This window comes from Carassius auratus, chromosome 46 (genome assembly GCF_003368295.1).
Source record: "Carassius auratus strain Wakin chromosome 46, ASM336829v1, whole genome shotgun sequence".
NCBI lineage: Eukaryota > Metazoa > Chordata > Actinopteri > Cypriniformes > Cyprinidae > Carassius > Carassius auratus.
This window is the reverse complement of record NC_039288.1, coordinates 7,171,380-7,288,536: the sequence shown is the minus strand read 5'-3', so window position 1 is coordinate 7,288,536 and position 117,157 is coordinate 7,171,380. Positions and strand designations below refer to the sequence as shown.

Sequence of the window (117,157 nt, the reverse complement as noted above, 5' to 3'; positions counted from 1 at the left end):
CTTATTCATTAGATACTAGTACTTATTCCTATAGTGACTAGAATTTAATTTAACTCTTTGTGTAAAAAAAAAAAAATATAGAACTACTTATATTTTAGTTAGTAGTAACTTTTTTTACCAGGGATATCCTGAACTTAATAGATACTAGTACTTTTTAAATTTGCTAGTTTCTGCCCAGTATGGTAATTGTATGTTGAATATTAAAGGCCATGTTGCAGGTTAACCACCACTTCCGATTAATGGGTACATAAATCAATCAAGATCATTTAAAATGTCTCAAAAATGGTCTTAAAGACCTATTAAAGCCTCAGCCTAGTATGATGCCACGTTCCAGGCAACCCGTAACCTGTGTTTTTCCAACTTTAAACCCGTGAAAGTGCATTGGAATGGCAATCAAACCCGTGACCTCCCACCCGTTAACGCGTGTCTCGTACTAGATCGATGTACTCCGAGTTCCGAGGTCACACAGCACGTGAAACAAGGATGATAGCCCCTGCGAATAATACTGCCTACGGATGCAGTGTTTATGCAAGTGGTACACGTTGAAAAAAGATTTTAGGTCAATGTAACATTGCAATAAAATAAATCTATTTACAATTCCTTGCGCTCAGAAAGTTTGTCTATCTGTCTGTCTATCTATCTATATGTATGTAGTCTATCTATCTATCTATCTATATATATATATATATCTGAATAATCTCATCTACTGAGAAGCCATAGAGGAAGTTGAGGAATACATTTTTTTAGGTATTATTCTGGATCCCCAACTCAAATTCAATACACACATTAACAAACTCTGTAAGACTGTTCGGACAAACCTAAACTGTTTTAGAATGATTAGGCATCATATACCTGTCAAAGCAGCTTTGCTGTTTTTTCATGCTATGATACTTTCTCATCTATCTTATTGTGTTACTGTATGGGGCCAAGCCTCCCAGACAACAGTCAAACCCATCATGTCATTATACAAACAAGCACTGAAAATAATGGATCAGAAACCAATTATGTGGCATCACTGTTTGATTATACAGAAATACAAGCTTTTAAATTTTGACAGTTTTATTAAGTTCTCTTTTCTTAAGCTGATTTTTAAATGTATAAATAATCAAGCTCCAGCCGTACTCTGTCCTTTTGTGACAAAAATAAACACAAGGGGAGTTGCCACTAGGAGAGCAGCGGGTGGCAACTGCATAGCAGAGGGGCGCAAAACCACTTTTGGCCACTCAAGTTTTTCAGTGATAGGGACCCATTTTTGGAATGATTTACCAACGGAAATAAAAACAGAAACCAACCTGAAAACATTTAATAGAAAGGTGAAACACTGGCTGAAAGAAAATCAAATATGTGGACATTGACTCACTTTTTGTTGCAATGTATTGTCTGTGCTGGATGTGATGTGTTGTGTTGTGTAATGTGGTCGGGATTGTGTAAAATGTTAATGTTAATGTTTATAAGGTATTTGTTGCATGATTGTGTAGTTTACACTATGTAGTTTTTTATGTTTTTAGAAAGGCCTGACCAGGGACTGGGGTTGCAAATTAGCCTATTGGCTAGAAACTTTTTATGCAACACATTTACACATTTTGTTATGGCTTTGTCTATGATAATTAAGTATGTAACAATGTGCGCTGCATTGTGCCTGATAAATAAACTAATACAAAAATACTACTTGTCTCTAGTCACTCTCAATGCTTTCAAGGCGGGCTTTGGTAAATTCTCTCCCCAATGTGACGAAATGCAATGCATTGTGGGGGAAAAGAGATCGCTGAAAGATAGTACCTACTTTTTCGTATTATATTCCGTTTTGTGATACCCAACAACATAAAATACAATGGATAACAGTTTAAATGTTTATTACCAACAAGCAAATTGCACAAATTCGTTAAAAAATTTACCTTGCTATACGGCCTTTAATGAGCCAGCAACATATAGGAGAGAGATTAAACAGGAAACAGAAACGGAGATGGATGTACTTTTTTTAGAAAACCGAATAGAAAAGAAACAATTATTTGTACACAAGCACATAGAAAACATATTTTTGTCAGTTTTTTAATTTTAATTTCGTAAATATAGTAGCCTAACCATAACTAATATTGGTTATGGTTATTATTTCTAAAACATTAAACAAAACAAGGAACATTAATTTTGTAATAACACTATTTCACTATAATGTACAAAACTGAGTAGCCTATATAAGAATAAATATAATAATAAATATAGCTGCAAAATGCACACTTATTTACCCCTAGAGAAGAACGTAAGGAATTGACTATTTTTTACCTCAAAGTTCTTAGTTATTTTAGCTATTTTTACTCAAATTAGGGTTTTGCGAGCTATAATGAGTACTCAATTAATTTATTTTTAATTCATACTCATCGCTGGAGGGCGCCCTCGAGCAGAAACTCCACAACAACTGATGAAGTTCCTGGAAATTCAGCTTTCGCTGTAGATGTAGCTGAATAACATTCAGATAGATGTTTTACTGATGAAACATGATGAAAATAAACAATGACTGCAACAATATATGCTTTTATCTCTGCTCTTCAAACCACCGGCGTATTTTTATGAGAATAAAGTTTAAAATGCAGTCCTAATGCAAATTTATTCTGCGTATTGTATTACCATGTGGACTCTGATTGGACGGTGGAGAGGTACTCATGTTTATATAATAATCTGTTTAAATGAAGATATCTCCAAATGCATTCTTACTAGATCGTAATGAGGTTGAAGATATCTCCAAATGAACATAGACTTGGAGTTATTCTGTTTGATATCATCTTTTAATTTCTGACTAGTTATTATTGCAATAGTATCTAGTATCTGTTTAAATATTTCTAGTAAGTATTCATTAGATACTAGTGCTTATTTTTTAGATACTGGTACTTATTCATTAGATACTAGTCCTTATTTAATAGATACTAGTAGTTATTCATTAGGTAATAGTTCTTATTTTTTAGACACTAGTACCTTTTTTAATCACTACTAGTAACTATTCTATCTTAATAGATCTGCTTTTTTCTTGTCTTATGTTCGCTTATTTTAGTTCAACAAAAAAAATTACTAGTAAAATAAAAAATCATACTAATAACATTTAGAATAAGTACTAGTATCTAATAAATGTGTACTAGTATCTATTAAACAAGTACTAGTATCTATTTAATAGGTACTAGTATCTAATGAATAAGTACTAGTATCTAATAAATAAGTACTAGTATCTAATGGATAAGTACTAGTATCTAATATACTAGTGTCTAATGAATAAGTACTAGTGTCTATTTAATAGGTAGCAGTATCTAATGAATGAGAACTAGTTTTTAATAAATAAGCACTAGTACCTAATGAATAAGTACTAGTATCTAATTGATAAGTACTAGTATCTAATAATAAGTACTAGTGTCTATTTAATAGGTAGTATCTATAAATACACACGAGTACCTAATGAAAAACTACTAGTACATAAAAATTAAGTACTATTCACTAGTGGAATACATACTAGTCAAAACTCAATAGTTGATTTCTCAATGACGGACCCCCATAGAAGTCAATAGCAAAAAAAATTAAATTTGTTACTAGTAACAATATAAAAGTTAATAGTCGCGATTGAATTAAGTACTAGTATCTACTGAATAAGTACTAGTGTCTTATAAATAAATATTAATATCTAATGAATAAGTACTAGTATCTAATTAATAAGTACTATTATTTAATCAATAAGTACTAGTATCTAATTAATAAATACTAGTACCTAATCAATAAGTACTAGTATCTAATTAATAAATACTAGTACCTAATAAATAAGTACTAGTATCTAATGATTAAGTAATAGTAACTTTACAAAAGACACTAGTACCTAAAGAACAGGCACAAGTACCTAGTAGTTAATGAATAAGTACTAGTACTTAATGGAAAAGATACTAGTATCTAAAAAATAAGTACTAGTAACAGGAAAAAAAATATAGTACAGTTTATAGATTAAATGTTACAACGGCTTTCCATAGACGCTGCAAATTGTGACCTGACCTCTTTGACTAAAGAAGATTAAGCATTCTCTAACATTCATATTTAGGATTAAATGTATTATTATGTGAGTCAGAAAGAGAGAGAGAATCCTAATATAAAAGAGTAGAATCAGTGTAATTATCTTTCCAGTCTGCTATAGTAAATGTTAATTAAAATAATTTATAACCTAAATTACAAACTACATTTAGTGTAAATTATGTTTACAAGACATTTTACTGCCTTGCTTGTATTAAAAGCACAACCAAAAAAGCTTTAGGGACTTCACAAATAGTTCCTGGGAATGATTTCTGGGGCCACTAGGATAATGCATTTGACATTAAAATAGGCCATAAAAACAGATTTTTTATTATTTTTTTTAAAGGATGGCTTTTAGGCTTACTTGTGTGTTTTGCTCCCAGGTTGTTTTTCTCACCTTGAGAAGTTTGCTTCAAAGATACTATACCAAAAAATAAAAACAACTAATATACATATGATGCTTTTTGTGAAGTAAAACAAGTTTTACTTCACTGTCTCTGACAAACAGTGGCACGGGTTCATATTATTGTAATTTAGAGAATCTTAGCCTGGGGTCCACAAGATGGTTTTAGGGGGTCTGTGGAAAAGTTCAGAGACAATTGTAAATAATGATAATTTATTCTAAATGATTTTAACAAAGGGTTACACTTTATTTTATGGTGTCTTTGTTACAGTGTAACTATGCATTTAAGTACTGAGTTATATTAATTAATTACATGTACTTATTTTAAGGTTAAGGTTTGGTTAATTCTTAGGGTTAATTGCATGTATTTATGCATAATTAATTGTCATCATAAAAGTAAGTACATGTAATATGTGTAACAATGACACCTTAAAATAAAGCGTTACCTAATAAAGCTTTTATTATAAAAAGCATAAATTGTCTGGCTTTAAATTATACAATATAAAACATTCTACAGTTTGAAAAAAAAAGACATTTTAAATGCCATATTAAAAACAGCTCATATCATCGTTCTAAAGCTTGTTTCCAGCAGTTGTTTGCAGTAACTATTTATTTATTTACCTCAATGACATTCTTGCAGGAAATATTAATGTGTGTATAAATGTGGTTTAAGCATCCAAATAATTTTTGGGGCCACTGTATGTCTGTACATCCTGTCACAAATCGCTGTTTATCATAGCACATATTGTTGCAAAACTTATAAGAGGTCCAGTAAATTATACAGTCAGGGTTTGTGTAGCTAAATATGGCTCACAAATAGAACAAAGGCTTCAAAATACAATATTTTATTTAACAAAATCAACATTGCCATACAGAAACCTTTACACGTGTAACAGTACAATCATAGAGAAATAAATTAACACAGCTCTTTTTGTTAAGCAATTTATACTATAAGGAAACTAAAAATAATTTTTACCAAAGACTGAATGGAGAAAGTCCCTTTAAAAGTGTCACATTTAACACATTTCAGCTGTTTGTGACAATAATGGTTTATTTTTCTGTGATCCATGGACTATACTCAATGAATATATACACTTAATATACACAAAAAAGTTTAGTACTTCAAGTTTTATTTTAATAATATATATTATAAATAACTCTTCGGGGAACACAGTAATGGCTGAAAACATCTCCAAACAATGGCTGATTTTAGGGCAGATTTTCAGGGTTTGCTCAAATGTGAGTGTTCCAGAGAAAAGCAATGTTGTGCTAGCCTATTGTATTATTATATGACCTCTCTAGTGCATTTTAGATTGATTTGTTACTAAATTAATTTGTATAATGATATCTTCTGTGGCAAGTTTTTCCAGCAGTAATAGCGCTGGTCAAGTACATTTATGTGAGTCTCAGAACACTGTGGAATGTTTCAGGTGCTGGGTATATTGTTAATTAAAATAAAATGTGTTGTTTTATTACTATTAAGTGAGGAAAGTTACTATTATTGACCTGCTAATCCAAGTTTGTATTTCATTATCTCACAAGATATTGGATTATTTCTTTATTTCTTTACTGTGAAAGACTTCAAAATGTGCAAAATCAATAAATGTGCCGAGTCAGTGCCAGTTGACCACCTGCAGCAGAAACTAGAGGAGATGCTAACTGTGTGCTGAAGCGTGTGTGCTTGTTCCTGTGATGTTCCTCCTTCATTTCTCTCCTTCTCAGTCCTGACAGTGCTTGATCTTCAGTGCTGATCCATTGCTTTTCTGGATGGAGAGTTAAGGGGTTAGTAAATAGCATATAAGAAATATATTTTTGACATGAACATAATTTAAAAAGAATCAATGATTATGAGAGTGGTTTTAATGACCAATAACAGGTCATCTGAGAGGTTGTGCTTCAAATAATCATTGTCCATCACTCTGATGGATGCTTCTAAATTTCCGTCATGCTCTATTTTATTCCATTGTTGAATAAAGGTGTTATTTGGGGGGGGGGGGGGGCTTGAATGTGTTTGGACCCTTGCTGTCTTTGGAGGGTCAAAAAGCCCTCAAATTTCACCAAAAATATCTTAATTTGTGTTCTGAAGATGAACAAAGGTCTTACAGGTTTGGAACGACATGAGGGTTTGTAATTAATGACAGAATTATCATTTTTGAGTGAACTATCCCTTTAACTCATGTCTCTCTCCTGGTCTATTTTTGCAGGGGAGTTTAAAATCAGCATTCTTTACTGTGAAAATGTTTCTAAACACATCACACCAGATACGTTTTTTTTTTCTGTCAAAATGACAAGAAAGGAACGGCTAAACTATCTGTAAATGTTATCAAAATAGTATAAATCCTGTCTGAGGACCCCATGGGCCTCGACACATTCTAGGGAGTTCTGAGAAAAATAAAACAAAGAACAAAACAGAATTTAAACTCAATTTAAAAAAAGAATTCTTCTGAAGTAGATTTTTTTACATTTTTTATCCATTATTTTGAACTCACACGCTCACTTCAAAACCAGACACTGTGAATACGGTCATTTAAGAGACATCAAGACAATTTTAAGCAAAGTGAAACACAGGGTGCACATATTATTTATAGTATTATTTTACTATACTAGTCTTTTCTTAAAGGATAACCTAAGATACTTCTGAAGAAAATGGTTAGAAAAATTAAAAATGATCATCAATGGATATTATATGTACCCAAAATGATAGAACGACTAAATGAGTCTTCAGATATGAAATTAAAAGCTGTCTTTATAATTTGTGACCCTGGAGCACTATCCCTGGATATTTGTAGCAATAGCCAAAAAAACATTGTATGGGTCAAAACCTTTAATTTTTAAAGTAAAGATCACGTTCCATGAAGATATTTATATTAAGATATACCAAAACGTATTTTTTTTATTAGTAATATGCATTGCTAAGAATTAATTTGGACAACATTAAAGGTGATTTTCTCAGTATTTAGATTTTTTTTGCATCCTCAGATTCCATATTTTCAAATAGTTGTGTTTCAGCCAAATATTGTCCAATCCTAATAAACCATACATCAACGGAAAACTTATTTATTCAGCTTTCAGTTGATGTGTAAATCTCAATTTTGAAAGAATGTACACTTAAGACTGGTTTTGTGGTGTGAAAAATTAAGAAATAATAATTTCAGTATATGCAGCCTCTAGTTTTACGTCTCCCCCAAGACTATGTACCGTTTATGAATTTCATGAGTAACTTACAATGGTTCTGGTCGTCTTTGACATTCTCTTTGCTACTGTCCCTGTGAAAAAAAAAAAAAAGTTACAAATCAATGAATAAACTTACACTGAACCACACACACACTCTCAACCAAATGACTAAACAACCATAGAAACACTACAGAGAAAGATAGAGAATGAAAGAGCAAAAACAAAGTCATCGGATCAAGTCTTACGGCAGCGGACTGGCTCAATCTGTCAAAGCGGAACTTCAGATTGGATCTGGGCGAGATCTTATTCCTAAAATCTATTAATAGAGAGATATTCAAAAACATATAACTCATTATAATTGAATGTAAATGTCGAATGTGAGGGGAAGCATCTCAAATACCTGTTGGACTGCGGCACATGATTACTGGCGCGCCTGCACCCTGTCCCTCGGCGCTCAGAGAGCCAAAGACTGGGGAGAGACTAGGAGAAATCTGGAGGCTGCTCTGAAGACATGAGAGAACGGATTTAACATGCACACTTCTCATAGCAACATTAATGAACATGAAGACACATGAACATACAGGTTCGTTCTCCTCCAGAGTCTCTAGGTCTCCTGCAGCACTGCTGAAGCTGCTGGTGCTGGAAGAAGAGTGAGAGATATCTGGTCTTCCACTGACCTCCTTCAGCTTGAGAGATGGCCTGTAAAAACAGAGAGGAAAAAATGAAAGAAAGTATTCTTAGCTATTAAGAAAAACACATTTATTAGGTACCGAAACAGAAAATGTACTTCTCATTGATCAGGATCTCTGGAGAGCTAGGATTGGACGACGTCTCTGATCTCACTTCCTGTGAATGGGGACCAACATCTAGACTTCTTTGATCACACAGGACACTAAAATAACAGACAAACCAAAGAAAAATTAATTTCTCAATTGTCTAGCATTTTAGAGCATGCGTGTATGTGTGTGTAATGTGTTTGCAGAGCTGTCAAAGTGCAAATAAATGTGTTTAATGTTTTTTTTTTTTTACCTATCTCAAATTTTATGATACAGTATAATAATATTTCAAAAGCTGTCAACTCATTAAAAAGTAAATGTTTATATTTTATTTAATATATAATATATGTAGTATGTAACATATATGTGACCCTGGACCACAAAACCAGTCTTAAGTCGCTGGGATATACTTGTAGCAATAGCCAAAAAAAAAAAAAAAAAAACTTGTATGGGTCAAAATTATAGATTTTTAGATAGATATTTTGTACATTTGCTACTGTAAATATATCAAAACATAATTTTTGATTAATAATATGCATTGCTAAGAATTAATTTGGGCAACTTTTTCCTAATAAACCATACAGTACATCAAGTTTCAGATGATGTATAAATCTCATGACATTTAAGACTGGCTTTGTGGTCAACGGGTAACACATATAATACCGGTACACATTTTATACATTTCATTATATTTACAATACTTGCAAGAAATTATAATAATAATTATCTAAATGTAATATTTAAAAAAATTATTTAAGATAAAAACAATGCAAAAGACAATTGTTTAATTCTGGAAACAATTATTCAATTCTGTTGTTTTTATAATATCATCTATATAATAACAATATTTTTAGTACACCATGAGTAATTTGTATACATGTAAATATTAGCATATTTATTAAATATGTATTTGTTGTGTATTTGTCAGACCTGCGTCTGTGGCGCTCTGGCTGTCCGTCCATACTGGTGTGCAGCCGCGGGAACAGCCCCGAGCGTCTCTTCACCGGGCTCTTCACTGGAGACTAAAAATTTATAAAAAAGCTTTTTTATTTATTTATCATATGCATGGTTAATGAAACAAATCAAGTTATATTAAAATAATAAAAGTGAATTTCATAGTTACTACACTCTGGCTGTTACCACACTAACTTGGCCATTCAGATGCAGTTTATTTGTGTATCTGTGTTGTGGACATAAGAAGATGCTCACAGAGTTCTTGGCAGCCTCGGTGTTGCTGTGTGTCAGACCGACTCCGCTCAGGCTGGTGGGTACGCCTCCACCAACCGGAGAGCAGCGGCCGTGTTTCTGGGAGCCCACCATCGCCTCCATAGAGTGACTGCGCACGCGCATCGCCCGCTGAGACAGACACAAACACATTAAAAGGATAGTTCACCATTTTGACAAGCTGCATGTGAATATGACGGCTGATCTTTTTGATTTAATACCTTAATAGACTCCAGTATTCCTCCATGTCCTCCGTTCTCCATCCTCTCTTCGTCTGCGCTGAGGGGATGGCCCAGCATTGACTGTGTGCGCTTGTGTAACTCATTATGAAGATTATCTAGCAGTTCGGTTCGCGTTCTCTCCTATTTCACAAACACAAAACATATTATGACATGTTCTATTGCAACTGATCTTACTGTTTTAAAATTTGGAGGCCCAGAAACCCCAATGGTAGACACTACCATAAAAAAAAATGGGGTCAGAATTTTATCAGGCATTTGCTGTTCATATGTACATTAGAACTTTAATGTGGTAGTAAATGATGCTCTATTGTTTCCTCACCTCAAGCTTGGCAAATCGGCTTGACCTGTAGCATGCCAACTCTGCATTGATGAGCTTGGTCAGCAGAAACTCTCTGAATTCTGGCCCCTAAGTAAGAATAGAATGACACGGCAAATATAAAAAAGATGCAAGAGCAGCCTTAAAAGACAATGACGTGACAAAATCTTGCCTGTAATAAGCAATGTGGCCTTCAGAAAAACAATAATGTGACAGCAAACTGGCGGCCCTGCAAAATGTCATTTTCTTTATTCGTTTTTCCTTTGCTTTCCCGTAAAAATATTGCAATATCGATAAAACAAGATCAATTTACTTGAAAAGCAAAAATTAATAAAATATTCAGAAAATACACCTGTTTTCCTTTCTTGTTTTAAGCATACCCTCAACTAAAAACTGTTAGATTTATGCTTTAAAGGTAAAAATGTATTTATATATTATGCAAAATTTCTCCAAGTAACCTAATATTTTTCAAGGGTGATAATATATTTTAAATGGAAAACAAGGCAAAAATACGGTGCCCTAAAGGGACCATTGCAAAAAAAAAAAAAAAAATACAGACTTTTGTGTGTGTACAAGAAGACAAGAAAATTATCATATGTACGCAAGTAAATAGATTTGGCAAGCTAAACAGCATTAAATGCGACACATTTTACAAACATTAAAATGCTATTACATTAATAATTTTTTTTTACTGCTTACGCACGTTAATGACATTGTCTGCTATCAGGATGGCGTATTTTATGGTGCCAATGCTATTTTAAATGCCATAAAAAAACATTGTTTTGTATGTAAATGTGATTTATTTATAGCGTAATTCTGACTCATTTGGCTTGCCATAAAAAAGTTTCTTGTGTGATAGTCTGAGTATTTTATATTTTTGCAAAGATCCCTTTAGGGGCTCTGTACTACAATTCTGATATAAAAAATGCAGTGTGGAAGCTGTGGTGCAATAATTTACCTTTTTAAAGATGGGTGGATTGGGAAGCGGAGGGCCGAACTGAGGCACATCTTCACGTGCTGTGACAGACACCTACATATAATTACATTCAACATACAGTTACAATCACCACAAATAATTTCCATAATCTGCAAACACTCTCAGTAACTACATTACTTTTTGCTTAAACATTTTACAAAATAAATGATGACAAACCTTGTATGTGGTGTCATCTGTTCCGGGGTTTTCCACTTGAACTAGAATGTAGGCATGGAGGAAATTGGAAGCGATCATGTCAGGCACAAAAGGTGTGGCCTCCTCTTGAAAAACTGCCGCCACTATGTCATTCCCAATGTGGCGCTTCCTTTGGACCTACGTGTAGGAAAAAACAAACATACAGGGAATGACATGCTGTCTCTGGACGTTGGAATTGTGTAGATTTCAATCATAGTGAGCACCTGCTGGATGTCTCCCTCAGTATAAGGGAGTTTGGTGGAGATGTGGAACATGAGTTCCTGTCCTCTGAACACAGTGTAGACTGACTGAGACCCCGTCTGACCGTGAGACACGTCCAGACCACCTCGAAATCTTAATATAAGACACAGAGAGAAAATATACTGGAAGTACAAGTATTTACTGATGAAACAGCACGACTGGAATTTAAGGATTTTGGGTGGAGAAATCGAAAAGCTGCACTTTTATACAGTTCTGGGTACAGTGCATGTAATCTGGATTACATAATCAGATTCCAAAAGATCAAAAAGTTACCTAAAAGTGTAATATAATGGATTATGTTAATGTTAATGATTATGGAATCAGCAAAGGACTACAATTTGTAAGTAATCTACCCAGCACTGCTTTTATATATTCACACATCCTAACTATTCACAATCATCTTTCTTTTTTAAGTCTCTGTTTAAGATTTTACCCTTTAAAATCCTGCAGCTCTACACAGTCTCCCAGCACTCGGAGGAACTCTGTAAATGCTGGAGTTTCTTCGCTGTTCCCGAACAACTCCACCTCCGAGGTCTGTGAGCATCAGAGAGTATCAGAAAACATTAGTGAATGGCAAACAATGAAGGAAACTGCAGGAAAGTGAGTGTGAAAAAATAATAGATAATACATTTCACATACAGTAAAAACGTTTTGATTCATTGCTTTGGTGAAAGCTTCTGTTAAAGTATCCCTGAGAAGCCCAGTCTGGCCGTCTTTGATATTTATAACAGGCAGTGAATTGCACACATTCAGCACATTTCCTCACCTGCCCAAACTTTTGGTAGACGACGCCAAACTTAAATGTGTTGTTTAACTCATGCTCGTCATAATTCACTATTAATTGAGAGCCCTGCAAACAAACAAACAAACAAACATAAACAAAGATACACTTCAAACAAATAATATGCTCCTCATCAGTACAGCTTTGACAGCTCTTTAGTTACACTAAAATTTCAGAAATAACCCCTCCCAAACAAAACCATCTTGTTACTTTAATAAACAAGATGACGAAAGAGTTATAGTGCATTGCAAACATGCTAATAATCTTTAAATGTGTAATGGGTTTTTATCTGGCACATTAATATCTTCTTGGCTAGAAGCAATATTGTTTTTAATGAAATATGCAAATCCCCCCACAGACTTCATAAAACTAATCTGAGGGATAAACATCATGTAATTAAAAAAAGTTCAAATAAATCATTTATATTTTAAATTGCAACATAGAGTGGCCCCCCAAAAATGTTGCCTTAATTTTGAATTTTATATCTATTTTTTTTTTTTACATTTTAAAACCTAACAAAGTACATTTTAATTAAATGTTTTGTTTTTGTGCTAAATAAATGTAAATAAAATAACAAACAAAAAATAAAAAACATTCATATGTAAAAATAATAATCTATCTATCTATCTATCTATCTATCTATCTATCTATCTATCTATCTATCTATCTATCTATATATATATATATATATATATATATATATATATATATATATATATATATATATATATATATATATATATATATTGCAAAATCATTGTGGGAATGACTAAGGAATTATCAAACAATTGACAAATACATCTACAAATAAATCATTATTTTTTATAAACTACTGTTAAAATATTAAGGGTCTATAGGGTTTTTTAAATAAGACTTTCTCGCTAAGGCTGGATTTATTTGATTAAAAAAATCCAGTAAAACAGTAATATTGTGAAATATTATGGCATTTTTAAAATAACTGCTTTCTAGTTCAATATATTTGAAAACTTATTTTATTAATGTGAATTATTAATTTCCAGTTTTCAGTGGCACATACTTCAGAAATCATTCTAATATGCTGATTTGGTGCCTAAGAAACATTTCTTATTATTATCAGTGTTAAAAACTGTTGTGCTCCTTAATATTTTTTTGGAAACAATATATAATATAATATTTAATATAATAATATATGTTTTTTTGTCAGGCTAATTTGAGGAATAGAAGGTTCAAAAGAACAGCATTCATTTGACAGAAATCTTTTGTAACTTCATAAATGACTTTACTGACACTTTTGACCAATTTGTTAATGGAGTCAAACTGAATAAAAATATTAATTTCACTGAAAATAAATTACAGTCCCCAACCGTGAACACTAGTGCATACACTATCATATTATTTATAATTATATTAAAATATTATTAATTAAAATATGAATATTGAACTCACCTTTGGGTACAACACAGGACCAAATCTCAGACCTACAATGTCTTCACATAGTATCTATAGTGGGAAAACATGACACAAAAACCCAAACAGCCACTTAGACAACAAACAGACCAGCTACTGTTCACTTATTTAATTCTTTAAAAACAGCCTCTTTGCGATACTTCGGTACATTACTTGAGACAGACTCACGAAACAATGAGGTGAAAAGAATAAATAAACAAGTATGTCCTTTGAATGCTTGGATATATTTAAAGGAAGGATTTTTTTTTAGTGCACATAAACATCAGTCTAACCTTTTAAAACGGCAGACGATATACTGATAAATAACTGTTCTTACACTTCAGAAATGATTTTTAATTCTTTACATTAATCAGTGAGACTGTCAGGGTGATCTTGAGTGGTTAAAACCCGTGGACCATCTCTACAGGGCATAATTATTACCTTTGCTAACTGAGGGACACTAGGGAGCTCAGTCAAGCCTGCCAAAGGGATCTTGTCATAGATTGTCTTTGATGGAGTCCTATGCGAGGCAGAATTTGATAGAAAAATGCAATCAAATGTTTCAAAATGAACCAATCATGTAATTACACATAAGAGATTGAAAGGGTTATTATTACCTGAGAATGATGTGCAGGTACTCTTGCTCCTTCACCTCCTCGTGTCGGAGGGACAGTATGATGTTGCCATGGTTACTGGCCGTGCAGTAGAAGTTCAGATGTTCCTAAGACCGATGGCAGATAATAGAAAGTGGTTGAATTGCGAACAAATTCATCGCCAGCATCAACAAGACGCACTGAATTATAATTATCACAGCTCTGACAATATAAAACAACCTGTGAGTGATCGGTTTAAAATGATCTTAAACCAATATTTTGTCTGCCCCATAATGATATGGATTGGTTTTACTGAATGTAATTGCACGACTACTGAGTTCTCACCCTGCCCAGAAAGTGCTTGCGGTATGCGCGTATGGCATAGTTACTCTCCAGTCTATAGCCAAACTCTCCTGAATTGCTTCCTTCTCCATTTTCCTCATCACAGAAGCCATTCTCCCAGCTCGGGATGGCATCAGGGGCATCAGGGTCTTCTATCCAGTAACCCCCCAACTGAGGCAGAATGACCTGAGGGTATGGCTCACCCCGCTGTAACACCTTTGAAAGAGACATCAAACAATTAGAAAGAGAAAAATAAAGTGTTTTTAGAAGTATATAATATTATTGTAACAGATGTGGACTTAAATTGCTGTACCTCCTCTATCTTTGGGTATGGAATGTAACCTTCCTGCAGGGGTAATAATAACAATTTCATAATGTAATGCTGTAAATGGACATCTTCACAATGCTTTAGAAGGATGCTTGTGTCGTTACAGAAAGCGTGTTATGCGTCATACATTGCTCATGCAACTACATTATATGAGAAATTACATGTAGTCCACACAATGGTTCACAGTCATGCTTACAACAGACATTTTTATGTGGCTGTCTGGACAATCTGAATGATCACATGCATTTGAGGGTATGATTATTTCTTTAGTGGTTGTCTTTGTTTTTATTTTGCTTGTAAGATGGCTAAATCCAGCATTTGCTTAAAATACGCATAAAATGGGGTCCAAAATGCTTCTATTTTGCATCTGTCTAATTTAATACCTTCTCATCATTATAAGTTATATTATTAACAATTATTTATGTTATTATTATTTAACAAATTGAAAAATTAATTTCAGAATATTTTAGTTTTAGTATTTCCCCATTTAGCTGAAGTTGCACGTAAATAAAATCAAATCTAAAAATTATTTTCTACATTTGACCTCGCACTGTTTTTTATTATTGTTTTCAAAATTCTAAACCATTATTTAAAATCTAGGTTTAAATTTGACTTTCAGAGTATTTTCATACTTTTAGACCCACTGTACAATATTTAATGTTACATACAGTACATTAATGAAGAATGCTAACCTCATGCAATGAAAATACTCCAAGTTTGAAACGCAAACAAGGACTAAGCGGAGTTGTAATCTTGTTAAATGTTTTAAAACCCTCTGACCTTTAATATTTGTGGCCTCATTTCCTCCACCTCAGAAACCTGCTAAAGGGTCAGGGTCAAAATGTCAAAGGTTGCATTGTTAGCAACTGACAGTTTAGGAGTGGGGAGGCACATAATGCAATAACCACAGCTATAGTTTCTATTTAAAGCTGAATTAACCAATTAAGCACCAATTTAGCTACTTTAGCATTTTCTCTCTCTCTCTCTCTCTCTCTCTCTCTCTCTCTCTCTCTCTCTATATATATATATATATATATATATATATATATATATATATATATATATATGAAGGATTTCATTTCTTACCTCCATCTTGTCCAGCATATCAAAAAACTGATTTGACTGTTGGAAAAGAAATATCATATTTAGGCCAACATTTAACATGCCAACTATTTCACATTATTTAACAAGTCAACAACAAGGCCAGCATGCAGTACAGTCTACTAAGTGTGAATGACATGCATGTGGTTGAAGAGTCTTGTAATTCCTTATGTATTACTGCAGCAAGCTGCACTTACTGTCAGTTAAGGCTATTTTAGTTGTTGAGTTTACAGTATATCAGAATTCCTCACAAGAAGAAACACAAGTTAATCTGTTATATTAACACACACGTTTTTTTTTAGTTGCTGATCTCATAGAATGTCAAATGATAGTGTTTGACCAACACAAGTTAGTCTGAAAATCTGTTATAAACATAAAACAAAATTTGAGGTTCCTCAGGGTTCTGTATTAGGACCCTTAATTTTATATATGATTGTTTAGTTGTCTGTGTAGCTAGCTGTAGTTTATAATCACAAAAAAAAAGAATATCTGCAATAGGTTTACTAACTAAAGTTGATTCATCTGTATGTGACTACTGTACATTTAGTGCTTTTTTTTAAAAACTCTTTCATTCTCATAAAATGTGATTTTTTTGGAGTTTGCTTCTTTTTTCTTCCTCCTTTGAGGAACATATAGACTACCGAGGGGATGATGTTTGAAGTCACGGTCTGCTGAGTAAGCAGGGCACATCACCAGCTACAGGTCTGTGCTAGGGTCTTGACTTCAGAAAAGAGAGAAAAAAGACGGTTTTATCTGTGTGAACCAAATTAATCAATAATTGCTGCTTTATAATCAGCCATTTATGAAATGCTAACTGGAGACTTGATTTGACTTCTTTCAGTTCTAATTCAAAACAGGACCCGAGAATCAGATGTGCCGCTTACCTTCATGGTGGGCGGGGCGGTTCTGGGGGGAGAGGGAGGGCAGTCTGCCAGGGGCACATTGGAGATGGATAGCAACTCGTGCTTCCTGCAACACAGAGACATACTCATCATTATTCCAAACTTTTAAAATAACATTTGTTTCATCAGATATACTGAAATACACAGACAGTAACATACTCATTATTCTTTTCAGCATTAAAAATATTTATATGTGAAAAAAATATGTATTTATTTTTGACAGTTTAATCTAACTGACTTTGAATTTATTCAATGTGGCACCAGTAGCTGAAAATTACCATCATTACATGATGCTCAATACATACTTCTAAATGTCAGTATAATAGGCTAGTAAAACATAAAAAAAATGATACTAAGTGCACTTCTAAATGCTAACAATTAAATTTTGTATGGTCATCTGCAGTGTCATCTTCACACAGAGAGTATCCTCACTGAAAAGCTCTATTGCCTCAGTCTCATTTCACTCCTCAGGGATGAACCTCTCCTTTTTGACCCTCATATGATTTCAAGATCATCAATAAAAAAGGGGCCAAAGATGGGCAATCTGTTCTTTAAATGAGTTCTCAGGACAGGAGGCTGACAGGTTGAGGATCTAGAGGCTCCTACTCAAAATTAATTTTCCTTTCCTCCTCTCTTTTCATAAGTGAGGTGCGGACAGAGAAACAGAGAGGAAGGGGGAGCAAGGGGGAGGTTAGAGACAGAAATGAACAAGGCTCTAAAAATACCCACCCAATCCTTCATAAGCTCTCTGTAAATAGATCCCATAAATCCATCAATACATACAATACATACAATTCATATTAGGGAGCAAGCGACATATCGTTCATTACGCTTGACAAGGTATTTTACTCACATACTCAACACTCACAAAACAAGGCAAAAGAATCCAGTCTGCATGTACAAAGTACATATACACACAAAAACGTATGATACCTTAACTCATATTTGGACCAATATGCACACAGAAATATACTGAACAAATGGCACCAAATGAAGTAAACAACACATCCTGACCAGAAGAACAATCTTCACACCTCTGGGAGGATGTGAACAGCTTATTGTCACATTGTCTGTCATTTCAGTCAACATGAAAACACCTTTCCTGGAAAACACAGCAGGAGTGATTGTGGGTAATTTCGCATAAGATGCTTTTGTACATAAAAATCTGTCTATCATCATCTTTTTTTATAGAACATCTTCTTAAAAACAAATACAACTTAAACCCCAAGTAAAAAAAAACACATTTCCTCTCAGAAATACTCATTATTCAATTTCCTAGGAAATAAATATTATATATATGTTAAAATAGAATATTACAAACTAAGATATCAACATGACTGAATCAAGTACAGTACTGACATAAAACATGTCTGCTATACTACACTGAACAATTTGTTTATATTTATCCTCATCAATTACTATTACTGTAAATTATATTATTTATACAATTGTAAAGCTATTGAAAAATCCCTTGTTTTTTTTTGGCCAGAGAGCACCAAAAATCACTAAGTAACAACTAGCGCATAAAGTGTGCAGGACGTGTACTGTAGGCCCTGTAAGTCCTCCAAAACATTCTCTCCACCACAAACAGACACATACGACCCACAATGACGTTCACCCACCACTGGCCGTCTGTCTCCGTCAGTCTCCGTCTCTCACACCGCTTGCGGGAACGGTGGAGGAGTCCGATGAGAGCGGCGGCAGCACGGACACCTGCTCTCCGACAGCGCACTCTGGACCTGAACTCAGACATGGCCAGACCTCAGGTTCAGTCTCAGTCCTAGTCCTCACTCTCTCGTCACATCACACCGGCACAAACTCTGGCTGAATCTGCCTCGTCACAATCTCCAAAGATGAGGTGCCGTCCTCGCCAGCACAAGACTGTGTGTGTGCATCCTTCACCGTGAATACCTCTCAGTCTCTCTCTCTTTCTCTCTCTCTCTTGCTCAGTCTCTCTATGTCACCCTCCCTCTGAAATGGCATTTCACTTTGACACCTTATTCTCGATTAAGCAGCTTTGATTGCTTAACCTCTGCTATTTTTCTCAGACATTACCACTATTTCTCTCACCACACATACATTTACTCAGATATGCAGTGTTTTTATTTATCTTTGTTTGACATCTTGCGTTTAATGCTATTCCAGCTCTTTTCTTTAATACAGCGATTACAAGACTTTTTGTTCCTGTCCTGAAGGCACTTTTATTTTCTTTGACAAGACTTTCAGTCTCTTTAATGCTGAGTTAAACTTTCTCAATATCTCAAAAGACACCAAATCCCGAACAAACTACCAACTATTAACTGTTATCCCATTATATTACATTCACATTTATATAGAAAAAAATATTATATAGTTTATAAAAAGTGATATTTCATATATAAAATGCATCAAAATGCTAAACTGTTGTACTATGTTGAAGCTGTGCTGTCTTAGACTCTTTAAATAGAAAGTCATAAGGAGATTTTCCAGGGCTTTGTTTACACTGGTTGCAATTATAAGCCCGTTTTCATCATTTAATTTCATCTGCTGTGCAAATCCGCTCCTACATGTTATGATTTCAGCCGGAGCGAGAGAGGGTGCATGTGAGCGAAATGCTTCCATAACATAAAGAGCATTAAATGCTTCAGGGGATTTGCTACCTGAAGGCAATTATAGCAGTATGCTCAGCACAACACTGGTGTATCGCTCTGAGATGGGGCATTCAGACTCATCAAGAGCTGTGTGTCACAGACTAATGGTTGCCAGAGAAATATGACAATACAACAAGTGTATATATAGTGTGCAATATGATGTGCAAATCAGCTCATTTCAAAAGCAGTCATGAAAGACAAGTGATTCTTGACATGCATGCACTGATGATTTGAACATCCTTTATGTCAAATCGTGAGATGTGGTGATATGATGATGAATTAGACAGCGTGTTATTCGATAAAAACAGGAGATTTCTTTTTTACATGTAAGCCACCAGACCAGTGCTGATGGCAAAGAGTAGCTCTCACATGCAGCAGTAACACTGTGTTGAGGTGGGTGACAGACACCAAGCTGGGGATGTGTGAGTGGAGGGATGTTGGGGGGGTGGGAGGGGGAGAAAATCAGAAAATGTGACAATCAGAAGGTTTAAAACTGCTTCTTTTATTTGTCAACAAATGGTCAAACTGTTTCATATGGGGAATCTTTTGCACCCCTATTACATTATCTAAACAGTTTGCGGTTTTGCTCATTAGATGTTTTCTAGCAATTAATAATAAATTAAAACAAAATTCAATAGACACCCTTTATTACATTATTAAAATATAATCAACAGCATTTTGGTTTTAAAACAGTTGCTTCTGGCAAAAATATGAGTCCACAATCCATAATGACACTTCCTCCAGAGAAAAAGTCCATCCCTTGTTGTCCTCTCACATACAAATCCAATGATCTATCTCCCATATTTGTTTAGAACCGTTTTGTACCGTTTTCTCTTGTAATTTAGCTGGATCTGTGCATATTTCTCTCCTGATTAAAGATGAGATGACTTTTTCACCGGTGAAAGAAATATTATGAAGAGAGGACTCGAGTTTGAAGTTAAAAACATCTTAATAATGGGTTTGTTTATTTGTTAATTGGTGAGCAAATGATTAATTATGTTTCAATGAACAAACAAACTCTTCTACATCTTGGACGGCCTGAGGGTTAGTAAATTTTCAGCAAATCTACGTTTTTGAGTGAAATGTTCCTTTAAATGACTTGGAAACATTATAAATATTTTTAACAACTTTTTATTTTAATTAAATATAAACCTTTTAAAACGATTAAGCTTGCATGTTTTCTTTTAAGCTCTTTGTGAACCTACATCAGTTATTAATTGTATAAATTCAGTTGATTCATTTACATCAATATAGACATTTTCTTTCAGCTGCATTCTAAAACTTTTGTGAAATTGCATTTAAATGCATTTCACAATGCATTTAAATTCATGCTTTTTTTCATAACAACCATAAAGTGAAATGAATCAAACTGACACTCTTAGATTTTCTGCGATTGGCTGTTCCCTGCAGATGTCTCACTTTCAAGTGCACACGCTCCAGAATTAATCATAAACTCTGGATCAAACCCTGAGGTGACAGACAATGTTTATAGCAAGCATTGTGAGCCCACTGAACTCGATTTAAACCGGGGGGGATTTATTAAGATGTGTCAATTCTAAACCCACTCTGAAACCCACTCTGAAAGTTTTCATAAATATACAGTAGGTAAACTTGTATTGGTCATAAATTAAAGATACATTTGATTATACTTGATTTAAAATATTTTAAGAAATTTACAGAAAGTACCCGATCAGATTAGAAATTATGCACGTTCACATCAGCATCAAGTAAACATTAATCTAAACAGTTTACGAACTGTTAAAAGTGAAGTGTTTTGTCACTTCCTCTTTCCATCATTAGAGCTGCTGTTTCAAAAAGCACAACCTGCAGGGGTCTGATGTTAAACCACGACGTGCAACCGCAATTTAAAACAGATATGCCAGTTTGAAGCGCAGCTTGATGTACTTGTCTGAGTGTGTTTTTTTTATTTTCTAGAGGAAGGGCTGAGGAGCCATGATAACTGACAGCTAACAGGCAAGAAGATACACGACCGGAGCCTTGCGCTTAGTATTCAAGGCCACAGGTCTGCAAAGCTCACACGTGCTGGGACTGGGAGAACTGGCCCCCTGCTGCCTTCATGCCCGACCCACACACGCAGTCACAGATAAGACCCTGGAGACACAGGAGCACTTGATCCTAAAACGTGACAGCAACAGAGATTGAGTGAGTAAATATCTGAAGTCTACAGGTTTCCGTCTGCCCTTCTCTTCTCAGCAGGGATGCCACATAGACTGGCATTGGCTTTCTTGTTCATTGACAGTCTCCCTTTTTTACACTGCTTCTTTTCATTTAAACCTCCAAAAATACTGCTCTAGCACAAGCACCAAGGCTAAGGTATAAGGCTGATCTAGAAGTCTCTCTGAAGTGTTTTGTGTGCACGTGCCCTCTATTATGACACTGTGTACACCAAAACACATTCAATTTATCAGCTCAGTACCAACAGCCAGCTGTTCACAGAGGCCAAATATGGTTTTATATTTCATATATCACATCATATATGGTATAAAGCATCACTTTGAGCCTTCGTGAGCATTATAAATGGACCAAGAAAGATAATGATACTGGCATCCACACTATAATGTTGTGTTCATTGTGAGTGTGCACTTTAAAAGCTCAAGCTTTTGGGATTCTGATTGGCTGTCAGTGAAATTATAATTTGTTAGCTGGGGAAAAAAATACTCTGAAAGTGAGTTGAATGATACTGTATCGTTCCTCTGTGTCTTTCTTGTTATAACCGTAGTGTGAACTTATTCTCATAGAATTACAAAGATTACTAAAATTGTATTTTTATAGAGTTATTGTCATTGTAGTGAACAGGCTCTTACAAGAATCTCTTTTTAAAAGGGAATGAACATGTGCAGTGTAAGGGGCCATTCACATTTAAAAATGCTAGAAGCAGGGTAGTGGAAGTGATATCTTCAATGTTCATTAAAAAAAAAAAAAAAACCATGAAGGAAATGGTAGATTTATTTCTAGTTGGGAAGTAATAATTTTAAAAAACTAGCAGATAAAGTTTTAAATTATACACACACTCTTATTTGCATGGCAAAAATAGTAAAATGTTCATTTTCTTTTCTCAGTTAGAAATAACATGAATTACATAAATGATACATTTCCCATTAAAAAATGGAGACATTTGAGGAAAAAAAGGTAGTTATCATCACTGGACATTGGTATCGTAAAACAGTTGTCAATTATTAAAGCTGCAGTAGGGAACTTTTGTAAAAATATATTTTTTACATATTTGTTAAACCTGTCATTATGTCCTGACAGTAGAATATGAGACAGATAATCTGCGAAAAAATCAAGCTCCTCTGGCTCCTCCCAGTGCTCCTATTGCCATTTGCAGTTACAGACCGCTCCCGGTAAGAAAACAACCAATCAGAGCTGCGCTCCGTAACTTTGTTTGTGTTCAAAATGGAGAAAAATGAACAAAATAAGCGGGTACACCATGAATCAATTTTCCAAACCGTGTTTATAGCTTGTCCTGAATCACTAGGGTGCACCTATAATAAGTGTTTATATTCGGACTATTTTAGATTGCTTCGGGGATACCGCGGCGGAGTAACCCAGTACCTTTGTGATTCTTCATAGACATAAACAGAGAGAAGTAGTTCTGGCTACGATGTTCTTCCGCAAGACGCAAGCAGTTCTGTTTATTAACCGCTAGAGCGTCAAAAGTTCCCTACTGCGGCTTTAAATGTTTTGCTACTTTCATCTTGACTTGCTTCTATCAATGTTAAAACGTATGCTTTTATTTGATTTATCTAAGTTATTTTGACACAAATTTAGCTTTTATAGTAAACAAATAAATAATAATAATAATAATAATAATAATAATAATAATAATTTTTAACAATACTATTTTTTTTACAGCCATAAAACAATGTTCCCAAAATGTTGCAGGGAAGTTGTTTTTGAGACAACCTAAAAGTAGCCTTATTTTAAGGTTTTATTTTACAACTTTGTCTTATACAGAATATAAAGAGCATTCTATTTTCATAAAGAAAGCTGTTATGTTATAACAAATAATGTTATTTGGCTAATAATGTAACTGACTAGCAGGTTACTGTATGACAACACTGTAGTTAATACTGTAGTCTTTTTGGTTTACATGCTGTTCCACCACACTTCCATCTGTTCTCTCCTCCTGACCTTTTCTCTGGTCTTTACCTCTGTCTTTTTATCTGCTCTTTCCGTCTCTGTTGCTCAGTCTCTGTCCCCCTCTGCTCTGATGGACACTGTCCTGCTTTGATCTGGAGCTGAGAGGCAAGAAATGCTCTCTGTACAAATCTCACTTTGAAAATAAAGTGCATCTGCTGACTGTCAAAAATAAGTTTGCAGCGCTCCTGAAGGTAAGAAGGTGAACTTGACGTGGCCATTTCAGCTGCACAACTGAGACGGATGAGAACAACCAAAAGGCATAAAAACAGAAAACAGCAGATCAGGAGGTAAAAAATGTTATAAAATAAAAAAATATGCATGACAATGTCCACCGACAGTATATCGGCAAACACAATAGGTACTAATTGAAAAGCTGTTCATTTACATCAGCGGTCTGTGTTAGAGAGGCTGGGGCGCTACACCACACATCCTTCTGTCAGGAAGTGCACAATGTGTGTCCTGATTAACACCACACTCAGCTTTAATGGTTCTATGACACACAGAGAGTAAGAATCTAATCATACACAGCGGCTGAAATGCTTTCAGAAGCTCAGGTCAATGCAAACAACAAATACAGAAGACCTTCTTTTGGACTGTTGTAAGTCAGGGAAACCTTTAAGATGTGCTAAATATTTGTATATTTTTATAAAAAATGTTTTTTACTTATTTATCCTAATAAAATATTTAAATGATGCACTGGACTCTGGATTTAGTACAGTATAATGTGAATGCAAGGCCCTCTAGTGGTAATATTTCAAGAGAAATATGATGCTGTTAAGACGTGCTCATAGATTTAATGACACACACACGCACACACACACACACACACACACACACACACACACTGATACACTAACATATACACTAACAACACTTGAATGTTTTGCATAATTCAATCCTATCAGCAGGAAAATCTCAACAAATTGAAAATCTATAATGACATCTTACAAAGAAGTATTTTGTTGATATTGTTAAATAATGGTTCTTATATTCAGTTATTTAAAAAAATGAATGATAAATGCGTGCTTATACTGCTTAACCCTCGTGCTGTGCTCAAAATCCTTTACCTAAATTTGTGTTCCCGGTCAAAAATGACCAGCCTTTTAAAAATTGCTTGTAAATATCTCATTATGCTATATTATTAACAAATCTTTCATTATTTTATTTTATCAGCTTGTTTGTTTCTTTAAATTAACACAGGGTTTGTATTTCTTTTTTGGAACTGATTGATTGTCTCATGCATTACAATTGGTCAGTTAAAAAAAAAAAGAAAAAAAATTGTAGTTACACCCTACCTGCGCAAAGTCACTAAGTTCTGGTCCAGTAACATTTTTGAGTAACAGAAAATTCTTTCCGGGATAGCCAGAACATGACATGAGGTTGAAATTATGTTTATTTTATTCTATTTAGAATATTTTATAGTATTTTCTTTCATATGATATAGACCATGGCCTTTTTGTAGCCAACAGGTATTTACATGACCAGAAGAAAAAAAAAGTGGTTTTAAAAATTCAGTGTTTTGGGGGGAAAATAAATTCATGTTTGTTTAGCGCTGATCAGTCACAAATAATGTGACCGGACATTGGCTCCCTACAGACTGTGCTGCATGTTAAACCACTAAAATCATACAATCAGTCAGGTTTACATTTAACTCCTATGATATAAAGAGCACTGCTGAGTTAAAGTGCAGTCCTTTACTTTTACTTGTGAGCTGGTAAAATATTTGTCCACCAGGCCATCTAAGATGTAGATTCATTTGTTTCTTCATCGGAACAGATTTGGATAAATTCAGCATTACATCACTTGCTCACAAATGGATCCTCTGCAGTGAATGAGTGTCGTCAGAATGAGAAAATAGCTGAAAAAACATCACTATAATCAATGAGCAATCCACACAAAGCTGATTGGCCAGCTATCCAGTGCGTTGTGATTGGCCCCTTAACATTCTGTGATGCCATCTCCCGGCCTGACGAGACAAAACCAATAAAACCCATTACAAACAAGGCATTTGCTGCATCCAGTGGGGACAATCCTACTGATATAGTTACTTATATTGTCTGTTTACATGTTGCGTATTGCGCTGCGTACACATAAAACATTGTCAGCATTTGTGATCGGAGAATCGACAAACAACAAGCTCTGCTCTACACTGCTCCAAAATTTTTGGAATCATCAGTAGCAAATCCTTTAAATATATAAACGTACGTACAGGCAGTGAAACAGCAGACTGTCCTTGCAAAGTTGAAATTGCCCCACTTCATAGAAACAGCCTTTGAGCACAGAATCTTTGGCTATTGGTTCAGCAAACAGTCCTCGTCCTCCTTAAATGAGCTGAATATTTGGATTGAACTGTTCCAAAACAGTGTTGTAAATACAACTTAACCACTGATTTCTAGTTGTGTCCTCTTTTGGAAGGCCAAACTAATTACTTTCACTTTTACAACTAAACACACAGTGTCACCATAATATTTGGGCAGCGGCAACGTTGAGTGTAAAAGTTACATCTTCTTTGCGCGAACATTTGATCGGCGTTATGCAAATCTTCCCACATCATGATGATGTAGACATGTGGGGTGTGTTTTAACTTTAAATTGATGCTTTTGGCCAAAATACATAATCCATAACACTCCCTCCAATGAAATAGTCAACCCCATTTTCTCCCTCACATTAAGATCCTTCAACATATTTGTTTAAAACTGTTTTGGATAGTTTTTTGACTAAATTTCACTTGTACAAGATGTCAATTGATGGACTGAAGTCTTGTGGATTACTTGTGGATCACTGTGACGTTTCTATCAGCTGTTTGGACTCTAATTCTGACAGAACCCATTCACTGCAGAGGATCCATTGGTAAGCAAGTGATGTAATCATCAGTTTCACCAAATCTGTTCTAATGAAGAAAAAAACTCATCTACATTCTTTAAAGGGGTCATATGATGCAATTTAAAATTTCCCTTTCTCTTTGGAGTGTTACAAGATGTTTGTGCATGGATAAGATCCCTAAAGTTGCAAAAACTAAAGTCTCAAACCCAAAGAGATATTTTTTATAAAAGTTAAGATTCATCTACGCCCTCCTAAAACGGCTCGTTTTAACTTTGATTCTCGCTATTGCCGCCGCCATCATGTTGTGAAGACACTGTGTGTTTCATTGTGAAAGCGAAGCTACTATATTTGGGCTTCCAAAAGATGGCACAACTAGAAATCAGTGGTTAAGTTGTATTTACAACACGGTTCCAGAACAGTTCAACCCAAATATTCTGATGTGTGCAGCGCATTTTACGGAGGACTGTTTCCTGGGAGTGTAGCCTAAAATGGGTCTGTGCACAATGGCTGTTTCTATAAAGGACAGTCTGGCACTTCTTACTCATAGCCTGTAAGTACGTTATCTTATTTAAAGAATTTGCCACTGATGATTCAAACGCAAGTTTTGAGCAGTGTAGAGTAGCGCTTGTTGTTTGTCGTTTCTCCGATCACAAATGCAGACGTGGTTTTATGTTTACTTAGCACGATACGGAACGCAAAGCATAAAAAGATAGTATAAGTCTCTATTATCAGTAATTACAGTATGTCTGATAATAAGTGTTAAGGGGTGTAACATTTCTACTACACGCTTGAGGTATTCAGCCAATCACAATGCATTGATAGCTGGCCAATTAGCGTATACCTCGCTTTTCAGAAACGATGCACTTTGAAAAATCAATGCATTTCAGAAAGGCAGGGCATAGAGAAGCAACAATAATATTATGTGAAAAATAATGTTTTCGCATAAACACATTGCATTTCACCAAATACGCAAAATAATGTTCTTCTTTAGCAACGTGTTATGACCCCTTTAAAAACAAAACCTTCTAAATTCTCATTCAAGTATGAATACCTTTATCGAGGATAAGGACCCTTCTGTAAAGCAGTGTGAATTTCTAAACTGGTCCAAGCTGATGAAGCTGGTTCACTTGGGAATTTTGCCAGTTAAGAAGTCTGATGGACGAGTATCTAAAACAAAACATATGCTGGGCTTTATAGCAAAGCAGGGCTCAGTCTGTGATTATTCTTATTGCTTTTCTTTTATAACAGTTTTGTAACATGACAATAATTTGTTACTGTCAATTGTGTTCAGTGTAAAAAAAATCAAAGCTATTAAATGAGCTCCAAGGGCCATGTGAAACTGAGGAGAAGAGGGAATAAAACTTAACTAGATCACATTCACACATACAATGTTTATATGCTTGCAGACATAGAAGCAATAGTGCTCAATGAGTTTTTAAATGGTAAAAAAAAATGAAATATGAAACGATTCCTAACAATTTTATCATTACAAAATCAAGTTCTTGTCTCCGCTATAAGCGGTGCAGTTGTGTAACAGTTTTTTTTTACCCAATATGAAAGTATCTCAATCTTCCAGTTTATTTTTCATCAGACGAGCATAGCTCTTGTAGGGCATGATGGAGAGATGGACCGACAGAGAGGGGAAGAGGATGAATGAGCAGTGATGTGGAAGAGGCTCTGTCTACTGAAGACCAGTCGTCGGGCAATGAATAAAGTGTCAGAGTTTTAGTGTCCAGTGTCCAGTGCACTAAAAATGAGGATGAACTCAGGTTGAATACCAGTGGCTCAGTGAACACACTTAAGGTAGAGAACAGGGTAAAGAAATCAAATAAAATTGGTAGCTTGTATGTACAATGCAGTTTAAAGGTACAAAAATGCGCCTTATAATCAGTTGTATGGTTTTGTAAAAAAAAAAGAATTACACTGCAGCCTAATATTGACCTATTCCTGGTTTATCTTTATGCTTTACTAAGTTATTAGTATTAAAACATAAAAATAATTAAAACGCACAATCAACTTAAAATCAATAGATAGGAATAGTTCACCCAACAATGAAAATTCTGTCATTATTTACTCACCCTCCATTTGTTCTAAACCTGATGAGTTGATTGAAGCCATTGACTTCCATAGTATATGGCAAAAATAAATAAATAAAATAAAAAATACTATAGAAGTCAATGGCTACCGTCAACTGTTTGGTTACCAACATTCTTCAAAATATCTTCTTTTGTGTTCAACAAACGAAAGACATTCTTACAGATGATGAACATACAGGATGAGTAAATGGACACTCTTTCCCTTTCATTTCTTTCTCTTTCAAAAAAATTAAAAAATAAACACTTTATTGTTATTGATATCCTATCTATGATACATTACAGAGATATAAATTTGTAATAGACATATAGCTTAGTAATAGAAAGAAAAAGCAAATATTTTAGGGAAAACAATGGGAAAAAAGACAAAATAGTATAAAACTAGTATATTCTAAATATATATTTGTTTTACTATTTTGTGTTTTATTTTCCAGTGTTGTCCTCAGAATATTTCTATTTCACTATTTTTATTATTATAATTAAATACAAATAATAATATAAATAAAAAGTAAACCATATAATATTAACAAAGAAACTGCATTACTAAATTTTGTATTCTCAAATACATGCTATCTAAACAAGCGATTATGTTGAGCAAGTTTCTAAATCGTGCTATAAACTACACTGTCAAAATCCAGAGTTACACGCTCCATTGTCTATTCCTCATGGCTAGGGTGAGGAAGCAGTTCCTGGATTGGATTTACAGAGCAGGGAGAAGCAGAGCGTGTGACAAGCTTTACGGTGAGTAGCGGATTATACTTTCAGCAAACTGAGCTAAATGACACCCAAAGAAACAGCAGCACTGAGCTACTTACTGAAACTGTCAGCTTATGTAATACTTCTATAATCCTTGCATTAACTAGCATTGAATACTTCATAACCTCCTCTCGGGCAATCAAAGCAAAGCCGCACTATAGCAAACATCACCTATACAGTGCTTTACATGACCTTTTCACTATGTTACGATGACAATCTGAATGCACCACATAAAACATAGATTCTAATCAGCACAAAACAAAAATATGAGAAGCACTGCTTTTATGTATTATGTTCGTCTAGTCAGCGTTATAAAGACTCTACGCTGCTGAACTAATAAGAAGTAGCATATGGAAACTTCAAAACACATCAAAATGCATCACAAACAGAAAGATTCTAAATTAAAGTCAAAGGGGAGCCACACTCACCAAAGTCGCCGAGGCATTTTGAGGGTAACGTGCAGGTCTCTAGTCTAGTTAAAGAGCCTCCAGTTCTCATCAACAGTTAAAATAACAGTTCGTACGAGAAGCACACACTGGATGCTGATTGGACCACCGCACTCTTAGGGTTTAGATGCTCCACAAGTAAAGCAAAACACATTATCATGAGCGATGGTGGGGGTGGGGGGTCTGAAATCCCAGACACCCTAGTAGCCCTGTCCGCTTTGCTCACTCATTTTGATTATGCACCCCGCACACACACACACACACACACACACACACACATATACACCCACACACACACACACACACACACACACACACACACACACACATATACACACACACACACACATATACACACACACACACACACACACACACACCCACACACACACACAAACACACAAACACACACAGATATGTCAGCGGGTTTAGGGAAGAAGGCAATAAATGGACTGATGCAACACATTACACAAACTACCATTAGCTTCTGAATAAATCATAGGCATCCTAGGTTGAGTATTTAACATACTTTAATATTTAGTATGTCACTCGAGACAATCAACCATGAGCAAAACTAACATCGAGGCACATGGGCACAATAAGACACATTGCTACACCAAAATCTCTTATCAGAGAGCAGATCTGACACGTCTGTCATGCACGTCAAGCGGTCTCAGACTTGCTTCATGTGTCAAATACACTTGTGTGTCTCTGTATTAATATAACATGACTGACAGGCACATCAAGAAAGGTTCAAAAATAGGCACTTCAAAATCGAAAGGATGATACAGTTTGTTTTAGACTTATTAATTCAAGTACCACAGTGTGTTTTAAAGAATTGTGAACAGTTTACCTTTAGGATGCATTATAGACATAATTCCAAGAAAGAAAAAAAGAGGAAATATTTTTGGGGAAAAAAACCCCCAAAATATAATAAAATCAAATAATGATATAATAGAAATAATGATGATAATAATAATAATATATATTTACATATTTAATTTATAATATTAATAAGATTATTATTATTATTATTTATCCAAAATGGCATTTTTTTCTTTTCCCTTTTGTATTTTTTTATGATTTTTATTTACGGTAATATTGTAAAACAACAACAACAATAATTATGATGATATGATTATTGCAAATAAAAAAAATTAATATACAAAATATTAGACGAATACAAAAAAATTGCTTTATAAAAAATTGTATTCTAAAATACATTCCATTAAAACAATAAGACACGACTGACTCTATCAGCATGGTGGTTCAAAAATACATAGATTGTCCCTTTAAGACATGCTTAATGTGGTAAAAGCAACACTCTAATGATAGTGACACTTCATGTGACCTTCACATGTTGCCAAGCATGTTACAATTCACTTGTCTAAGTTGCTGCAAATCAAAGAAAATGTAGCAAATGGCTTGTAGATAATGAACTGATATCACACTCTGTTTAAAAACCAATAGACAAAGCCTTAGCAAACTCACAGCAAACATGTCCTGTTTTGGTCTATTTACTCATGGCTTTGGTATTTTGTGTTGGTTTTTTAAGAGCAAAACATACTGGTTTTCTTGTAAGCTTAGCATGCTTTGATGCCACATGCATTGTGCAAGCAAAAATCTCTCAGGTTTGATGTGTGAAACGTGTGTGTATACAAAAACGCGTTCATCCACACCATTGTAAGCAGGACTGAACAGTGGGTGATTGGTTAGATGTGGAGATCCCACCTGCTACCTCTCCACCTGTTTGCTAGCATGATCCATCACATTGTAGCATGATTCATCAGATTATAAAAAGAAATGTTTGAACTGGGTCTCAAATTCATCAGCATCACTGAAAAGACCAGAATCTGGTAGAAAATCATCTCATATTTCCAGTGGTGGTCCTTTGCATGGGATTCTCATGTATCTTAATTAGCTTCCTTAAAAACCTCAATCAGTCAAAGTCAACCAGTTTCACTGGGAACGCATGTTGGCTAATCACCGTCAAATTCAATGCTATATTTCATTTAGCATATATATACATTTCGTAAGTTGATTTGGATAAATCAATATTTGTGAAATTTACTAGCAATTTCAATTAGTGGTTTTTTGTTAGGTGAAAATCTGTAGCAATGTCGGCAAGTCCGTGCTTTTCCCATGGAACTGGGTAACTTTTATACGGTTACACTGTTGGCCCCTCCAGGAACTTGATTGTTATACCCAGTTTCGCCCGGAATACAAATTTTATTTATTTTAAATATTGGGTATTTAATGATTATTAGCCATATCATAAAAATATCATACTGTCTTAAAAGTATTGGCCAGAAAATTAATATCAGTTTATCCCTAATTTTAATAAATCAGTACAAACTTGTACAAACTGCCCTGTGAAGGCCGATATCAGGCAGAACCGGATCGTTTCCATGTGTATAATCTGCATTCACGACCCTATTCAGGGTTATTCAGTGACACATGTAAGCAGAGTGACGCTCCTTTCCACTCTGATGCTCCAAGCACTTTACCAGACCACTTCATCAGAGCCTTTCAGGACCTTAAAGCCCTGTTTGTTTGTGTATGTGTGTGAGGATATTGCTGGAGTTGCATATGCACTCATGAATAATAAGCTAATGCCTGTGAATGAGTGGATGGATGGCGAACAGGCGGAAGAGGAATCTGAACATTTTGCAAGACAGGACAGATTAACCCTTTAACATTTATTATTTATCCATTAAAAAGGATCATTTCAAGTCAACCAACTAATACAAATAGAGTTTAAGTAGAATTATAATAAATAAATTAAAAAAGCCTTTAATATTAATATAATATTTTCTTCGAATCAATGCAGTCACAGACCAAATAGTTCAAATGAATCATCTAAACTGAACCGAGAAGACTCATGAATCAATCTAATGAGACGGTTAATAATTAACATTTGAATTAATGTCCGATTCACTCACTGCTCGTCTTTGGTCATCTTTTGGACTTGAAAAGAGCCAATAACTACTTTATGATAGTGGTTCACAAATGTAATGAGAAAACATCTCAGGAAATTAATGGTTCAGCTAGTGTAAAAAGAAAAAATGTTGATCTAAATCCTAAAAGACGCCAAAAAGCTTACTATTCGTCTACTGATAGATAAAATGCTAAAAACCACACATACAGATGATGCTTTTCGCACAGGAACTAAGCATTTTGGTCACGCAAACCTATGACTACACATGACTGCCTGCAGTTTTCTTCTGAGCAACAGGCCTCTCATTTAGCTCTATTCATGAAACACGTAGATAAGAGGATACAGACTGTCAGTTTTTTTGGGGAGATGGAGAGTAGAAAGGGGGTCTGCGGTGCAGACACTACTCACCGAGATCGAAGGGCACTAATGGTAGACTTGTCAACCCTGCATTTGAAGAGAAAAGACAAGAAAGCATTTAGGATCAAGGAACAAGAGTAGATGGCTATAAATTGCTTAGTCGACCCGTCAGTTCAACTGGCAGGACGAAAGGAACAAAAAAGGTTAAAAAGGGACATTTCTGTAATGTATCATCTCTGTTTGATTTTGTTGTCGACACGGCTAGCTGAGCTTATTGCCCAATTAATGCAGACATACAGGAAAGGTCACCCACCAGCACTGTCTACCCACAATATCACATCAAAACATAATAGGGTGGACTCTGACTGTGTGGAAGGGTGTGCCTGTTTATTTTTACTCAGCTTGTTTTTGATATTTCACACATTTCTATGTCACACACAGTTTCCTTTTGTCAGCTGAGTAAATTAATAGTATTATATTAAGGACCTTTCATCTTTAAAGATTTTTTTGATTCACAAAGACATGCTTCATCTCCAAGCATCTTTTATATATAAATAGAATGTAAGTGATGCAACTCTATTTATAGTGACGCACTTACAATGACCAATCTGTAAACTTTAACTTTAATATTGTAATACTTACAATGTTTTGCATTGTAACACACGCAATGTTTTAACAGTAAAACAACAAGACATAATATGCATGTTAACATCATTTTAGTCTGAAGAAAGTTGTTTACCAATCTTTTCTGCTAAGTCATATCCAGTTTTACAATTTCATTGGCATGACAACATAACACTAACAATTCTACAGCACAATACACACATTTTAACAGAAGAATTAAGTCTTGAACAATTGATTGATTTATGACTTTACATTTCTGCTTTTAAATGCTACAAAAAGATGAAATTACAATATTTTGCATTGCATAGCCAACCATAATGACATTACAAAGCACTGTATTTGCATAATTCATATATATATATATATATATATATATATATATATTATTTGGGGGACAATGCTTAAAAAAATAAAATAATAATAATGATATAATAATACAATTATATTGTTTAATTATATTATTGTTTTTCCAGTGTTCCCCCAAAGTCGCTGTATGTCACTTGCAATTCTCTTGTTTAAATCGCTGATTTAGAAATTAGAGTTGAAATTACAACATTTTATTGTGTTGAACCTGGTATATAATAGATGCTTTCTTTGGCATTTTTAACTCCAAGAGCGGTTATGTGCAGCAGTCCGTGAGCGCGCTGCTGTCAGCTCCCATTACTGTATGTAACTGCAGTTATTATGTCCCATGTTTTAAATCATACTAGACTGATTCCCTAAAACATATAACAACAAGAAATGGAACATCCTGTTCAGTGGGACAATTTAGTGAGCGTTTGTTTGAAGATGCCACTTGGTTTGATATTTTGCAAAGAAACTCATCTATTTCAAGGGGAGAACTAAAGTGCCAAGTGTCCAAATATTAAGAGGAGACTGTGCAACCCAACCAAAGCAACATATTGCCCCCAGGACAGCACCTACAGGGTTCAAATGTACATGCAATATACATACATACATACATGCAAACATATATATATATATATATATATATATATATATATATATATATATATATATATATATATATATATATATATATATGCAGCTGCTGCACATGCCTTAGAGCATCAGACTCAGATAGGTTATAAATGGATGTCCAAGTGAGGACTCAGTTAAAGAATATCACAGATGGAAAACACACATTTGCATGAGCATGGTGTATTTCTGGTGCTGTGAAGCAGAGCAGACAATCCATCATCTCACTGTCCACCACAGTGAGGGAGCTTTCAGAGCTTACAGTGTAAAAATCTGATTAAATGTGGTGTAAGTGTACCTCACACACAGGGTCCTCAGTATGAAGTCAGCATCTCATATGATCGATTTGTGTGTGTGTCTGTGTGATAATCTGTTTGTGTGAGGGACTGTTGAGGTGTCACTATTAAAAGCATGGTGTGATGGTGACTAGGGTGTGGTGGGGATGTGGGTAATTTCAGAGGAAGGGTGTGGATGTGTGTGTATGTGTGTTGTGCGCGTGTGTGTACATGAAAATTTCCCACAGCAAAAAGCTGACGCAGGCTTGAGAATGAAGTTCTCATTTGTTTGCAACAATAAGAACAGAATTAGTACAGCATATGAAATATATTCTTTTACAAATAATACATAGGGGGCAATACAGAGGGTAACACTAGTGATGTTTCCATCCTCCTCTTTTTATGCAAATTTTGTGATATGCTGGATGGAAACACCAAGATGTGCTTAAATTCTAATAATGCACATAAAAATATATTTTTTTGTTTCGATTTGTTTATCCGATAAGAAGATATGCACATGAACCATGACTGCAACATATTTACTGAATAAATTAATTGATTCATCTGATTCACTCTGAAGCACAAGTAATTTATTACATTAAAATACCTTACATGACTTCTATTGCAGTAACTTCCATTTTTCTAAGTAATATTTTGTGACAGGAAGTTACGTTTTTGTTCTTACTTACTGGATGGAAATGGCACTTTATTGGCAAATGTTTTATGTGATATACTAATTTAGTGCACAAGTTAAAACTACAACTTTGGATGAAAGAATCACTAGTTGCCTCAGCAAGATATCATAAACTTAACACAAAATTTAAACCTAACCTTCAGCCTAAAGGGGCGGTCACACTAGCCTTTGAGCGTGCAAAATTATTTCGGACGCCGCTACGAATATGGGCGGGAGCAAGATATAACGGTTTCCCCTCAGTTATCACAACATGGATTAATCTGTGCTTTACTGTGTCTTTTGCGACGGTGTCGAAAGCGTCTTATTATATTGTACTCTCTCTCTCTCTCTCTCTCTCTCTCTCTATATAAATATATACACACTAAACAATAAAAAAATTATACAACGTGTCCTCATTCAAATGTACGATCTGTTCCTGTTTACATTGACACTGCGAACCATGCAGCTTTTTTTATTATCTTTTAAATATGTATTATATAAAATAGGATGCTGCGCTACGGCTAAAATTAGCACTTCCTTCATTCTTTAATTTCTGTACAGAGAGGTCACGCAGTGACGTATCGATCATCTACTGGTCACACGACTTCACGTGATGCAAATTCGCAGGTCAGAGTTCACCAAACTTGAACTTTCGAATGCAGCGAAATGCAAAATTTTTCGCATGAGCCTGCGTTTCTGGTCTGACGTATTCGCATGTGTATGAATGGAAGTCAATGGAACGAAAAGTGCAGTGTGACCGCACCTTAACACTAAGGCTTCTGTAACACTTAGGCTAAGGCTAAACAAACCTAACTCTTAGCCTAATGCAAAAACCTAATTGTAAGCCTAACTCACAAAAAAAAAAAAAAATAATGGTAAATTATGATTAAATCTAACCTTTAGTCCAATGCAAACCCTAAATATAATCTGCATCTTAATTTTAAGGATAAAATGAACTCTCAGCCTAATGCTAAAATAATCTTACCTTCAACCCAACTCTCAGCTCATTACTAAGGCTAAACTTAACCATCAGCCAAACACTAAAGCTCAATAAGGCCAATCCTCAGCCTAAAGTTAAACTGAACACACAAACCAACATCTTAATTCTATACCAAAACCTAACCATCAACCTAATGCTAAGCTTAAATCTAAGAATATACCCTTAGGCTAACGCTAAGGACAAATAAACCTAACCCTTAGACTAATGCTAAGAAAAAACCCAATTCTCAACCTAACACCAAGTTGAAATCTAACCTTAAGGCCTGGTTTCACAGACAGGGCTTAGGCAAAACCAAGATTAGGCCATTGTTCAATTAGGACATGCAAGTAATTTTTTTATAAACATGCCTTAGAAAAAAACATTACTGGTGTGCATCTTGAGACAAGACAAGGGCACTGACATATTTTAAGATCAATCAGTGTAAGCTTCTTTCAGCTGCAATAGTTCAGATTTACATTTTAGTCTGGGACTAGGCATCTGTGAAACCGGAGGCAAATCTATTAAAAACCTATATTTAACCTTAAGCCTAATTTTAAGGATAAAACTGTCTGACTAATATTAAAAACTCATCTTCAGCCTAACACAAAGCCTAAACTTATCAATTGGGTCAGTGAAAAGGCTAAACAAACCCAGTCCTCAGCCAAACTCTAAGCCAAAACCTAAATTTCAACCTATCGTAAACCCTAATCCTAATTCTAATTGTAGACCCAAGCCTAAATCTGCACTCTTGTGCAATTTCCAGACAAATTCTGAATGTTGTCACACTCTATTGAACATATCAAACCAAAGAAAGGGCCACATTGCTTTAAAAATGGTTAAAAATAGATGTGTGTTGTCAGGTAGAGACAGCATAATATAGAGGAAGAGCAAGAGAGAAAGTAAAACGAGAGTGCTGAAAGCTGTAAAAGCCTCAGTGGAAAGCTGAAACTGTAGCATCATAAATAAAACATTCATTGCTCTGACCCCTCATAACCATCGCCTTCATATTCACAGTTTCCCTGTGTGGTGATACACACACACACACACACAATCAAAATATCATGCATAACAGCATGTTAAGATAAACATACATCTACAAAACAAAATCACAAACCCACACTCGACCTGTACAACCCCACACTTACCCAACCTGTGACATCAAAGTTTCAAGAGGGAAGCGAAAAAGGAAATGTGAAATGCTCTTAAGCAGGACAGTGGTGAGAAATCATGCTAATTGTGCACTCTAATACAACGGCGATCACTTTGAAATGATTTAAAATTGTGGAAAATATTTAGCATCTTAGTCAGAGCATCATATATAAACTTATGTTATCTGTACTGTATTTTATTTTGTCCAAACAATGAAAGTTTTGGACCCCATTGATTTTCATTATATGGATAAAACAAAGAAGAGACAACAAAACACATTACATGTGCAACATTTTCCGTTAAATTCATTCATTAATAATAATTCGTTTTTTAGCATGTTTACAAGAGATTCACACATTGGTGAAGTTTGGCTCTGTCTCAAAGTGTCTATAAGAGGAAACTGTGAATGCATATGAAAATATACCTAATATTGGATTACATTACCACTTGAAATAAACAATTTCAATATCTTCGTATTTTTCAGACAGAAAATATATTTGCTACTTACAAATGTCCCCATTATATTTCACTGTGGGGCTATCTGAGAAATTGTCTTGGCTTATACATATGATTCAGACTAATAGGTATCTGTAACAACTTTCCTGGCCCATATTAGTGAACAAAGAAAAAAGGACACTTGAACAATGGGCAGATCCAGATGACTAGATGCCTTTTGATTCATTTGCATGCTACTATCACTATCAACTGTTATGACACTCCTAATATCTTCTCACATAGATGTCACACAAAACTATTTCAAATCAATATTCTGATATTCCTCAGTGTAAATCGTGACACATTCATCTTAAAAATCAATGCAAAGCCATCACTGGACAGTGCAAATGAATGCAGATTAAAAAGAGCACATGCAAGCATGCTGACAACCATAAATAAACACCAGTAAGCACATCACAAGGCATCTGGCAGACATTTCCACATAGCTGACAGCTGATGCTGTTCCACAAGAGCAACATACCATCCAAATCCACCGAAGGATACGCTCCTCTTCCTCCTCAGCATGGTCCCTCTTTATTCGCTTCTAACTCCAAACCGTCTTCCTCTCCCTCCTCACTGTCTCTCTTGTATCGTCCCTCTGTGCTCGTGTTTCAGTATCTCACAATCACTCTTTCTGCTTCCTCACTCTCTCGTGTGCAACTATGAAATAATTTCATTCTCCACCCTCTTTCTTACGCTTTGTGCATGTGTATGTGTGTGACAGTTTGGGGTTCTCGCACCTGCTATGTCACTCCCTCTCACTTCAGCGCACAACTCCACACATGTTCAGAGTAGAAGAGAGGGTGGAAGAGGAAGAGAGGAGGAGCTGAACAAAGTATTATTATTCTTTTTTTTTTTTTATCTCATTCAGTCTACTTAGACCCTCTGGGCCTTCTGTGTGCTGGAATATAAAATATGAGATATTGCTCCCTGATAAGGCCTTAAGTGAAAGTGATTTAAAAAATAATACAGTAAAAAATGTGAGACGTGACATACAGCCAAGTATGGTGACACATACTCAGAAATCATGCTCTGCATTTATGCTGCAGAGCCCGGGGAGCAGTTGGGGGTTCAGTGCCTTGCTCAAGGGCACCTCAGTCATGGTATTGCCGGCCCGAGACTCAAACCCACCACCTTACGGTTAGGAGTCACTCTAACTCTCTAATCATTAGGCCAAGAAATTGTTATAGAACCATATCACAACCCAGCGAACTTAACTATTATTGTTTACCTAAATTAAAATTAGGATAATGGAACTCATAAAAAAGGGATGCATTAGGATTTATGGACATGGATCATACCCTGCATGAATTTTGAGAAATGGTTTTGCATTTGTTCTCACAATACAACATTATCATAAAAAGACTGGCAGTTATGTGATACAGTATGTGGCTCTAAAATTTGCCCATTATGAAAGCAATAATTGTGCCAAGATTTACTAATAAGAACTGCATTACTAATAAAAATTACATTGGTGCCCCCTTTTGGCAAGATTCATTTAAACCATTGATTCTTCCAGTGACCGGGAAGTTGAGACTTTCAGAGGTCATCAGAAAATTACAGGCTTCTAAATAATTTAGGTAAACATAAATCTATCCCTTATGAGCCCCAAAAATAAAACAAATGCCATTCTGAAAATAATCGAATCTCAAGACATTTTGAGAATATATGCATTTTATTCTATTGCCGTGCATTACTTTAAAATGGATCACAAAAATACTTTTGTAGATGTGTAAGTCCGATGGAAACAAGAAAATAAACGTAATTTCACTGCGAGCAGGGTTCGAACCTGTGTAGGGAGACCCCAATGGATTTCAAGTCCAGTGCCTTAACCATCCATTTCTTAAAATATATTGTGATATATTGTAATATATTATTTTCCCTTTTTATTTTCTAATATTTAATATATTTGAATACATTTAATAATATATTGATGATACATATATTATATAATATATTGCAAAATATACAAATGATTGCCGCTTTTAATATATTGCAATATATTGGAAAAATATAAATATATATAAGAATATATGCCTATATATTACATGATATTTTCCAATATATTGCAATATATTTTTGTTTCATTAGGGAGGGCTTATTTAAAATGTGTTAGGAATTGTAACAAATCGTTAGGAATGGTTAGACTTCACCAATATTGACTAATAATATTGTAAAATATACTGTATTGCAGTGCAAATTTGATAAAGTAGTAATTAGAAAATTCCATCTGACTGACTGCAGCAATCCCGGTCAACATAGATAACATCAGGCTTTGGTTTGCCAGCATTCTGGTAGCGTCTAACGACACCCTGGCACAGATCCTCCAGTGCTGCACCTTCAGCTGTTCTCAGAACACTGTTCAGAACCTGGCCGAGCTCATTGTCAATGTTGGTCATCCATGCAGACGTGTCCCCAATGCCACCAGCCAGCTTTTTGGTGTTTTCTGAAAACTAAAATTTGGACATAAAGACATTCTGACAGGCTTAATTATACATTTTCTTCTTTTTGTTTTGGTGAATTACAATATATATATATAACACAAATTCACACTTTTTCATCATTATGATGAAATTATATCTATTCCAATTACTCACCATGGATTTCTAAAAAAAACCTCATGCTCAAACCTTTATATATTGTACCCTTCGTGTTTTGTATGTAATCACCCCCTTCATCTCGTCCAGAAGGATGAGGATGTCGTTGGATTGGACAGTCTCAAACCACTGGGCAAGTGGAAGTGGCTTGAAGGGTGCAGGTGCGGAAAAGGCAGGTGTCGTAGCAGATTGGACTAGGGCAACTTTTCTCAAATGATGCACACAGTCAGAGAGGTACTGGATGGCCCATCGTGCCCACTCCTAACTGAGAACTTGTTCTACTGCTGACTGGAGGTAGGAGGAACTGTTACAGCTGTTCCTTGGCCTGAGGAAGGTCACATATTCCTGTCCAGGGCTAGCTGAGTGGTCAGCACCTCTGGAAACAGGGTCCTGTGTGCCACATCCAGTTGTGAAAGGATAAATGCCTCCATGGGCATTCTGGCAACTTGTCTAAACTGCAGCGTCGATAGTCCCCACCCACCAGGTAGTAGCAGCTATCCATGTCGATCAACTCCATGACCTTCAGTTAGTTCCCTGAATGCTGCATCTCCCGGCCACAATGGGGGCATTTAAGAGGAATGCCCCACATCCTCATTGGTGCCCACAAGAACATCCTTTGTTGGAAGTACCTTGGGCTGCATCGGTGGATAAAACCAATATGCCTGGAACTTCTGCCTCAGTTGACCTGTGGGCTCATAGAGGCACTTGGCAATCCAATCTGGTGGCTGGATGACTCTCTTGAACTGACTGGGAAGAAAGCTCTCCCAATCAGTAATAGCCTGAGGCAGAGATGATGATGACTGCAGTGTGGGTGCTGGATATGAGGATGGAGTGGGCTGTAGAGATGGAGAGTGCGGTGGAGCTGGTGATGAGGGCTGTGGAGCTGGAGAGTGGTGTGTATGTATGTCATTGATTAAGTTGCATGAGTGCCCACTTCTGGCAGAACTCTTGCAATGGGCTGAACTGGAATGTCCTAAGCCCTAGACCACTTAGTATCACCTATAAAGTTGGGTTATTTTTGTACATTTTTACCCTTACAATTTTTTTTGGTGCCGCATTCTATATGTATATAGGTATGCTTTGGCTGTTATAAAAGTAAAAAATAAAATGTATATACTATAGATTTGTCTGGGGAGGGGAGAAATGAAATGTGATCTGCGATGACATCATAATCGTGTTGCATTGGGGTATATGGAGTGGCCTGAAGTGTGCATATGATACATATGGTGCATAAATCTAGGGGTTGAGGGTCTGTCTGTTTTGAGGTGGTGTCTCAAGGTCTGTAATTCATGTCTGTAATTCATGGCAGCTTTCATTGGCCAAGGCCCGACCATGAGGCCATTTAACCGACATGTCAAAGAACCAATCCCAATTCGTTTCATGTTTTGCACCATTGATCATCATCTTCATCCTTAATAAATAAACTTGTTTTATGCTTGGGTGTCTGTAAATCTAGTCGAGAGAAAACCCCCACAACTAACTGCAAACTGGCATTCATACCTGTCTCCATTTTGTTTGCAATGCCTCAGCTTCCAATGATCCAAGTCCTGCCCTCTCATTTCAGATGCCGTTCCACTTGGATATCATCACAGCAGAGCAGAAAAGATAATTACAACTTCCATTTTATGGTGACTTTAAGCCTGCGGACCTGTTGCTATGACAGCAACTCCGGGATGAACTTACACCTAACAAACCCAGATCATGCCAGATCATCAACAATCAAATCCAGCTGATCCAACTGAGTTATCAAAGAATGGGCCCCCTGTTTTGGTGGGGAAATCCTGTGAGCGGACTTCCTGTTAGTGGACAGTGGCATAAAGAAGTGGCTCTGGGAGCTCCAGCATAAACTTTTTATAAAGACTATTAGGGTGTTTTCTACCGACGTGGTGTGTACGGATTTTGATATCAGAGAGCTTCTTCTGATTGTATTAGGTGCCGTTATGCCTCCAAAACCCAGACATAAGAACAACCGGACCACATCGAGAGTGCGGCCTAATGCAGGGGGGCTACATCCCCGGCCCAGCGTGATTTTGTCGGACCACCGCCACATGACAGAGATGGTGTTGACACTGTTAGCACTGTCACAGCATCGAGTATGGCTTCCTCCGCTCTGCTTAAGGAGGCGCTTAACTTGGATAAAGGACCTCTTATTGATCATGCTCATCGATCCTTAAACCCCACGCCCAGACCCGGAGAGCGGCCACGTCCCATAATAGCATGTTTACATTATTAAGCAGATTGTGTCGACATACTTCAGTGTGCCAGGACCCAGCAGCGGATCAAGATTGGGGACTCTACAATCTCCATCTTTCCGGATCACACAGTCCTGATGGCAAAAGCATGCGCTGCCTTTAATGACGTCAGTAGGCCAATCAGGGACATTCCAAGCATACAGTATGGTCTGAAATATCCTGCATATTATATATCGTGGCTGTAGACAAGGCTGTCCTTTATCTCCCCTCCTCTTTGCTTTTGCAATAGAGCCTCGTTCTATTTATCTGAGGTCCTTCCCCATTTTAACGGCATTACGCATTCCTGTGTTGAATTCAATAAAATTGGTCAACATACCTTGGTGTCAGTTGGAAATACAATCATGTCCCTTGTCCTCTTTACTGGCAATACTGGCTGGCATGGCTTCAGTCAACCCCTCTGGCTTTACTAACAACCCAGTGGTCATTTCGACATTAAAGATATGGTTTCAATTTAGGAAGCATTTTACATTTCTTACTCCCACCATATCAAGTCCACTGTTCAAGAATTGTGCATTCAAACCTGAATTTCCTGATTCTATTTTCACTTTATGGCATGATAAGGCTCTGAAATATTTTACAGATTTTTATAAAGACAGGGTTTTTTGTTCTTTCACAGATCTAACTACCGAGTTCGGCCTCCCACCTTCACATCTTTTTAGGTATTTTCAAATCAGGAACTATGTAAAATTTTAATTTCCTAATTTTCCACAAATTCCTCCTGAGCAGACATGGGACAGTCTTTTACGATTGAATTTTTCGCAAAGATCTTTAATCTCAGAAAATCTCAGAATAGTTGCACTATTCAGTCCTATGATGACCATTTAAACACTAGGACGAAGGAGACATGGGAGAAAGAGTTAGGTCTAGCCTTTGATGTTGACTGGTGGGACTCTGTTTTAAACGGTATTCACAAAACCATTTAAAAACTTTAAACTGTATATTTAATTTTGAACTCAATTCTAGTTGAGCGGTATCTTTAGGCTCTCCTCCTGTTTGCTTTGGTGTGGCATGATGGTCCGTGATAGACAGATTGTTAACAGCTGGTCTATGTGGTAATACAGTGCATCAACCTCAAACATAGCTTTTCATCTGAAAGATGTATGTAGTAAAAACTTTACCTGGCCGTCGAATCTAAAGTTACCCTGGAGAAATGTCGCTTTTCACCAAAGATCCTCAACAACTTCTAAAGCTGTGTAGTTGAGAGTGTCTTGACCAGTTGCATCGCTACGTAGTATGGCAGCACTACTGTAAGGGACTGCAAACGTCTGCAGAGAGTTGTGAAGACTGCTGAGAAGATCATCAGGACTCTACTGCCCTTGTTGCAGGCCATTAACCACCAGTCCACAGAAGAGACACATCAATCATTAAAGAACCCACCCACCCCCAACACAGACTGTTCCCTCAGGACGGAGGTATAGGGGTGTAAATTGCAGGATTTCTTGATTTAGGAACTCTTTCCTCTTAACTATTAGACTCTTAAACAGGTAGCTAGCTAGTGGACTTATCTATCTCAGAGAACAATCACTTCAAATTGTTTCATCTCATTGAACATTGAAAGAACCCACCCACCCCCAAAACAGACTGTTCACACTACTACCCTCAGAACGGAGGTATAGGAGTGTAAATTGCAGGATTTCTTGATTTAGAAAACTCCTTCCTCTTAACTATTAGACTCTTAAACAGGTAGCTAGCTAGTGGACTTATCTATCTCAGAGAACAATCACTTCAAATTGTTTCATCTCATTGGACATTTGTAATGTTATTGCTGCTATTACTACCATTGTGTATTTGTCAATATTACCAAAGTTCTTTAAGGCAAGTCGTGCAACTCGGCCACCATCTTGCCTCCAGGCAGCTATTTCGGTCTAACAAGACCAGGCTCCTATCTAAACCCCCTTTCTCATCCCACTCAACCACCATCACAGTGAAGAAATTACACCGATGGATGCATCGTCAGCACTCATACCTCAGGTCTTAAAAAATGGGATTGCCTCACCTAGTCCTAAAACATAACTGATCATCTGGATCCACCCAGTGACTGCTGTGAAGAGAGCAGCTGGCAACTAGGGAAAGACCTAGCGACAGCCTGGAAAGACAGCTGACAGGCGGGAAAGACCCCACCGGGCCTGCCCCAGGTTAGCTCCCTGCGGTAGGAGGGACTTGGCACTATTAGTGTACAGGTCCCACCCATCTCTGGCTACAAAAAGTTCAATGAAGAAAAAACCCCCAGAGTCAGTGAGAGCTGGGGAGGATAATGACTCACTGACAGATTACATGGTTATTGACCCAGGAACGAAACAGACAACGAGAATGATGATCATTAAGACACCTGAGATGACAACACCTATACCTACTCCAGGAATTGAGCTCCAGAGTTGTAGATGTGGTTGGACCAAGGAAACAACCTATGCAGGCTTGAGAAGACACCAAGGCCTCAAAAAGTGCTTGCTCTCAGAGCAACAGGGAACTAGCATTGACCGGTACTTCTTACGGAGCAGGTCGAATAAGTCAAGTGAAAGAGTGGGAGACGATTGACACAGACATCAGTAATCTCCTGGGACAATTGAGGGGAACTGCAGTCCGGAAGTTGGAGCGTATGGGAGACCTGATTTACAACTATGGTGCAGAACGCTTTGGGATGGTAGAAAAGAGAAAGAAAACATCACCCACCCAAACAAAGTCCAGGAGACAGCAGGAGATAGAACGGTTAGTCAAGGAGAGAAGGCAGCTGAAAAAAACAATGGAGAAAAGCTCCCGAAGTGGAGAAGGAAGGAATCAACCTGCTACAGGTAGAAATTAAGAACCGACTGGCAACCTTGAGGAGAGCTGAGAATCTGAGAAGGAGGCGTAAAAAGAAGGAGCAAGAAAGGTCAAACTTCTTTAAAGATCCCTATAAGTTTGCAAAAAATCTATTCACAAAGGAAAAAAATGGCAAACTCAAAACATCAAAGAAAGATCTGGAAACTTACCTCAAGCTGAGTCTCACTGAAAGCCAGCGTTACGGAAAGACAACTCTTCCACCCGAAATGCCACAGATACATTCCCCAGAACATCAGATGGACATCAGCCCTCCCAGGTTGAGCGAAGTGAAGAGAATTGTACAGCGGGCTAGGGCTGCATCCTCCCCTGGGCCCAATGGAGTCCCATACCGAGTTTATAAGAACCAGATGTATTACGCTTTCTATGGAGGCTGATGAAAGTAGTGTGGAGGAAACAAGCAATTCCAACTGCATGGAGGAATCAGCCTCCTGAACGTCGAAGGCAAAATCTTCTTCAGTGTAGTGGCTCGCAGGCTGACAGCGTACCTGGAAAAGAACCACTTCATTGATACTATGGTGCAGAAAGCAGGGATTCCAGGCTTCTCTGGATGCTTAGAGCATTTAAACATGATATGGAATCAAATCCAAACTGCCAAAAATGATGGAAGAGATCTTCATGTTGTGTTCTTGGACCTTGCAAACGCCTTCGGATCAGTTCCTCATAATCTCCTGTGGACTGCATTACACTATTTCAGCGTCCCGGAAGTAATCACCCGCCTTGTTAAATCTTATTTTCAAGACCTACAACTATGCCTGACAACTGATGAGTGTACCACAGCATGGCAACGAGTGGAAATAGGAATAATGGCGGGATGCACCATCTCACCTCTAGCATTCACGATGGCTATGGAGGTCATCATCCGCGCATCTCGGTGGGTAGTAGGAGGTCAGAAGCTCAAATCTGGTCTTCGTCTCCCTCCCATCAGAGCTTACATGGACGATATGACCATCCTCACCACAACCAAGGCTTGTGCTAGGCGGTTGCTGAACAAGCTTCAGGAGAACATCCAGTGGGCCCGGATGGAAATAAAGTCAAGCAAGTCCAGGAGCATCTCAGTCGCCAAGGGGAAGCTGTCAGAACAACGGTTCTATGTGGGCAAGGAGCCTATACCAACAGTGGCAGAGAAGCCAGTCAAGAGTCTTGGACGCTGGTACCATGCCACCCTCAAGGACACAGAGCAAGTTGACCAGCTTACGAAGGACACCATATGCGGCCTTGAGAGTATTAACAAGACCAAGCTCCCTGGCAGGCTAAAGCTGTGGTGCCTTCAATATGGGTTATTACCCAGGCTGATGTGGCCTCTTACCATCTATGAGGTCCCAATATCAAAGGTAAAAAAGCTGGAGAGGGTGATCAGCTCATTTGCCAAAAAGTGGCTGGGGCTCCCTAGATGCTTTACTAACATCGGACTGTATGGAAGAGGCATCTTGGAGATTCCTGTTTCCAGCCTTGCAGAAGAATTCAAGTGCTCCAAAGTAAGGCTGGAAATGACACCAACATAGTCCCGTAACCCATGTGTTTCAGCTCCTACACTGGTGACTGGAAGGAAATGGAACCCAGCGGCAGCTACTCACCAGGCAAAGTCAGACCTCAGGCACAGAGACATTATTGGTAATGTGCAACAGGGGAGAGGAGGCCTTGGCCTTGGAGACAGTAGATCATCGTGGCAAAGGGCAGCTCCAGCTCAGCGCCGACGGCTGGTTGTTGAGGAGGTGCGTCGGCACGAGCAGGCAACAAGGTGTGTAAAGGCTATCTCACAAGCCAAGCAAGGACAGTGGACAAGATGGGAGGGAGTTGAGAGGAGAAAGTTATCCTGGAGGGAGTTGAGAGGAGAAAGTTATCCTGGAGGGAGCTGATGGGCATGGAAGCATTTCACATTAGCTTCATCTTACGTGCAACGTACGACGTCCTGCTTTCCCCCTCAAACCTCAACCAATGGTATGGAGAAGAACCAACATGCCCCCTCTGTCCATCCCCTGCAAACCTTAAACACATTCTGGTTGGATGTAAAACAAGCTTGTCACAAGGCCGCTATACCTGGAGGCACAACCATGTCCTGAAATGTCTAGCAACTACCTTGGAGTGCAGATGGTTACAGACCAATGCCCTGCCTCCTCCATCATCTCATCCCTCATATGCAAGGGAGTTCATCCGAGAAGGTTCAAAGATAGCCAAAGTCCAGACAACATCGGATGGCGGCCAGCTTGGAAGGGCTCGAGACTGGAAGTTGGTGGCAGATTTGAACCAAAGACTTCACTTCCCTTCTGAGATCACCACAACAAATCTTAGACCAGACCTCGTGCTCTGGTCCTCCTCACTTCACATTGTGTATATAATAGAGCTTACCATTCCCTGGGAGGCTGCTGTGGAGGAGGCATTTGAGCGCAAGAGCCTTAAGTACACAGAGTTGGCAGCTGATGCTGAGCAACGCGGATGGAAATCCAAGGTCTGCCCAGTGGAAGTCGGCTGCAGAGGCTTCGTGGGCAAGTCAACCATCAGGCTGCTTAAGGAATTGGGAGTGCAAGGTCAAACCCTACGCCGAACCATCAAAGCCCTCTCAGGTGCAGCAGAAGAAGCAAGTCGATGGCTTTGGGTAAAAAGGGGAGACTCCAACTGGGCCCCTAATATTACCTGAGGCATTGAGGGGTTGAAAGCAGAGGGGGGCACACCTGGGACGCCCGGTGCTGCTGATGAGCCCTCTGGAGGTGTCGTGGGCCTATCATTGAAACACCAGAGAAGGAGGGTGCCCACCTGATGACCCCGATGAAGCTAAAACCCCCATTCTCATCCCACTCAACCACCATCACAGTGAAGAAATGACACCGATGGATGCATCATCACCACTCATACCTCAGGTCTTAAAAAATGGGATTGCTTCACCTAGTCCTAAACCATAACTAAATGAATTGGACATAAAAACTGCATATATAGAAACAGCAGTAAAATATGATAAAAATCGCAGAAAAAGTTTTATGACTTTGCTCAATGGAACCAGACGATAGGCTTAAATGTTTCCTGGCTTGACTGTTAAAAGAAGATGATTGGCTTTCCAGCGGGAGGAGCGGGACATGTGCATACAACCACCATCTTTGCCGTTACGGGTTTTCCTTATAGCTGTATTGAGGATTGAGGAAGTGGCATGTCTCTTATAAATTGTCTCTGGTATTACTCATGTAGCCTCATCTCAATTTGCACATCTGTAACTGTTACTGCTGCTATTGTTATAATGTAATTGGACTCTGTTTGCACATTACTGCACTATTGTTTTTATGCACATACATTTTCACATTCTATATTCCTACTCTATCCTGGCATACATAGTCTATACTACTACTGCAGCATAGATTTTATTATCATGTTTTTTTACATTGTATGTATGTATGTGTGTGTGTTTAGTTTGTATAGTGTATAGTTTGTGTGTCTGTGAGTAGTTTTACACTGTCTAGGCATTCATTGTGAAATGGAAAGTAAGGCTTTTATTGCTCAGGGGAACTTGTTTTCCTCACTGGCTATATGACAATAAACGCTTTGAATCCTTTGAATCCCTACTTTGCATTCAGTGCATGCTTTTTATCAGTTCATGCATTCTCTTGACATGGATATGGCATTGCATGCATGATCTACTGTTTAACTGTTTAACCTCCTTGCATTTTACTTTTTTGAGTCTATAGATGTTTATAGTTTATATGGGAATGGTAAAGAGATATGAGCATCAGATCAGGAGACTCTTTCTGGGTTTACACCGGACTGTAATGTGTATTTGAGGATTTACTCACGTTTCACCCTCTAGTTTGCGGCTCAAAGTAGGCCTATAATACATTGTGTGTACACTCACTAAACAAAGAGTGGCAGCTTTTTAGTGGATATGAGCTCTTTGCAAGCGTTCTAGTCTATAATCCATTTAAAAATTTTAACGCCTCTGGAGCAACTAGGGGTTAAGTGTCTTGCTCAGGGACACATTGGTGTCTCACAGTGGATTCGACCCCTGGTCTCCCACCAAAGGCATGTGTCGTAATCACTGCAACAACATGTTACAATGTAAGCACTTAACTAAAATAAGTAACGTTAGGCTATTAATAAAAAATAAAAAAATTACTTGAGAAGGCAGCTTTGTTCCATTTAGTGAGATAAGACTAACAGTACTCCTCACCTGAAAAAAAAAAGCTCTTTGGTAAGTCATCTAACGGTAAAAGTGAAGTGTTCTTTATGTTGCTCTCTGTAAGTGCTACAAACTTGCAGGTAAAGCTAAAAGAAGACACCATGAACAATGTAGCTATGTTCTCATATTTTTAGGATAAAGATCACATTCCTTTAGGTCACGTGGGGATGTAGCTCAGTGGTAGAGCGCATGCTTCGCATGTATGAGGTCCCGGGTTCAATCCCCGGCATCTCCACTTTTTCGGTTATGTATTTTTTTTCTGCTGGTGACTACAATAAAATAACAAACTTTAATATGTAATAACTTAATTTATGAATAATATATGCCGATCATAAGTCAAAATGGTTATTAGATATTGTGCATGTTTCATTTCTTCAAAGCCCATATGGAATAACTTTAGGGCCCCCACAGACCCCTGGTAGAAACCTTATTTGTATGTACGGAAGTAAGCTATTTACAGTTAATGGACTGTTCGTACAGTTGAAAAAACTGGAATAAAGTGAGTAAAAACCCACGAATGGCCCTAACACTATCACTTAATGCAGGATACACAAAAAAATAACGATAAACGGATAAAGGAAATAAAATCATCTGCCAACGGACTAGCAGTAAAACTAAGTAAAACTATTATGCGTTCTAAAATATCATCCTGTTAAAAAGCGTGGTTCCACTGGGGCTCGAACCCAGGACCTTCTGCGTGTAAAGCAGACGTGATAACCGCTACACTATGGAACCCACACATAACTTTAAGAACAACGTCACAAATTTAACAATAAGTCGTTCAACTGAATGTAAGACTACATTCAGTGCATGCAGCTGAATGAACGTACGCAAATCACGATTTAACACGGACAACATGTAGGCTGGTATGGAGTCTAATATTTTAACAAAACAATTAATTATGCTGTATTGTGCATGAACGCACGGAATGAAGACGGAGAAAGGGTAACGTTAATTTAATGTTAAAGGCACTAAGAGCGTTACTTTTTTTCTGCATTTAACGGATTCATTTAACCACACAGAGCGGTATGCACTTGTGCCCGTTTGATGTCAGAATCTCAGACATTATCGGCGAAAGTGGCAAAGACTGAGCTGCAGAATCCGCTGCACACACATCTGATGTCGCATGCGATGAAAACGCACAGACAGTCTTCTGCTCGAGACATTCGATTGAGCAATCAACGTAGCAGCTATTTTGCAGTATATAAACATGGCGGTTTACCAACATGCATCAGCGCGTAATGATCATCTATATATAGATGTCAAGTCGTAGAGCATCTCTTCGGAAGGTAAACTGGAAAAAGCCTCATTTGCGATTTAGGTTATTATACTAAATGATTATAGAAAATAGCTTTTTAGTATACAATATAGCTTATCTGCAGGTCTATGCATTAAATATCTAAACTGCCAAGACCGGGAACTGGAGGGAACTGATTGAACTAACCAAGAATAAAGCATCAGAAAAATATGAGATACAAGGTAGGCATGAATTTTATATTTGTCTCATCCACGCAGCATCATTTCTCAATGCATTAATGAAAATGCATTAAAAAACACCGAGATAACCTGCACACACATGGCTCACTTTATATATTTATCCTGTTATTTTTTTTACCCCTCTGCGTGTTATGTAAAACAGAATGCGGTTGCATTAATCAGGCTTGTGCATAGTTATTATTTTATTTTATATGAGCATTCTTATGTTGCAACCAAACTAATAAAAGCCACATAGTCTGATAGCCTTATTTATGTATTATTTGTAAACTGTTTGTTTGTAGCCATAGCTCTGCCTGTATGTTTAATACGTTGCCCAATTTGTATTTATTTATACTATCAAGGACACAATGGCTTACATAAAGCTTAGGTCATTTCTTGAATAAAAAAGGTAAGATATAATATTTATATATTCAGCTTAATACATGAACTTAATTAATAATAATAATAATGCAATTACATTTCTTACAGTTGACTGTTGACAAATAGGATGCAGAACAAAATATCCATAAATGCAGTTATGCCCTAAGATTCAAGATATTGAGGCAAAAATGTCATTTTATGAGTTTGTGTTTCATATTAAATCACATGATACGCGATATCGCAGGAGCAGTGAGAGCAATTTCACACAAGTGCTGTTTCTGTCATGAATAGCAAAAGTGCAAAAGTTATTTTATACAACAGGTCAGTAAATAAGAAGTTAATATTGTGTTATATTTTAAAAACAATGTTGTGTTTTTTTCCCCCTCAATTCTGCCAACGAAAATGTCACCTATGAAGCCACCGCAGAACTGTGCGTCTTTGAGCAATAGCGGTGTTTAGTTTCTGAATGAATCCTCTTTTTGAACAAATCATGTGAACCAATGATTCAAAGGCCCATTCATAGAGACAGCTGTTGGACCTGTCACAAATGTTTTTCCCACCCTCATGTTGTTTCAAACCTGAATGACTTACTTTCTTTTGCGCACCATAAAATAAGGTATTTTGAAGAATGCTTACAACCAAGCTGTTTTGGTTACCAGTGATTTTTATTGCATGAACAAAAAATATAGAGAAATTAGCCTAAACGTTTGTGTAATAAATTTTATGTTGAGTCATATAAAATATTTATTTCTAAATTTGGAACGTCTATTTATACACTGTAAAACCGAACAGTGAAATTAATTAAATGAATTTAGTTAATTTCACTCAAATAATAATGAAAGTTCATTGGACTTATTTGAAATAAGTTCTATAAACTCAAAATGTTTTTGTAGTACGGTGAACTTAAAATGATTGTGATTGATCCCCATTGTCTCAGACAGGAAATGCTTTACAATAAACTTCCTTTAGCTAACATTACCCAACTGGATTTTCATAATACTACGACATTTGAGTTTATGATTATGAAGGGTGGTTTAAAACGTACCCTCATAGTTATACTGATTTACAGACCACCCAAGCAGCAAACTGAATTCTTCTCAGAACTCAGTCAATTACTAACATTAACCTGTGCGGTGACGTACCAGGTTATCCTACTTGGTGATTTTAACATCCATGTTGACACTGGCTGCTCTAATCCTGCTGAGTTATTGACTGAGTTTGAAAACCACCGGCGACATCAGCAACCAACGACGACCTGATCAGCTGAGAAAAACAACAGTAGTTGATGACAGACAGATCATAAAAGCTGTAAAAATGAACAACTGTATAACTAAAATACATGTCGGTAAATCACCAACAACCTCCAGAAAGCTGGGTTGATGCTTAGTCAATCTACAGTCCACAGAAGAATTTGACACAGAATTACAGAAGCTACACAGCAAGATGCAAACCTCTGATCAGCACCAAAAATAGAAAGGCAAGATTCTTAACAAATGTGAGCCAGTAGAGTTCTGGAATTGAGTTGATGGACCGATGAGACACAGATTAACCTTTATCTAAGAGATTGGAAAGCAAAAGTGTGGAGAGAACTGCAAATGATCATAAGCATACAACAAATACAAATTGCAAACCTGTTCTACATAATGTCTATCTATACTTATTTAATGTACCCAACAATTCATTGCTTGACCATTAAGATCAACTGGATTAAAGGACAGACAACTGTATTAAAACCTAACAGATTTCATTATATATTTAACCTTTCCTTGATTTTGTATCTGGTGTTTTTGTCACGTGACGTTATTGTTATGTCTTGTGATACTGTAACATGATATTAATTAGCTACATATTATAAAACTCTCAGTGATGCTCTTTTATATCCTGATGAAAACTGCTTAGATGTTATGTAGTGGTTTTCTTTTTGTAAGGTTAAAAGCCATGATTTCATAGACTTTTTATACAGTATATTATATCCTACTTTGAATGCCATGGACTACCATTTTTGCATTGAGCTGACTATCCCTTAAAGAGCACCAGTTGGTATTTACTGTTAAGGTTTCCTCACACATCTTGTTTGTATATTAGGTTTTGATTACTGCTGTAAAATAATGTTCTGTGTAACTACTTTTTTAACATCCCCTTTAACCAGGGAATAATTATTCAAATTATATTATATTTTTTGTAAAAGTACTTTACTTTAAATTGTCTTTTTTAGGCCAACCCCAATGGAACTACCTCAATTTATTAAACTAATTTGTCCGTTCCCTTTAAGTCCTTGGCTGCAAGAGAATCTAGAGATTACAAACATACTCCAGACAGCTGAACTACATTACTGAACTCTGCTAGCTTAAATGTAGGGCAATTGAAGGCACTTATTACAGCATTTTACATATTTAACACAAAAGTTTAACATATCAAAATAACATCAAAAGCATCCTACAATATAATTCAGAAATGCTCTAGTGTATTAAACATCTTTCCTTAACATTAATTTAATTTCTAACCTGACCTTAACAGGACTTGAAAGTAAATATTTGACCATTTCAAACTATTTTCTACTGTCTTCAATTCAACTTAATCCATACATATGCTTCTATGTATCCACAAACTCCTTTCGCAGAGGGAATCCTTTAATTTGCTAATATTGTCTGTGTTTCATTATCCAGATCCCAGGGGCTGCCATGGATCGTGTTAGCCTACTTTGGCGGTTGAGACGCCGGGCCCGTCGAGGGGCCCTGTGCATGGCACTGTTCTGTATGACTATGGCTCTCCTGTACACTTTTTGCGCTGAAAACAGCATACCTGTCACAGATGCTATTTTTGGGGTTAAGGCGAGAACTCGAGCTCAGCCAAGAACGCACACAATTGTTAAGGTATGTCGAGATTCCTTTCCTCACATGGCCTTCTGCTCCATTGAATCTGATCATTAGAGTGCTGTAGGAATGAGTCCTAAAGCCCGAAAATAAGGTTCCCTATCGAATAGTCTCTCCCATTGCATTAAAAGGCTATGGGGAAACACCAGTTTACACTGTTACTAAAGCCTGATTTGTTTACGCTTGTGTAGCTGCACAATCCAATAGCGCTCTAGCCTGCCAGAAGGGGAGGAGCCGACTGCTAAATAAGTTGGCTCAGAGGATGCTGAAAAGTGACCATGTTCCAGTAAAAAGCCAGAATCCCCACTTCTGAAGCAAACAACATGATCAAGTGTGGACAGCAAGATGACCTGCATTCTAAGGCTATGGAGGATCTCGACCTGGCTTGGTCGGCTTTGGAAGAGCCTGCCCATGGCCTTCTAAACAAGTGGAACATGAAGGGGCACCATCAGCGATGCTCCCACTATTGGTCTGCTCCGTTGCTGCCAGCAGTTCATGAAAACCTCATTAGGACATGGAGCGTTAATACTCGGCCCGTTAATCCCTCTGCTTCCACCGCTCTCACCATTGTTGACGGTCCTGAAGTAAAAGGCTATAGCAAGCTCCCCCTTCTGAAAGAGGCAGTCGCTGTTCATTGGTCACCTCCATCAGCCCTGGGGATGAAAGTCCATGCAGCGCATCCATCCAAGCCCTGTAGGACTACATCAGCCTTGGCAAGAAGGGCTTATTTAGCGGCTGGCCAGGCTGGCTCAGCTTTGCATACCATGGTGGCACTCCACGTGTTTCAGGACAAACGTCTCTGCTCCATGGATAAGTCTGGCCAAGATTCTGATGCCTTTAAAGGCTGGTTCACACGGCAGGATAATTAGGCCGATTTTAGCCCTGATTCACCCCTTCCGACAATCTTAGGATGCTCCTATTATCGTAAAATAATCTGATCAAATATTCCTGCCGTGTGTGGTGTGTTAAGATTGCTCTCCTCTGTTCGGAAGGACGTCAGGACTGCTCCGATCTCAAATCGGGGATATCCAACATGTTGGATTTATTTGGCCCGATTTCTTCTCGTGTGTGGTGTCCCACGAGGACAAACGATCACGCAGCCTGTGGCCTGTAGCCAATCAGAAAGCGAGGTGACGAGGCGGTGAGGAAGTACCTGGAAACAAAATCAAAACAGCTGGCGGCATGGCGCACCAGAAAGTCCGGTGGACGTCCGGATTCATCAGTCTCATCAGTCTCGCCTGCTGTAGATGGTTTTGCTGAGCATTGTACAGCGGCACAGAAGACCTTGCATGCTCTGCGTTACTTTTTGCCGAAGTGATCCATTGTGGCGGCTGGTCCAAAACACCAGAAGACCCAATCCGACCAGCAGCCTGCAAACCTAAACATCTCGCCTGATTGAATGGGACTGACCCAATGGGACTGACCAACGGAAGGAATGTGATCACAAGAGACGCCTCCAACTTGTATTGGGGAGCTTTGTACAAGGGCAGACCATCATTAATAGTAATAGTGTAGTGTGGCACCGATACAGGATGGCTGCCTCCGTGACGTGCTCCGCATATGTTTTTGTTAGTTTGTCCTGTCTTTAGTTATATTCCTGCCATCAGTTTCACCAGGGATGAACTGCTGAACATTCGGCAGAACACACCACAAGATCTTTTACCGGATTTAAATTATTCAGACGTTTTACTGAACGTTGTTATCGGAGGAGCGGCGGCGCTGATCAATCGCTTCAGGACGCGCAGACGGGGGAAGCAAGCGGGAGCGCTCGTCAGACTCAGGAAGTGCTGCTCAAACCTTGAAACACTCTTCATTAACTGCAAGCCATTCTATTCGCTTCGGGAGTTTCACTCGTTCATCCTGGTCAGTGTTTACATTCCTCCGCAAGCGCATGTGAGCTCAGCTTTACAGAAACTCGCTGATCAGATCACAGAGACAGAACAACAACACCCGGACTCTGTTTTAATAATTCTCGGGGACTTTAATAAAGCCAATCTCTCCCGTGAACTGCCAAAATACATACAGCATGTTACATGTCCCACAAGAGACAGTAATATATTGGATCACTGTTACACCACAATAAAGGATGCATTTCACTCTGTTCCACAAGCAGCTTTGAGACGTTCTGATCACCTTCTGGTTCATCTTATACAGTCCTACAGGCAGAAGCTAAAATCAGCTAAACCTGTATCAAGGACTGTAAAAAGATGGTCTAATGAAGCAGAGCAGGATTTACAATCTTGTTTTGACATCACTGATTGGAGTGTTTTTGAAGCTGCTGCCACCAATCTGGATGAACTCACAGAGACCGTAACATCATATATCAGTTTCTGTGAGGATATGTGTATTCCTACAAAGACTCAACTAATTTACAATAATGACAAACCGTGGTTCACTGCAAAACTCAGACAGCTCCGTCAGGCCAAAGAAGATCCTTACGTGAAGGGGGACAATGTCTTGTATAAACAGGCTAAATACACACTGGAAAAAGAGATCAAAGTGGCAAAGAGGAACTATTCTGAAAAAATAAGGACTAAATTCACTTCCAACGACTCAGCATCAGTGTGGAAAAGTCTAAAGAAGATCACCAATTACAAGACACCACCCCCCAGCACTGTGGAGAATCAACGACTGGCAGATGATCTGAACGAGTTTTACTGCAGGTTTGAAAGAACACCCATCACCTGCCCTGAACGCCTCCCCACACAACCATTCACACCATTCACAACTCCTGCACCCAGCCCTGAATGCCTCTCCAAACAAACGTTCACACCATCAACAGCTCCTGCAACCCATCCTGAACACCTCTCCAATCAAGCACTCTCACCATTCACACCTCCCGCATCCCCCCTTTCCCCCACAAATGCAATTCAGATCAGTGAGGATGCGGTGCGCCAGGTCTTCTGGAAGCAGAAAAGGAAAAAAGCACCGGGCCCAGATTGTGTTACACCAGCCTGTCTAAAATCCTGTGCTGACCAGCTGGCCCCCATCTTCACACGGATTTTCAACAGATCGCTGGAGCTGTGCGAAGTCCCTTCATGCTTCAAACGCTCCACCATCATCCCCATCCCTAAGAAAACCAAAATTACAGGACTAAATGACTACAGGCCTGTGGCTCTAACGTCTGTAGTCATGAAGTCATTTGAGAAACTGGTGCTGGCCCACCTGAAGGACATCACTGGGCCCTTACTGGATCCTCTTCAGTTTGCCTACAGAGCAAACAGGTCTGTGGATGATGCAGTAAACATCGGACTGCATTATGTTCTGCAACACCTAGACAGACCGGGGACTTATGTGAGGATCCTGTTTGTGGACTTCAGCTCGGCCTTCAACACGATCATCCCAAACCTCCTCCTGCCCAAACTAAATCAGCTCTCCATGCCCACCTCCATCTGCCAGTGGATCAACAGCTTCCTGACAGACAGGCAGCAGCTAGTGAGGTTGGGAAAATACACATCCAGCACCCGTACAATCAGCACCAGAGCTCCCCAGGGCTGTGTTCTCTCCCCACTGCTCTTCTCCCTGTACACTAATGATTGCACATCTAAGGACCCCTCTGTCAAGCTCCTGAAGTTTGCAGACGACACCACACTCATCGGCCTCATTCAGGACGGTGACGAGTCTGCTTACAGACAGGAGGTAAAAGAGCTGGCTGTCTGGTGCACTCTCAACAACCTGGAGCTTAACACGCTCAAAACAGTGGAGATGATCGTGGACTTCAGGAGAAACCCCCCTGCACTCCCCCCACTCACCATCATGAACAGCACTGTGACTGCAGTGGAGTCATTCAGGTTCCTGGGCACCACTATCTCTCAGGACCTGAAGTGGGACATTCACATTGACTTGAAGTTTAACCTGCCACAGGAGCTGCTGAAACAGTTCTACTCCACCATCATTGAATCCATCCTCTGCACTTCAGTAACTGTCTGGTTCAGCTCAGCTTCTAAATCTGACCTCAGAAGACTACAGAGGGTAGTCCGGACTGCTGAGCGAATCATCGGTACAACCCTCCCTTCTATTCAAGAACTGTACTTATCCAGAGTGAGAAAAAGGGCTGTTAAAATCACTCTGGACCCCTCACATCCAGCACACTCCCTCTTTGAACTGTTGCCATCTGGTCGACGCTACAGAGCACTGAGCACTAGAACGACCAGACACAGGACCAGTTTCTTCCCCCAGGCAATCCATCTTATGAACAGCTTGATAATAACTGCGAACACACTACACTTTATATTTATATACACATACACTTATTTATCTAACACACATACTTAGTATACACTTAAATTTTGCACATAATACACATGTACAATATTGTTCAAAATAATAGCAGTACAATGTGACTAACCAGAATAATCAAGGTTTTTCGTATATTTTTTTATTGCTACGTGGCAAACAAGTTACCAGTAGGTTCAGTAGATTCTCAGAAAACAAATGAGACCCAGCATTCATGATATGCACGCTCTTAAGGCTGTGCAATTGGGCAATTAGTTGAATTAGTTGAAAGGGGTGTGTTCAAAAAAATAGCAGTGTGGCATTCAATCACTGAGGTCATCAATTTTGTGAAGAAACAGGTGTGAATCAGGTGGCCCCTATTTAAGGATGAAGCCAACACTTGTTGAACATGCATTTGAAAGCTGAGGAAAATGGGTCGTTCAAGACATTGTTCAGAAGAACAGCGTACTTTGATTAAAAAGTTGATTAGAGAGGGGAAAACCTATAAAGAGGTGCAAAAAATGATAGGCTGTTCAGCTAAAATGATCTCCAATGCCTTAAAATGGAGAGCAAAACCAGAGAGACGTGGAAGAAAACGGAAGACAACCATCAAAATGGATAGAAGAATAACCAGAATGGCAAAGGCTCAGCCAATGATCACCTCCAGGATGATCAAAGAGAGTCTGGAGTTACCTGTAAGTACTGTGACGGTTAGAAGACGTCTGTGTGAAGCTAATCTATTTTCAAGAATCCCCCGCAAAGTCCCTCTGTTAAAAAAAAAGGCATGTGCAGAAGAGGTTACAATTTCCCAAAGAACACATCAACTGGCCTAAAGAGAAATGGAGGAACATTTTGTGGACTGATGAGAGTAAAATTGTTCTTTTTGGGTCCAAGGGCCACAGGCAGTTTGTGAGACGACCCCCAAACTCTGAATTCAAGCCACAGTACACAGTGAAGACAGTGAAGCATGGAGGTGCAAGCATCATGATATGGGCATGTTTCTCCTACTATGGTGTTGGGCCTATTTATCGCATACCAGGGATCATGGATCAGTTTGCATATGTTAAAATACTTGAAGAGGTCATGTTGCCCTATGCTGAAGAGGACATGCCCTTGAAATGGTTGTTTCAACAAGACAATGACCCAAAACACACTAGTAAATGGGCAAAGTGTTGGTTCCAAACCAACAAAATTAATGTTATGGAGTGGCCAGCCCAATCTCCAGACCTTAATCCAATTGAGAACTTGTGGGGTGATATCAAAAATGCTGTTTCTGAAGCAAAACCAAGAAATGTGAATGAATTGTGGAATGTTGTTAAAGAATCATGGAGTGGAATAACAGCTGAGAGGTGCCACAAGTTGGTTGACTCCATGCCACACAGATGTCAAGCAGTTTTAAAAAACTGTGGTCATACAACTAAATATTAGTTTAGTGATTCACAGGATTGCTAAATCCCAGAAAAAAAGAATGTTTGTACAAAATAGTTTTGAGTTTGTACAGTCAAAGGTAGACACTGCTATTTTTTGGAACACACCCCTTTCAACTAATTGCCCAATTGCACAGCCTTAAGAGCGTGCATATCATGAATGCTGGGTCTTGTTTGTTTTCTGACAATCTACTGAACCTACTGGTAACTCGTTTGCCACGTAGCAATAAAAAATATACTAAAAACCTTGATTATTCTGGTTAGTCACATTGTACTGCTATTATTTTGAACAATACTGTACATACATAACTGCATTTTGTAATATACCTGCCTACAATTGTCAATTTGTATATTGTCATTCACTATCTACTTATTTGTATTTTTTATTCTTTTATTATGTGTTTTATGTTCTGTCGCTGTCATTTTGTTGTACTGTGGAGCTTCTGTCACGAAAACAAATTCCTCGTATGTGTAAACATACCTGGCAATAAAGCTCATTCTCATTCTCTCCCTCATTCTCATTCTCATTAAGCTCCTGGTCAAACCTGGAGCAGCGGTTGCACATCAACTGCCTTGAAATGATGGCAGTTTTTCTGGCCCTCAAAACTTCCTGGCAGCCTTAAAGGGGCACCACATCTTGACATTAATCACCAAGGCGGTCTCAGATCATGCTTTGTTTACAGGTTGACTTGACGCTTCCTGTTATGGGAACAAGGCAAACTCGTCTCAATAAGAGAGCGCGGGCAGACTGAACCAGGTGGCAAATATGCTGTCCAGAGACAATGCATCTCCAGGAGAATGGAGACTACATCCTCAAATGATTCAAATGATTTGGTCTGTCTTCGGGAGGGCAGAGGTGGACCACTTAACCTCAGAAGACAACTCTCACTGCCCAATTTATTTCTTGAGACAGCAAGACAGCAAGCTATTGGCCAGCACTCGCCAGTGTGGAAAAGGTCAAGTTATGTAGTACTCAGCCTAATGGCTTGGGTCTCATTATGTACTCATGCTTTTACGAGTACTCCGTAAGAGTGCTGCGGGGCTTGGCTTGCAGAGTGGCTGTGTTCTGCATTTGCGTAGCAAGGCGCTATTGGATGCATTCCCCATAGCATGTTAACGCAACAGGAGAGACCGTTTCATAGTGAATGATTTGGTTACTTGCGTAACCTCAACCTTGATTCCCTAAGATAAGACAAGCTTTCGTTAAGACAAGCTCAAATTTTTATGTTTTAATTCTTCAATAATCATCAACAAAACATTTGTTTTGTTTTAAAAACATTATTTGTGATTGATTAAGCTTTAATGTGTATTAAAAAGGCAGATACTAACTAGTGGTCAAACAATATTGTTTTTTTTTTGACTGCCGATGCCGCTACTGATATCTTGGAAAGGGGGGGGGGGGTAGCCAATATAAAGCCAGGATTGTAAAATGTTCATTTGTCATTCAAAGATTTGTTTAAATTATATAAATGCGTATTTGCTCAATGCTAACAACAAACGAGAAAGTATTAAAATGTTTGTCTTTCTATTACTAATAATACATAAGCAATCGTTATAAAACTTTCTGTGTATATTAATTTGTTTGTTTAACCATTCTATCGGATTATTAGACAGACTTCTATCCATATTAGGCAGAATTGTTAAATGACAACAGGCGCTACCTTTCTCAGTGACTTCAAAATAAAAGTCCTGCCTCAAACACATTGGCCATGCAGAAAAACTTAACGGCCTTGGCATTATATCGGTTGACCACTAATGCTAACAAGTGGCTAAATGGGTTACAGAGGTTTTCGGGGATAATAAATTGAACAGGTAAACTAATTTACTTTTTTGTGCTTTTGTAAAATATTATGAATCAAACTTTCCAAATTGTAGATTTGTAATAAATATTGAAAGAGCTGTCGAAAGCTTAATGGTGGCTGAAGTCATTTGACTGTGGTGTATTTTGTTTATTGCTACTGTTAGGTTATAACTCCTGGATATTGATAAACACTGTTTATTTATGAAGATTATCCAGATGAACAAAATGTGTAAGAATCAAACTTGATGGTTCTTACACATTATGAGAGCTTATTTTCTGCTGTAATCCAAAAGACAGTGGAAAAACACCTATTTGCTTTTTATTGAGGGAACTAGAGTGATGGTAACTTCTGGGTTGGCCTACAAAATTACATCATTCCTGCAACACCCTGTGTAGTCAAAAGTATAAATGCATCCTTACTAAAAGTGACACTGATCTATTGAAGGTATTGCGGGGAACAGGAGGGTCGAAACCCATGTACACTGACCCTCAAAAGCTTCCAGGTATCATTCCTGGAGATCCTCAAAAGCCCATTCCCATCCTGTCATCTTCTAACTACTCGATGGAGAGCAGTACTAAGGACCACAATCTCAGCAGCAAACAAAGAAAACATGGGCTATTTTACTGGCTGCTGGCACAACCACTGAGACGTGCTTTAGAGACTTTTTTTGGAGGCCGACGCAGAGGAGATGTGGGCGCCACAAGTGGGGACGCTGTTGTTTTTGGGCCTAATGGAGCACTGGGAGAGGTCTGGAATGAAGAGATGTCAAGTAGCATGCTGGGAAAAAGGTTGAGGAAGGTGGTACAGAACTATCAGGTGAGGGAAACTCAAAATCATCTAAAAGCCTTAACATGAAAACACAGTAAAAAAAAACGTCAATGATTGCAACTGCTGATTACCAGGGCATGTCAAGTCTCTTCAGTTAGTATTAGGTAGCGTTTTGTATTTTTACACATGCAAGCAAGCTTCATCCTTAGAGGATCATGTAAAATTGAACACAATCCTCTGAGGATGAAGATAAACTACACATGTAAAAAAAACAAGACCATGTATTAATTGCAACAAATGAAATGTTATTATCTATCTATCATAGTCTCTTTTGGTTTTTATTTTAGGCAATGAATAAATATGGCGTTCGCTACCCTGGACCTGAGAGTGCCGCACGCCATTCTAAACTTAGTGGCCCTGAACTTCTTTGTCAAATCAAGGAGATGGTTCAGATTGCAACTTTAACACCAGATATGAAGCCATTTTCTGGGTTGCCCTTGGCCTCCCAGTTACCTCCGCGCCAAATAACTGCTGATATTGGCCCATTCAAGACCTGCGCAGTGGTATCGTCTGCAGGTTCTCTCAAAAACTCTGGATTAGGAAAGGAAATAGGTAATAACTAAATTCATAACATAATCTGGACCTATTTCTTTGATCTGAAATGTAATGAGAATATATCTATATAAACATTATATATATATATATATATATATATATATATATATATATATAAATTAGGGGTGTAACGGTTCACAAAATTCACGGTTCGGTTCGATACGATACACTGATGTCACGGTTCGGTTCGGTTCGGTTCGATACGTTTTAGATACAGCAAAATGTAAAAACATCTCAACTTTTCAGAATGCCGCAAGCGCACCGCGGGTCATGTGACAAGAACCAACCAATCAGCTTCATCCTTTCCCGTAACAACGTTGAGAGCTCAGCCAAGATGAAGGATCAGCTGATCATAGTTGTATATGGATTGCAATTTTGAAATAAATTTAGTAGCAGAGCTACTGCAAGCGATTTTTAGAGCTGCAAATCCATTTATCCTTCGCTGAAATTTCCGCGTCTCATGGAGAGAGCACGTCATTGTTGCTTAGCAAAGACAGACGCCTCATGAGCGCTTCTGCCCGAGCGCTTTGGAAAGGAGGAGAAAGACGCGCTTAGCGTTTTCCACGCGTTTTTAGGCACGATATGTGAACGGCCCCTAAGGCGCTCGCTCACTCAGCACGCGCTGAAGGCTCGTTGCAAAATGTCGAATGCATTTAACAGACCAGAAATATAAGTGTACCCTGTCATGTTGCAGATGCGACATACCGTTGTTTTTTTTATCCACCACTCTCTTGCCATCACCATTATAGCTTAAAGGGAATCCAAAGTGCACCCAAACACCAGACCTGTTGGTTATTGGAGGATCTTCTCATTTCTAGTCTGTTAAACGCATTGGCTATTTTGCAACGAGCCTTCAGCGCGTGCTGAGTGAGCGAGCGCCTGCTGAGTAGCCTAACATAAACATATAAGATGGTGTTTTTTTCTTCTTCGGGAGTGTCAGGGGCGTTGCCTGTTACGTTGTTTGGGTTATTGGGCTACCTTGTTGAACGCATATCATTATATTTCTCTCTCTCTCTCTTTTTTTTTTTTTTTCAAATATAATTAAATACTCCAACGAACCGTTCGGTATACATAATGCGTACCGCGTACCGAACCGAAAGCGTCGTACCGAACGGTTCAATACGAATACGCGTATCGTTACACCCCTAATATAAATATATAACACACGCACACACTCACAGTATAAAATATAAACAAAAAATTCAAGAGAAAGATATAAAACCAAAGTATCAAAAGTTGGAAAAAGGATTACCCCCCTCCAAAAAAATTACTTTTAAACTCAGTCAGGTAGCTAATCACCTTCTCAGTGGCACACAAATCCCTCTGACTTTCAACTGTGATCAGTTGTGGTCATTTTGATTAGCCAAGCATGAAAAGAGCTCTCCTTGAACATTTCAGTCCTTTGTAGTTCAACTGAAGCAAACAATCAACTATGGGTGGCAAGGCAGTCAAAATTTCTCTGGGATAAAGTTGTGGACAAGTGACAACAATATCACAAATTCTCCACAAATGTGTCTTGTATGGGAGGGTTGCAAGAAAAAGCGCTCCTCAAGAAAGGCCACAACATCAAATGATATTTCTGGCGGAAAATTTAACCATCCAAATAACACCATTGCTACAGTAAAGCATGGAGGTGGTAATATCCTGTTATGGGTGTGTTTCTCTGCAGCAGAGACTGGAGCACTTGACAGGATATAAGGAAAAATGCATAGGGCAAAATAACATCAAATTCTTGAGGAAAATCTGCTGCCCTCTGCCACACAGCAAAATTGACCACACAGTGGTTGAAGGAAAAAAAGGCGAATGTCCTTGCATGGCCTAGTCAGAGCCCAGACTTAAACCCCATTGAAAATCTACAGAATGACTTGAGGTCTACAGTCCACAAATGGTCACCATCAAATTTAACTGACCTTGAGCAGTTCTGCAAGTAAGAGTGGGTGAATATTGCATGTCCAAAGTAAGTAGAGACATATCCCAACAGACTAAAGGCTGCAATTAAAGCAAAAGGTGGTTCTACAAAATACTGATGCAAGGGGGTGAACCTTTGTCCAACTCAGTGATTATGTTGGTGATATATCTTTCACTTGGATGTTATACGATGCACCAAGTAAATACAGCTGGATAAAACCAAATGTTTCTCTGTATTCATTTCAGGCTGCAAAGCAAAAAAGTGGGTTCTTTTTTTTATACCCACTATATGTTTGTATCTATGTGTATATATATATATATATATATATATATATATATATATAATTTAAAACAAAAAAGCCAGCCAGGGGTGTTATGATAATGTATGCTGTGTGAAGGTCTGTCAACTAGGCTTTGATAGATAGTGCTGCCTGACGGTGATATCGTGTTAAGCTGCAAACACCGGTCATGCCACAGTCACATACTGTATATGCACTGCAGACAGAGTACGTGTGAACCTTCGGCAATAGATATATTTCAACACCTGAGGCACCGCTACAGTGAGATTTATGACCAATGCATGAAAAAATAAAAAAATAAAAAAATAAACCCTGGACAAGGGTTTTATTTTATTTATTTATTTATTCATTTTTGCCATATATCTAGACATTTTGTTTGACATCTTTACTGTGTGATAATTTTAACTTATGTCTGTTCTAAAGACGTTACAACTTTTTGATAAAGCTCTCTAAATTGGTTTTCTTTTGGAAATGTTTCAAATTTATACTTTATGCATTTATGACTGTAAAGCATGTCTGTGTGTGTCAAAATCGTGATTAAAATCGAAATAGCAAAATTGCTCCATATCGCATAGCCCTACTACCAATAATATCTGATTATTACTAAAAAAAGTTCCTGAATTCCAGATGCACATGATGCAGTGATGCGGTTCAATGCTGCACCAACAACAGGCTTTGAGAAAGATGTGGGCTCTAAAACAACAGTGCGTCTGATCAATTCCCAGGTAGTTTGTTTGAGGCAATAACATAAATTTGTTGAAAAGTTAAAATAACATGACATAACAAGGTCCTAAAAACATAATGTCTGTTTATTACATAGGTTATGGCATCAGAAGATCACCATTTCCTCTCCAGTTCTTTGTATAGTGCTGGGATTTTAGTGAGCTGGGATCCAGGCCCTTATTCCTCTGATCTACAAGAGGTAAATTTTCCACTTTCTAGCATTTGGCACATTCACAAACATTCTAAATTTCCATCCTTTTTAGCAAGTTTCAACAAAAAAGGCCTAGTCTTAGCTTTAGTAAGGTTCCTGTACTACCAGAACCACGTTTTAGTTTTAGTTATTTTACACCATCAGGTTAAAATAAATGAAAATTAGAAATGTTGCCTCGTAAAGTAGCTGAAATAAAATACGTTTTTATATTTTATTTTAGTTCAGTTAACGTTTACAGTATCTCAAGTAGTGAAAATGTTTTTAGTTTTAGTTAAAGGATAACCCTAATTGTAATATATAATAACTATAACTTAATTTCTTTAACTTTATTAAAAACGGTTTCATGTTGAGTAAAATAAATTTTGTAATTATTTTGAAATGTGAAACTTAAAAAAAAAATGCAGTAGTAATAATTCATAGTTATAATATACACAATAACTGGGGTTTTGTAAACATTCCAGATTTCATAAATTCAATTTGATTCCGGTTATGCATTCCTCCTTTTATTTTTCCTTTCAGTGGTTCAACAAGACGGATTACCCTATATTTAAACAGTATCAGCGATATCGGCGCTTACACCCTCAACAGCCATTTTATATTCTGCACCCCCGCATGGAATGGCAGCTGTGGCAGCGAATACAAGACAATATGATGGAGACCATACAAAAAAACCCACCCTCATCAGGCTTGTTGGGTAAGTTATACTGAGGAAAATCTAACCACAAATGGTAAAAAAAGAGCTATATTTCATCCTTCTATCTCCACAGGCACAGTTTTAATGATGTCCCTGTGTGAAGTGGTACATGTGTACGAGTTCCTGCCTTCGCGACGGAAAACCGAGCTGTGCCACTACTACCAGCGCTTCAGTGATGCAGCCTGCACCCTAGGTGCCTACCACCCTTTACTTTATGAGAAGAACCTGGTAAAGAGGATGAACAAGGGGTCTAACCGTGACATCTACACACATGGCAGGGTCATGCTCCCTGGGTTCACGACCTTTAACTGCACCAATAGTTCCACATCCAGCACTCTGTCAAAGACAATCTGAAGGTAAACTGATTTTCTTGGTACACTTTCAGAATGTAACAGTAACGCACATGTTTTAGTCTACAACTGTAACAAGTTCAGTCTGGTCTCTGAGTGAGATCAGGATTTGTTTCACTGGTGGAAAACGAAACGAACACCCTAACCACTATCGGTTGCTTACTGAAGGGAATCTAAATTCACATGGACACAAAATATTGTGTACAACTACCTACCATTATTCCTTAACTGATCCCATAGTGGTAAATTCATACTGTTTGCTGTTAACAGAAAAAAGATCTCAATACCACTTATCTGCCTCTCATGTGAGATGGGGCAACTGATGCTTCCATAATTGTGCAGGTTTTAAATTTATGCAACGCAATCCTAACACATCATTCATGCAATATTGTTAATGATTTGCCAGCAAACAAATGCCATAAGCAAAATAATGCTTTAAACGTTTGTATTTTATGAAAGCGGTATTTCAACACTTAGAGATCTGTATGCATTAAGTATTTACACTGTGACACCTTTCCTCTCTATAATCAGTTGTAGGGCAGTGGAGAATGTCCTCGCATGCTTTACTGAAATTGCACTGCATCATACCTTTGGTAAACCTGTATTTAGTTGTATTTATAAACTTGGTGAGAAGGTAACACAGAATATGCATGTTTGTCCTGTTTTATAGAAATATGAACTTAATTTAAGCCCTTAAAACATGAAAGCAGATATACTAAGCTTTTTAGGGGTATTATTTCTTCAGTGTATTGATCCAGGATGCATTAATGTATCACATCCATTTTATTTAGTGGAACGCGGGCACAAGGTAACTAGAGCTGTGGCAAAAATCGAATGCGATTTTCATGCACATCTCATCAGTAAAGACGCTCCTGTAATTAGAGGTATTAACTCCAGCACGTGTGTTCAGATCAGGGTTGCCAGGTTTTCACAACAAATCCTGCCCTGTTGCTTCTCAAAACTAGTCCAAAACTAATGGCTATTCCAGGAGGTTCCCAGATTTAAAAAAAAATGCTTCCCGTGGTTAAAATATACAAGTTTTTTTTTGGCATGGTTTTCTTGTAAAAAAAATAGCATTTTAGGGGTTAAATATCACCTTATTGGTATTGGGGTTGCTTCGAACCGCGGACATGAAAAACTACCGCAGACTTGGCAACACTGGTTCAGGTGGAGCGGCAGTTACTACACAGAGCCGTAGTCTACCAACAACTAACACAAAATCGCTTTCAAAATCGACAAAGAATCGCCACCAATTTTAAAATCAATTTTGTGTAGATCGTCAGTGAATTATGGCTCTGTGTAGTAAATGCCAACCAATGTTGCCAAGTCTGTGGTTGTTTTTCATGTCCGCGGGTCGAAGCGACAATACCAATAACGTGATATTTAGACCATAAAATGCGAATTTTACCAAGGCAACCATGCCATAAAACTTACATTTTAACCCTGGAAAGCAATTTTTTTATCGGGGAACCTCCTGGAAACACGATTTCGGACTTGTTTCGAGAAGCAGCTGGGCAGGATTTGTTGTGAAAACCTGGCAACCCTGATCTGAACACACATGCTGGAGTTAATACTTCTAATTATAGGAGCGTCTTTACTGATGAGATGTGCATGAAAATCACAGCCCTAAAAGTAACGCTGGGTTAGTTGTAATACACATGGTTTAAATATTTCCACACAAAAGTGTGCTAACATTCAAAAGACTTTCGAAGATATAACAGCATTTATTTTTAACATATTAAAATTAAATTTCTGGCTTAATTACATTTTTTTTATCTTAGTTTTTATTATTCATTTAAAATAAGACGACTCCTTTAATTTTAATCTTCAATCTGTTATTTATCAGTTTAGATCTTTTTTAATGCTTCAATAACTAGCAGAAGACAATAACCTGTTTTAAATTCCATTTGTGCAGATGGGGTACTTTGTAATGCTGTGTTCACACCAAACGCGAATAGAGCGTCTGGCGCGAATGATTTCAATGTTAAGTCAACGCAAAGGCGCGTTTACGTGCATCTGGAGGTCTCGCGGCGCGAATGGGGCGTTATGCTGTGTTCACACCAAACGCGAATAGAGCATCTGGCGCGAATTATTTCAATGTTAAGTCAATGCAAAGGCACGTTTACGCGCGTCTGGAGGTCTCGCGGCGCGAATGAGGCGGTAAGCGCGGCGCGGAAGACGCGAATTCGCCTCATACGCGCGAATGGTGCTTTTCGTGCATTTCGCGTTTTACGCGAATTCGCGTCTGCCGCCCGAGTTCAAAAATTTGAACTTTGGCGTCAATTCGCGCCGCGTTAACCAATCAGGAGCCTGCTAGAAGTCACTCATTCAACAGTATGTTCCTGCAGCCTCGGGTTGTGCAGGAATACCCTTCTCCACTCATTCAACAAGGAGGAACGACTGATGTTTTCAGTGAGCAGTCAACCGGAGCTATATGACAAAAGTTCATATTTCTATAGAGACAGGAATAAAAAGGATCTATATATATATAAAAAACATATTAATAGATAAATTGAATAAAGGCCAAAGAAAAGAAACGGTTCATTTTACCCCAAATGAATTATATTTTATCTTGAACCACTAAAGAGACATCAGAGTCAGCGGCAAATGTCAGAAGATCTAGCCGAGGTAAGGCTGCTCTCGGCGGATACATGATGACGGAGCTCCCACTGATCATGTGGAGCTCACGTCTCGGAGATCGGCGAAACACATTTTTTAAATAGACGCTGTCATTATAAATAAACCGCATATTTGAGTTTAAAACAACTACATTCTTGCCTGAAATACTTTTAAAACTACATTTCATGACCCAATAACAGTAATATTTTGAAAATTATCCGAATAAAAATGGCGGTTGAAAATGCTGCGTGAACTCAGCTGGCCGAAGCCCCCCCCATGACGCGAATTTGCGTCTGTTGTGAAGTTAATTTCATGACACAATAACAGTAATATTTTGGAAATTATCAGAATAAAAATGGCGGTTGAAAATGCTGCGTGAACTCAGCTGGCAGAAGCCCCCCCATGATGCGAATTCGCGTCTGTTATGAAGTTAATTTCTCGCGCGAATGAAACGAATGATCTCAAAAAGGTCAAGCGGCAAACTAGACGTGGTAGACGCGAATTTGACGATCTATTCGCATTTGGTGTGAACACAGCATAAGACTGCATTACAATGTGCCCCGCCATTATTTAACTATGCTATTCTATGACATTAGTGATGCAATTTACACTATTAACTTTAATGAGAAATGACGAGAAACAGGTGAAACCAGACTGACAGTCGATGTTTACAGAAATTATTATTTCAAGACATGTAAAGCATTTTGGCTTGTTTCTGTTGGCTGTCCCACACCTGGTTGCAATGTGTTCATTGTCAGAAACTACAAAATCTGATTTTTTTCATTCTTAATAAACCCCAAAATTTTATTTGAAAAAAAATTTTTTTATTTCATTAACAAAGTATTTTTAAATGTAAGGTGCATTTGTTTGGTTCTTTTCTGCATCTCAATCCCTTGTTATTTTTATTAGTAGAGTTAACTGTAAACTGTGCAAACATTACATTTTGCTGAAAATAAATGTCTTGCTTCGCTTTCTTTGGTCTACACTGGAAGTGTTCTGTTAGCTGCTAAACTATACCGTGTTTTTCGGACTATAAATCGCACCTAAGTATAAGTCGCACCAGTCCAAAAATACGTCATGACGAGGAAACAAACACATATAAGTCACACTGGACTATAAGTCGCATTTATTTATCTACTGCCTACAGCCGCGAGAGGATAATGTTTTCTCTTGGTTAATTTCTCTCGGTCCATGTCAAATTAATTTTGATAAATAAGTCACAGGACCAGCCAAACTATGAAAAAAAGTGTGACTTATAGTCCGGAAAATACGATAATTACTAAAACTATAACTGAAACTAAATAAAATAAAAACTAAATAGAAATGTGTTTGCAAAATAAAAACTAAACTAAAACTAACAAAACCATTCATGAAACTAACTAAAACTAAACTTAAATTTAAAGCAAAATTGAAAACGATATTAAAATAAAAACTAATTTAAAAAAGCAAAACTATAATAACCTTGCCTCAGATATATATCGGTGCACCTCTAAAATAAAGGAAAGTGTATACACTGTAATTATGGAACAAGGAGACATATTTGTACCAGACAAGTGTGAAATTACTTTGGACAAAAAATTTAATTCTGAATCTCTTGTGGATTTAAACAAACTGAGAAAGTCAAAGTGTTAATTTGTGCCCCCGGTCTCCCATTACTCAAACACACAGGTTACAGTATGTAACATTTGGGCGCAAAATGAAAATGAAAATTAAATTACATAATTTTCACTTGCCATTTCACACACTAGTTTTAATATGTACAATGAATACTAATTTTAACTCTTTATAAGTTGCAAAATTAAAATGAAAATGTATTACACAAATGATGTAATTTAATTTTCATTTTCCACCATACGTTGCACAAATGTATTTGAAAATGTAAATGTAAATACAGAAATGCATTGCCATTTTACGTATTGCATTGTCATTTTGCATATTGCATTCCAAATTGAATATTGCTACCCATATGCTTCCAATGTAAATACCAAAACACAAACACTAATACAGATTACATCTAGCGATTATGTTCTTACAAATCCTGAATGATTTGGGACAGGGCCTGTATATTCATATTTTATTAAGTATAAAAGTTAACATGAAATTGAAATTGTTCTTTCAAAATCAAAATGTCATAACTTTGCACAGTTCCGAAACAACTTTTCGCTCAATGCAAATGTTTCATGTTGACTTTACAGTAGAATTGTGAAGTTGAAATGTGAATTTAATTGGGGGAAAAGCATGATTTTAAATTTCAAAATTTTAAACCATGTTCTTTTTTATGTAAAGTTATTTTATATGTAATTTGTAGCATACATATTAATAAAATAAATATATTTAAAAATTGAGTTAGCATAGAATGTATTTTTTGCTCATTTATTTGCTTTTGTTTTTGTTCATTTATAAAATTATTGCTGTTGTCTGAAAACTACTTCAAGTACAAATCAGATGTGTTTCCCGTAAATGAACTTTGTCACGTCTTAAATGAGTAAACTAATTCAGATGCATCCAACTAATCTGGTCTATGCACATGTAAACAACTGTCAAATGTATAGATGTTTTATTTGTATCATAAATGTTTCTCCAATGCAATTGCAGTCCCCCCCCCCCAATAATTGTTCCTTTAAGCAATCTATGAGCATTTTTACTCAGATCAACTGTACTCAGATTTATTGAAATGTAGATAGTTTAAGTTTAAATGACAAAGTTATTGTGTGCAATGACAATTTATTCAAATAAACTGTTGGACTTGATGGACTGATAAGATTGTAAAATGATGCATAACTGAACAGAATCTGCTTTTTGGATAGTATGTTACTTGAAAGACATCTAATGCCCTTCTCTTACAGCAGAATGAGAACAATCACTTCTCTATTATACCTTACTGGAACACATAAAGATTTATCTTAATCCAGCTTAATACATGGTTCACAAGTTTAGGCTATCCCTAGGAAATCAAGTGGGACATTGTGTGCGCTAAAAAGGTGAGAATGAATATGTAGTTCCCTGTTAACTTGCTGGTGAAAACCCTGTAACCTGAGACCTGGGTCCTGTTCTTCGTACGTCGCTTATTACATCCGAGATCAAATGACACATCCAAGATGATTTCATCGTGCTAATCATGATCCGGCTAATTGGGTTCTTCGAACACACCTGTTGTGTATGATTAGTATCGTTGGATTGAGTTATCTGAAATAATTGCACGTTAATGTGTTGGTTTAAAAGGGGATATGTATCGATACTCGAAACAATGATCAGCAGTGCAGCGATTGGCTGATGGCAAGACGGCAATGTAATGACGCCATATAATTTAAAATAACACCCGACGAAAAACTTGACAAATTTCTGGACTTTTTTAAGGAAACAGCCAAGCAAACAAAACTACATAAATGTTATAATAGATACATCAAACAGATAATGGATACATGTTTTTATTTTATTATAATTTTTTTCATGATTCCCAATTATTTAGATTCGCAATTTATAATAGTTGTGCAGTCTTTACATTTTTATTTCAATGTAGAAATTATCTATTCATTTCATTTTATATTTGGACAGATTTGTTACGTGACAGCATTAATGAAAGTTTCTTAAGGGTCAATATCATGTTATCTGCATCTCCTGTGATCCATCAAGCCACTCTTATAATAGCAGTCATCACTCAAAATAATGCACGACTCTATTATCTGTATAGCATGTGTGTAAGACTCTAATACAATTATGAAGTAATAATTTTATGACAAATAAATATTTCAGTGAGTAAAACTGGCTTTTTCTATAGTAGGCTGTTATGGACTACACAGCATTTTTATATTATTTATAAATAATTTTTTAATGATTATTATTTTAAATTATTGTCCCTGGATCCTGGATCAGTACGATACTCTTGTAATAAAGTAGCGGTGGTAGCAGACATATTTTGAGTATCAGTTCTGGTTGAAAAGAAGCGATCTAATCCTGTTTACATGAAATAAGCCTGCTCCCGAGCAGGTTTAAGCTTACGGACCTGTTGCTATGACAGCAGCTCCGGGATGAGCTTCGAAGAACCAAATGATCCAAGATCACGCCAAATCATCAACATTCAAATCCAGCTAACTGAGTTAGCGACGTACGAAGAACAGGCCCCTGGCTAACAAATCTCATCAGTGATAAATTTAGAAGCACTGTTACTGAAATGCTCTCAAAATGACAAGCTTTCCGTTTGATTGGTTCACAAAAGTGTTTTTCCTGAGTACAAATAACTGTGTGCCGCTGTAACTTTGTCTATGTTATTGTTTCAATTTATATGCTCTATTCAGTACTGTAAAGCAATGTCTTTAAAAGTCTAGAATGTAATGTGATAAATTCTGGCGAAGGCAAACTTGTTTCTCAAAACAAGAAGTAATTTATGAAAAGGGATTGGAATCAAGAACACTCGATGCCATAGTCAATTATTGTACTGCTTTAACCTTTAAATTGCATTAAAATTGGTAAATGACTTTAAAGTATCATTAGGATTCAGCATGTACATATTCTTAAGTAACATTTTATGAAACTTACCATAATAACCCTGCCTGTCATAATAGCTCTTCACTGCACAGCATTGCAACAAACTAATAAAACAGCTACTGCTTACACTGTAATTGTGTCACTTTTTTCCTGGGGTTTCAACATGGTGTAATATGGAAAAAATTAACACGTGCATTCAAAATTGCTGGTTATTTTATAGACAGAAAAAAAAATCTGATCTCCCCGTCGGGGAATTGAACCCCGGTCTCCCGCGTGACAGGCGGGGATACTGACCACTATACTAACGAGGAGCTCCACAATGACTACTAGTAATAACACAGTAATAACATGGTAATAACACAGTACAAACAATAAATATAGATTTATTCTAACTTCTGTCATTTGTTATGGTTTAATATTTATCCAAGCTATCTTATTTAATCTTCCTGACCTAGAATGCCCTTGTTACACCATTGTGACACATATTGTTTTCTAGTGCTTCATAATCACTTTGTTTTGTTCTGAATATGCTTACATATAAAGTTTTTGTGTTGTATGACTTATTAGGCCCAAACCCAATTCTACTCCTTACCCCTTTGTTTTCCGCATTCACGTGAAGGGATAGGGGTGTCTCAATTCTCTTTTGGCTGGAGGGGTAGGGGGAAGGGCCAGATAGCCCTTCAAATGAAAATCTTTCAGGACCTCACGTTAAACAAAGCAGTAAGATAAAGTTCCCTGCATACAGCAATATGGTTGCCCGTGCAAGTAGAGAGATCCATAAATATAAGTATTTTTTGGCATATATATATAATAAAGTATTTTATTAACAAAACATTTTTTGTTTCATGTTGCATTCAATCTTGTGTTCATATGTACGGTTATGTTCTCTGAAAAAAACGTTAGCAAAAAATCACTATGACAAAAGTTTGCTAATGTTATTGACTTGAATAGGTTCCACAACATATTTTACTAATACCCACTGATTTGACATCGTAAATACTAGTCCGGTGGCAGGTAACTTATCTTATGGACATCTGATAAATGCATTGTTTTTACATCCATGAATACGTGGAAGTTTGTGTTAAACATCGGCACATTTTTTTTGAAAAATGAGCTAGTGAATACGTATGATAACCTGTAACAGTGTAGTAGTGGTGTCCTATTTTATAGGGGAATATTTTCAGCCCTACCCTATAACAAGGGGCTAGGGAAGGGGTAGGCGAAGGGGTATAAAACAGAATTGGAATTGGGCCTTAATATTGTATAATGTATACATGTTTACATAGATCTGAGTCAATTTTCTTACGAATGCACATGTATTTGGCCATATTATTATATTTTTTTTTTCTAAAATAAGTGTATTGAAAGCCTATGCTGTAACAATATCATTACTGTATTATTACTAGACATGTGCCAGTATTCGATAATGCCATATATCACGGTAATTAATATGCAATATTGTTATTGTAAGCACTTCTAAATACTGTGAATAATTATTATATTCATCAACATTACAAATTATTCAGAATTTGGGATGCATTTTAAGAATACTATTCCCATCAACTGGTCAAAATGCACAACACAGCTGTATACTGCTAAAAAGACGTGTGCCACTCTAATGTAATCAAGCACATATGAAAAGCACATGGGGGAACACTGTGCTGAATGTAAGCACATTCACCCTCTGAAAGCAGAGGGCACTAAACTGCAGGATAAAGCAGCCTTTACTCTGGAAACCCCATAAATAAAGCAGCTTCAGTACTTCCTAAAATGTATTCAAATCTTTATTATTCAGTCACACTTTACATTACGGTTTTATTAGTTAACATTAGTTTTTCATTCTTTTGAACAAGTTGCGATTGCTTTTGTACATTCATGCTATTGATTATGCACATTTATCTGTGGTTTCCTACATTATAAGTCGCTAATGTCATGTTGTTAAAAATTTATTATACAGTTTTCTGTGCAATATTCTTACCACTCCAAACATCTAGTCTTTAGTTCATCATATAAGTCATTAAATGCAAAATGGTTAATCTAGTTATCATAAACTGCCAAGCACACTTTATTTTATTTTTTACACATTATTATTTGACTTTTTGTCAATTTGGCATGAATTGTGCAAGTGAATCTTTACTAAATGAAGAGAATGTAGATGATAAATCAATGATAAACCATTTCTCTGAAATAGCTCAAAGGTTCATCTCATGAATCTTCAGTTGGAAAGCTTATACTGTATAGACAGAGGACAACACAAGAGTTACAAATTATTTCTATATCACAATAGCATTGTAAAAGGTTTTATTATAATTTTTTTTTTTTTGGGGGGGTGTGGGAGGTCAGACCACTAGTAAATGTGTCACTGTGAATTCTATTCAGTCTCTTTCAATCAATATCCCACATACAGTAATGTGTAAATGTGTACTTTTGAAATGGATATATGGCATACATAAGCATATGGCTTACTGTTCAATACAGTAGTTTACATCAGAACATCCCTCCAGTGTACACTGTTATATTGACAACATGACTAAGTGATTTGACTGTCTTAGCCGTAAACTATGACACAAGGACTTGTCATTCTGATGGCACTGACATGTTCATTGTCCCATATATTTATTTTCGAGAGATGAACTAAGGATTTTGAGCAGGAGACTGGGTTTTGCATGTATCCATGGTGTTTTGCTATTTGTACGAGTTGTTTTGAGAAATGCACTTACTGTTTTGCAAATCTCAAGGATGATTCGAGAAATGTACCAAAGCAACAGGAAAAACTGTAACACGTTGTTAAAATAGAGAATTGCAGCTGTGTTATTTAATGAGCTGACATGAACTAAGAGTTGTATTTTTCTTAACAAAGATTAATAACTTCTGTAGCAAATGTAGCTATTGCTCATTGTGAATGTTAATGCATTAACTAAGGTTAACTAATGAGGTCTTATTTAAAGTGATACGGATTGGTCTTTATGGTTCTTTTTCACTTTAATCAGTGTAAAACTTTTAACTTTATATATTTTTTTTCGGTATTGCTTTATTGTATTTAAATGTTGGCCTTCAGTTTTTTTTTTGTTATAAAAAAAGTTATTTAACCTGTAATACTGTATTATGACCATTGTCAATACCGTGATAATACCGTATACCTTGATAAAAGCATGAGCTATTAATCAGCCTGATTAGGGCTGTTGTTTTTCCTTGTTAATGATGACTGCATGGACGGCTCAAAGGAATAAGTGCAGACCTCACTGCTTGAGCACCACCAAGGGAAATAGTCGAGCAGCACACAAGGAAAAACATACAAAATTGTCTTTTAATTAAATTAATTAAAAAAAAAACAAAACAAAACAAAAAAAAAAAATATATATATATATATATATATATATATATATATATATATATATATATATATATATATATATATATATATATACATACAGCAAGTTATTTGGCTTAAAAGCAAGAGTGTTTTATACTGGATGCTGAAGGTGTTTTAGTTACGCATTAGTCAGTGGTTTAGTAAATCTGGATCAGTCTGGTCAAGGTAACTCGTTTAGTGGTCTTTTGGTGTCCCCCTGTGTTCCTGTTTGGTATCGCAGATTGACTTGTGCATTTTTTGTGTTATTAAAAGTGCGGTAAACTACTAAATGTAGGAATGTTTTCACATTTTCAGTGAATTTTCTGTAAAGCTGCTTCGCAACTGTGTATCATGAAAAATGCTTTAAAAATAAATGTGAGTTGAATTGCAAACAATTACTAATTAATTTATTGTGGCACTACATAGATTCATTGTGAATTATGACAATTTAAAAAGTATTTTTTAGTACTTTAGCTTGTATTTATTAAGGAGTAGTAACATTTGAACAGTCTTACAGTTACAAGCGTTCCTTTGATGGCAGCCATTCATGTTGAAGTGCCCCTCAGTGAAAACGAGTTTGACACCTAGGATTTTAAAGTAAGGTCTGTTAAGTTAAAAGGATGTAATGCAGACTGTGTAGAATGAAAAGTCAGCAATCACAGAAAGAATACTTTTAAACTCGTCTTGAGAGGAAAAAGGACTACCTTACTTGAAACTCACGAATAACCTGTTCGCCATTTGTCAGAAAATGGCTAAGGTTAACCCTAACGTTAAAAAGACATGAAATATATATATATATATATATCGTTGATTCAAACAAGATTATCTCTAAATCTGTCTTTAATACATGTAAAAATATTTTTAAGCGAACTTGCTTGATTGATGAGACCTTAATACAAATATTAATTATTCGTAGTATACATAACACTTCATGACACTTTAGCTAGGTTAGATTAAACTATACAATTAAATACGTTTTTACATAAACTTACCTTCAAATGTTTTTAGATGTACGAACAGGTGTCAAAAGTTGGATGACAGTTGGAAATGGAACGCAGGAAAGAAAAGTGCAACACCAAACGGACTTGTACTGAACGTTTCCACACAGGTCTCCCGAACACTACCGCCCCCTGTGCCCTGGAAGACACTGCAACGGGACCTCAAGTACAACTTATTATATTATTATATGAGTGTTTCTTTAATTTATCCAGTTTTATCCATCATTTTTTATCAAAATAAACTGTAAAATAAAACTTCCTTTTTTGTACGGTCTTTAAGAAAATTTAAGAATAACTTCATTAATCTTTTATTTTGTTACTTTTCAAATGCAATTCATGCAAAGATTTTTTTTCTACACTTGTCCCATCCCCAGACCTTCAGTCACAAAAGTATTAAGTTAGTTTCAGTGAAGATCTCGCTTGAAATTACCTATGAAACGTGATGGTTGAAGACAACAAAGAAAAATCAAGGTAAATCGCACTTGTGAACAGACTATTTTTATTGTGCATTATTTCCAATAACATTGTAATTTTGTCAAATCATGGAAAAAAAGGTATTTATATAATATTTATTAATAAACTTTAAATTAGATATTTTTTTTCTAAAACATTTTTTTTAAATCTCTGGGCCCGTATTCATAAAGATTCTAAGAATCCTCTCAGAAAACTCTTAATTTAGCTTAAAAACTTTTACGTAGGAGCGATTCGGGACCGATCTGAGAGCAACTCTGAGTAAGGAAAAGACAAAAACTTTTATCTTAGTGAGGAGGCGGGGTTGACCCTGTTGCTATGTATGACACAATCTTTTGAAGACTGTGATTGGTTGGTTGTCCAAGAAGTTAAAAAAAAGAGTGGTTTTAAGTATAGTGTGTATTCTAATTCTCACTTTGAATTTACATGCGTAATTTTTCCTATTTGACCGTTCTCTCTCTCTCACACACACACACACAAGCACACATTATATGTGTGTATCTAAATCCTTTTTTTTTTATTTGCCATGCTTTTAATTTCCTATAAGGTATTTGATTGGCTTAGAATGATAAGAATGGTTCCACTCTTTCCAATTACAGTGATTGCTGTTCTATTTAAGTGGCGGTTTGAATGTTGGTTTTAATGTATCAAACATGGAATCAAAACCAAGAAGGGCGAGCAAGACAAACTGGACAGAGGAACAGTGTTTACTATTAGCCCAGTTAGTGGATGAACACAAGGCCATTCTTAAAGGAAATTTCGGGCCGGGTGTCACAGCAAGGGACAAGAAGCAGACATGGGAGCGTATAGCACAAACTATTAACGGTTCATTCCCCCTTCTTGTGTGCACCTATAAGCCTGCTATATTCATAAATGCAGTTTTTTGAGCCTGCAAGGTGGGAATGTCCAGTGGAAACGAAATGAACTGCGACACAATAAGATGTTCTGAAAGTGCTGTAATTGTTTGTGTGATCACTCTGCTTACAGAAGGTTGTGACAGACCCAAATCATCACTATTGCATTGTTACATTTTCCCAGTTGCCAAATATCATAATGTAGGGATTACTTTAATTTCTGGCGCTATGAAATTTCTGCGCTGTGTCGGAGATGTTAGCACGTCTCTAATAAGATCATTCACAAACATGATCCCTGCACGATCTAATCTATAGTGTCTTATTAACTCACAGTCATCCATTGTCTGCAACACATTTCTTTTGCCTCTTCGTCTTTCTGCCATTTTCTCCTCTGCTAAAGAAACTCTTAAGCCTCTTAAAAGTCCTCGTCTGTGCTCCTAACAAGTTTGACCTTAAGACCTCTTTTAAGGGATTAAGATGCTTTCTGAATTACTTTTTTCTTTACTAGGATTTTTTCTTTAATTTTAAGAGTAAAAAGATTCTTTATGAATACAGGCCCTGGACTTTATGCTATTGTCAGGTTTTTAAGGAGCTCTCTTTTAGGTTAATTAGTAAAAAAAAAAAAAAAACGAAATAAAAAACATTTAAAACCTTCTTTTGGCATAAAGTTACAACTCATGATCCAATTTGACAGTGAACTCAAATAGTCACACTATTCTCAATGTGGTCTGGAGACAGGTAAGGATAGGGCAACTCCAGCTGGCTGTTCCTGTCTGCGATATCTTTTGCTATCATTTTCAGCTCTCTCTGGACCTCCTCCACAAGCTTGACGGTTGCACCACTGCTGAAGTACCACTCATTATAATGGCACAAGGGCACCTAAACAGGAAGTAATGGCTAGATGAACATCACGTCTGAATCCTACAGTGAATATTCAGTGTAAATATTCACACAGAAATGCCTTAGAAATTGTGTTAACACTCACAAAGTCAATGGCGGGCTGTGACAATAGAGACAGGACACTAAGGACGTGGCAAGAGGAGTTCACTTCCGGAAGGAAGGAGAAAATGTCCTCCTCAGACACCGAGCCTTTAGTCTGAGAAGGTGGACGTGACATGGCTGCTGGACTGTTCGGTATCCAAATGTTATAATCCAGCTAAATGTGGAGATTGGTTTAAGAAGGGGTGAGATGAGATGAGTTCAGTGAATTTGAATTAGTTAGTTGGACATAATATGCTGTTCCTAAGCACCTCTGTCAGTTTATTAATAACTGAACATACCTGAGAGAAGTTCACAGCTGCATGAAGTGCTGAGCAGGAAAAGATCACCATGGTAACAAACTTGCACATTTCGGCTGCAGTCTGAAATGACTGTGGAACTCCTGGAGAACATGAAACGAAGGCAAAGCAAAGATCAATTTATGCATTTTACATCTCTGTGAAGAATAAACGAAGTAGATGAGACAGAAATTGTATCGGTCAATGACAGGAAGGTCCCCAGTAATCAGTCTTTGAAAAAGATTCTTAGAAAGCATTATCTTCAAATTCATATGTTCGTTTCACGTGGTTCTGAAATGTACCTTAAATTAAATGTAATGACTCCAAAAAATGTAATGTGGTGTAACCATTAAGTAAAACAAATACATGTGAGTGAAATATTTCCCATACACCTATTATCATTTTTTTTAAGTTCTTAAAATATATTTTTAAATGTACATTTGTTTTTCAAAATGATCAATTCACAAAAAGTATTATGTTTTTGGGTCACACTACCAGATATTGCCATAAAAAGGCATAATTTGACATGAACCAAGAGAAATGAACCAAGAGAAAACATTACCGTCTCCAGCCGCGAGAGGACGCTCTATGCTGCTCAGTGCTCCTGTAGTCTACCACTGAAATCATAGAGCGCCCTCTCGCGGCTGTAGACGGTAATGTTTTCTCTTGGTTCTTGTTTCTAAATAAATGCGACTTATAGTCCAGTGCGACTTATATATGTTTTTTTACTCGTCATGGCTTATTTTTTGGACTGATGCGACTTATACTGAGGTGCGACTTATAGTCCGAAAAATGGTAATTCGAAATTTCATTGTCATTGTAGTGCATTTTTTATGCATTTTTTTAATAAATTAATAAATATGAAAAAATGGGCATTATGTTATTGACCCTTGTGCCTAAGAACAAAATCTGTGACAGTTCTCTTCTTGAACCTATGTGACTGAGGCCGAGGAATCCCTCCGTGAAGATCTCTCTAATCCAGTTTTGTAGTTCACAGTCTTGCTGGACGTCCTTATCGTCAAAGTAATACAAACGAATCCAGCCTGCAACGAACCTGCATGGCAAACGCAAATCATGTGCTTACTTCAATCCTAAAGACTCTGATTCATATAATGCTGAAGGCTGTAGATAGTACCTGTGTAGAGCATCCCAGACCCTCAGTGCGTCTTTTGCATAATAACAGATAGGTAGTGCATCCAGTCCACGCACTCTTATGTCATCTGGCACACACATTGAGCTGTAGCGGAGACGTTGCGTTCCTCGAGCAAGCAGCAGTGGTATCGTCTCCAGACCACAGGCTACTGACTACAAAAAAAAAAACAGAGAACCATAGTAAATTAAACTAAATCATGAGGAAAAACTAGATTCGCTCTTTCACTTCCACCACAGGGTAAACAGAATATATTAAACACACCAACCTTGTCAAAAACACCTTTTGTGGCCAGAAGAGTGACTCTAGCCTGAATGTTGATCTGAAGAGTGCTCCGGATATGAGGCATCAGGAGCTGAAAAACAATTTAAAGTTTAAGTTAAATAATTCAACCATCCACCCTCATGTCAAACGACTATCTATCTATCTATCTATCTATCTATCTATCTATCTATCTATCTATCTATCTATCTATCTATCTATCTATCTATCTATCTATCTATCTATCTATCTATCGACAATGCCTTTTTATCAAAAGTTTTTATGGCTTTCCTAAATAGAGATTCAATACTTTTAGAAGTACTTGTGCTAGTTAATGACCAATTTGTAAAACAATACTCAATATGAACAACTTAGCAGCTTTGGTGTCAAAAAACGGTCTAACTTGTTTAAAGTTGAATTTAACTTTATTTGCCAAACTTTTTTACATGACATTTAAATGTTAAGGTGGAGTCATATGTGACTCTAGATACTTGAAATCATTAACAATATCAAGCTCCTGTACTATAAAGAACACAGAATGTGACACCTTCATATTTTGTTTGGTAAATTCCATACAGACTGTTTTTTTTGTTGTTGTTTTTAGTTTTTTAGGTAAAGGCGTGACATACAGAATCATCTGCATACATCTGAACATCAACATTTTTACATGCTTCTGGCAAATCACTTATAATGTAAAAAGGATTGGACCAAGTATGGAGCCTTGGGAGACCCCTACTGGACATTCACAGAATGGGGACTTTGAATCATTATTATGAACACATTGGTTTCTAATGGACAGGTATGATTTTATCCAGTTGAGAGCTTGTTCAGAGAAATTGAAATATGTTAATTTAGATAAAAGAACTTCACAATTAACAATATCTAAAGCCCAATTTAGGTCTAGAAAGACAGCACCAACATACGAACTCTTATCTAGGTAGCCTTTAACCTTTTCCAAAAACAAACAGTTAGCTGTTTCTGTTGAGTGATGGGCCCTGAACCCAAATTGCATAGGGTGAAATAAATTATTGCTTTTACTGAGATGTTGAATCAGTAATTTAGCCACCCATTTTTCAACAATTTTTGAAACAACAGACAAAATACTGATTGGCTAATAATTGTTTCTACCTGGTGAAGAGGATGAATCTCGGGCAGCTGTCTGAGTGTGGCGGTACAGCACACCTCTCCTATAAGATGAGTGCGCAAAAAATGGGAAAGTAGCTGATGGACCTGGAAATCTGAATTTCGGACCCACATCTTTGCTAACAACCAATCCGGTGCAGAATCAGAGGGCAAGAAAACAGGATTCTGTGGACCAGGAGCCTGTTGAAGCTGAAATAATATTTTAGCATTCATTTGGTCATTAAAATGAATCCAAAAGATCTTAATACATCTAATCAAAGATTGGTGACTATTACAATAAAAGGCGGTTAAATATTTTTACTTGTATGGCAATGGGCTTTAGTTCTCCTTGTCGGTTGTAATGCAGCAGGCATAAAGGAGCAGCCAAGTAGGTTTTTTTGTCATTGACAGTATTAGCAGGCAGCTGATCCAGCACTTCATAATCCAGAAGATACACATGTCCTCTCTGTGCAATATACAATACACAGTTAAACAGAATAACAATTATGCTCTGATAAAAATGTCAAAATGGCCTCAATCCACATTTGAACACTTGTATGCACCTCCATCTCCTTCTCCAAAGATGAGTCCCGTGGTAGAAAAGGTCTGACCATCTCTGAAGTGACAGACAGTTTAGAAGGCAGGTTATGGATCCGTCTGATATACAGGGGATTGCAACCATTGAGGCACTGATATCCGAAGAATGCATCCTCTTGCCAATGAGCCTGAACATATTCTATGAGAGAATCGCAAGCAAAAAAATCATCTATATATATATATATATATTATATTATACACACACACACACATGAGTTTTGTATATTGTAAATTGTTAATATTTGTTTAGCATACTGGCAATTGTGTTCTCCCTTCCATTGAAAAGGAAGAATGTCTCAAGTTCCTGTAGGCTCCAAGATGTTCTTCTTTCCATGAAACCCTTTATGTAGTGCACATTGTAAACTGGGCTAAAAGACAAGCAGAGGGACAACATTTCATTGTCGAATTCAGTTCACATGATATAAGAATAAATTAACATCAATCTAGTTTGTAATGAAGCTTTAAGAAAGCTAAACCACTACCGCTGACGCATGTAACTAAAGTTTGGTCCTAGAGATGTAACACTGGACGTGTCTACACAGTGAGGACCGCCTTCAACAAATTTGCCCCATCTGCAGATAAAAAACAACATCTTTATTAACTATTGATTTAAAAAAGAGTTGGGAGGAAAAAAAACAATAAACTAATGAGTCAAAATGTTTTACTTGATAAACTGTTGTTTTTGTTGGAGATCCCTCTCCCTGTGATTGGTTAGGATTGCTAATGTTTCCTTATTTTTCAGACACACTAGAGAGGGGAAACATGAATAGGTGTTGATATGAGATACAGGAAATAAAGAGGATATTATCACCAAATTAATACGTTTGAAGGAATGGTGAAAACAGAATCATCTCACCTTTCGCATTCCGAAGCTCGACGTTACCATCCGCTGTCCGGATCCATTTATGACAAGGAAAAACCTCCACCTCAGGATCCTCAGAACTCCGTCTCACCTGCACATCCCCACAGTGCCAATCCAGGTCCGGAAAGCCAGGCTGAGCCTCAAGACGGAGTTTCAACAAAACCACTATGCCAACTTCCTCTTTAGACTTGATGACAACTGTGTAGGCCTGTCCCAAAAACAAAAACACCACATTTGCATGTGTACCTGCTAGACAGGGTCACAGTCTAAAAGAATGCTGTCATAGTGTATGACTTTGTTTTTATATCTCAGTTATTTAACAGTCATTTGATATATATCATATTCTATTCAGGTTTAGAATGGGTTTAAGTGCCTCAGGTGATACTGTAGTGGCCTGTAGCTGTTAGAGGGTGTACGCTGTTCTGATTATTGACATTTATATTTATGCATTAGATGCTTTTATCCAAACCAATTTACAAAAGAGGAACAAAATCAATTCATCAAAGAGCCAAAAATATTTGTAATATACTGTACGATACCAGGTTTATTAGACGACTAGATTAGAAAGCAAGCTAAAGAAAAACAAATGCGAAGAAATAAAAAGCAGTTGGTTTCTCTACGCTCTCTATGTGTGTGTGTGTGTGTGTGTGTGTGTGTGTGTGTTTGTAAGTGCATTAGTTTAAGGGTGTGAGGTAGTCATGTGCTTGTTGAACATTGTGACACACTGTCTATGTAAAATATGCTACTGTTCAAAAGTTTAAGGTCAGTAATATATTTTGATAAAATACTTTTTAAAAGGATGCGTTAAATTGATCAAAAGTGACAGTAAAGACATCTGCAATGTTACAAAAGATTTCTGCTTCAAATAAATACTGCTCTTTTGAACTTTCTATTCACCAAATAAAAATGTAAACACAAAATGTATCATGTTTCCACAAAAACAATATGCAGCTCTACTGTTTTGAATATAGGTCATAATTGATGAGCAGCAAATCAGCATATTAGAATGATTTCTGGATGGATCATGTGACACTAAAGACTGAAGTAATGATGCTGGAAATTCAGCTCTGCCATCCCAGAAATAAATTACATTATAAAACATATGTAAATAATAATAATAATAATAATAATAAATGTGATTTTAAAATGAATTCATATTTTACATTATTAATTTTTTTATAAGAAGAATACAGAAATTAAATCGTAGTTTCTTACAAAACTACTGAACAGTGATGTAAATAATCAAAATAATCAAAATTATTTTATGTTTACTTTCGCATTTGATATGAATGATTAATTAGCTTTTGACACAAATAGGCACAATGTTTTTTTTTTCTTATGTGGTAAATAAGATTATACCAAAATAAGAATATACCTTCATGAAGTAAAAGACAAATATAGTCCCTTATAAAAAGCTAATTTTTAAAACTGTATGGGCTTTTTTTTTTTTTTTTTGTAAACTATTAGAACTCTAAAAAAAAAATTAATTACTTAATTTCATCTGTGTTCAGAATAATATTATGTCTTCTCAAATTAGGTGTTTGTCTTACTGAGCCTGGCAAGAGACAGTGTTCCACTCTGACTGGAGGGCTCTCACTCAGAGTACCAATCAAAGAGATCCAAACCCTGCCATACGTTCCTGAGAGCGGAGATGCTGAGGTTCGAATGGTCACATGAAAGCCGTCCATTTCTCAGCCTATAGAGGGGATTAAAAGGAGTGGCCTGTGAATGAAAATCATATTGTGAGCTGGAAACAGCCAGATCTTAATACACACTCACAAGACTGCTGAAATGAATGAATGGCTACCATAAAATCTCAAGGGCTTAAGATGACTTCTGCAGGCCATTTCAACAAAATATATTTTTTTTGGAAAGGGGCATAGCAAAATAATGTGCAAATGAAGAAGCAAACATAAACAAATTGGAAAGTAGAGGCGGGGGCATGAATAAAAAAAAAACAATAGGAAAATTATTTTTGGTGGAAGTACAAGGAATATTCAAATATTATCAACTGATATTATTTTGAATCCAGTACCTACTAAAGAAAGGTTCATTTCCATCTAGCAGTTGGTTTGCTATAAAAGATTTGATAATTAATAGCCCACTTCATTACATTTCCAAAGGAGTTCTGTAATCGTTCAAGCAGGTTCAAATGTTAAAAACCCTCCCAATATGTATCATAATATGTAATATTTATACTGTAGTATATATGCCGCATTACACACACACACACACACATATATATCGTTTCTTTATATAACAATTGGTTTGTTATTTTTGTCCTTTATTTCTTAATACCTAGCCTAATTAATTGTGACCTTTAGAACATGGTAACACTCTTATGGTCATTATTTGCAAATGTTTGCATACAGAAGTGACAAAAAACGACATTCAAAATTTGAATTGTAAATCATTTTCCAAAACACACAGCTGCTTTCCATATAAAAACTAAAGTAACATCAGAACGTTATAATTCACACATTTTTATATGTGTTTACATTTTAAATAGGCCTATTATTTGGAATCGCCGAATTAATGCTGTTACTAGTAGCTACACGTAAACACCAGAAAACAAGATCTCATTGGATCATTAAAGTTACGTTAAGTGCTTATTCTAATCGGTTTATTATTTTACAAACTATCTGGTAGCGATAACATGACACGATAAGTCCAAAAAAAAAAAAAAAAAGTACAAGTGCATTAACCTACCTTCTCAGTATTTTCGCTGAAGATGCGAGTAGCGAGTGCACAGTTTTGGTACTCAGTTTATCGCAGCCAATTTCGTGCATGAGTGAGCTAGTCACACTCTTTCCCGGATGTGTCTGGTGTCTATGGTTAGTGGTGCTTTAGGTGTATTTTGAAGTGGCTTGTGATAGGATATTCGCTGTAGTTATCTATGGCGTTTCATTTAAATTATGCAACCTACGTAATATATATTTTGAACAAATGTGGTCAAAAAAAAGAAGGATATAAGATAGAAACCGGTGTGTGTGTGTTTTGTGTGTGTGTGTGTGTTTGTGTGTGTGTATATATATATATATATATATATATATATATATATATATATATGAGTGTTCCTGCATTCTGCATTTTGGATTTGTTACCTTACACACCTTGACAAAAAATATAATTAATGATTCATGTGATTTAATATTTATATTAAAAAACATGTACCAAAAGCCTAAATATTGAAATGAGACTACTTCTCAATCTGTAATGAAAAATAATTTGGCTTGGTACAAAAATGTAATGTTATGGTGAGATGCTGTTAGTTAAGGAAGTTCTAAAGCCTGGCTCACTCTACAGGATTGTTAAAATCCTAACCGATTATGAATTCTAGCTGCAGCACACACATTAAAGCTGCCATGCATTATAATCGAGGGGCAGCCTCGATTAATATCAAACATGTTTGATATTTAGGATTTAAATCGGGATGATGATTGCTATATGATTACGTCAGTACTTTCACAGCCAATGCGCAAAACACCTGATGTATGGCTCCATTGGATAGTGGATACACTAACTGTTTCTTGACATTTTGTAGAAACAAGACAGTCTGTATAATGTGTAAGAAGCGCTGGAGTTAAAAAAAAAATGAATGCACTGGGTGAGTGCAGAAAGTTTCTAGCAGCTAGCTAACATATGCAAACAAATATCAGTGACGAACTGCTGCGTGTGATCACGTGACGCGCGCCTTCTGGTATGATTATCTTAATGATAACTTGTAGTGTGTGTTGTGCCGCGATTTTCAAATGTTGTAGTGTGTGCATGTTTAAGATTTGAAGGAAGATAAAATAGAGCAGATTTCATAATCGGATAGGATTTCGCTATAGCGAAAGTCATTTCTTCCGTTAACGATTTAATTTTCTTTTTTTAAGTTTTTTTTTGTTTTGTTATAATGTCATGACAGTTTTACTGTTGCTATAGTAACGAACTCAACTTTGACAGGCATCTGATGGACAACCATGCAAGCCTTATGTAGCCAATATTTCAGCAAATTTTGCTTCTCCTAGGTATTGACGTTTACAATATTGTACATAAATAAAGGCTGATCGATCACTGTTGATTTTCCCAGAGACAGTGCACCAAACGTTTTGTTTTTGTAATTAACATGTTTAAATGGCAACACCACGAACACTTCAGAAGGATGCAGAACTATTCGAAGATCTTTTAGAGCTGCTTGGATTAAATTCACTTTTAATTTTCCCTTTATTTGATATAAAATTATATAAAATGTATCATTTTTAGTTGTCATTATATGCTGTGGCAGATATCATGTGCGTTACAAGCTTCTGTTTGAAAAGAGTGTTCATGTGTAGGCTACGTGTAGTGTATATGTGTGTGTAGAAAAAAACGATTACAACATTATAGAACAAAACTGAATTAAATTAGCCTATGCACTTTACATATACATCACATTTCTCATCAATATGATCAACAATAAAGATTAATAATAAGGAAAAGAAGCACATCACAAATAGCCTATTGGTAAGTCCCGTCCTACTGTAGATAAACAGAACATTTCCGCTTATTAACTATCTAATCATGTGCCTAAAAGAAGCACAAATAAAGATATAGGTGCAAACAGAATACAGGGACGTCAACCTTGGTTTTAATAAGCAGTTATTTTATGACACAGAACGCGTTGGTGAAACTCATGCATTTAGCATGAACTTAATAAACAAAATAATCATATTGATTCAAGGATTAAACATTTATGAATTAATTGACGTTAAATGTAAATAATGAACAAGACTGCACAAATTATTGCGATCACAAGGAAGGTCCGCGTACAGTAAAGTGAACAGTGTACACACCCCATCCGTCATATTCAGGTCTATAGTGCCACCTGCTGGCACAGTTTTGTAACTTCTTAGAGACAATTAAGTCGTTATAACCATAGACAGTAAAATAAATATTATAACAAGGAAACAAATTATAATGCATGGCCGCTTAGAACTTCCGTAGCTAGTCTTATGGGCTTGTGTGTTATATTACGATGTTCGTGCCAAATCAACTTTAAGAGATAATATTTCTTAAACATGAAAAGGAGTTTTAGTTCTTTATTTCAACATGCAATACCTGCTGTTTTCTGTTTCTTTTACTGCTGTTCTCTAGAGTTGTCTGTTTTTGATGTCATGGCACAAGATGTCATTACCGCAGCTCTGCTTTTTTAAATTTATTTCATAATTTTATTAACAATTTAGTTGAGATGATTTACACATTGAAACATGTCATAAAAAGCTACATTATAAAGAGTAACGCAGTACTAAAATAATAAAACATTTAACCATTAAAACAATTTTTTTAAAAAAATTACTCGTATATATGTATGTGTGTGTGTGTGTGTGTGTGTGTGTAATCCTGTAAAATGGGAGAACAAAAATAATAAAAAATCCATTCCCTGACCGGGAATCGAACCCGGGCCGCGGCGGTGAGAGCGCCGAATCCTAACCACTAGACCACCAGGGAAGTGTTTAACATTCTGAACGCTAGAGATACTAGACTCTATCAAATTAAACAGGTTGGATTAAGACGCATTTTTACCGTTTTTTTAAAATAAAGTTTTCACTAAATCATAGAACATACAAGTTGTTCCTTTAAATTAAATATTTAATGAACATTTCAAGGAATAGCATTAGTGTACACGGAAGCCTTAAAAAAACGTTAAATATATATATTTTTCGACATTAATGAAAAAAAATATTTGTGAACCCTAGATAACGTTACATTTAAAAAACAAAACAAATGGATGGACTATGTGGAGTGCAGTAATGCACGTTTTGTCCTCGTAACATTAATCCTTTTATGGTGAACTATCAGAAAGGACATTGACGAGCTCAGTATCACCTCTTTTTCGTGGTGACATTAGATAAATATGTATCAGTATCATCGTATACACCAAAATGTGCTGATAAATGACACTAATAAATCACTCCAGTTTCGTTTGTATAAGACCTCGTGGCGCAACGGTAGCGCGTCTGACTCCAGATCAGAAGGTTGCGTGTTCAAATCACGTCGGGGTCAATTTGCTTTTTTTCTCTTTGCCACGCAATGACAACTCAACTAAATAAAATAAAAAATCAGTCTCTTTATTTTAATTAAAGTCCTATCAATTTGTTTTAATTACAACATCTGAGCATATCTCACACATTTATGCACACAAAGGGTTTCTTTAGAAATAACCAACATTTAATAAATATATGGTTCTTGTTCTTCTGTAACAAAAAAGTATATGTTACAATACGCTTTGAAATCTCATGCAAGTGAGACAGACCGGTCCAACGTTACTGGACTTTCACTGTGAAGGAATGTCGAGGACTGAGAGTTCATCCACAGCAAAGACTATGTCCAAAGTCCATCATATGGACCACATTTTCTCAAGTATGTAATTCATAAATTCACAATAAAAGGCCTACAATGAAATTAGATTTTCTTTAACTTTTATAAAACATGTCAAAACTTCATTCATACTCTAGCAGTCAGGATGAACAAACTAAAAAGTGGTAATTCTGTGCAACTGTTAACTTAATTTTTCAACAGTTTCCTGTGTAAAAACAACCACTCATTATGACACATCTACCACAGCAATCATGCATACAGTCAGTAGACTGAAATTATTAGCAATACAAAGCATACAAATAACAAAACATTTAAATCAATTTAACTGAAAAAAAAAGACTTTACTATACAATATTAAAATTAGGTTTTAGAATGCCTAATATCACTGAAACTGTTGCCACAAGCAACAATGATCCTATATTAGCTTTTCTTTTCCTACAAAACTGCCGATTAAAGTGGCTAAGTTTTGTCAATACTATAAGTTGTTAATTCAAGTAAAGGCTCATAAAATGCACACTGTTTATTGCTTCAAAATATTCACAAGTTGAGAGGACCTTTCAGTTTAGGACTGCCCTCACTATTTTTGTGTTCTTCAGAAATAAGAGATCATGCTTGTTGTAGTTTGGTGGGTTGGCTAGAGGATCATAACCTAAGCGACTTAACATCGGGGCAAGGCTGGCCATATCATTCACCACATCAGCAGGGATCTTGCCCACCCATTTAGACAGAGCCTCTGTATTCACTGGCTTGATGACTTGATCCGTTGACAGTTCCACCCTAGAGGAAAGACAGGTATCAGAGAGACAATGTATAATCAATCTATTTAGAAACACTGTAATTATGAATACGGCAGACAAGGCCTAAGTGCTTTTCTAAGATATGAAATTAAACCGATCTGCCTTCAAGAGATTAAGTCTGTAAAGTGACCAAATCGCAAATTGCAGTATGAACTGAAAATTCAAATCTACTTATTCCAGAGTTTTAATATCTACCAATGGTTCAATTATTACAGGACTTGCACCCAATTAGTGCTCGTGAGGTCTTTGTAAATGCCTGCTGACCAAACTAACACCCGATTTACTTCTAATTTATTTGTTTTACTGCTCGTTCTACAGAGACTATTTACATAGAGAGCACTAATTCAACTCTTGACAAGGAAATGTAAACCTGCATGTTTAATCCAGTTTCTGGAAAAGCCATAGATGCACTGCACTCAGGACTCTGGCATTCTTGTATTTCCCATAATCCCGTGCTTAGGGCTAATAACCACAAGGTGTTCCCCATTACCACTCCCCTATATAAACTGTGTTTGGACTCTCCTTTAGTGCGAAGTCTTGGTTAGTTCTGTCTGGCATTGCCGAGCGGTTTCCTTGTGTTTGCTCCTTCCGTGTTTGACTTTGGATTGTGTATGCCGACTGTGATTCTCTGCTGCCTGCCCCGACCTCTGCTTCTTACTGGTACTGATTCTGGATATCCCTGACATACTTGACGCTGTGCTTTGATTACTGCCTGTCTAACCATTCTCTTTATCAAACCACTGCATATGGAGCCGAACGTCTCTGACTCCATGTTACAGAAGACTTCACACTATAGGAGAGTCCAAACCCAGATTATATAGGGGAGTGGTAATGGGGAACACCTGGTGGTTATTAGCCCTTAGCACAGGATTATGGGAAATGGAGTGGGGAATGGAAATACAAGAATACAAGTCCTTATGAGTATCAAATGCAACCCCACACTTGATATGCAGAGGGAAAAAATATCATATGAATTATCGTGGTCATAAATTAAGAATTAGTTTCCTGGTTTTAGGTAAATTGTGGCTATATTGTTCTAGTTTGTTCCCTTGTTTTAAGACTGGAATATAACATATTTTGCCCGGACCCAACAATTATAATATTATAATGCCTAAATAATAAAATGCTTTTTTCAGTGTTTTATTTCCCATTTATTTAGACAAAAAGAGGTAAGAAATATCACATGAATGTGATAAGAATCTGTCAAAAGTGTGAGAGCAAATAGCTCAAAGCCTCAAACTCACTCACTTTGACAGTGAAACGCCACCAGCTTTCCCAATAAGCTGTTCGTGGTGCAGCACGGCAGTGTCCCACGGCAGATCCAGGAACTGAAGGAGCTTGTGCATCACCCGCTCAGGGTGCAGGACCAGCTGCTCGTAATGCACGGGTAGACAGCTGCCATCCGCTGCAGCCAGGCATTGGTCATACATAATCTCCACCGCCCGGTTCCACTTCACCAAACAGTCCCGGTAACTTGTCAAGTCGAATCCGGTAATAGTCACCTTGCGGGAAATCATAGAATGTATGGTGGCCCTGCCATCGCGGAGCATAAGAATAAATTTTGCTTTTGGGAAGAGCTTGGAGAGGTAGTTGAGGGACTTGAGAGCAAAAGGGTCCTTATTGCAGAGCCTCGGAGCGGGCTCGCCGTGCCCCACTATGATCTCCAACAGGAAGGCACGTACAGCTGAATCCAGGACCTCCTGAGTGACGCCTGCCTCGTCCAGACGGACACGTTCATGTTTGGAGTTACTCCATGAGGCTTGCATGGCTAACAGCCGGGGGATGACGCGGGTCTCTTCTCCACACCGAACAAGGGGGTGGGCGTCTAACATAGCCCGCATCAGTGTGGTGCCGCTACGAGGGATTCCGCCAATGAAAATGAGAGGGGTTTCTTCATTGTACTCCTCAGGGAGTTGTAACAGGTTGCTTAGGTTTTGGCCAGTTTGTAGATTTACCGCCCACCCATGCTGTGCCGCCCGAGAATGAGCAGTTGGACATTCTATTGGGCTGAGGCCAAGATAAAATACTGTGATGGAGCTAATGACCCCACAGACCAGAAGAACGTTGCACGTTTTTTTTCTCATGACTTATTGTTAGGGGAGAATATGGTAAAAAAAAAAAAAAAAAAAAAAAAAATGAGGCCACAAAATGGGCAAAACAGACTTAGCAGAAAGAAGTGGGGGGTTCGAGAGGGTTCTTGGAAAGACGGGGAAAATGCTTTCCAGAAAGGTTCAGGGTGAAAGAATGCTGAAAGGCACCTTATGTAAAGGTTTTTTTGGGGGAGGGAAGGGACGGGCAATTTTTTTTTTTCCCAGCCAGGAGCTCTTCAGGCCTTTGCTTGGAGCTTCAATACATTCAGACTTCGTAAGTCAAGCCTTATGTTCTCTGTCAGCACCATTGTGCCTGTGAAAAAAGGTTAAGGAAAATACTTTAAAACAGATTTTGCCAGGTCTGTTTCTACACTGGCTACTATGGTGCATCTCTTATTACATTAAATGTCACATTTAATACCATTAGAGTACAACACTAGGTTTAGGCAATTAAGAGTTTGCCAATCTGAGTGCTGTAACTCAAGACTACGCTCGAACTTCAAGCCAAAACACAAAGGAAAATTTCCTGTAAAACTTAACAAGAAAAACAATGTAATGCTGTGAAAGGATGTTGTGTGTAACTTGTAGGTGTCCTATTTAGTTTATAATTGTGAATATTCTAAGTTATCCAGGTCAAAGTAGAATAATGTAGTATGGTGGATCTCAATCTTTTGGACTCAATATCCAAGACAATATTCAGCAGTACAATGTTATATGTTTTCTTATGTCATGGAGAGAGATTATTAAAATACTCTGTTTTTGATTAAATTAATAATTAAACTGACATATTATTTCTTATTTTAATGTTGCTTATCTTGTCGACTAACTTATCTAGCAGAAGATCTAGTTTTCCTTTTGCACACATAAGCAGGTACGCTTTGGTTACACTGCTACCTCTATGTGTGCAGGTTACACTTCCTTGGTTTTTGAGTGTCAACAGCATCTTTCACACACACGTAACCTTTAAACTCTGGCAAAGATTTTAACACCTTTCAGCAGCAAAGCATCCTGTTGCGTCAAGCATCTGTGGTTGCATTTGAGATGCACATATAGGTGTTATTTGTGATGCATGCAATGCATGAAACATTAACACCTGATATTTTTATTAATTTTTAAAGAGATATTTATACTTTAATATAAAGCCTTTAAAATGGAGATGACTGTGTCATTTCTACGTAAATTACTGATCTAGTTAGTATGTGTCGCTCATTAAGAATACTCTTACTACAGAAAAAAATAATGTATGTAGGCACGTGTTGTGAACTAGACGTAAATTTTAATTTAATTTAATCTCCAATAATGTGTGTTGAAATAATCCCCCCAGTTATGAATGAGACCTAATGACAAGTTCCCATTGGTCGAACAAAGAGATAGTGCCACCCCAGGACCACGCCATTGGTTGAGCCATAATAATAAACTTATCTGCATACTAATCAGGTAAATAAGAAGTTTAACAAATAACGTTAAGTATATATGCTTGCTACTTTGGGGTCCATTTTTCTAGAGATGTGTCTGAAAACGCATTCTACCAAGACAGCATATAGTGTGTTTAATGTTGGACCGTATTTTTTAGTGTCACAGCAGTTTAAATTCCCAAAATGATAATAAAGGCGTACTGCCGCCCGAGCAGAAAAACAAAATATGATTAATGGCATCAGACCGCTTCCGTATATTTTGTGGGAAACGTGCACGTACTGAAAATAATGCAACAAGTAGACGGAGCTGTAACAGTAACCATTATACTAACGTTACGTGCATCACTATAATCTATAAGATGCGTGACAAGAAGACAAGTTTTAAATGGTTGTAAGGGAAATCGAGGACTGAATCTAGTACCTGAGATCAAAAGTTACTCGCCAGCACTACTGGTGGCCTGCGACAATGAAACTATGAGTGAAACACGTAAAAAAATCCCAAACAACTCTATTAGTTTGAACAGTTCAGCAAGAAAACAAAGCTCATCGTGTCTTACCGTACAGAAAGTAATGTCACAACTCCTCGAATCCTTGCATTCTCCAGAATCACGTGTGTCTGGTGAAATGCAGACGTGGTGATCGTGTAAACGGAGCTATGAAGCTCTGACTTCGAGAGCTAAAGTCTTAGACCGCGAGCACATTTCGAGTTAATCTTCAGTGTACGCGTGAGAAATTTCCGTCAAACCATTTCGATTCCAGCGATTCCAAGCTGCAAAAATGAGAGAAAAAAAGTCTTACATTCATACCAATTACCACAGCGCTGAAGAGGAACTCTCAACTTTCATTGGCCACAGCAAACGTCTATTGCAAATCAGCTGGTTTTCATTGGTTTTCTCTTTATGACATGGCATTGCTGTCATAAATCAAACTCGTGTCGAATATATAATCAGTCTCTATTATCCTCAGAGGAAATGACAAATTCACATGTCTGCTTTATAGACAAAGGTCTCGGTAAACTTTTAGTTGTTATAAGAGCTCAATCTCTCAGTCACACACTCACCTCTCATAGTCACACAAGAGAGTTTGTCAAATGATAAATGACCATAATTAAGACTAAATGACCAGGCTTGCTTTGCTCAATCTCTCTCAAACCAAACCTTTAAATGGTAACAAATCATGAAGTATATTTATGAACCAAATTAAATACAGGAAGGATACCAGAGAGGAAGTGAGACTTGTTTTGACTCCAGAAGATGATATCTCCCCACCCCCCAAAAAAGATCAATGCAACTCCTACAAATAGGTTTAAAAAGCTGACAAAATCATATGGATTTATTTTAATAATTTGCTTGTACAATATATACACATTAGGAACAATAAATACATGTTTTAACAATTTTCTTAGACATCACTTTATATTAGCCAACATTAGCACTAGCACTGTCAACAAAAAAGTTTCTTTTGTGTTTGAAAATGAAAACACACATACTGTACACATCTCTCTCTCTCTCTCTCTCTCTATATATATATAATTGAGTTTGCAGGGGTGATGTTACTGGTCTGTCTCCATCTCAGGGTCAGCAGATGGACTGGCTTCTTTCTGAGGGTCACCAGGCAGGACGTCTGTGACTTTCTGTATCAGTTCATCAATCTGTTCTTCTGTCAGTCTTTCCTCACTCTCCTCTACCATCTGTAAGTAAAGTTCATATATAGGTTATATAGACACCTATCATCCAGCAGTGGTAATTGAGAAAACTATCCTTTCTCTCATCAGTCCCCCATTCTTGTATGTCTAATTTCTAAACAATAATCTGAATATGCTATTTGCTTATTATGGTGTGTTTTTATTATCATTCAAATATTCAGAGTGACATGATCCTTCCAAAATCAGTGTCATATTGCTGATTTGTTACTCAAGAAACAATAATCAATGGTGAAAACATTTTGCGCTGCTTTTTTTTTTTTTTTTGTGAAACTTTTTTTCAGGATTCTTTGTTCAATCTTTCAGGATTCAATATATTACATAAACATTAGTTACATTATAAATGTCTTTACTGACACACATACTGACCCCAAACTCTTGAACGTACATTCATAGTATTCTCTGAGAGATGTGCAAAGATACAGAGAAGAAAAAAAAAAAAGGTATGAACAGTGTCTTTACCAGCTGGATCTCAACAGCAGTCTGAGGTCTGTGGTTAAGCACCTGCAACTTCTCAGCTCTTTAAACATGAAAAAAAAAAGAACCAGAAGAATATAACCTTTTGTCACAGTTTACAAACAGGTGGAATAATATTAAAATCACTGTCGGCTGCAAAACGGCTACTCCGATGTGCACTGTAGTCTCAAACATCACATGACACATTTTCATAATGATACATCTCAAACTGTGAATTACAGAGTGGTTGGAATACACTGTATTTAGTGTGACACTGTCTGTGCTTGTCCCACTGTTTGTTACAAACAAGTTGTCCTATGCCTGTGTTTTCCACAATTAAACAAGGCATTTTGGGGCAAAATAAGGAATAAAAAAAGCAAGTTTTCTGTAACTCACTTAGTAAGCTTGTGAGGCAGCATTGCAGTGAGGAACTCCTTCACAGTGTCCGGATTCTGATGAGCACATGGCGTCTTGGAGAGGTACTTCAGGGTCTACAGAGGCAGACGCATCAAATGTTTAAAGGCATGACAGATCACCATGTTTAAAGATCATGAAGAAAACAATCTCTCATAGACCAAATATTTTATATCATCTTGGTTTAAGAGATACATGGTTTAAGATCAGCACCTCATACATGATGGTGTTGAGATTCTGCTGTCTAGTGCTGTGCTTATTTTTAACCATCTCCTTTCTTTTTTCTTTCAAGTCTGTCAGCAACTGATAGACCTAGTGGAATATAGTAAAAGTGAAAGGGAAAGTGTGACTCATACTCGGAATTAGTGCTCTTCATTTAACCCATCCAAAAGTGCACACACACACTCTGAGCAGCGGGCAGCCATTTATGCAAGTGTATAACACACAAATTGATCCAAAATGAATAATAATAACAAAAAAAGCTTAAAATACATACTGACCTCATAATTGCTTAGCATAGCGGCATTGGCATCCCTTCTACAAAAAAAAAGGTTTACATTAGGATTAACTTATGTTAAATCGCCTAAAATTGTGTTCTGACAGCAGCTATAATATGCCTTTTGGAGCATTGCAACTAGCACAATTGCATTTAGTGCATTTGCAATCTTTGCATACGTGTATGTGAGCAAAGGGAATCTCCAACTCAAGAAGGGTTGAAATGATTAGTCGACATTATCAACAACGTCAGCAATATAAAAATGTCGACAAATCTTTTTGTTGCCGAGTAGTCGTTTGATCTCATAAGACCTAATGTAAGAGCATGCAATTATACTGTTTGACCAGTGTGGCGCTGTAGTGGAAGACAGTAATACAGCCCTCCGGGATGCAATTCAAGAGAAGAAAACACAGCCTTTCAGAGGAAAAGCAGAATTGGGCTACTTTAACAGTGTTGCCTTGGGTTGCTCTGCATGTCCGAAGGTTGAAGCAACCCGAAATAACGTGATATTTAGCCCCTGAAATTCGAATTTTGCTGGAGGATCCCCATCAAAAAAATATATATATTTTACCCCCCCCGAACATAATTTTTGCTCTTGAAACACGATTGGGCTAGTTTTGAGTAGCAATTGGGCAGGTTTTGTTGCAAAAACTTGGCAACCCTGAACATGAAGCTGCTGAGCGGCATTTGGATGAATATGTAAATATATGCTGCATTCTTTCCTCTCAAAAAAAAAAAAAAAAAAAAAAACTGACCGCAGTGTGAAAGAAGCAGCGATGTGGATGTTAAACAAATTCTGCATTTCAATTCTGCAAGTCCAGTCACGTCATGTTCATTAATATAACTTCGTACTTTATGCAACAGTTAGCCTAAAATACAGTATTAAACATGAAAAACCAGGGTCAGTGTCACTCTCAGTTAGAATTACAAGTTGATGTCATTTAGTTACTTTTTCATATAGCTAATTAAATGATCAATAAGAAAGTTTCTCTGTCATCTCATTTTGAGTGCCAAATACATTTATTTGTAAAAATTAATTGTATAATTGTAATTATGACTTTCAAAAGCTGAAGTGATTACCTTTTATTTATTTGTTAGAATCTATACAACTAAATATTTGAGCGCGTGTAGATCAGAAGCGCGCAGTTAATGAAGATTAAACAAACCCATGAATTTATGATTTCTGTTATCACTCTACGCTTAAACCTGGCCTAATATTATAATTTAAATTGCGTTTTGATTTATACATTTTCTGTATTTTCATAAATGCAGCATTAAATGAATTTCAGGGCTCTTTATCATTACACATTAACGTCTGCGACATTTTCATTGGAAATGAAGGTTATAAAAATAACCTGGGAATAACCATAAGGGAACGTTCTGTATAAGTTCTATATAGTTATTTCTTACAAAAAATATAACCTAACGTTAGTATTTCGTTAATATTTGCTAACGTCATATCATTACAGATTGCATGATAGTGCCACAGCATATGTCTGATCAGGGCGATAACTGCTGTAGACATTGATGGAGGCTAATCCCCCCAATAATAAGAAATCACTAAACCATTTTCTCAAATAGAGAGAGAGAGAAAGAGAAATGGAAGTTGCGTGTATTCGCATCTGTGCGTTTATCTTTTTAGAGTGAGTTTACTTAAAAACAGCGATTGTATCCTCTCGTCACTGGAAAATATAATGTAGCGATTCAGTATTTAAACTGTATTTAATAAAAGTCGTGGGGAAGCGTTGACAAGTTTATTTTCTCCTGGATGTGTGAGCTGCGCAATTTCTGATATGTGTGTGTGTGTGTGTGTGTGTCAGTAAGCAGCTCATTAATACAGAATGATAATTAAAGGCTCTAATGCACACCAGCACACCAGTGTATGTGTGTATTGTAATAGCTAGATGACGAATGATGGTGTGTGACGTCACGGTAGTGGTGTCCCAATCTATAGGGGAATATTTTCTCCCCTACAACTTGACACTCTCTTTCAAGGGACATGGGGAAGGGGTAGGTGGAGGGATAGGGGAAGGGCCTAAGTAATTTGTAGATTAATGCGTATTGGAGACACGAACCGTTAAAAAGATACAGTTCAATTTGGTGAACTGGTTCAAAAAGATCTGGTTACATCGATTGATTCGTTCACGAACCGGATATCACAAACTGCTTTGTTTTGAACTCTCTCACAACAAACAAGGAAAAGACGACAATGCTGAATAAAGTCGTAGCTTTTGCTATTTTTGGACCAATATGTATTTTCAATGCTTCAAAATGTTCTAACTGACCCTCTGATGTCACATGGACTACTTTGATGATGTTTTTCTTACCTTTCTGGACATGGACAGAATACTGTACACACAATTTCAATGGAGGGACTGAGAGCTCTCGGACTAAATCTAAAATTTCTTAAACTGTGTTCCAAAGATAAATGTAGGTCTTACTTTTGGAACGACATGAGGGTGATTTATTAATAACATAATTATGATTTTTGGGTGAACTATCCCTTTAATTTCTCAAATCCCTCTGGCTATTAAATAAACGACTAACATGCATTCAGAAGATTATACATAAATCTTTACACACAAATGATCATTCATCAACTATTACTGAAAATAAATTTTCCACAGATCAGCTCATAATCAGTTTTATCTGAGTTTGATTGCTCCAATGCATTCGTAGCGTCCATCGTCATCTAATCTAGAATGCAAGAGTAACCACGTGAGCTGCATTAAGTCCTCATTTTAGTGTTAACTTGGAAATCTGTTCTAATTACTGCGCCATACTGGGTATTTTCAATAAACATATTATTATTATATGATTTAAGTTTGACTTTAGGCGAATAAAATAAAATTAATTTTCTTACACATCCATCCCGATATGCCTGGGTTGGTTCGACGACTAAAACGATCCGGTGAGAAAACGAGGCTGTCTGTTAAACGTTCCCACCCAGTTGTCATCTTCAAATTTGTTTGTAGGGTTAAAAATTCCTGTAACTATTGTTGGTTAAAAATATTTTCTAAAGTGGCAATTTTAATAAAGATATGACTATAAAGTTTACCCTTGCAACAAAAGGAATCCTGCGACAATACCAAAATCTAAACTGAATCAATAAATGTTGTGGAAGTGACACTATAGATTAGAAAAATATGTGTGAAATGTTATTGAAAAATATTATATTTATATTAAATATAATATGATGTATTTATATAAGATTATAGTTATATAAAAGTAATATTATGAAAAATAAGAGTAGAATTGTGCTTGCAAGGAATCAAAAGAATATATAATAAAATGACACTTACAAAAGTTATAAACCCAAATATGGGTTAAGGGAGAAATGGATTCATAAACAGATGCATTAGCAAAAATACAAATCTGCAAACATAAATAAATTACACTGTTGATTTTATGTATTTGCAAAGTTATTTTACAAAAATAAATGAGACATAAAAATATTTAATCAAATAGTTAAGGACATGAAGTAGATTCATTCTTACTTGTGTCCCTGCTCGTTTTAAGGTGATAGCGCCATCCACCCTTCAAAACTGTAACTGCAAACTGTATTCTTTCTTTTGGGAGGCGGTTCGATCAAGCATTGGTTCTCTAAAATGAAGGACAGCGCCCGAAAATGTCGCTTTAGATTTTGGTTGGTTTGCGAGCATCTAATTAACATATTGTGGGCGGGGCTTTGAGTTCCCAAAATAAACGAGGAAGAAACTCGGGTCACAAGGTATTGAATGGACAGCTTCTTAGTTCTTACAGTGATTCATTTTCATGAATCGGTGGAAACAAACGACAGTGATTTGGTCCTTTAATTGTCCGACCTTTCCTTTTTCTGTTTTAATGAGCTTTAGTTTTCGGTTTGCTCATCGTAGATAAAGATTGCTTGAGACTGTTACAATGGCAAGTTCAGAGGTAAAGATCGCTCATTTTCATAAAGTCAGTCTGATTTAGTGTGTTTTTAGTGTGTTTTTTTTGTGTGATTTCCAAACCTGTCAGAAACCACGAGCCATGATTTACCCTAATGTTTATGTTTATTATTTTGCTTTAAACAGGGAAATAAACTATGGGGTGGCCGCTTTGTGGGAAACACCGACCCTATAATGGAAAAGTTCAACGCGTCCATCGCGTACGACCAGCGCATGTGGGAAGCTGATATTAAGGGGAGTAAAGCCTATGTCAAAGCTTTACAGAAAGCAGGTCTGGTCACGCAAAACGAGATGGAACAGATTCTTACAGGACTTGACAAGGTGATTATATTATTTACCCCATTACCCGAATCATAAACCTGTCTGATAGCATGTTTTCTTTTACAGTGTCATCTTTCTCATTCAATTTCGTTTGTTTTCCCTTGAACTATTATGATACTTTGTAAATATTTACCAGGATACTGTTTCATAGTCCATTTTTCCCTTTAAAACCAAAGCTTAATACATCACAGACAATGACACAGACACCTCCATGTGCACAAAACAATAGCCATGTGACAATGCTGATGGTGAAGCTACTGCAGTTCAAAATGGCATTATGTCAACAACTGGCCAACTAGAGCAGACTGGGGCTAGTTGTCACATTTTGAATATTTCATTTCAAAATTTAATGTTTAATAAAAAAAAGATTCACCAAACATAGACCATGCAAACAGCAAGAATGTAAAAGAACAGAAATGTTAAAGGTAATGTTCAAAAATATAAACTCATTTACTCAACCAATAGTTTAATGTATTGTACAAAAAAAGTAAAAAACAATCAGACAATCAGACAATTGAAATTTACACTTTCAACTATAATAATAATAATAAAAAAATCAAGAGATATAAAAAATAACATGACGATTTTGGAACTTTAGTTTGGAGTATAAAATTCACAACATTTATTCTATATTATGTTATTCTTTGTAATTATTCTAATAATTAAACTTTGAGACATTTTAACATCTGCAGGAGAAAACAACATTTTGTGTAATTGGACTATTAATATAACACCTTTATACTTTAAACCTTTTTATAGTTACTGCACTGTTATTTTAGGATCACCGAGATAATATTATAGTTTTTATAAATATTTATATTATTATTTTTTTAATATTCTGTTATAATTTTAATTGAAGTTAGTCATTAAGCCTGATTTAATCATGCTAGTGTAGCTGCACAAACCAATGGCGCTTCAAGCCACCAAAAGGGTTGGAGCCGACTGCTATATAAGTAAATTCTGAGCACCATTTCGTCAGACTTTTTCTCCTTCAGTAGCGAAGGTCATCTCCTTGCTGGACAAGAAGCTGAAGCAAGAAGCTCAGCCTGCTGCTTGCCGCCATGAGAAGAAGCCCCAGCAGCAGAAGATCACTAGAAGCCTTACCCCTGCAGCTATACGGCATCTATTAGAGCAAATTTTCTGGCAATGTTGTTGTAAATGTAGCGTTGCTAGTGTGACTCATGCTACACTGTAAAAAAAAACTGTAATTTTACGGAATTTTACTGTTTTATTTTACAGTTTTTTCCACGTAATTTTGAAATACAGTTTAAAATTGTAAAATTACAGAAAGAGACTGTAAATTTACATATCTTATGTAAAATCACATGAAAAACATGTCAATGTGCATAACGTCCCAAAAATATTTTTGAAGATTTATTTCACATAATGCGCTATATTTATATGTAGTATGTGCAGTATGTGTGTGTGTGTGTACGTGTGTGTGTGGCATTAATAATATAATGCCATATTTTTTAATAGATTAAAAATATAAATAACAACTGTACAAAAGTTAACGTTCATTATTATTATTATTATTATTATTACTATTGATATAATATGTTGTATATGTAGCCTACATTGCGTGTTTGCATAAAAGAGCAGGTTAATCCTTTTTTGAACAGGTTTGTTGAAAAATCCTTCTCGAAAGAATCGTATTTCCAAAGTACTGTCAACTGACCACATCTTCTTCCGCTTGTCAAAATAGTTCTGCTCAGTTTGGTGTTTTATTACGGATTTATTCTCATAGTACCGTTTCATAATTTGATATAATAATATAATAATATGCTGATATTAAAATTAAAAAAAATAAAAAATGTAATATTCGAACTGAAGGAATTCCCGCCCTAGCGCAAGGACACATTCTCCTCCAAGCACGCAGTGGAGCTGCTGCGCGCGCAGAAGGAATAACTCGACCTTCAGTTTCACGGTCAATCTTCAATCTCAGGCGAAAATAAGCAGGTAAAGTTCATGTTTTCTCATTTTGGTCATTACTAAATGCTATTTCTACTATATATGAGTTCTAAAATTTAGAATGTGTACCTTTTTGAATCGTTAAACCAGTATTTCAAACTTCGGCGCTGACCAGTGCCGTTAGTCGTTAAGTGTGGGTAACGTTAACTTCTAATGTTATTTTGTCCCTGAGGGAAAAACAGGCTTACTTTAAGGAAAGTCGTTAGCTGGTTGTCTACGATACTGTTATTAAATATTATTATCATTTGTGGTTTAAGAACTCATAAATTTAACAGTTAGCTCAGTTAATGTTAAGTTCGAATATGTAGATGTTGCCAACTTTACCGAACTTCGACGCATAATGCAGTGTTTTTAATCAGTTTTGATATACATAATAGTAGGCGTCGTCTAAAAGCAAAAAAAAAAAAAAAAATCATATTTTTCGAGGCGAGATTGGATGAAAATTCTGAATTTAGAAACAGACTCATTAGGACCAGCGCTTAAAGTGACGCGCGATTTGAAACGTTATGTTCGTCTGCATTTCTCCCTCTTCAAGCACTGGTTATTACGCTTGTATAATGAAATTCACTTAACTACTTTAATTTGTCTGCATGTTTTACTCTTTTACTTCCAGATTTAGTCTTATTGAGGGTCTGAAATATCGTTACAGTCAGTATTTAATCACTTTTTAATAAATTATTTCTGTTGGTTACCCTTTATATCTGTCTATCGGTTAAGCAAATATTTAAAATATTAAAAGTGTTTCAAAAAGCTGGTGAAACCATTGACCAGTTAAAATTGTGAATGAAAAAACAATGTCTGCAGTGTGTCATCTGAGAATTCATATAACCTTGTAATCTTGTAATCTACGCCTAGGGAAAAAAGTTTCACAACTTCTGTTTTAATCACCCTTCTATAATTAAAGACTGTTATAGCTTATAGGGATTATTGATAGACTCACTGATAGGGATGAACAGGTGGCGCAGATAAGGTTCAGAACCATAGATATAAAACATTTATCAATATATTTCTTTGTATTTTTGTAGATTTCCTTAAAATTTCACATTTACATGCTTTTTTTCTCCTTACAGATAAGTTCAGTGAGTGCTAAAACCATGGTCAACATGAAAGGGTGAGTTGCAAAATGCAAAGATGTTCACATATTACACTTGTAATAGTTGTGGTGTTTATGGTTTATGAACTTTATGTTTTCTGTTCACCCAGTCATAGTTAACGACCACATCACCATCTTCTGCAACGCTCTGATGTTTGCTTCATACAACTGCTTGAACATTTCATACCCAGGAAACCAAGGAGAAACGCAAGAGATTGTGCAAAGGTAAAAACACACACTCATACACTCACTCTCACACATATCACACTCACACGTGTGTTCTCACACACACTCACACTTTTTCAACACACACTGAATTACGCATCCTTACATACACTCACTCTAACACACACACTCTCACACACAGTCACACACGCACCCACACACAGTCACACATGCCTACTCACACACACAGACACTCACATACACGCAGTCACACACACACATCCTCACACTCACATACACATTCTCTCACATGCATTCTCACACACACACTCAATGTCACATATGCATCCTCACACTCTCACATATACACACGGTCACACACACATCCTCAAACTGACACACTCTCACATACACACACTCACAAATGCATCTTCACACTCGCACACTCACGTCCACATTTGCACACATGCATCCTCACACACACACACACACACACTCACTCTCTCAAATGCATCCTCACACTTACATACTCTCAGATACACACACTCTCAGAAACGTTTCCTCACTCATACACACACTCTCACACGCATCATCACACACACAGTTACACAGTTTCACATACTCTAACAAATGCATCCTTACACTCACACACTCTCACACACGCATCCTCACACACACTCTCACACACATTCTAATACAAACATCCACACACTCTAACATAGACAGTTACACATGCAACCTCACACACATTCTCTCTCTCACACACACACACTCTCACACGCATCTTCACACACAGTTATACACTTTCACATATTCTTACAAATGCATCCTTACACTCACACACTCTCACACACGCATCCTCTCACACACACTTCCTTATACAAACATCCAAACATTCTCACATAGACAGTCACACACACTCTCACACACACTAACATACTCTCACACGCATCCCCACACAACCTTCTAGGGCTGCATAATTAATCACATGCGTTTTTCAGGCGTGTCTCGTCATTAAAGTCGGTCCTGTGATTAGTAGTAAATATCCATCACCTGTTTTCAAATTAAGCAACATTTAATAAACAGAGCTGTAGTTCACTGACAAGCTATGCAGTATCCTGTTCATAATCTAATGCGATTCATCTGCAAATGCATCTGACAACTGCATGTGGTTAATTGTGCAGCCCTACATGCATCCTCACACTCTCATCCTCACACAACACACTCTCTTACATTGTCACAACCTTCTTAGTCTGCCTCACACACAACTACCTCTCACATACTTCTTCACAACATCCACCACAAGCATGCCCTTTACAAGTTCTTATTGTTCTGCTTTTATTTTAAATATATTCACAGCATATGGTACAGTCCATGTTTTATTACTAAATATGTTTTTTTTACTCAACAGATTCCTTTTTAAGATGAACCCCGAGAAGGGATCGAAAGTGGAGAAGACCACATCGAGAAAGAAATCAGCAGTCAGTCCAAAGGTTCTTTCACTGATTAACAAGATTGCGGACTTTGAAAGGATGGAGTAAAACTTGGAGTGTCAGATCTTCCTACATTGCCTAGCAGAAATTCTTGACAGTGTCAAAGACTTAAAATACTTGCTGATTATTTGCTTTCATGGTTGATTTTTTTTTTTTTTAATGCATCATCTGTTGTCAAGATTAATTAATCTGTTCACAGGTGGTTCAGTTTTAAGGACAAATTAATTCTTATTTTTTATTTGTTTACCAATTTGCTATATTGTTGCAGTTTTGAACAATTCTTTTGTGTGTTGTTGCAGTTATTAAATATATATATATATATATATATATATATATATATATATATATATATATATATATATATGAAGAGTTCAGATGCAAAAGCCTCTAAATGCCATCTGAAATTTTCATCTAAAATTTGGATTTTTATCAGGCTCCTATATTTATTTTCAGTTATTTCACTTTAATAGTCTGGCAATGGACCTGCACATTGCCATTAAAGTAAAATGACTCAACTTAAGCATAGGAGCTTGATAAAAATCCCAATTTTAGATGAAAATTTCAGATGGCATTTAGAGGCTTTTGCATCTGAACTCTTCATATATACTGTTGCAGTTATGAAAAAAAACTGAATTGTATGTGGTTGCAGTTGTGATCTAATTTAAACTTTTGGGCTTATTTTTTTATTGGAATATTGTTGCAGTTTAGCTATAATCTCTATACTGGTATATTGTTGCAGTTTTGTACAAAGAATATTAGTAAATTGCAGTCCTGAACAAACTATTTGTATATTCTTGCAGATTGGTCAATAAATTATTAAAACACATTTTTGCACTTACGGCTGATTATTTGAATTAAAGCAGTGTTCAAACTTTATGATAATTTAATGGTTTTTTTCTTATTAACTTTCCACAATATTTATGTAAAACATCTTATCAAACATTAAAAGCTGAAGAAAATACAGAAAATATGTAAAATTACAGCAAAAAACTGTATTTTTGAATTACGGAAAATTACTGTTACTTAATGTGCACGTTATTTAACGGTAATTTTCCGGCACCCCAGCTGCCGGAATTTTACCGTTTTTTTACGGGATTTTTTTTTACAGTGTAGGGACACCCTGCATGATGCATATGGGCACAGTGAATGTGGAATACTTTCTGAGAGCAAGAGCCTCACCCTTCTCTGCTCGCAGATCACCTTCTTCAATGAAGGCAGCCCTACTCTCCCTTTTCTCCCCTTTCAGCTAGCTCAGAGAAGAAACAGTGAAGTCATAGGCCGAGCGACCAGGTTTGATTGATCTCATGCCGGCACAGGTCCCATGTCAATCTCTCCACAGCACTTTGATCAGGGCACAGGGCAAACTCCTCTTGCTGAGTGTAGTTCATGTGGCAGCCAGACTAGACTAGGGAGGAGACATGCTGTCCAGGGTGCAGATGACAGATGACAACTTTCACTGCCCAATTTATTTTTCAAAGCAGCGAGATGCCCTGGCCAACGATTGACCTAAGCAGCTTGGGTCTCATTAGCCCCTTTCACACTGCGATTCCGAAAAATACATGGGTAAAGTGTTCCGGCAATTGTTCCCGGGTTGCAAGATTTTGCACTTTCACACTGTCAGTGATGACCCAGGATATGTTTGTGCTTTCACACACAACCCGTAAAGGTCCAGTAATGACACGTGACATCAGGGCGTGATGTGTAATGTACTAGTGGAAAACGTTAGAAACGTTATACTTTTACTAAAGCAAGCGAACGATCTCGGCGTCAGCGCGGAAAGTGAGGAACTAACTGATCTCTGCTTCATTACAGTTTGCACATATTTTTTTGTCGCGAACGTTGATCTTCCTTCAAAACAGCCGCTAAAAGAGTTGCACGATAACGTGCATCATCACTATGACACGGCGTTAGATCTGGCTTTTGTTCACACAACGCTCGTTCAGGGACTGAACCCGGCAATGTTACTAGGTCCCCGACCCAGTTTCAATGCCGGAATCAATCCCGGGACGTGTTTGCTTTCACACAGAAGGCGACCCGGCAATTTGCCGGGTCCGACGTGCAGTGTGAAAGGGGCTATTATTAGCTCATGTTTACAGGAGCCCTCAGTATGGGCGCCCCGGGGCTTGGCTTGCAGAGCAGCTTTGTTCTGCACTTGCTTATGGCATGGTGCGATTGGGTCCTCATGATGCAACTGGAGAGATTGTTTGAAAGGGAACCTTCGGTTTCTTACATAACCTCGGTTCCTTGAGAAAGGGAACAGCGTTTTGTAGGCTGCTGTGCTTTAAAGCTGCACGTGATTTGATGACTGTTGCTTCAGTCAACAGTTTCTGATGAAATGGCACTTAGAGCTGATTAATATAGCAGTCAGCTCCACCCCTTTTGGTGGGTTGAAGCGTCAGTGATCAAATGTGATCAAATTAGGCCTCAATGTCAGAATAAACACGAGTTTCCCTTATCTAAGGGAACTGCGGCTATGTAAAGTAACCAGAGTGTTTTTATTTAATTTAAGTTTATTTCATAAAAATGTTTATAGTTTTAGTTAACTATAATAATGGTGGGCTTCTGAGATATAGCTCTAGTGGCAACTAACCCTGGTCTCCCTATATGGCTGTGTATATTGCAAAAAGATTTATCAGACATTTTTAATTTCTTGTCACAAATTCTGAATAACTGAGGTATTTAAACATATCTTTATCAGGTTTTTGATGAATGGTCCAAAGGCGAGTTCAAGATCAAACCAGGAGACGAGGATATTCACACAGCCAATGAACGCAGACTGAAGGTCAAAAGAAAACACTGAATTATTTATTGAATAAGAAGAGATTTTATCAGTTGACCATGTGGTGTAGCTTATAATTCTGAATAATAAAAAAGTAATGTTACAGGAAATTCAGTCATTGTTCATGTCTTCTTTTAAAGGAATTTATTGGTGATCCAGCTGGAAAACTTCACACAGGCAGGAGCAGAAATGATCAGGTTTAAATTGAATTCAGTTTAATTTGTCACATGATATTTACAGGCATACAGGCTTTTGACCAAACTCTTTCCATTTGCTGGATAGGTTGTTACAGATATGCGGCTCTGGCTACGGGACGCTATTAACTCTCTGAAAGAACTAGCTTTGCAGCTCATCAGCACTATGGTTGAAAGAGCTGCAGTGTAAGAAAGCCCACTATGCTCACATTATCTTACTAATGTACAAATACCAAACAAAAACATCCCAAACTATTTTCCTTTGTCCATTCAGAGAGATTGAAGTCCTGTGCCCTGGATACACTCACATGCAGAGGGCCCAGCCAATCAGATGGAGTCACTGGATTCTCAGGTGCATTTTATGTAGAAGAATTCTGTCTTATTTATATTTTAGTCAAGACGGGGCAACAGTAAAGCGGTAACAGTGTTAAGTGTTGTGATCTTGTATATATGGACTTGTTCATACATGCATCTGGTCATAACTGATAAGTGTTCATCGTTTCTCTCAGTCATGCGGTGGCCATAAGCAGAGATGTTGAACGGCTGGAGGACATCAGGAAACATGTTAACGTGATGCCCCTTGGAAGGTTATTTTTGTGTATATACAATACTGAAAAGTTTTTAAAAGAATTCTCTTATGCTTATTAAGGTTGAATTTATTTAAAAATAAAAACTGTAATATTTGTACCTTTTAAATGTTGAACTTTTAAAATTTGAATACATTTTAAAATGTCATTTATTCCTGCGATGGCAAAGTTGAATTTTCAGCATCATTACTTCAGTCTTCAGTGTCATAAAATCCTTCAGAAATCATCCTAGTAAGCTGATTTGGTGATCAAGAAACATTTTTTTATTATTTTCAATGTTGGAAACACTATTGCAATTGTAGCTGTGATACATTTTTTTCTTGATCATTAAAAAATATAAAGTTCAAGAACAGCATTTGGAAATGTATCATTATCTATGCCTTTACTGTCATTTTTTTAAATAAATCCTGACTAAAAAATAGTTTTCAATTTACAGAAAAAGTCTTGCTGACCCTAAATGTTTGAACAGTACCGCACACACTTTTATTTTTGAGATACATTGATATATGATATATATTTTTATTTGACTTGCAGTGGAGCCATTGCTGGGAATCCCTTCAACATTGACAGAGAACTTCTTCGCCAAGGTTGACGTCATTTGTTTTCCTGAATAAGTAATGATTCATGAAGTGTGATCCTGTGATATATATTTGTGTATATAGGTCAAACTGGTCAGCCACGTAATTATTTTTTTTTTCATCTGATTCAGTTTTTTTCACTCCCCAGAACTAAATTTTGATAGTATCAGCATTAACAGCATGGATGCTACCGGACAGAGGGATTTCGTTGGTATGTATAATCATATACAGGTCATCAGTAATTAAAGGGATGATTCATATAAAAATGATAATTCTGTCATCATGACTTTCATTCTTCTGTGGAAAATGTGCTTTTTTTCTATTCTTTTTTTTTTGGACCATTAAATGAAAGTCAGTGGTCACCAAAACTGTTTGGTTACCAGCATTCATCATAACATCTTCATTTATGTTCCACAGAATAAAGAAAGTCATACAGATTTAGAACAACACGAGGGAGATGATCATTGAATTTCCAGCTTTGGGTGAATAATCTGTTTAACAGAATGTGTTTGTGTACATTTTTGGACAGCTGAGTTTCTCTTCTGGGCATCAATGTGTCTCACACACCTCAGCAAGATGGCAGAGGATCTGATTTTATACAGTACAAAAGAGTTCTCCTTCATTACTCTGACTGATGCATACAGGTGAGGACAGCCCATGATTTATAATGGCAAGTGACAGCAGTGGTCAATCTGGAAAACAATACTTTTTTTTATTATTATTATTTTTATTATTCAGCTTTGCCACCACAGGAATAAAATACATTTTTAAATATAGAAACACATATATTTCTAGTTTTTTTTATTTTAGTTCTAATAATATTTCACATTATTATTGTTTTCCTGTATTTTTAATCAAACAAAGGAAGTCTTGTTGAGCATAAGAGTGTTTCGAAATCAAGAACGTGTCTTGTGTGTAGGCCCCATAATGCGTCATAATGCCAAAGCAGACAGAAATCATTAATTTGAAGCCCTTGGGTTAACAGTACAGTATTTTCCTTGCATTACTATCATGTTCTGCATTATAATCACCTCATTTGTCGCATATGCACATTTCCATCATGAAACAGAAGGAGTTGCTAACTTGAGCTTTAGGCTCATATAATTCAATGACTACTATGGTACACTTGCCAAGAAATCTCAATGAGTACACATGTCCCTTCTCACGTCATCACAAATTCTTCCTTGTTAGAGCAAATCAATTTTCTTCCTTATACTATAATTCTTTATGGACTGTGAAATGTTCGACCTGTTAACATGGACTGATTTATCTTTATTAACCATAAACTGGTTACTACACAGCCAGTACTGACCTTAGTTAAATAGTAATTGTTCACTCAGAAATAATTATTGCCTATTTATTAACAACATTATCATGTTCAGAAAAGCTGACCTATCTGCCATGGAGAGCAGGATTCAACTCAACATAGTGGCCTCGGGATACTTACACTGTGAACATGAGCTGACTGATGTGTACTGAGGGATACAATCCTTTTCTGCTTTGTATGTGTGCCTTGTGTGTGTAGTTAATCAGAGCTGTTGTCTTTATTTTGCGAGAACAGCACTGGGAGCAGTTTAATGCCTCAGAAGAAGAACGCAGACAGCCTGGAGCTCATCCGCAGCAAAGCAGGACGAGTGTTTGGCAGAGTAAGATACAGCAATGACTAATGAAGACAACCAGAGACACCCATATAGTCTTTTGATTGAGATCAGTCTATGGGAAATTTAATAATTAGTACTAGGGCTGTCAGTTTAGTTGCTATTCATTTAGGTATGCACAATATAATGGTATCTTATCAGTTATCGAGTAATGGATATTTAATAGTGCATGTTTTATTCTCTTTTAAAATTTAGATTAAATTTAGTCATCCAACTCTTACTTTAAGTTTATTTGTGAAAACATTAATAATTTAATAATGCTGTCAAATATCACTTTTAGCGAACCCAAAGTAATTATTCACTTTTCAGTCTGTGCTTAATGTTATTATGCCTAAATTTACTTTTAAATATATTTTTAAAATATTTTATTTTTAATTTATTTAGACAAAATTGTATAATATTTTAACATAGACTTTTTATTGGTTATCAGCAATAACATTTAAATAATTATCAGCTTTATTTAAAATATTTGCTATAATAACAATATTTAAAAACAATTATTTAATCAAATTAATATAAATTAACATAGCAGACAAAATAGTCAAATATTTTAATGTCACCCATTTATTAGTTATCGGAGATAACGTAAAAATATCTTTGGCTTATTGGCCAGAATTTTCATATCATATCAGTATTATAAATATTATGTTATAAAAATAAAAGTAGCCTACTTAACAGACAAATTGTGTAATATTTAAATATCACCATAACGTGAAATTAATTGTTGGCTTATTGAGCAGAATTTTCATAACAGTGCATACCTCGTTAAATTATAATAAAATAATATTTAAAATAGTAGTAATATTATAATATTGAAATACAAATATTTTGTATACTTTTATCTAATTTAACTTTCATTGTAATACAGTGTACAGGGTTTCTGATGACTCTTAAGGGCTTACCCAGCACATACAACAAAGACCTACAGGTATGTCCATGACAGCCAAAATATGAAAAAATATGATATTTTATATTATTTTAAAACATTTTCTGAATATATATTTTGCCACTGCAGGAGGATAAGGAGGCCATGTTCGACACATATGATACAGTACAAGCTGTGTTGCAGGTGGCAACAGGTGTCATTTCAACTCTAAAGGTGAGAGACGGGTTGTAACACAAGTTAATGTTGTTTTGTCATTGACAATGAAAAAAAAAAAACTTCAGTTAAACAGTAAGTAGGGGAAATGCTGAATGAGATGCAGACGTGTTGGAGCATGTCGTAACCCATTGTCAGTTTAGAATGTGAGCAGTGTTTTTGTTGTTTCGTTTCCTTTTTTATTCATTGTTGAGCAAGAGATCTTAGGCACTTGTACTTTTCCATTCCTCAGGTCAACCAACCAGCGATGGAAGGGGCCCTCAGCCCAGATATGCTGGCCACTGATCTTGCCTACCATCTGGTCAGAAAGGGAGTAAGTCCATCAATTCATCAACTTAACGTTTTATGATTCCGTATATGTCAGTAGAGCTGAATGAAATCTGATATATATACATATACATCTAAGATGCCTTTCAGAGAAGCCCACAGTTGTGCAGGGAAAGCCGTTTATATTGCTGAATCTAAGAACATCCATCTGTCCCAAATCACTGTAGAGGACCTTCAAACTGTCAGGTCGGCAGTCACATTCAAACTAAAAGGACATCTTATAGTAATTGAAATGTGTTTAATTTAGATTTTTTTTTTTTTATTTTTTTTTATCCAGCCCTTTGTTTGACAAGGACGTTTCTTCACTGTGGGACTACAACAGAAGCGTTGAACAGTACAGCGCCCCCGGTGGTACGGCTAGGAGCAGCGTCACAGCTCAGATCGAGCACTTCAGAACCTGGTTACAGGCACAAAAACAGAAACCATAGTTTCATTTTGGTCCTACTTTATAATAAAGGAACACTCTGCTTTTGCTTTGCATAGATCATTGAATCTGTGTAGACCGTTAGCATCTCATTCAAAAATGACCCATGAGTTTTTATATTTTTTTCCTATTTAAAACTTGACTTTTCTGCAGGTACATTGTGTACAAAGATCGGTGGAAAATTAAAAGTTGCAATTTTCTAGGCCGATATGTCTAGGTACTATACTCTCATTCTGGCGTATTAATCAAGGAACTTTGCTGCCGAATCATGGGTGTAGCAGGCACAGTGATATTTGGCAGTGCCTCTAAATAGTCCCGATATGGCCTATAAAATCCCAACGTTTCATTTACTCTTGGTTTTAGTACACAATGGAACTACAGGAGAGTCAAGTTTCAAATAGGAAAAATATAGAAACTCTTTGGACATTTTTGAGTGAGATGCTAACGGTCTAATCAGATTCAATGATCTATGCTAAACTATGCTAAAAGTGCTAAAGCCAGACCCGAAGATTGGCTGAATGGATTAGAAAACCGTAAAACTCAAATTTTTAACTCTAGGGGAGAAGGAAAAAAAAGATAGGAAAAGTGGTTCCTTTAAGTGGCCTTAATAAATGTACTTACATTTCAATTAATCATTTGGTATATTGTACTTATATTTAAAAAATACCTTCATGTTATTACATCTGTAATTAATTTCTGTAACTGCATTTATAATTACACTGTTGACCCATCCCTTACACCTTAACCCACTCTTA

General features: G+C 36.8%; 6 protein-coding genes, 1 long non-coding RNA gene and 5 other non-coding genes across 21 annotated transcripts; 5 read left to right on the top strand and 7 right to left on the bottom strand.

The window, feature by feature from the left end:
* Positions 1–5,269: 5,269 nt before the first annotated feature.
* LOC113064018 (rap1 GTPase-activating protein 2-like) lies at positions 5,270–39,256 on the bottom strand. 5 transcript variants are annotated; one of them, XM_026234519.1, is made up of 25 exons: positions 38,936–39,256; positions 33,333–33,368; positions 17,057–17,141; positions 16,158–16,193; positions 15,852–15,893; positions 15,057–15,089; positions 14,747–14,959; positions 14,426–14,529; positions 14,250–14,328; positions 13,809–13,862; positions 12,369–12,452; positions 12,036–12,136; positions 11,566–11,695; positions 11,324–11,479; positions 11,129–11,200; positions 10,174–10,260; positions 9,834–9,974; positions 9,598–9,744; positions 9,319–9,410; positions 8,400–8,504; positions 8,194–8,311; positions 8,013–8,115; positions 7,858–7,928; positions 7,664–7,704; positions 5,270–6,201 (listed from the first exon to the last, which is right to left on the bottom strand). In XM_026234519.1, exons 1-24 carry the CDS (start codon positions 38,977–38,979, stop codon positions 7,696–7,698), a joined length of 2,142 nt encoding a protein of 713 aa, XP_026090304.1. In that variant the 5' UTR covers positions 38,980–39,256; the 3' UTR covers positions 5,270–6,201; positions 7,664–7,695. The 5 variants fall into 5 exon arrangements, with proteins under 5 accessions (XP_026090304.1, XP_026090305.1, XP_026090301.1 ...); XM_026234520.1 differs by lacking the exon at positions 15,852–15,893 and having other exon boundaries at positions 38,936–39,254; XM_026234516.1 differs by lacking the exons at positions 33,333–33,368; positions 38,936–39,256 and adding an exon at positions 18,697–19,200.
* An 11,189-nt stretch (positions 39,257–50,445) lies between these two features.
* trnaa-cgc (transfer RNA alanine (anticodon CGC)) lies at positions 50,446–50,517 on the top strand. Its single transcript has one exon. It is a non-coding gene; the product is annotated as a tRNA-Ala (tRNA).
* Positions 50,518–50,944: 427 nt separating this feature from the next.
* On the bottom strand, positions 50,945–51,017 carry trnav-uac (transfer RNA valine (anticodon UAC)). The gene has a single exon. It is a non-coding gene; the product is annotated as a tRNA-Val (tRNA).
* Positions 51,018–51,085: 68 nt separating this feature from the next.
* Positions 51,086–68,904, top strand: st6gal1 (ST6 beta-galactosamide alpha-2,6-sialyltranferase 1). 4 transcript variants are annotated; one of them, XM_026234514.1, is made up of 9 exons: positions 51,108–51,571; positions 51,665–51,761; positions 54,806–55,012; positions 62,901–63,272; positions 63,572–63,836; positions 66,674–66,771; positions 66,867–66,968; positions 67,500–67,674; positions 67,748–68,904. In XM_026234514.1, the coding sequence occupies exons 2-9, from the start codon at positions 51,750–51,752 to the stop codon at positions 68,026–68,028; spliced, it is 1,512 nt and encodes a 503-aa protein (XP_026090299.1). In that variant the 5' UTR covers positions 51,108–51,571; positions 51,665–51,749; the 3' UTR covers positions 68,029–68,904. The 4 variants fall into 4 exon arrangements, with proteins under 4 accessions (XP_026090296.1, XP_026090299.1, XP_026090297.1 ...); XM_026234511.1 differs by lacking the exon at positions 51,665–51,761 and having other exon boundaries at positions 51,086–51,227; XM_026234512.1 differs by having other exon boundaries at positions 51,108–51,761.
* Positions 68,905–75,367: 6,463 nt separating this feature from the next.
* On the bottom strand, positions 75,368–75,439 carry trnad-guc (transfer RNA aspartic acid (anticodon GUC)). The gene has a single exon. It is a non-coding gene; the product is annotated as a tRNA-Asp (tRNA).
* Positions 75,440–81,288: 5,849 nt separating this feature from the next.
* LOC113063725 (arachidonate 8S-lipoxygenase-like) lies at positions 81,289–88,916 on the bottom strand. The gene is made up of 15 exons (XM_026234053.1): positions 88,782–88,916; positions 87,623–87,794; positions 86,067–86,280; positions 85,876–85,957; positions 85,693–85,782; positions 85,466–85,578; positions 85,177–85,349; positions 84,936–85,079; positions 84,620–84,823; positions 83,499–83,585; positions 83,216–83,385; positions 83,013–83,134; positions 82,084–82,184; positions 81,789–81,959; positions 81,289–81,682 (listed from the first exon to the last, which is right to left on the bottom strand). Exons 2-15 carry the CDS (start codon positions 87,758–87,760, stop codon positions 81,503–81,505), a joined length of 1,989 nt encoding a protein of 662 aa, XP_026089838.1. The 5' UTR covers positions 87,761–87,794; positions 88,782–88,916; the 3' UTR covers positions 81,289–81,502.
* A 2,556-nt stretch (positions 88,917–91,472) lies between these two features.
* On the bottom strand, positions 91,473–91,544 carry trnae-cuc (transfer RNA glutamic acid (anticodon CUC)). Its single transcript has one exon. It is a non-coding gene; the product is annotated as a tRNA-Glu (tRNA).
* A 483-nt stretch (positions 91,545–92,027) lies between these two features.
* On the top strand, positions 92,028–92,099 carry trnaw-cca (transfer RNA tryptophan (anticodon CCA)). Its single transcript has one exon. It is a non-coding gene; the product is annotated as a tRNA-Trp (tRNA).
* A 73-nt stretch (positions 92,100–92,172) lies between these two features.
* LOC113064013 (protein-tyrosine sulfotransferase 1-like) lies at positions 92,173–97,565 on the bottom strand. Its single transcript, XM_026234509.1, has 3 exons — positions 97,274–97,565; positions 94,460–95,614; positions 92,173–93,191 (listed from the first exon to the last, which is right to left on the bottom strand). Exons 2-3 carry the CDS (start codon positions 95,293–95,295, stop codon positions 92,972–92,974), a joined length of 1,056 nt encoding a protein of 351 aa, XP_026090294.1. The 5' UTR covers positions 95,296–95,614; positions 97,274–97,565; the 3' UTR covers positions 92,173–92,971.
* Positions 97,566–98,016: 451 nt separating this feature from the next.
* On the bottom strand, positions 98,017–102,726 carry LOC113064014 (DNA-directed RNA polymerase III subunit RPC9). The gene is made up of 6 exons (XM_026234510.1): positions 102,648–102,726; positions 99,789–99,825; positions 99,502–99,600; positions 99,271–99,365; positions 98,881–98,938; positions 98,017–98,406 (listed from the first exon to the last, which is right to left on the bottom strand). The coding sequence occupies exons 1-6, from the start codon at positions 102,653–102,655 to the stop codon at positions 98,269–98,271; spliced, it is 435 nt and encodes a 144-aa protein (XP_026090295.1). The 5' UTR covers positions 102,656–102,726; the 3' UTR covers positions 98,017–98,268.
* A 751-nt stretch (positions 102,727–103,477) lies between these two features.
* Positions 103,478–116,456, top strand: LOC113064012 (argininosuccinate lyase-like). Its single transcript, XM_026234508.1, has 16 exons — positions 103,478–103,699; positions 103,840–104,034; positions 111,455–111,538; positions 111,676–111,732; positions 111,818–111,915; positions 112,004–112,081; positions 112,239–112,316; positions 112,851–112,903; positions 113,043–113,105; positions 113,424–113,538; positions 114,456–114,540; positions 115,421–115,480; positions 115,568–115,651; positions 115,884–115,964; positions 116,058–116,164; positions 116,256–116,456. Exons 1-16 carry the CDS (start codon positions 103,685–103,687, stop codon positions 116,404–116,406), a joined length of 1,404 nt encoding a protein of 467 aa, XP_026090293.1. The 5' UTR covers positions 103,478–103,684; the 3' UTR covers positions 116,407–116,456.
* On the top strand, positions 105,552–109,061 carry LOC113064016 (uncharacterized). Of its 3 annotated transcripts, none has more exons than XR_003278771.1 (4): positions 105,552–105,993; positions 107,076–107,116; positions 107,209–107,323; positions 108,675–109,061. It is a non-coding gene; the product is annotated as an uncharacterized LOC113064016 (long non-coding RNA). The 3 variants fall into 3 exon arrangements; XR_003278772.1 differs by lacking the exon at positions 105,552–105,993 and adding an exon at positions 106,032–106,653; XR_003278770.1 differs by lacking the exon at positions 105,552–105,993 and having other exon boundaries at positions 106,667–107,116; positions 108,675–109,060.
* Positions 116,457–117,157: the final 701 nt, after the last annotated feature.

Bases quoted from the DNA above. Each gene is read 5' to 3' on its own strand.
- st6gal1 (XM_026234511.1), top strand. From the start codon at position 51,198: ATGAACGCACGGAATGAAGACGGAGAAAGG. The intron at 63,837-66,673 runs GTAATAACTAAA...CCTGAATTCCAG, and splicing joins TGGATTAGGAAAGGAAATAG to ATGCACATGATGCAGTGATG. The intron at 67,675-67,747 runs GTAAGTTATACT...CTATCTCCACAG, and splicing joins ACCCTCATCAGGCTTGTTGG to GCACAGTTTTAATGATGTCC.
- LOC113064013 (XM_026234509.1), bottom strand. From the start codon at position 95,295: ATGAGAAAAAAAACGTGCAACGTTCTTCTGGTCTGTGGGGTCATTAGC. The intron at 93,192-94,459 runs GTGAGTGAGTTT...TCTTTCCTCTAG, and splicing joins GGTGGCGTTTCACTGTCAAA to GGTGGAACTGTCAACGGATC.
- LOC113064018 (XM_026234516.1), bottom strand. From the start codon at position 18,827: ATGTCTGAGTTCAGGTCCAGAGTGCGCTGTCGGAGAGCAGGTGTCCGT. The intron at 11,480-11,565 runs GTGCTCACTATG...TCCTACACGTAG, and splicing joins CTGAGGGAGACATCCAGCAG to GTCCAAAGGAAGCGCCACAT. The intron at 9,745-9,833 runs GTATTAAATCAA...TGTCTGTCTCAG, and splicing joins GAATACTGGAGTCTATTAAG to CGGGCGATGCGCGTGCGCAG.
- LOC113064012 (XM_026234508.1), top strand. The intron at 113,106-113,423 runs GTATGTATAATC...ATTTTTGGACAG, and splicing joins CGGACAGAGGGATTTCGTTG to CTGAGTTTCTCTTCTGGGCA. The intron at 114,541-115,420 runs GTAAGATACAGC...ATTGTAATACAG, and splicing joins CAGGACGAGTGTTTGGCAGA to TGTACAGGGTTTCTGATGAC.
- LOC113063725 (XM_026234053.1), bottom strand. From the start codon at position 87,760: ATGGACGGCTTTCATGTGACCATTCGAACCTCAGCATCTCCGCTCTCA. The intron at 83,135-83,215 runs GTACTATCTACA...TTTGCCATGCAG, and splicing joins GTCTGGGATGCTCTACACAG to GTTCGTTGCAGGCTGGATTC. The intron at 81,683-81,788 runs GTGAGTGTTAAC...CTTCCTGTTTAG, and splicing joins CACAGCCCGCCATTGACTTT to GTGCCCTTGTGCCATTATAA.
- LOC113064014 (XM_026234510.1), bottom strand. The intron at 99,366-99,501 runs GTGCTGATCTTA...CTGCCTCTGTAG, and splicing joins TCAACACCATCATGTATGAG to ACCCTGAAGTACCTCTCCAA. The intron at 98,939-99,270 runs GTGAGTTACAGA...TCATGTTTAAAG, and splicing joins CTGCCTCACAAGCTTACTAA to AGCTGAGAAGTTGCAGGTGC.